The 144,179-nt window shown below is 45.3% G+C and overlaps 3 protein-coding genes and 2 long non-coding RNA genes across 16 annotated transcripts; 3 read left to right on the plus strand and 2 right to left on the minus strand.

The window, feature by feature from the left end:
- Positions 1-9,057: 9,057 nt before the first annotated feature.
- Positions 9,058-15,455, minus strand: LOC125523311 (uncharacterized). Of its 12 annotated transcripts, none has more exons than XR_015607981.1 (10): positions 12,558-15,445; positions 12,030-12,286; positions 11,774-11,838; positions 10,693-10,729; positions 10,414-10,524; positions 10,267-10,329; positions 10,077-10,162; positions 9,837-9,856; positions 9,695-9,754; positions 9,058-9,605 (listed from the first exon to the last, which is right to left on the minus strand). It is a non-coding gene; the product is annotated as an uncharacterized LOC125523311 (long non-coding RNA). The 12 variants fall into 12 exon arrangements; XR_015607977.1 differs by having other exon boundaries at positions 10,693-10,814; XR_015607978.1 differs by having other exon boundaries at positions 10,414-10,509; positions 12,558-15,444.
- Positions 15,456-19,715: 4,260 nt separating this feature from the next.
- Positions 19,716-20,891, minus strand: LOC147992067 (uncharacterized). Its single transcript, XM_087538912.1, has 2 exons — positions 20,683-20,891; positions 19,716-20,619 (listed from the first exon to the last, which is right to left on the minus strand). Exons 1-2 carry the CDS (start codon positions 20,889-20,891, stop codon positions 19,716-19,718), a joined length of 1,113 nt encoding a protein of 370 aa, XP_087395038.1.
- Positions 20,892-27,899: 7,008 nt separating this feature from the next.
- Positions 27,900-42,425, plus strand: LOC125523335 (MUS308 and mammalian DNA polymerase-like protein). The gene is made up of 28 exons (XM_048688386.2): positions 27,900-28,058; positions 28,138-28,451; positions 28,596-28,755; positions 28,823-28,885; positions 28,983-29,882; positions 30,856-30,920; positions 31,137-31,242; positions 31,334-31,534; positions 32,107-32,307; positions 32,922-33,083; positions 33,173-33,409; positions 33,966-34,178; positions 34,307-34,657; positions 34,729-34,881; positions 35,144-35,335; positions 35,678-35,896; positions 35,994-36,108; positions 36,516-37,489; positions 37,655-37,852; positions 37,953-38,212; positions 39,194-39,383; positions 39,467-39,580; positions 39,674-40,026; positions 40,717-40,825; positions 40,890-41,030; positions 41,126-41,222; positions 41,308-41,461; positions 41,646-42,425. Exons 1-27 carry the CDS (start codon positions 28,023-28,025, stop codon positions 41,376-41,378), a joined length of 6,195 nt encoding a protein of 2,064 aa, XP_048544343.1. The 5' UTR covers positions 27,900-28,022; the 3' UTR covers positions 41,379-41,461; positions 41,646-42,425.
- Positions 42,426-51,673: 9,248 nt separating this feature from the next.
- Positions 51,674-53,405, plus strand: LOC125536888 (uncharacterized). The gene is made up of 2 exons (XR_007295296.2): positions 51,674-52,191; positions 52,401-53,405. It is a non-coding gene; the product is annotated as an uncharacterized LOC125536888 (long non-coding RNA).
- A 23,781-nt stretch (positions 53,406-77,186) lies between these two features.
- Positions 77,187-77,771, plus strand: LOC147992068 (uncharacterized). Its single transcript, XM_087538913.1, has one exon. It carries the CDS (start codon positions 77,187-77,189, stop codon positions 77,769-77,771), a length of 585 nt encoding a protein of 194 aa, XP_087395039.1.
- Positions 77,772-144,179: the final 66,408 nt, after the last annotated feature.

Raw genomic sequence — 144,179 nt, forward strand, 5'->3', positions numbered from 1 at the left:
AGATCGTGTAACTCCTGGATACCGTAGGAGTGCTTTGGGTATGACAAACGTCACAACGTAACTGGGTGACTATAAAGGTAGACTACGGGTATCTCCGAAAGTGTCTGTTGGGTTGACATGGATCAAGACTGGGATTTGTCACTCCGTATGACGGAGAGGTATCGCTGGGCCCACTCGGTAATGCATCATTATAATGAGCTCAAAGTGACCAAGTGTCTGGTCACGGGATCATGCATTACGGTACGAGTAAAGTGACTTGCCGGTAACGAGATTGAACGAGGTATTGGGATACCGACGATCGAATCTCGGGCAAGTAACATATCGATTGACAAAGGGAATTGCATACGGGGTTGATTGAATCCTCGACATCGTGGTTCATCCGATGAAATCATCGTGGAGCATGTGGGAGCCAACATGGGTATCCAGATCCCGCTGTTGGTTATTGACCGGAGAGTCGTCTCGGTCATGTCTGCTTGTCTCCCGAACCCGTAGGGTCTACACACTTAAGGTTCGGTGACGCTAGGGTTGTGAAGATATGTATATGCAGAAACCCGAATGTTGTTCGGAGTCCCGGAGGATGAGACCCCGGACATCACGAGGAGTTCCGGAATGGTCCGGAGGTAAAGAATTATATATAGGAAGTGCTGTTTCGGGCATCGGACAAGTTTCGGGGTTATCGGTATTGTACCGGGACCACCGGAAGGGTCCCGGAGGTCCACCGGGTGGGGCCACCTATCTCGGAGGGCCCCATGGGCTGAAATAGGATGGAACCCAGCCCATAGTGGGCTGGGGCGCTAGCCCCTATAGGCCCATGCGCCTAGGGTTCCACCATGGAAGAGTCCATGTGGTGGAAGGCACCCCTAGGTGCCTTGGGGGGGAGGGAATCCTTCCCTTGGCCGCCCCCCCCCCTAGTAGATCTCATCTACTAGGGCCGGCGCCCCCCCCCATGGCACCCCTATATATAGTGGGGGGAAGAGGAGGGATTTCACACCAGCCCCTGGCGCCTCCCTCTCTCACCGTTACGTCTCCTTTTCGTAGTATAGGCGAAGCCCTGCTTCTGTGACGCCCTGCATCCACCACCACGCCGTCGTGCTGCTGGATCTTCATCAACCTCTTCTTCCCCCTTGCTGGATCAAGAAGGAGGAGACGTCTCCCGTCCCGTACGTGTGTTGAACGCGGAGGTGCCGTCCGTTCGGCACTGGTCATCGGTGATTTGGATCACGTCGAGTACGACTACATCATCACCGTTCTTTTGAACGCTTCCGTGCGCCATCTACAAAGGTATGTAGATGCATCCGATGACTCGTTGCTAGATGAACTCCTAGATGATCTTGGTGAAACGAGTAGGAAAATTTTTGTTTTCTGCAACGTTCCCCAACAGTGGCATCATGAGCTAGGTCTATGCGTAGTTCTTCTTGCGCGAGTAGAACACAATTAGTTGTGGGCGTAGATTTGTCAACTTTCTTGCCGTTACTAGTATTTTCTTGCTTCAGCGGTATTGTGGGATGAAGCGGCCCGGACCAACCTTACACGTACGCTTACGTGAGACCGGTTCCACCGACTAACATGCACTAGTTGCATAAGGTGGCTGGCGGGTGTCTGTCTCTCCCACTTTACTTGGAGCGGATTCGATGAACAGGGTCCTTATGAAGGGTAAATAGAAGTTGACAAATCACGTTGTGGCTTTAACGTAGGTAAGAAGACGTTCTTGCTAGAACCCTAAATCAGCCACGTAAAACTTGCAACAACAATTAGAGGACGTCTAACTTGTTTTTGCAGCAAGTGGTTTGTGATATGATATGGCCAAAGTTGTGATGAATGATGAATGATCTATATGTGATGTATGAGATGTTCATGCTATTGTAATAGGAATCACGACTTGCATGTCGATGAGTATGACAACCGGCAGGAGCCATAGGAGTTGTCTTTATTCTTTTATATGACCTGCGTGTCATCGAGAGACGCCATGTAAATTACTTTACTTTATTGCTAAACGCGTTAGCCATAGTAGTAGAAGTAATAGTTGGCGAGCAACTTCATGGAGACACGATGATGGAGATCATGATGATGGAGATCATGGTGTCAAGCCGGTGACAAGATGATCATGGAGCCCCAAGATGGAGATCAAAGGAGCTATGTGATATTGGCCATATCATGTCACGTTTATTATTTGATTGCATGTGATGTTTATCATGTTTTTGCATCTTGTTTACTTAGAACGACGGTAGTAAATAAGATAATCCCTCATAACAATATCAAGAAGTGTTCTCCCCTAACTGTGCACCGTTGCTAAAGTTCGTCGTTTCTAAGCACGCCGTGATGATCGGGTGTGATGGATCCTTACGTTCACAAACAACGGGTGTAAGACAGTTTTACACATGCAAAACACTTAGGGTTAACTTGACGAGCCTAGCATGTGTATAGACATGGCCTCGGAACACAGTAGACCGAAAGGTCGAGCATGAGTCGTATAGAAGATACGATCAACATGAAGATGTTCACCGACGTTGGCTAGTCCGTCTCACGTGATGATCGGACACGGCCTAGTTGACTCGGATCATGTAATACTTAGATGACTAGAGGGATGTCTAATCTAAGTGGGAGTTCATTAATAATTTGATTAGATGAACTTAATTATCATGAACTTAGTCTAAAATCTTTGCAATATGTCTTGTAGATCAAATGGCCAACGTAGTCCTCAACTTCAACGCGTTCCTAGAGAAAACCAAGCTGAAAGACGATGGCAGCAACTATACGGACTGGGTCCGGAACCTGAGGATCATCCTCATAGCTGCCAAGAAAGATTATGTCCTACAAGCACCGCTAGGTGAAGCTCCCGTCCCACAGAACCAAGACGTTATGAACGCTTGGCAGACACGTGCTGATGACTACTCCCTCGTTCAGTGCGGCATGCTTTACAGCTTAGAGCCGGGGCTCCAAAAACGTTTTGAGAGACATGAAGCATACGAGATGTTCGAAGAGCTGAAAATGGTTTTTCAAGCTCATGCCCGGATCGAGAGATATGAAGTCTCCGATAAGTTCTTCAGCTGTAAGATGGAGGAAAATAGTTCTGTCAGTGAGCACATACTCACTATGTCTGGGTTACATAACCGCTTGTCTCAGCTGGGAGTTAATCTCCCGGATGATGCGGTCATTGACAGAATCCTCCAGTCACTTCCACCAAGCTACAAGAGCTTTGTGATGAACTTCAACATGCAGGGGATGCAAAAGACCATTCCTGAGTTGTTCTCTATGCTGAAATCAGCGGAGGTAGAAGTCAAGAAGGAACATCAAGTGTTGATGGTCAATAAAACCACTAAGTTCAAGAAAGGCAAGGGTAAAAAGAACTTCAAGAAGGACGGCAAGGAGGTTTCCGCGCCCGGCAAGAAAGCTGCCGGGAAGAAGCCAAAGAATGGACCCAAGCCCAAGACTGAGTGCTTTTATTGCAAAGGGAAGGGTCACTGGAAGCGGAACTGCCCTAAATACTTAGCGGACAAGAAGGCCGGCAACACCAAAGGTATATTTGATATACATGTAATTGATGTGTACCTTACCAGTACTCGTAGTGACTCCTGGGTATTTGATACCGGTGCCGTTGCTCATATTTGTAACTCATAGCAGGAGCTGCGGAATAAACGGAGACTGGCGAAGGACGAGGTGACGATGCGCGTCGGGAATGGTTCCAAGGTTGATGTGATCGCCGTCGGCACGCTGCCTCTACATTTACCTACGGGATTAGTTTTAAACCTCAATAGCTGTTATTTAGTGCCAGCTTTGAGCATGAACATTGTATCGGGATCTCGTTTAATTCGAGATGGCTACTCATTTAAATCTGAGAATAATGGTTGTTCCATTTATATGAGAGATATGTTTTATGGTCATGCTCCTATGGTGAATGGTTTATTCTTAATGAATCTCGAGCGTATTGCTACACATATTCATAGTGTGAGTACCAAAAGATGTAAAGTTGATAATGATAGTACCACATACTTGTGGCACTGCCGCCTTGGTCACATAGGTGTCAAACACATGAAGAAGCTCCATGCAGATGGACTTTTAGAGTCTCTTGATTATGAATCATTTGACACATGCGAACCATGCCTCATGGGTAAGATGACCAAGACTCCGTTCTCAGGAACAATGGAGCGAGCAACCGACTTATTGGAAATCATACATACTGATGTGTGCGGTCCAATGAGTGTTGAGGCTCGCGGTGGCTATCGTTATGTTCTCACGCTCACTGATGATTTAAGTAGATATGGGTATATCTACTTAATGAAACACAAGTCTGAAACCTTTGAAAAGTTCAAGGAATTTCAGAGTGAGGTTGAAAATCAACGTGACAGAAAAATCAAGTTTCTACGATCAGATCATGGAGGAGAATACTTGAGTCACGAATTTGGCACACACTTAAGAAAATATGGAATAGTTTCACAACTCACGCCGCCTGGAACACCTCAGCGTAACGGTGTGTCCGAACGTCGTAATCGCACTCTATTGGATATGGTGCGGTCTATGATGTCTCTTACTGATTTACCGCTATCTTTTTGGGGCTATGCTTTAGAGACTGCCGCATTCACTTTAAATAGGGCTCCGTCGAAATCCGTTGAGACGACACCGTTTGAATTATGGTTTGGTAAGAAACCTAAGTTGTCGTTTCTGAAAGTTTGGGGATGCGATGCTTATGTCAAGAAACTTCAACCTGAAAAGCTCGAACCCAAATCGGAAAAATGCGTCTTCATAGGATACCCAAAAGAAACTGTTGGGTACACCTTCTACCTCAGATCCGAAGGAAAGATCTTTGTTGCCAAGAATGGGTCCTTTCTAGAGAAAGAGTTTCTCTCGAAAGAAGTAAGTGGGAGGAAAGTAGAGCTTGATGAAGTATTACCTCTTGAACCGGAAAGTGGCGCAACTCAAGAAAATGTTCCTGAGGTGCCTGCACCGACTAGAGAGGAAGTTAATGATAATGATCAAGATACTTCTGATCAAGCTCCTACTGAAATTCGAAGGTCCACTAGGACACGTTCCGCACCAGAGTGGTACGGCAACCCTGTCTTGGAAATCATGTTGTTAGACAACGGTGAACCTTCGAACTATGAAGAAGCAATGGCGGGCCTGGATTCCGACAAATGGCTAGAAGCCATGAAATCCGAGATAGGATCCATGTATGAAAACGAAGTATGGACTTTGACTGACTTGCCCGTTGAGCGGCGAGCCATAGAGAATAAATGGATCTTTAAGAAGAAGACAGACGCGGATGGTAATGTGACCATCTATAAAGCTCGGCTTGTCGCTAAAGGTTATCGACAAGTTCAAGGGGTTGACTACGATGAGACTTTCTCACCGGTAGCGAAGCTGAAGTCCGTCCGAATCATGTTAGCGATTGCCGCATTCTATGATTATGAAATATGGCAAATGGACGTCAAAACGGCATTCCTTAATGGTTTCCTTAAGGAAGAATTGTATATGATGCAGCCGGAAGGTTTTGTCGATCCTAAGAATGCTGACAAGGTATGCAAGCTCCAACGCTCGATTTATGGGCTGGTGCAAGCATCTCGGAGTTGGAACATTCGCTTTGATGAGATGATCAAAGCGTTTGGGTTTACACAGACTTATGGAGAAGCCTGCGTTTACAAGAAAGTGAGTGGGAGCTCTGTAGCATTTCTCATATTATATGTAGATGACATACTTTTGATGGGAAATGATATAGAACTCTTGGACAGCATCAAGGCCTACTTGAATAAGAGTTTTTCAATGAAAGACCTTGGAGAAGCTGCTTATATATTAGGCATCAAAATCTATAGGGATAGATCGAGACGCCTCATAGGTCTTTCGCAAAGCACATACCTTGATAAAATATTGAAGAAGTTCAATATGGATCATTCTAAGAAGGGGTTCTTACCTGTATTACAAGGTGTGAAATTGAGTTCAGCTCAATGTCCGACCACGGCAGAAGATATAGAAGAGATGAGTGGCATCCCCTATGCATCAGCCATAGGTTCTATTATGTATGCCATGCTGTGTACCAGACCTGATGTAAACCTTGCCGTAAGTTTGGTAGGAAGGTACCAAAGTAATCCCGCTGAAAAGGACTAAGGAAATGTTTCTCGTTTATGGAGGTGACGAAGAGCTCGTCGTAAAGGGTTACGTCGACGCTAGCTTCGACACAGATCTGGATGACTCTAAGTCACAAACCGGATACGTGTATATTTTGAATGGTGGGGCAGTAAGCTGGTGCAGTTGCAAGCAGAGCGTCGTGGCGGGATCTACATGTGAAGCGGAGTACATGGCAGCCTCGGAGGCAGCACATGAAGCAATATGGGTGAAGGAGTTCATCACCGACCTAGGAGTCATACCCAATGCGTCGGGGCCGATCAAGCTCTTCTGTGACAACACTGGAGCTATTGCTCTTGCCAAGGAGCCCAGGTTTCACAAGAAGACAAGGCACATCAAGCGTCGCTTCAACTCCATTCGTGAAAATATTCAAGATGGAGACATAGAGATTTGTAAAGTGCATACGGACCTGAATGTAGCAGATCCGTTGACTAAACCTCTCCCTAGGGCAAAACATGATCAACACCAGAATTCCATGGGTGTTCGATTCATCACAATGTAACTAGATTATTGACTCTAGTGCAAGTGGGAGACTGTTGGAAATATGCCCTAGAGGCAATAATAAAAGCATTATTATTATATTTCCTTGTTCATGATAATTGTCTTTATTCATGCTATAATTGTGTTATCCGGAAATCGTAATACATGTGTGAATAACAGACACCAACATGTCCCTAGTAAGCCTCTAGTTGACTAGCTCGTTGATCAACAGATAGTCATGGTTTCCTGACTATGGACATTGGATGTCATTGATAACGAGATCACATCATTAGGAGAATGATGTGATGGACAAGACCCAATCCTAAACATAGCACAAGATCGTATAGTTCGTTTGCTAGAGTTTTTTCAATGTCAAAGTATCTTTTCCTTAGACCATGAGATCGTGTAACTCCCGGATACCGTAGGAGTGCTTTGGGTATGACAAACGTCACAACGTAACTGGGTGACTATAAAGGTAGACTACGGGTATCTCCGAAAGTGTCTGTTGGGTTGACATGGATCAAGACTGGGATTTGTCACTCCGTATGACGGAGAGGTATCGCTGGGCCCACTCGGTAATGCATCATCATAATGAGCTCAAAGTGACCAAGTGTCTGGTCACGGGATCATGCATTACGGTACGAGTAAAGTGACTTGCCGGTAACGAGATTGAACGAGGTATTGGGATACCGACGATCGAATCTCGGGCAAGTAACATATCGATTGACAAAGGGAATTGCTACGGGGTTGATTGAATCCTCGACATCGTGGTTCATCCGATGAAATCATCGTGGAGCATGTGGGAGCCAACATGGGTATCCAGATCCCGCTGTTGGTTATTGACCGGAGAGTCGTCTCGGTCATGTCTGCTTGTCTCCCGAACCCGTAGGGTCTACACACTTAAGGTTCGGTGACGCTAGGGTTGTGAAGATATGTATATGCAGAAACCCGAATGTTGTTCGGAGTCCCGGATGATATCCCGGACGTCACGAGGAGTTCCGAAATGGTCCGGAGGTAAAGAATTATATATAGGAAGTGCTGTTTCGGGCATCGGGACAAGTTTCAGGGTTATCGGTATTGTACCGGGACCACCGAAAGGGTCCCGGGGGTCCACCGGGTGGGGCCACCTATCCCGGAGGGCCCCATGGGCTGAAATAGGATAGAACCCAGCCCATAGTGGGCTGGGGCGCCAGCCCCTATAGGCCCATGCGCCTAGGGTTCCACCATGGAAGAGTCCATGTGGTGGAAGGCACCCCTAGGTGCCTTGGGGGGGAGGGAATCCTCCCCTTGGCCGCCGCCCCCCCTAGTAGATCTCATCTACTAGGGCCGGCGCCCCCCCCCATGGCACCCCTATATATAGTGGGGGGGAGAGGAGGGATTTCACACCAGCCCCTGGCGCCTCCCTCTCTCCCCGTTACGTCTCCTTTTCGTAGTATAGGCGAAGCCCTGCTTCTGTGACGCCCTGCATCCACCACCACGCTGTCGTGCTACTGGATCTTCATCAACCTCTCCTTCCCCCTTGCTGGATCAAGAAGGAGGAGACGTCTCCCGTCCCGTACGTGTGTTGAACGCGGAGGCGCCGTCCGTTCGGCACTGGTCATCGGTGATTTGGATCACGTCGAGTACGACTACATCATCACCGTTCTTTTGAACGCTTCCGTGCGCCATCTACAAAGGTATGTAGATGCATCCGATGACTCGTTGCTAGATGAACTCCTAGATGATCTTGGTGAAACGAGTAGGAAAATTTTTGTTTTCTGCAACGTTCCCCAACATTCGCTTCCCTTTGGTATTATCGCAAGTAAACACTGACATCATATTATTCGCGACCTCATACAGCTTGAGAAAGGAATCACAAAGTTCCTAGCATGCCTAGATTTTTCATAGCAAGGAAGGATGCATTTCAAAGCTTCATCACCTGCTATCACATTATGTGAAGATCCACTATTTCGATCAGGGCAAACTGTGTGTAATGCAAACCTTCGGTTGTCGACAAAAATTATCGTCGCCGCCATGTCAACCACTCAACATCCATCGAACCCCATAGTGGAATGAACCCTATAGAAAACAGAGCGGTGGTGGCGGAACAATGTACGCCTTAGCCCAATGCTGGAGCCGATGAAGAACTTGACTCCGAGCGGTCAAAGATGCTCGAATCGCCAGCGGAGACAAATAAACCATACTGAACCATAAAGAAGGTAGTGCAAATTGTGTGTAATGCAAACAATACAAAGAAGGTAATGCAAACAATACAAAGAAGGTAACTACTGCAGCTCCCTCCACATTTTCACGTTCGGGCTTGGGACCGGCAAAGGCAGTGTTAAACCACAACAATACACAACACAAATTATACAACACCAATCATTCAAGCAAAGCATACAGGACACACCATCAAGCAAATGCAATATCAATGCAGCTCCCTCCACATTTTCACATCCGGGCTTGGGACCGGCAAAGGCAGTGTTAAACCACACCAATCACTCAAGCAAAGCATACATGACACATCATCAAGCAAATCATACAAGACACATCATCAAGCAAAGCATACAGGACACACCATCAAGCACACACAGTCGGTGACACACAGAGTCAGTCACACACAATCAGTCTCACACACACAGTAACAATCACACAGAGTCAGTCACACACATAGACAGAGTCACACACACACACACAATCAGTCACACACACAAGAGATAGAAAGGGCACAAACAGAAAGCTAATACTACAAGCAAGACCCATGATGTAAGTTGTTTGGCATGCAGTACCTTCCAGGAATAACTTTTGCTATTTCTGCTCATTTATTCCCATATACCTGATGGCATTAATCAGTGCATGTTCCTCCTCAGTAGTCCAAGCATCGTTCCATATGGTTGGATTCAGATGATTATGCCACCTAAGATATTTTGAATGAATTCAGAAATCAGCTTCATATTAACAACTGCATCACCCAAACCAAATGTGTTTCCCCCGATAGCAGCCATAACTTGATTGAAGAATAGAGTAACCATCTGCAGAAAGAAGAACAAAATAGTTAGCACGGACTGTGAATAGAGAAAGAGACACCAAGAAATAACAAGTTACTCAAGGCGGCAATTACCTGTTCATTAACGATCGGAGGAAGTCCACTGAGCTAAACACGCCGAGCATGTCAACTAACCTAAGAAAAGAGTGGTCAGACATATGCATCACAGAACAAGAAAAATCTCAAGTGCAAAAAATAAATAAAAAATCAAGCATACCTGCTGTTTCATGGCAGTGGCTGCATAGCAAGTGGATCGATGCAAAGGGGAGAAAGAATTAGAAAGTAATAACAAAACATTGAATAATAAAGAAGCGTGATAGATCACGGGTGGGTTCATTCTGCCATCACGAAATAAACTGCAAATCAGAGTGAATCTGGTCACGTTGTGATGACAGAATGGACTATCCATGACTTGAGTACTAGCTACACTGAACCATAAAAGGAGCACAATAGTCACCTGTACTAGGGCGGATAAATTGAACATGTTCGGGAGCATGCTCGGAAACATCCCAGGATCAGCAGTAGGAAGTTCTGGTAGCTGACCTGCAATGCATCAACAGAGAATTCTTACCAGTGTGTTTACCTTGCACATAGGGGGAAAATGCATTTCAGCAAACCATACAAAAATAAAACAATCAAAAGAATACCTTGCAATGAGACTATTTTGTTAGACCATACTTGTTTACAAGGTCAATAATTTTGTCATCTTCCTATAGAAAAAATATCATAAATATAACTATAAAATGTACAAGATGTTTTTCTTCTCGAGCAAAGTCAGGAGTGCAATGACAAACCTCTTGAGTCCAAGGACCTTTGATGAGTTCAGTGTTAAAGAACCTTCTGCCATGGATGTAAACATTGCACCTCTGTCCTATCCGGAAATAATTCAACTGTGTAGGTAGATACTGACACAATATGTGAGCTCACCACACTTGAATATACAGAACGTCCAAAGGAGTTTGGCATTACTATATAACTAGCTAAAATGTGTGATATGCATTCATAAGGTATTACCAGCTGCGAGATAAATATTATGTACAAAATTGGAAGGAGTTAAATTCGAGAGGGATTACCATACAAACACAGACCAGGTTGATGGGTGATCCACGGCTTCAGTTCAAACACCAGAAGCACACCATCAGAACCATAACAAATCAAATTAGCCATCATGAAAACCTCCATCCACCCCTGGATTCTACATATACATCATTCTGAGCAGAAACATCATACTTGTGGCAGGAAAATATACATCAATGCATTGAAGAGTGTCCAAAGGGCAATGATACTACCAACTACAGAGGTATGTAGATCATAAAAATTACATGCCCATGACCTTATATAGAAATATCCATGCATTATCAGGTGCCAACTGGTAGTTATGGAGCAATTGCACAATGACACACAGTCAGTCAACACACACACACAGACATACACAATCACAATCAATACACAATCACAGTCAAAAAATGACATAGAGTCACAGTCAAAACACACACACACACACACAATGGAGCGCTTACACACAAAAAACAGACAAAGAAACACACACACACACAGTCAGTCACACACACACACAAACAGTCAATCAACACACACACACAGACATACACAGTCACAATCAATACACAGTCACAGTCAAAAAATGACACAGAGTCACAGTCAAAACACACACACACACACACACACAATGGAGCGCTTGCACACAAGAAACAGACAAAGAAACACACACAGTCAGTCACACACACAAACAATCAGTCACACACACAGTCACGGCCACACACACAATCACACAGACACAATGGAGTGTTTGCACCCAAGAAATAGACATAGATAGGATGAAACTAATCGAAGACATGAGAAAAAGTAAACTATTTGTTCAAGCTTCCCGTTCAGAAGCTTAACCTCTGCATTATTTTAGTTCTTCGATTCCAAACCTCTCTCTGCATTACCCAACTACTCCCTCCGTCCGGAAATACTTGTCATCAAAATGGATAAAAATAGATGTATCTAAAACTAAAATATGTCTAGATACATCCCCTTTTATCCATTTTGATGACAAGTATATTCGGACGGAGGGAGTACAGGCCAGGAGGCTACTACTGTTATATAAACAAAGACAAGTGTAAGAGAGCTAGAGAGCAAATTAGGAGGTACCTTCTTTATCACCAAATTTCAGAGTTTGCACGTACCAAAATTGTATTTTGTGTCACAAGATGAACCTAAAGAACTCACCAGGAAAATATCAAAATTAACAAATCAAGTGAATCATGGAGAACATCATGTACAATAGTAATCTGACAAATCCAAATCAATTCAAGTATATATGTAGAAAATCAGAGCTCGCGTACATGCAAACCTTTCCCTCCCATAAGGTGATAAATTTGCAAGCTGAAGATCAAAATTTGATTACCTTGGTTGGTAAAACAGAAAGCGATAGGAACCCCGAGCAGTCATTGGCATGCCAGTTTGTATGACTGTAGAGGTGAGCTAAGATTAGAATGATGAGCTGTTCAGATCAAGATGGCACTCAGAAGCAACCGTCTTCTGTTTATCCATAAGTCATCAAGGCCAATTAGTCTTGGAATTGCCAAAATATTTCTGGTGCTATAGACACCTAACGTCTTTCTCAAAGAAATATTCCAATGATTCTTTATAGAATTATCTGTCCTGGAAAGAGTAACATACTATCAAGATGAATACTTGTGAAGTGAACAAGGAAAACATGACTAAATAAGTATTTTGGGACTGCAGACATCAACATCGCAAAATGTAAAAAAACATATTCCAATGATTTTTTATAGAATTATCGGTCCTAGAAAGAGTAACATACTATCAGCATGAATACATAATCCTGTGAAGTGAACAAGGAAAACATGGCTAAATAAGCATTTTGGGACCACAACATCAACATCAGAAAATGTAAAAAACATAAATATACCTGCGTTGTAAGCAAACCCAACCCATCAGTGTACTTAGCAACACAAGGAAGAGCAAATATGACATTTGTCTATATCCTACCTGAAATACTTAGAAAAAGCATTATTCCAGTGATTGGACAACAGTAATACGAAAAAAAAGAATATGATATCCACATAAGACATAAAGAAACACATATATCACAAAAAATGTATTGTCAAAGACCACGGTAAACATGATTATTATGATAAGAAAAATTAAGGAACAAAAACAGGGAAAAGGGTGTTGTGATGAGTGAGTGAGATAAACAAGGAAAAGGGCATGGGATGCATTGGATGCCAAATCGGCCACGCAAAGGAGTGGAAGCCAAGCAAGTGAGTGTTAAAGAGTCAAACTTTTCTGCTCAGCCTATCATCACCTATCACTAGGAGAGAAGCCTGAACAGTGCACGCCTCTGGATCCCTGCCTGCTCGAAACGCCCTAAATGGTTTGCATCCCTGAACACATCCCCATATATGGGAAGACGACATTGGAACACAAGCAAAGCATGAATATGAAACCAATTGGATAGACCATATAAGCAGTAACACAATCAGAATCACCCCATCTAAGCAGTCAAACACAGTCACACATAGACAATGGAGCACTTGCACACATGAAGCAGACAAGGAAACATACATAGATAGGGGCACATCACACAAACAGTCACACACACACACAATGGAGCACTTGCACACAAGAAACACACAAAGAAACAGACATAGATAAGGGTACAAACAAAAAGCTAACACATGAAAGCCCGAAGTAAACTCAGAAAGCTATAAAGAAGTTCTAGAAACTGAATTAGTAAACTGTAAACTGATTTCTGTAGAGGGGTGAGGGTAATTCAGATGTTCATTCCTGAAAATAGGAAGCTGGTTAGATCTTCATCACTACCCACAAGTTTGTAGGCACAGAGACGCATGCTTATTCTTGTCACAAAGTCTAGGCAAAGCAAGAAAAGCATATTATTTCAGTGACTGGACATCAGTAAGTGCCATCAAATCTCATGGTAAATTGAGTCAGTGAACCTCAAAAGGGAACAAAGAACAGTAGTAATGTATTGTCAAACACCACGGTAAATGATTATGATAAGAAAAATTGACAGCGTGAATGTTCATGCACACGCAAAAGAAATACCACTTACGAACAAAACCTACTTGCATTGAACATAAATTAAATTAAAAAATTAGCAGATTTACACTATATTATGTCACAACTAGGTTATAAACAAACATAGCATAAAATCTATATGCAATCCAAATCCTAAGCATGCCCAGGCTTCCCAAGTGCATGGCTTACATAGCGACAAACACAGAAGTCAGCATTCTTGATATTTTAACCAAAAATTTTAACAGGGCAAACAAAAGGGACATGACAAAAGTGAGCAGCATTAATAAAAACATGTGATGAGCGTGCTTTCACAGATAAATAAACTCTAGAATTATTATGCTCACATCAGAATCATATGCCCAGGTGTGCAATGAAAAAATTCTAGAGTCATGCTATGCAATCTAGTACGAAATCTAAGGGACTAGCAGCACCTCATCTAGTACTCCTGTATGAAAATGGAAACAGCAAGACGAGGAAGAAAACAAGGATTTGCACTCTTTGAAAACTTTCTGCTCTGTTGCCTGCTGGAAATGGCACCCACGGCCTACATGGTTTGCACCCCTGAACACACATCACCATATATGGAACATAAGCAAAGCATGATAGGAAGTAACCAATTGAAAAGAACAGAAGCAGTAACACTAACACCCATCAGAACAAATGACCCCTGCATCTAGGATGAGAGCACACATGCCTGACGAAAGTGAAAAGCTAGCTGGTACAATCTGAACTAGAGGAACCAGAGCATCAAAGGGCACGTCTCCACGGACGAACACGAACAAAGCTAGCCGTTTGAGATCTGAAAAACGACTGACGAACAACGCAGGAGCCTAGGAACCGATCTGAACTAGCACGCCAAACTGACAATTACTCTCCGTCTCTCCATCTCCGACCGTAACCCAATTTCAAAACCACCCGACCGTTCCTGCAACGCTCGCGCTGACACGAACACAAACCGCAGGATCTAAAGTGTCTATTAGACAACAGAAGCGCACGCAGAAATTTCTCAATCGCGAACAAACCGAGGACGGAGACTCTCGACGAGGCGGGCCAAGAACATGCGGGCGCGTCGGGGCAACGGCGAGGACGAGCAAAACGAAAACGGATGACGGCGAGGACGGGCAGAACCAAATCAGAAGCGACTCTAGACTGACGACGGCGGGGACGAGCAAAATCAACTCGGAGGCGACTCTAAACGGACGAACTGAGCACGAGCAAACTCAAATCGGACGCAGTCCTAAACGAACGACGGCGAGGACGTACGAGCAACATCAAATCAGGCGGGATTTCCATCTAAACCGGCTACGGCTAGGACGAGCAAGCAAAATCAAATCCGGACGCGACTCTGAACGGGCAAATCGATCGAGGACGAGCAAAATCAAATCCAGACGCGATTCTAAACGGGCAAATCGACCGAGGAGGGCGAGCAAGATAAAACCCGGCTCGAGGAGGTCATACGCACGGCCCGGACCAAGGGTGGAGGAGCAACGGACCGGCCGTACCGCGGCGAGGAGGAGGAAGGCACGGCCCGGGCGAAGAGAGGAGGAGGGGGAGCGGACCGGGCAGAGCGCGACGAGGAGGGGGAAGGCGCGGTCCGGACGAAGTGAGGAGGAGGACGAGGAGCAGGCCGACCAAAGGGCGCGCCTTTATAGCCGGGGTAGAGGCGGTGGCGGCAGCCGGAGCATTGTCCTTGCCGGACGCGGCTTCGCCGAGATGGCGTGGCGGCGGAAATAAAAGGAAAGTGGAGCTCTGCTTGGTTCGTGACGGAAATAAAAGGAAAGTGGAGCGGGCAGGGGTGGAGTGCTTCCGTCTCGAATTGGGGAAATTTCTACCGTAGCGATGCCCATCCACGCCGTGTCTTGAAAATGTTTTTTGGTATTTAATTTTTTTTTGCTTTTTTAGCACAGGTCATGGCTTACCATACCATATTAGGCCATCTCAAACGCTGACCATGAAATGGACTGGAGAGTGACACGTGTTTTGCCGCGCCGTTCCTCGGTCGTGAGTTAAGCCTTTTTCAAGTAATTTACGGTTAGAAATGAACACTTTCATAACAAAAATCGAAGGACCAAACTGAAGTGGGTTGACCGATATTCCTGGTATATGCGGTTTATGGTGTTCGGCTGGGTGTTTCCATTGGTAGTTCGTGTTCGGGTGTTTCGCCGGTTTTCATGCTGCATAAACCGAATTAACCGAATTGACGTTGGATCATATACACGGGAACTGACCTCCCTTTTCTCAAACTATCCAACTTTATTGACACGTAGTGCATGACCCTAGGCCAATGTGCAATGCCCCCCCCCCCAAAAAAAAATTCCCCACAATAAAACCAAATTCACTTGTGCCTCTGTCTCTCAAAATCACTCTTCATGCACTGGTTTTCATCTCTAAAAGGATTCCAATCTATCAACCTAGTCGCCCCCAACCTTGAGGTTAGATCTACCACGACATAGCCTAACTACAGCGGATCACCAAGAGCTGCTCATCTCGGCTTGGATCTCCAACGCCTGGTATTCTAGCTCTGCCCCAGCGCTAGCCTGATGTCAGTCTTTCACCGCAAATCCATCGTCCGAGGAGCCTGACGGGAAGACAAAGAAAGGGGCAACCAGACGCTCGACACAGAACCAAGCGCATGAAGCAAAAACCAATTCACGCCCTCCCCCGACAGCGAAATAACCCACACGCATGGGAGGCCCTATTCAACGTGCAAAATGATGAAGGATGACCAAATGGACACGACCTAGGACACGCACTTCGATTGGCTGGTCAGTCGCGCCTATTGGGCCTCAACCCATCTAGGGAAGCGAAGAAAAAACAAAGAGAAATGAAAACTGGAAAAGTAGTGAGAATTTAAAAATCATTGTAAAATTGTTTTATTTAAAAAATGTTTGTTAATAAAAAAATGTCCAAAAATTTTAAACGCTTGTGAATTTAGAAAATGTTCTTGAATTTCAAAATATATCCCCTGAAATTCAAATTCAAAAAATGTTCGCTAATTTAAGAAAATGTTCATAGATTTAGAAAATGTCTGAGATTTCAAAAGAAGTTCCTCAAACATAAAAAATCAACATATTTCGAATCATTAAGGAATTAAAAAATGTTTACAAATTTAAATATTTGTCTATCAATCAACCTAAGAGTGTCACATTCATGTGTGCATAGGCCGGACCGCAACGAACAAGTGATTCCCTCCCTGACATGTGGGGCCGTAAATGAGAAAATACCTGGATGAAGAAGGAGGCTCCATTCCTAGGGAGCTTTTAAAAGATGAAGAAGTGGACAATTTCAGAAGTATATATATCATGGCGGCCAACATTAGAATCGTAAAGAAAAGTGCAACTTACGTAATAAGTAGGAAAATGAACCTCGCATATAGCATGTACCTTCAGATTAATTTTTACCATGATTTGTTGCCTTGTGGAATTGCAATTCTTTAATTCCTGAGCAAACCAACATTGTCGCATCATGTGAGTAACAAACTTTTCATCAGTTTTAGTTATAGTGTACGGCATGGCAGTGTTCTCAACCCATAGCAATGTCCAAGTTACTCGTGATAAAGATCGACATATGAATATTTGGGTTTGCGGTAAATGACAGTAAAGATTATGAAAAAGGGAATATATGAACAACAATGACATGCTAGATTAGACACTGATATTCAGCCAAACTTTCCACATCCACAAAAGATAGACTAAAAGACAAACAAAGTGATCATAACATGTAATGCCCTTGCTTGCATCACCTTCTAATATGCAGAAAAATCAGCTCCACGTTGGTACTTCTACAAATTTGCAATTGTTTCTTAACTTTCATTTGCTTAGAAATCACAGATCAATCGAGCTTGTGTACAGTACACCTACGCATGCTTCTCCCTATAATGTGGATGTAATTAGCACATACTTGCTGGCACATATGATTGAAAGAAAAATGATATTAAGCAGAAATAGAATAATACATGTAACATCAAAGTTCAGAACTGAGGCAGCACAACATCCCTATCATGCATGCAACACAATAGATTCAGTCTATCAAGCGAGCACCGCCCTCGCCGAAGGGATAGACCATGTGCTGGTGCACGCAGTGGCTACGGCCAGCTCCCTTGAAAGAGAGATGCAGGAAGTTGATGTAAGGCAAATAATCTAAATAGACAGTTGACACACAACAATCGTATTATCCATATGCATTTTATCGAACATATGGCGTGCACAGGACAAAGTGAAAACCCAGAAAACTAATCCTTGATTTACAGTCGTGAACCCAAGTGAGCTACAAATCAAAACGGAAAAAAGGAATGCTCTTGTTTGATCCATATGAACCGGAACAAAAACCACGTATCACTATTGTTGGAGCTAATCATCATTGTACATGTTGCAGTGCAGAGCAATAAGTCTTCCAGAGAATGTGCTATTTTTCATCTGGAAGGGTCCCTACAGATGCACAACAAGCCTTCAATGAGTTATTCAACCATGCATCAAATGGTATTAGCACATTAGTAAAGCTACAGTTTTTCTATTGTATGGATATAATTTACCCATTTAATATTTGATCCATATGAATCCTATTATTATATTTAAATAGTTGATCCACACTAACTCAATTCTTTTAGCATGCAACTATGCCAACTCATCATACATCATGCATGCCCCCACTAACTTCATTTCTATCAACATGCAACTATGCTAACTCACCATCCCACCATGCATGAGCAAAGACCCACCTTAACATGCACGGTGCATGGTACTCATATTCAATAAAATATTCTATACTTATATGATAATTAAATACAATGCAATATAAATACTATATTTTCAATTTCCATATTGCTAATGCAAATACTAAAGTTTCATGTTGTCAAATCTCATAGAAATAACCGCACCAATTCCCGCATCAATGTGCGGAGATCATCTCTAGTTAAACTAAGCGAGGTGATCCATATGTGGTCTATATCTATTAAGAATGATTGCCATTGCCATATGTCGGGTTGTATGGTTCTGCTATTGTGTACAATTATATTCGGCAAGTTGTACTCCTTTTTTGGTCACGATGGGCTCCTATGATTGCACGCAAAACAGGTCATGTGGATTTGGGTTTCAACTGTTCAATTTAGGGGTTGTGGGGCTTCCCATGGGAGTTGGTGCGTACTACTCCCTTTGTAAACAAATATAAAAGCGTTTAGATCATTATTTTATATGATCTAGATAGAGGCTCTTATATTTCTTTACGGTGCGAATAGTAATTAACCTTTTTTTGAAGGATGGCATACTACTAATAAGTTAACTAATAATGACATAGTTTCCTGGTATACGCAGGAAAAAACACCTTCTGGTTCGGGATGATTGTAGACGTCAAGGCTGAAGTCACAGCGATCGAGTGATATATTTCATCAGCCTCGTCAATATCAGTTTTGCTCCTCTAATGCTCCTCATGTTCAAATGTTGTAGTATAAACCTGTAGCACTCTAGGATATACTAGGACGATTGAAGCCTAGTGTCAAGCGAGTTCTGGAGCTTAGATGTGAGACCCTCACCTCGCCCGTCTTCTAGCAAATAGGTTTGTGACGAATTAACATGGGTGTGTGAATATTTACATTGCTCCATTTAAACCAGGCCAGGGATGCAAATAGGTTTGTGTATGTATGTATGTATGTATGTATGTATGTATGTATGTATGTGTGTATGTATGTATGTATGTATGTATGTATGTATGTATGTATGTTGCATACTCTGAACATGATATGGTGGATTACTGAACTTAGGGTTTATTCATCCACAGAGCTAGCTACTTGTTTTTACTTGTGTGTAGAACTTAAAACTGCAGTGCTCCATGCCTCATCAATTCATCATCATCACATCCCAAAAGGTAAAAAGTTGATTCATAAATGCATAGTCCAACATACATTTCTCCATTGATTAAACTCAAGAATTTCATTCCAGAACCAGCAGAAGTCCGTCATGTATCTGAATAATGCTGCCCTTCAATCAAACAGCAATGCTCCAGACTTCAGGAGTTCAGGTTGTGCAGGAGGTCCCTAGACTTGCTCGTCCGGAGCCGACAGCTTGCGCCTGCAGAGAGGGCACATCTCGCTCTCTCTGAGGGTTTCCGCCAGGCATGCGCCATGGAAGACGTGGGGCATGGAGCACCCGGGCCACACGGCGACATCGCTTTCCAGCGGGTCGAAGCAGACGGAGCACTCCTGCCCGGCGACCTCCTCCGCGACGAACTTCCTCCGCTTCGCCGGCCGCTCGCAGTCGCCGTCGGCGGCCTCGGCTTCGTCCGCGCACTGCACGCGCACCGGCTCTGGCAGGCGCAGCTCCATGCCGACGTGGTACCCGGGCCATGGCTCCGCTATCATGCCCTGCAGCGCGTCCATTACGTCATCCATGAGCCTCTCCGTGTAGTCGTCGCGCAGGAGGATGCCGACGTCGGCGATCAACTTGAGACGCGTGGTCCCCGGCGGGATGCCCACGGCCACGTTCGAGACCAGATCGTACCAGAGTTCCTGGAGCTCGAGGCTGTGGCGGGCGGGGTATATCAGCGGCGCCAGCGACGACCCAGCCCACTGGAGCGAGCCCGCCACGTCGCCGGCCGGCGGGACGGCGAAACGGAGATAGTGCAGCACCGTTTTCTTGGACACCTCCACGCCTTCGGGCGCCGCCTCAAACTCGGTGTAGCGGTAGAGCACCAAGATCTCCTTGCCTGCTCCCTGTTCTTGGCTGGCGGCCGGGCGATCAGCCTCAGCAGGCGGCGGCACCACGACGGCGACGCCCAAGAAGCCGGCCGTGTTCCCCGAGCAGACGAACCGCGGCGCCGGCCCGAGGAACCGGCCTTCGGGCACGTACTGGCCCCGCAGTAGCGGCGGCCCGCCCCAGACGCCGCTCGCCGCGGCCGCTACGCGTGGGTCGATCTTGATCGGCACCTCGACCTCGCCGTCGCTCTCCTCCTCCTCATAGCCGTCATCGCTGTCGTAAGACTTGCCGTCGTCGCTGTCGTAGGACTCCTCGTCCTCCTCGCCGCCGTCGTCGGCCTGATCTCCGGCCCCACGAACCGGCTCCTCTTCTTCCTTGTCGCCCGCCAAAGCCGAAGGCGTCGGGAGCGCGAGCACGCAGCCTTGAGGCCGAACAGCCGTGCCGGTGGAGTCGCCGGGCTGCTCCATCGTCAACGAACCCATCTCGTCCATCGATCGATCAGCGCCGTCGTCGGCCATGGCCGGGTTTATCGATCGGCCGATCGACAGCGGCGCGATGGAGCTTCTAGATGGAGGTGGAGGTGGAGTTTGTTCTCGCCGGAGCAAGATGAGAATAGAACGTGTTGGCTTCAAACTCGGCCATGTTGCCCCGCCTTTTATCCGCTCCGTCCAATCCGAAACCAGTAGAATCGAAATATTTTGTGTTCGCGTTCGTTTCAAAATAGGAAAGAAACGCATTCTCAAAAAAATATAGGAAAGAAACGATTGTTGGAAAGCAATTGGAAAGAAACGCCTATTTTTGCTTTCAAAGAAAGAAAGAAATAATCAGGGGAAATCTAAAATTGCACGAAATTGGAGAGAATTAAAAAGCGCCTATTTTGCTTTCAATCAGAAAAAGAAAGAAACAAAGGGGTTCTAAAATTGCACGAAATGGGAAAAAAAAAGCGCCGTTGCCGGGGATCGAACCAGGGTCACCCGCGTGACAGGCGGGAATACTTACCACTATACTACAACGACTTGCTTGTGATTAAATTCTCCTCTAACATATCAAGCACTGATTTCTCCCTTCCTGGTCCAGTGGGGTCACCTCTGTGGTAATTCTAATCGACAGTGTTGGGTGCAACTTGCCATGAGGATCACGATGGGTAAAAATATTTTCTAAGTTTCTAACCGGTGTTAGCGCTAGGGCATGTCCAACGGGGACGCTAAGAGAGGGGCGCCGGGATTTGTTTCCTTGTCTAAGGGCAGTTAGGTCCTCCAATCCTGGCGTCATCTATGGCATCGATGCCAGAAAAGGCATCAGACGCTTGAGATTTTTTCTACCGCACGAGACGAAGCGCTGAGTGCAGCCGCCGATGCTTTAGCGCTTGTGATTACCGTCTAGCGTTGAAAAGGAGGGGGCGCTTGCATGCTTTTAATTTTCATCGTATTTAATTTATTTTCCTAAGGGCATCTTCAACGCAAGACGCCTATGGAGGCGCTTAGGAAAATAAATTAAATACGATGAAAATTAAGGAGTCGTGTGGAGCCTTCAAACTCGAAATATACCGCCGCCACAATGCCCACCACTTGTTTGACACTGGGCTCACATGCTTAGACTTCCCAGATTTCGATGAAGCTTGGGCTGGCCCTACCTGACCAACCTCTAGTTATCATGGAGACCATGAGGGGCTTCTACTTACATTTCTACAGAGATTTCCAAGCCTACTCATGGGGATCTGACAGTGCTCCATGCTCGTGATAGTGGAGGGCTCTGAGACCCAACCTCGCAAGGAACCAAAGCAAGACGGCGAATGGAGATATTCTCATTAGTCACCTAGAGCCATTTGTACCGTTCAGGATCCGCATAGCGCCTTAGCGGCTGGAAGAGGATATTAATTAGGTAGTGTGAGATTTCTACAAGCAGTTACGGACGATCCCCTCGTCGTGCCGCTACATGCCCTGACTACCACTCTGAAGGGCTTAACATGATAGATTTTGCAAAATCAAGAAAATGCAGATCAGGTCCGGTTCCCGGCTAAGAACCTCAGTAATAAGCTTAACTGAATTGGAGTACCTTGGGGCTTTTCTGAGTTGTATGAGTAGTTGTTTGGTATGTATATGGCTCATGAATCCTACACATGCCTTGTGTGACCCTTTTAATAGGATGGTATTCCTAAATGACTCAAAGTAAGTATCGAAAACAAAGCTCAAAGTCAAATAGATATCGTTTGTTTTATCCTTTTGTGTATGTGGGCCTCCACGCACCTTTGCTTCACCTCAATGGGGCTAAAACTGTTCATGTACTCAATACATCTGTTAGCATAGAGTTCCCCAAAACCCCATCTAGGGTCTAGATGTTCTTTCGTGACAACACTCTACTATTCTACAGGTGGTCTCCCATACATAGCTACCTTCCAATATGCCATTGACATGCTAACTCAATGCCCCCTTCCAATCGCTAATGTCTCATGCATCCGTGGAAGCGATTAAGGTCAAGAATAGTGGAACAAGGCATTGCACTATATGGATGATCGTTGCCCCTTAGATAAATAAACGATCCCCTATGGCTAACCCACATACTCTCACTCCTAGCTTGCACTATATTGAAGGATCAAAGATGCACTAAATGTTGACTAGAGGGAGATGAATAGTTCACTACCAAATTTAATCTTGTATTTGTTGCTCTTAGAATCTAGTGCAGAAACGTTAGTTCTCTAGATATGCAACCATGTGATGCATCCTATATAATGAATTACAACAAGCTAACAAGCTACAGAAGGAACATAATTAAGAAAGTAATGACAACAAGTAAAGCTAGGGTTAGAGAAAACTAAAAGTGATGGAGTCGAAGATGTAATCCAAAGCTCACGCTCTTGTGAGAGTGATAATCTTTGTTGGAGAGGTGGGAATAATGAATGTCGTCTCACTTAAGTCTCTGAGAACCTTGGTCAACGAATGCCCAAATCCCCTCTCGTTATTGGTAGCTCTTGGGGCGAGCTCCAAACCCTCACAAATGAGCATGAGGCAAAACCACACAACTTGGAAGCTCCCAAGAGACACCAACCATCTAGGGTTCCCCACAAACCCCAAAAGGTAACAAGATTCGCGAAGGATCTCGTGGGCAATCAACAAATTTAATCTTTGCTTTGGTGAAGTAGTAGATGGGATATCCTCTTGATAATCGCTCTAAAAGGATGGAAGGAATGGATGGCTAGGGAGGGGGGTCTCTTTTTTTAGGTGTACACCAATGGTGAAAAAAGTGTCGAACACTATTACACCAAATAGCACCAACCGACCAAAATAATATCATCACTGGCGGGCTTTTGGCCCGTCAGTGCCTCAGGGTCAGTGATGACATGGTCATCACAGATGGGTTGACTTGTCGGTCATCTATGTCTAACCAGTACTGACCACAAGCCAGTCAGTGTAATAGTACTATTCACTTTTGCGCGATTTGCGCTTTATTTATGTTTGGTTACCATCAGTGCAAATCAAATTGACATAAACATAGGAACACAATACACAAGCATAAATCATTCATTTGCGCACCAAGTACTTGCTTTTTCATAACACAATTCACATTTACATTTACACAATTCACAACCAACATATAGAGCATACTAGACAAAAAACACACTTCACGATACACATGTCATTGAATATATAGATTAGTCTACTAGTTGAGCCTCTTAACAAACTAGAGAGAGGACATATATTTTCTTACCGCTCTTTATCATACTTCATAATTAAACCCCTTGGTCATCTTCTTGTTTGCAGTACCACCAAAATATAAGTTTGCACACAACAAATTTGTCAAGACAATTAACATAAGATATTCATTGATTTATTTAATACACACATATAGTTAAAAATATCGTACCTAAGTTCAATGTAATTACCATACACTTGAGGACTCTCTCGGCTTCTCCAAGAAGCAAGAGGTAACGACATACATGAATATTTGTTGTGTGTTTCGAGATGGCAGTCTGCAAGACTTGATTCTGATCCTAATAAATTATTTTCCTCGCATGATCCTAACACTTGAGATCTTTGCTGTGCACACAACCCATATCTGAAATGATGAGTCTAGAGCTCAGACCTACCTGTCAGATTTCCTCTTCTCTTTTTTTGTGTAGTGTAACTAAAATATAAGGCAACTGCAATAAACATTTTATTTATATCTAGTTGAGTTTCATTAGACATCAAAAAGTAAAGTAACATGCATATGCATAGACCAAGTAGGTCGTTAACTTGAACCATATATTCTATGGTATCTCCTCTCTGACCTTGTAATCGCAAAGAATGCCTAATGAGGTAGTTGGTTGCGTTTTATACTATTTTCTAACATATTCATCACTACATTGTCACATATAGCAAACATAATATATAATAGTTTCAAATATATTCATGGGTACATGTGAACACATAGCATTGTAAGATTCATAACAAGATAATTACATGCATCCCAGAATTGTAACACATCCACAACATGCATAGCTTAAATGAAATTGCAACATAACTAGGAGGGAATGGAGCTCACCCCCTTTGGCCGGTGCCGCAACTGAAGAACATGATAGTAGCTGTTGGGTTTACCACCATGGCAAGCTTTTAAATCTAGGACGGTACGACCAATATAGGTCGATATATCACTTTTGGGGCTCTATCGATATAAACATAACATATCATTTTGTAAATATCGTTTTCAAACATATCATCCGATATGGACCGAAATATCGACCGATATCTAGCCCGATATGTCCACCAATATAGAATGACATGTAGATTACAACAATTATTTATTAGAATGCAGTGAAATAAGATTATGCATTTACAAATTCATTATATATTATCAAAGTCATGCACAATGTTTCATACGAATGCATATATATCGTATTGTTTTTAATCACAGAGTAAGGCTTTTGTCAATCTTTCCTTAGTTTCTTAATCAACAAGTTAATAAAATAGGAATCTAAAAGTGTCATGTTAAGACATTGACATCATATAATTTGTTTTACTAAAAATAAATATTTTGAACAAGAATAATGAAAAAAAACTAGACATGTTTTCTCTGGTATATCTACATATCGTCCGATATATCACCAGATATCCGACATCCCATATGTCGAAGCCAAACCAATATGAACTCGATATCCAATATTTTGAAGCGACCATACACAAAGGCATAGTAGACATGACCGGCGATAGAGATGACCGATAAATTCATCACCAAAAAGATTTTTAGAGCGTTGAATAGTGAGTATGACACCGTGTGCACATTGATCCAAATGATGTCAAACTAGAAAGATCTCAAACCAACGAAAGTCATTGGAAGGATTTTAGCTCATGACTCATGAGATGTGACCCAAAGACAAAGAAGAGCTCCGTAGCCAATATTTTTCTTTGCGGGGAAACTCCATAGCCAATCTAATAGTGGTGCTTACAAAGCTTCAAGCGATGTTCTCAATGCCTCAACGGAAAAACTTAAGGAAATATCCAATGACGAGATAAGCCTTATGGTCCATAACTTCAACAAGTTCTACAAGAACAAATACAAAGAGACAAGTTACTCCAAGTCAACACATGATGAGTCAAGATCTTCAAGCCGTGATCGCAATTACTATAATTGTGGAAGACCCGAATATTTCTCAACTAAGTGCACGTATCCTCCCAAGAGAAAAGATGACTGCCTCAAAGGGAGAGAAGGAGTAAGGATGATAGATATGAATGAAGACCATCCCGGAGAAGTAAGGAAATAGAGAAGAAGGACAAATACACCAAGAGATACTCAATCTAGACGAAGAACCCAAGATTATATTGAATATCCTGATCTGATTCCGACAACAACTCTGAGAGAAGTCACTCCAACTCCAACCATAGTCAAGATGAAGGTGTTGTCGGACTTGCTCTAGTTTCTTCCAAGTCCCGTGACATATTTGAGTCACCAAATGAAGGAATTGGTAGATTCTTGAGATGCTTCATGGCTAATGGCCCTAAGGAAACACATCCCGAATTCATTGATTTTAATAGTGATGAAGATGACTTTGCTTGATGAGGAAGAAAGTGATGTTAGCTATAATGAACTTGCTACTACACATGATAGTCAAGAAGAGTTGCTTGTTAATGATGAGGGATAATGAGCTTTTAACTAAATACCTAAACACTCTTAAGTTTGTCTCATGAAACTCACCACGAAGATCATAAGAAGTTACACTTCAGATGCTTAATTTGAAGCAAGAGCATGAGTTATTTAAAGCTATCAATGACGATCTTCGAAAGAAGAGTTCCTCTCATATTGACGATCTATGAAAGAAGAGGTTTTAACATGCGAATAGTACAAACTACAAAGTAATGTCATATCATTTTGTCTGGTGAAAGTGCTACAAATATTTTGATTACATGCATCAGTTAGGCAACTACAAGCAACAAAGAGCACTCGACCAGGCAGGGTGCAACACCTACAATACCTACAACACAACAACAACCAGCGAACAGACCAAACACCCGTTGATGACAATGACTACCTATCCACCTTCTCTGGCTACACCCCTTCGGCACCATGCAACGCTCGCCGTCGTCGCTGGTGTCGTCATCAACATCGAATGGCCGACAAATAACTTGCCTGCCTGCTCCGAGGTTGAGTGAGCCCAATGCCATTTGTCTGAGTAATGGGAGGACCTAGGGTGATGCGACTAAGGGGCCAAACGAAGCGCCAGAGACCGAGGAAGCATGACAAGGTGGCGACGTCGTTCCTCTCTCCACGCAAGCTCGGCGGCGAAGACATGGTTTGATCGAGCCAGCTTAAAGACAAAACGAGTGAGGGGTATTTTCATCCAAATAAAACCGACAAGTGTGCCCATACACCAAAAGAGGGAAGAAAACACAAATTGTGTCATTTTGTCCAATTATGACTCAAACATGCACTCCATCCATTTTATCCACTTTGCTTATTAGCTTTGTCTTTAACTCAAACATCTACAATACCATTTTATAAAAGTCAAAGAGATGTAACTGGGAAGATCATCTTTCTTTTTCCTCTCGCAAGCTGATCAGGGCAAAGCTTCGCAACCCCTCGATCTCTGCCGGTGAGCTGGTGAATTTGCCTCCCTCTGCCTGCCGCTCCGGCGACCGGTGGTCGGGAGGGGAATCCTGGTGCCTCGGCTTCGGCTAGTAGACATCTTACGTGTTTAGTCCTCGCAGGGGCGTCGCTTCATCTTCGAGTTTGTCTTTAGGACTCTGATCTTCCTTGAGATCGTTCGTTGGGACGGATTTTGACAAAACTTTGATGTAGATTCCTGCCTGCTCCTGGGAGCAACCATGTTAATGTCTCTCTTCGTTTGTATGCGAGGACGGGATTTGATGCGAGGTTCTTCAAATCAATTCAAGAGTTTAAGGAGGACGACCGCGGCTCCGGGACATTGCTCCTTAGGGGCACATCGCACGAAGCGTAATGTAACACTTCTACGTCCGGATGTCCTTCAAAAAAAGTCAAACAGATGTATGCTAGTGGATCCCATTGGCAGGGGAATGCGCTCCTCACCCCTGGGAGCAATACAGAAGAACAGAGCACCCTCCCACCTGAATCGCTCGCCCCTGCCGCAGCCCCAGTTTCAAACCAAAACCGCACCGCCGCCCCTGCCCTGCCCTGCCCTGCCGCCCCCCTCCCCCGCAATGGCGTCGGGCTCCTCCCGAGGTCACGTCGACCAGGTAAACCCCTAAACCTAGCTCTTCCCTACCGTCTCCTGCCTCCAACCCCTAAGCCCCTGCCGGATCCGCCCCTCCCCAGTTCTTCGCGGCCAAGAAGCGGAGGCCCTCGTCGCAGCATGGGAGCCCCGGGGCCGCCAAGGGCTCCCTGGCGGGGTACCTGGTCCGGTCCCCTCCCGCCGCCGCGGCGTCGGCGGCGGCGGCGTCGTCAGCGGCCCTCGCCGGCTCCCCCTCGGGCGCCCGGAGGAGCCTCGCGGCGTCCATGAACGCCGACATCGCCAATTCCGCCGCGGCGATGAATGTCGATGCGGGCGATTCCGCGGCGGCGGCACCGGACTACGGGGACGACCTGGAGATGAAGCGGTTCACCATGGAGTTCCTGTCCCATTACTGCAGGTGAGGGATTCGTGTCGTTTTGGTGCCAAGAACCACTCTTGTCCCCATTGCCGCAGCCCGCAGGATACCCATTCTTTGTTGTTTTGGTGCCAAGAACCATTACTGTCTTGCGCGAAATTCAGGCTGTTATCGTCCTTGTTGCAGTGATATCCCGTCTGTTATGATGTCTGATGCTGGCAAGGGCGAACCAGACAAGAATCAGAAGAGGAGTGCGGTCAACTCCTTCTTGGCTCCCTGCGACGACAGATCTGCCAAGAAGCAGTGCGTTTCTCGTTGTGATGCCGTCGAAGTTCCAAGGGTTAAGGTAAGACAGAATGATTATTCTCTGAAGGTGATGCAGGAGCTGTGACTGACGGTTCTATGCACTGCAGGAATTAGGGGATAACATGCCCTTGAAATGGGTTGGTAATCACGGTGCTTCAGAACCTCTTGAGGTATGGTGGATCCAAAGAACGATCAAATTTCGAAGCTGTTTGTGAAATTCTATGTTTTAGTAGCTTTTGGTGATATGCGAAGCTGTTCTTTTTGCAGGGGTTACACGAGGGGGCGAAGCTAAACGGTGAGGGATTTGCGGCCTTGCAAAGGTCCAGCTTTACCCCATATGCTGCGCAGAAAATGGCTGGGTTTTCTGCAGCACCCGGGGAGACCCCAAAATCTGCATCATCCCTGATTTCACCAGGGGAGGACTTCTGGAATGCCGCAATGGAATTTGCTGATGACGTCTCTGCTATGGCTGATAAGGGTCCTCGAAGGCGACACTGTGATGCTGCAGAGGACAAGTCGTCCTGTGCAGTTGCACTGGGTTCTAAGACTCTTCCTAGATCAGGAATTGAGGAATTTAACTGTGAAAATACAGTAGGTAGCAATCCCATGAAGCAGATAGACACGTTCTCAAATACAGCAGAATTAGCAGCGGCAAATAGACAGCATAAAAACAACTCTCCTTTGCCTGTGAAGCATTTGGATTTCTTTCATGAGGATGCAATTCAAGTTTCAGGCCTGGAAGGTAAAGAAAAATGTGACACTGTTCCCAGAAGTGCACAAGTGAACCAGGGTCGACCGATGGACAGTAACTTTCATAGAACAGAAAACCTCATGCATTCTGTAGATGACATTAAGACAATTACTTTGTCAGAGTCAAAAACTGCAGGGATGGGTCATTCAATTGATGTGGGCAGCAGAGGTTCTTGTATGATTAAGAGTGACCTCAATCAACTGACCCATGGTGAGACTAAACCGCTAGCTGCACATTTGAATCCTGGCAAGCCTAACAGAGATTCCAAGAGTAAGTTTGCTTCTCAAAGAGTGGAAACTTGCACTCCTACCAGCTCTGTTCCTCTAAAGGATCACTCCAAGCTCTCAAGCTGGCTCCCTCATGAGCTTTGTGCTATATACATGAAAAAAGGCATTCCACAGCTATATCCATGGCAGGTTAGCTTTGACTGTTTTTTTCTTCAATCAAATGTCACATACTCTTATGTACATAAAATTGCTGCCCCTATCAAGCATAAAATTGTGTGACTGTACTGTTAGTTCAACATAAAATTGCTGCCCCTATCAAGCATTATTATGTACATTGGCTAATCGTGTCCAGTACTCTGCTCTTAGTAAAATTGTGGGACTGTACTGTTAGTTCAATCATGTTAATAAAAACTGTCTTACAAACTTCTGTTGTAACTCTCAACTTATGCTCCTCTTATCATATGCAAAGTTGCAAACTACCTATTTCCTCCACATTCTGTGTACTAAGTGGTTCGTATGCCACAGGCTACTTCTCTACTATATGATCTATGCAAAGGATTCAGATGGAGAAGCTTTTACTACTTCTCCACAATTTATTTTACATCCGACGAACCTGACCCATTGCAGTGCACTACTTTCCTAAATACACACTTTTCCTTGTTTATTCTGAGCACAGTACGTATATGTCAGAATTTTGCATGTGTTTTTGTATTGGTGTGTTTGTGCACTCTAACGGCTATATATTTCATTGAGTTTTTTTTTTGAGTATTTGACCATTATGTTACGCCAAAACCAAGTGTTGCCCACTGATGGGGAACAAATTATTTTAAAAAACTATCTGTCTTGTGCTTGTCCAAAGATTCGATTTTTTCTTATGAAGTATCCTGTACCATCATAAGCAGTTAATGGGTTCCTTATATATTGGCTCTAGAACCTAAACGATAATACTATTTAATAGGAAATCTAAAGGGTAGCTCCAAAAAGAAATATCCAAAGTTGCAAACTATTACAATCCCTAAATTATGGTTAGGTTCAGTGTCACATGTGTTGATTTGCTCTTTCTGTGCCTGGTTGGGTAAATATACCCACAGTACTTTAACAACAATACTTTTTTGATTGCATTACTTATCTTTTATTCATTTATGTTCCATGTCTATTGCAGGTGGAGTGTTTACTTGTGGATGGTGTCTTGGAGAATCGCAATCTTGTATATTGCGCATCTACGAGGTACTAGGAGGTTTTTACATGTTTTTTTCTTCTGTTGATTAGTCTCAGTACCCAATGATTCAGCCTGATCTTGTTGCTTTTCTGTAGCTTTTTGATTCTATTATTCTAAAATATGTACTTCTCTATGATTCACTAATAGTATGAAGTGAGAACAGTGCATATTCCATGTAACTTCTTAAATCTACTGATGTTCCTTATGTTGTTCTTATGTTGCAGTGCTGGTAAAAGTTTTGTTGCTGAAGTGCTGATGTTGAGACGGATATTGTCCAGTCAAAAGATAGCAATTCTAGTCCTTCCATATGTTTCATTATGTGCTGAAAAGGTACATATTTGCATTGAGCTCAGCAATATTTGTACTCTTCAACTCGTGGTTTTTTGGGGCTCTGATTAATTGACTATTCAACTTCTTACAGGCTGAACATCTCGAGCAACTTCTTGCGCCACTGGGTAAGCATGTCCGTAGCTACTATGGGAATCAGGGGGGAGGGTCGCTTCCTAAAGATACATCAGTTGCTGTATGTACCATAGAGAAGGCGAATTCTTTGGTAAACAAGTTGTTGGAGGATGGCCGCCTTTCTGAACTTGGTATAATTGTAATAGATGAGCTTCATATGGTAAGTTCATCTAACCATTGTGCTTCTCAAGATCTTTTATCTTTTATCTTTTGACACCAGATCTCTTATCTTTTGGTTCACCTTTGTTCTTTGTGTTTACTCACATGACATAATCATGTCCAGTATTCCTGGGATTTTTGACTTGTACATTTGAACTCATGTATGATTGTATACTAAAAAGTTAGTATAATACACTAGCACCATTAAGAATAGGCATGCAATTGTATCTAAGTAATTCTGTGATTCAATGGCGAGGCAACGTATGGAAAACCCTTGAATTCACAATTACAAGCACATATGCGTAGCCCTATTTTTATGTCTCTGAAGAAGGGAATACACTCCGTTAAAGTATCCTACACTCCAACAATACAAATAGAACTGCCTTTAAAGCAGCCATTATAATATGAAGGATATCTTTATCTATGCATGAATGCATCCAGTCCCCTCTTGTCATCTGAACTTCTGAAGTAGTTATACCCTCCTTACTCCTGCTTCCTCATTGTTGAAGGACATGTAAAGTTTTTCCTGTTTACACATCCGAAAAGTTTCTCTAATATACAACTGTTTTATAGGTTGGTGATCAGCACAGAGGGTACCTTTTGGAGCTGATGCTCACAAAACTTCGGTATGCCGCTGGTGAAGGAAATTCAGAATCATCTAGTGGAGAAACTTCAGGTTCTAGCAGTGGGAAGGCGGGTGCCACCCATGGATTACAGATTATTGGTATGAGTGCTACTATGCCCAACGTTGCAGCTGTAGCTGACTGGCTTCAAGTAAGAACTCTATTGTCGCTTTCATCCATATCTACTTTTTTGTCAATGTTGTTGTCTACCTTAAACAGGCATGCTGTGCAACTATCCAGAGATGATTAACTATACGACTGGAGTTATATCACCATATTAATAGATGGAAATTTCTTGTATGATTTGTTTCTCTAAAAAGTGCTCGGTGCTAGGTAAACAGCAGCTAGTGCCTAAGCGGCGGCCTAACAGTCAGTGGATATGCAGTGCACGCTACAGCACAAATATAGTAAATCAGTGGAAATTCTGCAGAGTTGATGCATACATTATTTTTTATCAGCAGTCAACTAAAATCTCTTCAGCGCCTACTATGTGTTCAAGAAAAATGTTCAATCACCAAACTATGTGACTGTTGTTATGGAGCCTACAAGCTAGCCCATGTGATCAACTTTATTGTACTATTCGTTATGCAACCTAATTTGTTTCTAGCACCCGGAACCCAATTTATGAGGTTTGTACAGGACTACAAGGCCTGTTTTTTATTGGGCCATAGGAATGTTTGAATGTCTTTCATTGTCCTGTACGAAGCGATATTATACTTCACTGCAAACTTTTCGATAATTGATGGCTCTCTGACGCAACACCAGGCCGCACTTTATCAAACTGCCTTTCGACCCGTCCCGTTGGAGGAGTTTATCAAAGTTGGTAATCAAATATTTGATAAAGACATGAATATTGTACGCGTACTTCCAAAAATAGCTGATATTGGTGGTAAGGATCCAGATCATATTGTTGAGTTGTGCAATGAGGTAAATTCAATATAAACTCTCCAGCCATTCTCAGTTCCCTTCTCTAGTTCCTAAGATAAATGCATAATCCACTTATTTTGCCCCTTCAGGTTGTTCTGGAGGGTCATTCTGTTCTTTTGTTTTGCTCCAGCCGAAAAGGCTGTGAATCAACTGCAAAGCATATTGCAAAGTACTTGAAAGTAGCTAATGTTGGTTCAAAAGAAGGCTCAGAGTTCCGAGATGCTGCTTCTGCAGTTGAAGCCTTGAAGAGGTGTCCTGCTGGGTTAGATCCTGTATTGGAAGAAACCCTCCCATTTGGTGTTGCATACCACCATGCTGGTCTCACGGTAATATATTTTTACTCTACATTCTACCTTCATCATTTACAACAATATAATCTACGTCTGACTGTTTAATTTGACACCATTCATTTGCTGTTATCGCTGCTGTGGGCATTTGCAAGTTGCATTAAATATCTGAATGCCCATTTTTACTGCGGTTGAGTAGGTTGCTGTTTGAGTATGTTTATGGCTGTGAAAACATTGCTTTTATTCTTGTGGGGAAAAATGTTGCTCTTTTGGTTTCATGACAACTTCTCTCTTTCAGTTTTCACGTGCAAGTACATATTTTTTTTATGATCATGATGCGAATGCACCACCAGATGGAGTTTATGATCTGTGTCTCATTCTGTCTTTAGTTCCTGTTACAGCCTGCTATTTTTCAGGTTAATGAGACATTGTGGAAATGTTGCTCCTTTGAATTTCATGACACCTTTTCTCTTTCAGTTTTAGTGCAAGTACATGTTTTTGATGATCATGATGAGAATGCACCACCAGCTCACAAGTTCATAATACATGTCTCTGTTCTGCTTTTAATGACTTCTACAACCTACTCTTTTGTCAGGTTGAGGAGAGAGACATTGTGGAAACATGCTACCGTAAAGGCCTTGTCCGAGTTTTGACTGCCACATCAACTTTAGCTGCTGGAGTAAACTTGCCTGCCAGACGAGTTATATTCAGACAACCTAGGATAGGTCGTGATTTCATTGATGGGACTCGCTATAGACAGATGGCTGGCCGTGCTGGTCGAACTGGAATAGACACAAAAGGAGAGAGTGTAAGCTATACAACCTACATTGGCATTTTAAGTTTGTAGCTATTCATTTATGCACTGCGAAATAATTCTTATTTTTTGACCTGCGGCCAAATTACAAGGTTTCTTCTGATACATATGTTTGAATACAGATACTTGTATGTAGGCCTGAAGAGGTAAAGAGGATAACAGGTATTGTTAGAAGTGATTGTCCCCCCTTGCAGTCATGCCTCTCAGAAGACAAAAATGGAATGACTCATGCAATTATGGAAGTTGTTGCTGGTGGGATCGTGCAAACTGCAAGTGATATTCATCGATATGTGAGATGTACGCTGCTTAACTCCACCAAATCTTTTGACGATGTCGTAAAGTCTGCTCAAGACTCCCTTCGTTGGTTATGCCATAAAAGGTTTGTTGAGTGGAACAATGACACCAAGATATACTCCACCACTCCACTTGGGCGAGCATCTTTTGGCAGTTCTCTCAATCCTGAGGAATCACTGGTAGGTTACTTTCTCTTGTATGTTTTCTTTATTTTTCATTAGGCGTTACCAACCATTGTTTATCACTACAGGTTGTGCTTGATGATCTTTCAAGGGCAAGAGAAGGTTTTGTTCTGGCATCTGATTTGCATTTAGTCTACTTGGTAACCCCAATAAATGTAGAAGTTGAACCTGACTGGGAATTATACTACGAGAGGTTCATGCAACTGTCTTCTCTTGAGCAGGTACACATCTTCTGTTGCATCTGCAAAACTTGTTTCTGACATTTAACTTGATCGTGTGTACTATTTTCAAATTATACTTGTTTTCATTGGACACCAAGATAGTGTTTGCAAGTCTATTTTCAAATAGCAACCTCGTCGTGATAACGACAATTGGTGCAAACTATGTCAAAATCAAACATTTGTACACTAGCAATTCATTTTCACATAGTGCACATCTATTTTATTTTTTGAATTGTTGATTTTTTGGTAATCTTGAATGCAGTCAGTTGGCAACCGGGTTGGAGTAACAGAACCTTTCTTGATGCACATGGCTCATGGGGCAGCAATGCCTATTCGTGGAAGGCCCAAGAAAAACACTAGTGGAGGTTCTGGTGCAAACACTCTTATTAATGACCAGTCGCTTAGAGTATCTAAGCGCTTTTATGTGGCGCTGATGATATCAAGGCTGGCTCAGGTATAATTCAACTTCTAGTTGATTATTTACCAGATAACTTACTATTCCTGACATTGATCTATTGTATTCCCTCTCTTTCTCGTCTATAAGGCACACACGTATTTCTAGATCATCAATCTGACCGACGAATTATGAGTTATATAATATACTTTGCGTACTATATAGTACATACTTTGTTGGTTAAGCTGATGATCTTGGAATACGAGCGTGCCTTATAAACTGAAAGGGAGGGAGTGCTGGCCAAGTGATATAGCTTTAATGTTTTGGTGTCTTTTTGCATTTACATATATAGTGTGATCAATATATGAAGTTTTAATGCATTTAATTTTTTCAATCTTCCAGGAGATTCCTGTCACAGATGTTTGTGAATCATTTAAAGTTGCTAGAGGTACGATTCAAGCCTTGCAGGAAAATGCTGGCAGGTTTGCTTCAATGGTTTCTGCCTTTTGTCAGAGACTTGGTTGGCAGGATTTAGAAGGTCTTGTTGCCAAGTTCCAAAACCGTGTCTCGTTTGGAGTTAGGGCAGAGATCGCAGAACTTACAACAATTCCATTCGTCAAGGTTTGTCATGTCACTATTAGATGACTTATCCAAGTACTGCCACTTGCGACTTGCATATTCTTACCTTATTGAGTCATTGTATGTATCATGGATGCAGGGCTCACGTGCAAGGGCTCTTTATAACTCTGGTTTGCGTACCCCTGTTACCATTGCTGAAGCATCTATTCCTGAAATTGCAAAAGCTCTTTTCGAAAATTCTTGGTCTGGTCAAGGTCGGTGCTCCATCTATACTTGAGCTTTTGCCTTCTAATATGTTTGATGTACCTTTTCATGTAACTTACTGGGTCTTATGTAAGCAGCAGTAGTGTATTACTGGTAAGTGGTGGTGTTGGTGGTAATAGCAGCAATAGCAGTAGTATTAAATCAGCAGCGGCAGTAGTAGTGGAACTCACAAATTACTATGGAACAAAGGACCTTTTGTCTTCTGGAGAAGGCCCGCACAAGTGCACATAGTTCAAATGTGCTGTTAAGTATTCCATATTAGCATTTACTTGCTCCATCTGCTTTTGTTTTCCATCAGTAGTTACGTAGTTGCTTTTTGGTCAGTCTTTTATATCCATCATTTGGTTATTTTTTTGTGCATTTGCCTTCTCTTATGTCATTTTATTCAATTGATTAGATGATTCTGGGTTACGGCGAATGCAATTTGGTATAGCCAAGAAAATAAAAAATGGAGCTCGCAGAATTGTTCTTGAGGAGGCAGAAGCAGCCAGAGTAGCAGCATTCTCAGCTTTCAAATCACTTGGGGTAGAAGTTCCTCAGTTTACCACACCTCTGCTCCCAGCTAGTGAGGACTCTCCACCTCGAGATGTTATGGTATTTCCTGGTGCAGGTCATGCTAAGTGCCATGAGTCAGTTTTAGGGGCACATGTTGGCGATGAAAGAAACATCTGCTCTGATTATGTTCCTCAAAGGGCTTCTACAGAGATTGTAGGGGAGGATATGCACCCTGTTTCTACCATTCATATTAAAGAGAGCCAAGGAATAGCGAATAGTGTCGACATTGCTAGTATGCAAGAAGCATCACCTTTATCAACGCTGCCCAGCAGAAATGTGCCTGACAAAGGTCCTGTCAATGCACATAACTTCCCTGGAGGGTTCGATGGTTTCCTTGATCAGTGGTCTTCTGTTGATGAATTTTCTTTTGATCTTCATTTTGTTAAGAGATCAAGTAAACTATCTTTGACCATTTTTGAAATTCTTGGGTTAGCTGTTTGCTGGGAAAATTCACCCGTCTACTACTGCAATTTCCCGAAAGACCTAACCCCAACTGGTAGCAATGATTCTGTTGAACTGTGGGAAGGATTTAGGAGAAGATGGAGTAGAATAGTTGGCATTATGCAGCAAAAGATTGTAAAGAAAACGACATGGAATTTGAAGATTCAGATTCAGGCACTTAAATCTCCCTGTGTTTCTTGTCAACGGCTTGCTAGGCTTCACCTCGACCCTAAAACATTGAACAATATTGAAGTCCTAGACAGCACATATGTGTTACTACCACCAATCTCTGTCTATAATGGGCTGGACATATGCTTGGTGGCATGGATTCTCTGGCCAGACGAGGAAAGCAAAACAGTGCCAAACCTCGAGAAGGTACAATATTTTATTTTGTGACCCACAGTTCCTTTTATAATACATTTTTCCAAAAAAAACTGATTTCTTTCAACTTCTCCAACAGCCAACCATTTCTAATTTTAATTTCGAGCTATTTCAAATGTTTTTCTGTCATCTAAATTCTGATTTATTTCTGATAAATAGTTAGTGAAGAGACGGCTACCAAGTGAGGCTGCAGCAGCAGCAAATCGGGATGGCAGATGGAGGAATCAGATGCACAAAGCAGCTCACAATGGTTGCTGTAGGCGTGCTGCGCAGACAAGGGCGCTGGGTTCTGTTTTGCTGAAGTTGCTTGTTTCTCAAAATCTCAGTGATTTGATTGAAACAGTTGAGGGTCCATTGGTATATTCTGCACCTTTGCCTAATGCAAATTGTTACGGAATGCTTTAATACCTCATTAAAAAAATAAATGCTTTAGTACTAATGATATACTTATGGATAGGTAAATGTGCTTGCTGATATGGAATTATGGGGAATTGGTGCTGACATGGATGCATGTCTCCGTGCGAGGCATATTATAATAACAAGGCTGAAGGAGCTAGACAAAGAAGCATACAAATTAGCGGGCAAGAGTTTCTCACTAAATGCAAATGCTGACATCGCTGACATTCTTTTTACTCACTTAAAACTGCCAGTCCCAAAAGGGTGCGAGAAAGGGAAGTTGCATCCTAGCACTGACAAGCAGTGTCTAGACCATCTAAGGTAATGTTTATTATTTCCTCATTGTTTGGGAGGTGAACATTTTTCATGCTTAGCACTCCCTCTGTAAAGAACTATAAGAGCGTTTAGATCACTACTTTAGAGGGAGTAACTGTTATTCTGTTGATTCTTTTGTCAGTCTGAAGCAAATTTCTAAATCTGTTCAGTCTAAGACATTAGTCCCAACCTCAGAGGATTTTACATGATTTACACTATTAATTCAAATTACATACGAGTTGCCAATTGCTAGGGAGCATGCCAGTCTCTCTCTCACACAGGTCATGATAAACCATCGCTGTCATCTCACCAAGCTTCACTTCCCCTATTGCCGCTGCGTTCATTTGAGTTCCATCTAGGCCTGCGTCAGGCACCTTCTAAGTGAACCTCTTAGAAATCGGCACCAGTTGGTCAACAGCGATATCTTTATGCTCAGCACTACATCTTCCAAAAAACAGTTCAACCGATTGAGCTGTCACTGTCAGACTGGTGCGCTCATGAGGTGCAAGAAACACATGCCACACAATAAAAATGGAGAAAACTAGAATAATTGAGCTTCTTTCCACAAAGACACTCTATGAGATGCCATGTAATATCAGGGCATCAGCAGAGCTCAAGAACTTGAAGATGCTTATGCTCAGACAAGCCACTCTGAGCACAAACGCCTGTAAGCTTGTCAGGGAGAATCTTCTTTATTTTCTATCACATCTATTTGATTTTTTAGCACTTTGTCCTTTGTGTCTTTCTTCAACATTCAGCTACTCAACTGTTGACAACAAAGTCGTGGCGAATGTGGACTAGAATAGCTCTAGCTGAACTTGTCAATTACTACCTCTGTATCAAAATATATGGCGATTTGAACTGCAAAAATGCCATATATTTTCATACGGAGGAGTAGATCAGTATTTTTGTTAAGTAGTTGATCAGTAATTTGTGAGGGCCTTATTTAGTTTTTTTAAATAGTGTATTTTCTTCTTTTTTCTTCAGGGATCTACACCCAATCGTCTCAGTAATTAAGGAACATAGAACATTGGCCAAACTGTTGAATGGCACATTGGGGTCCATTTGTTCACGGGCTAAGTTGTGCATCCAATCCCAAAGGTACATCATACATGGAAATTGGCTTCAGACATCAACTGCTACTGGCCGTCTATCAATGGAAGAGCCAAATCTCCAGGTTATTCACCTTTTATCCTTATGTTTCATTTGGTTTGATATTCATATATAGTTACCAATAACTGTCTGAATTATTATTTGCAGAGTGTTGAGCACATGGTGGATTTCACAACAAGAAAGAATGATAAAGATTTCACAAGCATGTCAATGGTTGATCATCATGAAATCAATGCCCGTGAATTTTTTGTTCCCACTCAAGTATTGCTCGTTTCAACCATTGTTTGCCTTTTGAATATTCCTAAAACTGCTATAATGATAATTTCATGGCCTCCTCCCTCTTTCTTTTAATAGGAAAACTGGTTGTTGGTAACTGCTGATTACTCCCAGATAGAGCTGCGTTTTATGGCGCATTTTTCTAAAGATCCTGTATTGATCGAGCTTCTAAGTAAACCAGATGTTGATGTGTTTACTATGATTGCCTCAAGATGGAGTGGCAAAGAAGAGTCTTTGGTCTCTTCTAAGGACCGAGATAACACAAAGAGATTTATTTATGGCATCCTTTATGGAATGGGCGCCAACTCCCTTGCAGAACAACTTCAATGCAGCCCAGCAGAAGCTGCACAGAAAATTCAGAGTTTCAAGAGATTCTTTCCAGGCGTTTCTTCGTGGCTACAACAAGCCGTGGCATCATGTCGCCAAAAAGGGTGAGTTTTCTTTTCAGTAGCCATTTCTCCTCGTAATTTCTAATATGTGTTGTCTTCCTTGATGCTGGTTCGGAATTGTTCATTAGGTCTATAAAAACAATATTAGTCTAAACATTTCTATTAATCATTCACCTGTATCTCTTGATTGTTTCTCCAACATTAGCATACTTTCCATTATAACTTTGGTTGATATTTTAAATGTAAACTTCAAAGGTTCCTTGAAGTCATCTGATATTGCATGTTGTTATGCTAACCCCTTTCCATACATATATTAAATCACATTATTGTCTATCTTATATTGGGAATACCATTTCTTATCTCAAAGATAGGGTAGTCTGACACTACAATAATTTAGTTCTATCCGGGATTCAAGAAAGTGCTTCTTTGCCTGGTTTGCTCTTTCAAAACTACTTCGTGATTTAAAGCTTGAAATAGACACTAGAGGCATTTTTGAACATTTTGAAGGACCCATTTGTTTAGGAGAAAACCAGCAGCAATCCAGCGGTACTGGCTGCTGGTTTTCTGACCCCTGGTTCTATCCAACATCAATGACAAATGAGCCTTTTCAACATATATCCGCATTCACATGCGTCACCCTATTATGGAATATGTATTCTCCACTCCACTTTTTTTTAGTACCACCACATCAAAGCTTACTCAAGGTAACTTCAAAATTATAATATCTTACAGATATATTGAGACCTTGATGGGACGGAGACGTTTTCTTTCAAAAATTACCGCTGGAAACAGCAGAGAGAAAGCTCAAGCACAGAGACAAGCAGTTAATTCTATTTGCCAGGTTAGCAAACGTTTGTCCTGCTTTTGTTGCTAGTTTCATTGTATTAATGTATTATTATATGCAGGGTTCTGCTGCTGATATTATCAAGGTGGCTATGCTTAAGGTTCATTCTGTAATTACCAATGGGAGTAACACAGTTGATTCCATGGATGGGCTTATGCAAAACTTTTCACAAATCAGAGGGCGGTGTCACCTTCTTTTGCAGGTATTTTACAACTTGGTCATCACCCATTTTTCTCGCTTTCTGTTTATTTATTTTTTAAATATAGATAGCTTAGAGTTATGTTTTGCGTTTTGTAGGTGCATGATGAACTTGTGCTTGAAGTTGACCCGTCTATGGTAGCAGAGGCTGTAAATCTGCTACAGATAAGCATGGAAACTGCAGCTCCACTTTTGGGTATCATTTTTATGCTGAACTGAATGGTATCGGTTGATTTTCATTTCAAAGCTGAAAACTGAATTGCTGTTTGTTTCTTGCCCAGTACCTTTACGTGCTAAAGTAAAGGTTGGAAAAACTTGGGGTTCTCTTCAGCCTTTCCAGCCAGAGCCTTGATGGTGAATGCCACCTCGCAATACCCAGGAAATCACATTTTTCATCTTTTGTCAAGACAATAGCCATGGCCATCATAAAGCTGGGTTAGTTCTGACTTCTCTGAAGCAACATTTAATCTACCGTTAATGCCACAACATGCTTCTCTGATACCACGTTTAATCTACCACATAAATCACATGCCTTACTGCGTACGTTTTCTATTTGGTTTGATGAAATTAATTTGCCTTTGGTCTCTTTTGGGTGTCTCTGGAACTTGGATTGAATCAGGTCATGATGCTTTCTGGTCTCTATCAGATGGGCCCGCGGTTGCTTTGTGTCTTTTGATATGGTATCAAATAATGACCTGTGATGCGCTGTAGCATATGAAGGCGATTATTCCATCATCAATCAACTCAGAGATTCCAACTGGCAAGAGGTCATTTTTTCGAGAGCATTACCTGGCAAGAGGACACGATGAGTGTGCATGCAGTTCCTCCAATTTCTGTGAGGATATCACCGAGCAAGCTTGTACATATGTTATGAAATGCATTGCCTGAAGCTTAGGGCATCTTGTTTGCTGGGAAATCTGGAGAGCGGAATCTACACATTTTCGACACGGATCCCCATCTCGGGCCATCTCCATCATCACAGACGAGGCCACCCACAGGAACCAACCTGGTGGCTCCATTCTCTTTGATCCTGGTTGAGTGCGTTTGCACCAGTGTTTGTACAGCAAAGGTTGTTCCTCATGGTGTAGGCATCCAGTGTCTACCTTTTGTCTTCCCCTTCCTTTTCTCTTTTGTTCGGTTTGCTGTTGTGCTTGGCCATCCTGGCCAAGATCAATGGAATCTTAGCAGCTCTCCTGCTGACATAAAAAAGAATGTAGTGATGGAAAAAGGGATATACACACGTACATGCGACTGAACTGATGGAAGGGCAGAGCAATGTTTTTGATGCTTGCATATTGCCCCCCCTGTAGAAAATCCATGTGTGCATAATTGTAATTGCAATGATGTTACTTGTGTTCTTCAGGGGTGTATAAGGTTTGAGCCCAGCTCATATGGTGGACCTGGGTTTTGGTCATTTTAACTTGTCGAAATATCTGGTTCATCTTGTGGGTTGTTCAACATAAGGTATGTGCAATATTGCTGGTTTGCTTGCAATATTTTTTTACCGTGTTGTCTACTTACGATAGCGAGCAGCATTTTTGGTCTGAGTTGGTTTATGTTAGGGTGTGTTTGGTTGAAGGGAGATGCTAGGGTGGATAAGGGTATCCCCCATCCATCTGGCTAAGGATAGCCATTTTTTTTTGTTTGGTTGGTGGGTGGTGTTAGCCCATGTTTTATTGGTTCGCTGGAGAATCATGTTTGGGATTTTTCCCTGTTGCCTAATCCCTTTCAGCTGCTGCAGGAAAAATAAAAGGACACACACAGCACACCGCACACAGCATGTACACCGCGCACACCTCCGCGTACACAGCGTACAACATCGGCCGCTCGTGTACAGTGTACGGCCGCCTGCGTACAGCTTACACCACGACATAGGCTGCCTATGCACGCAGCTCACTCACGTTCACACAGTGGCGGATCTAGAAATAAAATGAAGAGTGTGCATACTTTAAAAAAACTGAAGTCTATTTTAATTAGCTTGCGCGAGCCTTAAAAATCAGTTAATTTTTACATGGCGAAAAAATGTTTTCCAATAATCTGGCTGTGCCATGGCACACCCCTGGATACGCCACTACGCTCACACCACACACAATTGTACATGGACGCATGTGTAGCTCACCTACACCACATACACGGAGTTACGGACGCCCATGCACTACTTTTGGAGAGGTCAGCGTGACAAACGTTTCGTTCGCGCGCCGGTGGATGAGCATGTCCGCGACATTTTTGCTTGTGTGCGGAGCCGGATTTTGGAGATATATTCCAAGCATATGGCTATCCCTATCGTATCTCATCCCAACTCGTCATAAACTAAACGGTCGCTATCCAATAGAAAATGGCTATCCAGTGAACCAAACGCACTCAGTGACAAGGACAATATGACTCCTAAGACCGGTTAATTTAGCGTAATTTTATCAATGTGTTCACTTGCCATTGCCCAACATCATTCTTTTCTAGTTGGAGCATCAGCCACGGGACAAAGCAGTACTGCCTGCGATCCAAATTAATTGACGCAACCTCTATATAAGTAGTATAATTGTCCCCTTGACAAAGCAGTTCATTTCCTTTGATTAATCGCAACAGGAGCCACAGAATCAGCTAAAAACAAAACAAAATCGTAACCAGCCAGCCATCAGCAGAGCATCCCATCCCATGGTTTCATAATGCGAGAACCAGCTCATCACACAACGAACACATGGCATGCAATCAGCACAGACGGGGACCAAAAGGCAACAATACAACTGCTAGCAGCTGGCCAGCCGCTCCATCTGTCTCTCCCAACGGCTGATAATTTAACCCTAACCAAACAATAGCCAGCGAAGCGGCCAACCAGACCAGGCAAGCATTGGCCGGCCGTCCAGAAGGATTACAGCTACATACCTTTGTTTCCAAGCCAAAGTCTCAAGTCTCTACATCTAACAAAGAAAATGTCTGAAGTCTCTAACTCCAAGTACTAGTACTATATATAGCCCCCCAAATGATCTCTCCTCCTTCATCCAAGATCACAAGCCTGACAACTTCTCTAGCTCTGTCCTAGCACCAGAGTCATCTTTGCTAGTTCATTGCTGCAGCATCCGTCGAGGAAGCAAATGGCGGTTACTCTGAAGCTCAGGATCCTCGCCGTGGCGGCGGCCGCCGCCGTCATGGTTGGCACGGTCTCCGCGGCCGATGGACCAGCTCCAGCACCGGCCTCTGGCGCGTCGGCTGCTGCCCCGGCTGTCGCCATGGCGTCTCTGACCGCGCTCGTCTTCGGCTACTTCTTCTGAGGCCATGTCCTTGTTCTCGCAGTTATTTGGGATTTTTATTTGGTTCGTCTCGTGTTCATACATGATGAGTACATATTGTAAATTTACATGTTCTTTTCTATTTCTATAATAGAAAAATTGTTGGGTACACACATTTGTTTATTTGATAAAGGATGCTTTTTATAATGTAAGATGAAAGGGATACAAACACAATATGTTTACCCTTAAAAAACAAACACAATACGTACACAAACCATCCTTTTCCTGTTCTCTCTTCTCTCTCTCACACCCCCACTACTGCTCACACCCGCCTCTGCATTATTAGTATACACAATCAATACCTATACACAAACAAATGGTCACATCAGCAAATATATAGCAAAGTTATATACGATAGAAGCTATGTGTAAACAAAAGAGAATAAGAAAATAAAAGAAAAGGAGCAACGATGAACCACGCCGAGTAGCTGCTAATCCAACGAAGATGATGGAAATGCACACAATCGAGATATGGACAGAATAACCACACCAACTGAAAGCCATCCACAACCCAAGCAAGCAGCCCAGCCGTCAAGAGCTATCTACGTCATCTACGTAGCCAAGAACATTCGTCGACACAACTGTGGCGTAGTTCATAGATCAATTGGGAGAGAGGACGGTACCGCCATGATTCCGCACTAGAAGCTGTTGGAGTATAATGTCTGGTCCTCTCTCATACTTGAGACTTTTAGATGAGTTGGTTGAAGCATGAATTCAATATAATATCCGAGCCAAGAGGTCTTGAGTTCAAGACTCTGCCAACGCATTATATTAAAAGAAAAGATTCCGCAGCCTACATCGATCCCACGTCTAAGAACTAAATAAGGCTAGACGTGAGGGGGAGTGTTGAAATATATTGCCTCCGCTTACAACCAAGAGTTTCAGGGTTCAAAACCCAGTGAACGCAATAAATAATTACCCCGCTTCCGATGCCCACGTCATAAACTCCAAAGGAGCATAGACGTGAGGGGGAGTGTTGGAGTATAATGTCCGGCCCTCTCCCACTGTTTGGGCTTTTATATGAGTTGGCCGGAGCATGCATTCAATAGAGACTCTCTGGCATAAATAAATCTAGACATCTAGTTCTAACCGATCGGTTCTTTGTTTTACTTTGTTGTATATGTTGGATTTATTCTTCCAATTCGCTCAATGTTAGTTCTTTGCTCCAGAGAGAGTAAATTGCAGAAAACCACCAGTGCGATTTAGCAAAGAACCTATGGGCCAGGCTGGGTCTATTTGAGCATATTGATTTCGCTGTTCAAATAGACAGATCGGGCTCGGCGATCCTGGAATTTCTATTGCTGGAGTCTGACCAACTCTGCTAATGATGCCAAGCTTGAAGAAAAAGAAGGTGATCGCGACCGGATGCTGGTACCTCTGGTGGCTGCGTCGACGACACTCATCATGATTCTGTTCCTCCTATTTTCAGGTGGCACATGTCTATTCTTGCCATAGTGAAAAACTATACAAATTCTGTGATGCAGAAAGGGACATTGATGGAGCAATAGGTGGAAGAGGGCGGAGCCAAGGTTCACAAAACTTAATGTTGATGCTTCATTCCATGCGGATGAGGGGGCAGGCTCTGTTGCAGGTGTGTTACGAGATGATAGAGGGAATTTCATTGCGGGGTTCTGTAAATTTATATCATTGGCAGCAGATATTGTGACTATTGAAGCAATGGCATTGCGAGATGGATTATTTCTGGCGAACTCCTTGAGTTTCAACAGAGTAGAAGCGGAGTCGGACTCTTTGAACGTCATTAATAGCTGTCGAGGACAAGATCAATGGTGGGAGCAGCTGCAGCGATCTTCGCCGAGTGCATAGACTTGTCAACATCAATAGGAAAGGTCATCTTCTCTCATTATTTTCGTGAAGCAAATTCAGTTGCTCATGAGCTAGCAAAGTTTAGTTTTTGTAATAAATGTGATGACAGTCGGACTAACGAACCTCCCGAGTTCTTAGTTAGCCAATTGGTGAACGATGTAACTATTGTTTGAGTTTAATAAAGCTAGCCATGATAGCCTCCCCCCGTTCAAAACCCAGTGAACGCAATAAATAATTGCCCCGCTTCCGATGCCCACGTCATATACTCCAAAGGAGCATAGACGTGAGAGGGAGTGTTGGAGTATAATGTCCGGCCCTCTCCCATTGTTTGGGTTTTTATATGAGTTGGCCGGAGCATGAATTCAATAGAGACTCTCAGGCATAAATAAATCTAGACATCTAGTTCTAACCGATCGATTCTTTGTTTTACTTTGTTGGATATGTTGGATTTATTCTTCCAATTCGCTCAATGTGAGTTCTTTGCTCCAGAGAGAGTAAATTACAGAAAACCACCACTTTGCAGGCTAGGTTAACAGAAAACATTATGCTACATTTTTTATACAGAAAACACCACATCTTGTGTAATTTTCGTGCAAAAATCACTAATCGGCGGATCTGGCTCTGTTGAGTGAGTTTATAACAGGTGAGTCTCTTTTATTTGCCTACGTGGCGTAACCAGCCGTCCCGACCGCTGTTAGAGCGGTAGACGGCGCTGTTCGAGTCAAATCCATTTTCCGTGGTCGCCGGCCTAAGCCGGGTGGGATGGATGTCGCGTGGTCGTCGACTTGAGCCCGCCGCCTCGCCCGTGCTCTTGAATGGGCTCTGGGAGACGACCGCCAGTGCCCGCGTGCAGTCGCGAAGAACGAGGCCAGCGACAGCCGGCTCTGCACCATCTCCAGCATGTCGTCTGGGAGCACCCTCGGGGATGACATCGATCCCTCCGCCACTACATCATCCTTAGGGCATCTCCAGCCGCGCCCCCAACAGGCCCCCCAGGCCATTTTTTCGGCACCGGCGCCGAAAAAACGGCCCAGTCGCGCCCACAGGACGCCGAAAATCGCCGGTTCGGACCTTTTTTCCGCCCGGCGGTCACAGGCCGAACCCGGCGCGTTGGGGAGCAGTTGGGGGCTCCGGCGCTAGGGAAAAGCACGCCTGGCCCACACCGACAGGGGAAAAGTCAAGGTTTTCTTCCCCCGACTCGCCTCACACCCCCCGCGCCCTCGGCCACCACTAGCTATATCCCGGCAACGGCCGCCGGCCTACTCCGCTAGATAGCCATTCCCCGCCGGAAAATAGCAGCGCTTCGCCGCGGCAGCCCCTCCCACAGCAGCTGGGCGTTTCCGGCCGCCGTTTCCGGCCGCGGAGGCGCGGAGCGGCGGGTACACGCCCACCGAGCCCAAGGTGTTCAGCGTTTTGCCTGACTCGGCGATGGATTCGGATGACGAGGAAGAGCTCGCCGTGCTGCTGGAGGAGGAAGCCGCAGCCGACGTCCAGGAAGAATAGCATCTCATGGTGCTCGTCGCCCTCGCCCAACTGCTGGCGAGCAATGAAAAGCCGCGGCGAGGTGGCTCGGCGCTGGGGCAGGTGAAAGCAAAGAACCGGCATCGTCTCGAAGGCTACTGCATGCTCTACTCCGACTACTTCGCCGATGCTCCACTTCATAGCGAGAAAACATTTCGGCGTCGTTATCGGATGAGCCGAAGCTCTTTCTCAGGATTGTGAATTCCATCCGGGAGTTCGACAACTACTTCAAGTGCAAGATGGATTGCACTGGTGTTCTTGGATTCACCTCCATCCAGAAGTGCACGACAGCGATGAGGATGCTTGCATATGGAGCTCCTAGTGATTCACTCGACGACTATGGGCGCATGGCCGAGTCCACCAGCATAGAGTGTTTCTACGAGTTCTGTCGGGCAGTGGTGGCAGTGTTTGGGCCACAATACTTGAGAACACCAAATGCGAAAGACACTGCTCGGATCCTAGCCCAGAATGCAACAAGAGGATTTCCTGGGATGCTTGGAAGCATCGACTGCATGCATTGGAAATGGAAGAATTGCCCATTTGGTTGGCAGGGGATGTACAAAGGCGCCAAAGGCGGTTGCAGTGTGGTGCTTGAGGCGGTAGCCACACAGGACCTCTGGATTTGGCACTCCTTCTTTGGTATGCCAAGAACTCGCAATGACATCAACGTGCTGCAGTGCTCTCCTGTTTTTGCCAAGCTCGTTGAGGGCCATTCTCCTCCGGTGAACTTCGAGATCAATGGGCACCAATACAACAAGGGGTACTACCTAGCAGATGGCATCTATCCGAGATGGTCGACATTTGTGAAGACGATCTCAAACCCTGCGGCAGGAGGCAAGAACGCCTGGTTTGCGAAAGTTCAGGAGGCTTGCAGGAAGGATGTCGAGCGGGCATTTGCTGTGCTCCAATCTCGATTGCTGTTGTTCGGTACCCCGCTCAGACCTGGTCCAAAGATCAAATGTGGGAGATTATGACTTGCTGTGTCATCTTGCACAACATGATCATCGAGAGCGAGCAAGATGACCCAGTGTTTGACACTGAACCATACTACAGGCAGGGTCCTCTAACCGAAGTTGATCACCATCTACCGACAACTTGGACTGCCTATCTCAGTATGCGTCAGGAGATCCGAGACCCACAGGTGCATCATCAACTGCAGAAAGATCTGATTGAGCACCTATGAAGGCTCAAGGGGGACGCCGTGTGATGAAATACGAGTTTTTATTTGTTGAACTATATAATTAGTATTGAACTATTTGTTGTTGTACTATTTTGTTGAAGTATTTGATTTTTCTGTGATGAAATATGTGATAAGAAATAATTGTGTTGATAATTGAACGTCGAGACACGGCGAAACCACGCCGAATGTGGGCCTACTCTCGCCCATATGGGCCCTTTATTCGCCGAAATTGAGCTGCAAAGTGGGCCAATTTCGGCGCCTGGGGGCGACGACTGGGCGCAAAACCGCCCCCAGCGCCGATTGTATCGCCGGCTCGCCTCCAGGGACAATTTTTATGCGTCCTGGAGGGGCCAACTGCTGAAGATGTCCTTAACCTCCAGCGCCTGACTGAGGTGCATGACGGCGGCCGTGGTGTGCTTCTTCCGCCGGCCCGCACCAAAGGGATGAGGATGGGTCCCCCAGGTCTGGCGCCGGGCAGTGCGGGGAGACCGAGGCCACTCGGATCTGACGCCATCCTCCACTTCACCGCACTCAGTGAGGCCGCGTCCCCGTCTACAAGCGCGCTCTCGAAGCAGTGGTGCGGGCTATCGTGCACCTCGAGTGCCATGAACCTGCATGCGTTCCCGAGCCTAGGTTTGAGTTCATGGTGAGGAACAGAGCACGAACCACATATCGTTTTTCCTTTTTTTTCCTTCCAATCTTCCAATGATAGGTGGACCCCACACGGCCACACATGATTATAATGTTCCTAGACGTTGCCGTTATAAGTGAGATGTTAAGCGGTGCCACATCAGCCTGACTGGCAGGCCCCAACTTTCATAAACATGCTCAATCGAGCCTAATCCGCCAATCAATGTTATTTGCAAAAAGATTACGCTAGATATGGTGTTTTCTGCAAAAGAATTGTAGTTTAGTATTTTTTGGTAACCTAGCCTTTAGAGCGGTGGTTTTCTACAATTTACTCCTTCAAAGGAAGACCAGGATGGAATTCAAACTAAATTTGGGACGATCGCCATATATATAGGAATATAAATTGTATGCAGCAACCAAGTAAATGCAAATATAACACAGATATAGTACTCTGAGTTCCTCAAATCAAATAAGTAATGTGTTCGCTGCGGCTGGTTGACACTCGATCCTGAATATTTTTTGTCATTTTGTTAGCCCCGAAATTTTCACTAGCTCAGCTCTCAATAGCTAAAATTTCATACTAATATTTTGCGTAAGTATTTTCTTGGCTGCCAGTTCCACTTGCTATACTTACGTGAAAAATTAGTCCTGCTCATACTAAAACTGTTTCTCACAATCTTACTAAGTGGTAAGTACACAGCTGAAAAAAAGAGCCCCCAACCCAGAAGATTTTGTACTAATGGTCATTTTGCAAGAACGGTGAGAGGATTTTGCAGTATGAAAATCCAAAACAAAAACGACCTAATTAACAAAGCGGAAACCTATACACGAGAATCTGGATCAAATACAAAGAAAGTATAAAAAATTATCAACACCGAGCGGCGTGCTGTTTTTGCAATAATGCAGAGAAGATTTTGCAACAATGGTCATTTTCACAATCTAGGGAAATTTTCGAGCAGGTAAAGAGTACGGTTATTTACTATACAGGAGCTCAAGTCTCTCTCGAGGATTTTCTAGCGGAGCCGGTTTCTACAGTCGCCCTACTAGCTAATTAAAGTGTGCCATGTGTTCATGTACACATACCAGATACGAAGTATTTCATTCATTTCTTTATCATAGAGAAACACTTGCAATATACAGTCTGATCAGAAGCAATGCGTTATTGATTAGAAACACTTGCTTGCATATTGTCCCATGTAGAAAATCATTATGTGCTGTAATTGCAATGATGTTACTTGTGTTCACTGAATGATATACAGGGGTGTATTAGGTTTGAGGCCAGCTCATCTGGTGGACCTGGGTTTTGGTCATTTTAACTTGTCGGATATCTGGTTCATCCTGTGTATTGTTCAACATAAGGTGTGTGCAATATTGCTGGTTTACTTGCAAGATTCTTACCGTGTTGAGTAACATTTTTGTGACAAGGACAGTATGGCTCCTAAGATTGGTAATTTGCGTCTGAACTTGGGCTCATTTGCATCCAATGAACAGTAAATTTTAAAAAAAGTAAAGAAATTTGAAAAATCCTAATTTTTTTGGCATCAAAGATCCTCAGGTGCGCAAGGAGTCTGCAAATTTTTGTGATGTTTGAACGTTCGAGGAGCTTTAGGAAAAAAAAGGGGTCCAAACAGTGTTCTTTTTTCAAAGTGTCTTTCACAGCCAAAATTTGTATTTTTTGCCACAACCTTGATGAATGTCTAAACACTGCATCTTGGATGCCAAAAAATTTCAGATTTGTTTTAAGTGTTTTGCTATTTTATTTGAATTTACTGTTTACATGATGCACCTGCACCGAATCGGCCGCACTCCTTAAGCTCCTAAGACTGGTTAATCTAGCGAAATTTTGTCAATGTCTTCACTTGCCATTGCCCACCACCATCCTTTTCTAATTGGAACATCAGCCACATGATAAAAGTAGTTAGTAGTATTATTGCCCCCTTGACAGAGTAGTTCATTTTCTTTGGTCAATCCAAACAGGAGCCACAAAGTCAGCTAAAAACAAAACAAAATAAATATTTTGTGAGTTGTAACCAGCCAGCCATCAGCAGAGCATCCCATCCCATGGTTTCATAATGCGTAAATGAGATCACCACACAACCGAACACATGGCATGCAATCAGCACAAACGGGGACCTAAAGGCCTCTTCCAACATCTGCTAATTTAGCCAGCGAAGCAGCCAAGCAGACCAGGCAAGCATTGGCCGGCCGTCCAGAAGGATTACAGCTAGAAACCTTTGTTTCCAAGCCAAAGTCTCAAGTCTCTACATCTAACAAAGAAAATGTCTGAAGTCTCTAACTCCAAGAACTACTCTCTCTATAAACTAATATAAGAGAGTTTGAATAGGGAGTACTATATATAACCACCCAAATGATCTCTCCTTCTTCATTCAAGATCACAAGCCTGACAACATCTCCACCTCTCTCCCAGCACCAGAGTCATCTTTGCTAGTTCATTGCAGCAACATCCGTCGACGAAGCAAATGGCAGTTACTCTGAAGCTAAGGATCCTTGCTGTGGCGACAGCCGCCGCCGTCATGGTCGGCACGGTCTCTGCTGCCGATGGACCAGCTCCCGCGCCTGCCTCTGGCGCGTCGGCTGCCGCCCCGGCTGTCGCCATGGCATCCCTGACCGCGCTTGTTTTCGGCTACTTCTTCTGAGGCCATGTACTCGTGCGCGCAATTATTTGGGATTTTTCTTTGGTTCCTCTCGTGTTCATACATGATATAGGTACATATCTATCCCTCCTTAATTTTTTTTAATAATAAAGTACGGATTGACTCGTTGGGTTCACCGTCACAATACGCTTTCTTTTCATGAATTTACGCTTTCAGTTTTTTTCTGTAACACATCTATATTTATTTACCATATCCAAAGTGGAACTAATCTATCTGTATATATCCCGGCTGCGTTGTTGTTTTCCCCCGCCGATCCGGGAGCCCCTTGCCACCCCGCCGCCTTCGCGCTCGGCCTCGCCACCGGCTGCCGCGCCGCCGGACCTCCACGCCTCGCACCCCTCTCCCTGCTCTCCCTCTTCTCCGTTTCCTTCCCCTCTGTTTCTCTCTCTCACACAAGGACTGCCTCTCACTTCTTCTACAGGAGCAGCCATGGCCAACGACTAACGCCGCCTCGCCCGGATCAGGCCGGAATCGACCTCCTGCAGCCGGATCCGCGCCATCCCGACCTCGCCGGCCTTCCTTCCCGTCTTCATCGCGATCCATCACCGGGCTCGAAGACAATCCCATTATGTAGCAGCAACCGCTGCCGCCGCCAGCAGCAGCAGCAGCAACAAGCGCGGCCGAGATCGGCGGAGACGGGGGAGCATGCACGCTTTCCCCGACTCACCCCATCTGCGCGCACGTTCGCCATCGCAGGCGCCGGCGGCTACCGCGCCTCGGAGGTGCCGGACACATGGCAGCCCATGCTGAAGGCGGACGTCTACTCCCTGGGAGTGCTCCTACTGGAGCTCCTTACCTGCAAGTCCCCGACACACGCATTCATGCAGGACGATGTCGGCGGCGCGCTCGACCTGCCGTACGTCGTTGGTATAGTCGGTGGTGCGCGAGGAGTGGATGGCTGAGGTGTTTGACGTGGAGCTCGTGCGGCTGGGCGCCATCACCGATGAGGAGATGGCTGTGCTGCTGCAGGCACCCGTAGAGCTATGGGCATAGAGGCAGCAACTCGAAACTCCATGGTTTGCACACAGCAGCACAACGCCACGGTCTGCATGCGGCATGACCAACTCCACTCAGATTAAAATTATGTAGCTGTATACGATCCTCCCTTTTGTTCAGGTTTCCATGATTTTTTCAGTTGAATTCAGTTGCAGATTCATTCAACTCATCTCCATTGCCACACACAGAAAGGCTCTGATTTTTATTTTTCTCTGCAAATTGTAACCATTTTTCATATCACACTAAGCAGGCACCACTTGTCAATTTTAATAGAGTCTGTACATTGGGTCGTTGAGTATGACAGCTGAGCGGCCTCTGCTGATATGAAAATTCTTTCAGAATCTGGTAAGAAATTTTCATAGGACGTATATTCAGCTCCTGAGAAGTACTTAAACATCAAAGGTTTGCATACTTTATATGTAAATATCTTACTCAGAAAAGTAGATCATGGAAGAGTCATCTGTACAGTCATTTTGAAGATTATGTTACCCAAATTATAACTCACATTAGAAAAAAAACTGAACATTTGCAGCTTTCTTCCTGAGATTGCAAAAGAAAATTAAGACAACATGCATGCTGGTGTCCTGCAATTAGTAAGTCATATCTAGAAAACCCAAAGTAAAACTGATATATGTCAAATGACCCATATTTAGGGTGGTTTTACCAGAGAGAGTATCGTGTATGGTTCACACAGACTCCAGATGTGGCACCTCTTGGAAAATTCCATTGTATGAATGAGGATCCTACATTTCCTTTGATCCGAACCTTTGGTACACAATTTTAAAGGTTTCATCATAATAAAAACTGACAGTCTTTATACAGTAATCTGAACATTTTGTGGGTTGCCGGACAACTTTGTTCTCCAGTATAGGTGGCGTATGTTTGTGCAAAATGATCATGTAAGGAAATCTGGTAACTTTATTCTTTTGTGAAGGTTGATTTACTTGATGGAGAAAACTTACATTTCCTCTAAACAAGTGAACATGACATGTGTGATGTTCAGAAAAAGGAACTTTCGTGTGTTGGCTGGCAGCCCTAATGAACTTTAGACATGTATCCGAGGTTTTGTTGGCTGTAAACCAGTTCGGTCAACAATTTGAGTTTTAGCTTTCTACCAAAAAATAGAAATTAACTACCGGTACCTTCAGATTTAGAATATTCCTCTGCTTTGGGACGGATGGTGGTTATTTGTAGTGATTGGGATAAACTCTGCACATCGACTACACGTGAATTTACCAATCTGATTAAATGAGTGGAGGTTGACAAAGTGCACATGTATAAACCTTTCGTCCATCACCTTAGTGACATGTAATAATTTTGTAAAGGTTACAATGATGCACCATTTAGAAGTAGCAGTTATTAAACTCTCAAAGAATATGCTGCAAAGTGGAAGGCACTGATCGAATTCCTCAGGACATTCATCCCTCTCCACCCACAACGCTCTCATCGTCTGCTAAATGGACCAAAATGATGTTTGGAATTGCTTGCTGCTGCAATTGTTATTCTAGGTTGGTTTGTTTGCTGCTACTATTACTTAAGATTATTGATATTGCTAATTTTTCTGGTTCAGAAACATAAATTTACTCGGAGTAATACCGGCCCCATGTCATGAGCTCATGCGCAATTCTCAAATGATCCATCTTTTTTCTCATGAGCGTCCATTGTCCCACGACACAGTTTCTCATGATCAATGTTTTCTCCCGTTGCAACGCACGGGCATTTGTGCTAGTTGTTGTTAAATTATGAGCCAAACTATACCGTATTGGACTAGACATAGTACATACGGAGTGGGCCTTTGCGTTGGTACCGACGCGTACGAGTACAACTCGTTTACTTGTCCTCCAAAGACTCTTATGTATTGCCCTCTTATATACCCCATGTAGTTGCACCTCAGACGGTCTGTCGTCTTGTGCTTGTAATACTCCTCCTCATAGTGATTGCGCCTTCATGCGTCCGTGGTTTTCTCCCGCAAGGGTTTTCACGTAAAAATCCGTGTGCTCTCGTGTCTCGTTTATCTCGTTATTATCTAACAAAGTGGTAGACAGAGCTAAGTTTTGAGACGAGTTAGGGTTGGCGTTCTGTGCCCGCCGCCACATCCTGCGATCCGCCGAGTCCGAGGCGAGTTGATTTCCGCTGCAGTTTTAGGGGTTGTTTGGTTCTAGGCCTAGGAGTGCCACATTTTGCCATACATTTTTTGTCACACTTGTATAAGGTTAGTTCTTCCAAATGAGAGCCACAAATTGGCAAGCCTAAAAGAATCTTGCCACACTTTTTAAGTATATGTCATGTGGGGCCTTAGTGTGACAAAAAGTATATTACCTAAGGTAAAGCTTGAACCAAACACCCACCTAAGTTGGTCAAAATTGCCTAACCTTAGTTGTGGCAACATGTAGCAACCATAGTCACAAACCAATCCGCCGAGACCGACAGACGGTGGGCGCGTCCATCTGCTGCGTTTGTCTACAGCTGCCGTACGCGATCTGTGGCATCCACGAGATCCAACACGCGCATCAACCCGAGGCTTCAGGAGCAAGCGATCTGACCAGCCGCCACGTTCTCACGTGAAGACCAAGGGCTGACAGTACTAGTGTTCTAGCACATCAACTAGTACTCCATCAAATCAAGCTACAGTGCACTTTGGCCCTGGTTGCTACATCCATCCGAAGCTACCAGGTGTTATTTATCCTACTATCCGTTTGATCTGCATATTAAATTCTATCAAGAATTTTTCTTCCGGCTTGTATTACTTTGTGTACACAGATTTATCTGCTTATGGCTTCCATGAAGTACAATTTTTCGCTGCTGGATCGTGACACAAGGTTTACCCTATGGCAAGTCAAGATGCGGGCGTTGTTGGCACATGCCGACTATGATGTAGCACTGGATAGTTTTGGGAAGAACCGAATTGAGGACTGGATAGCTGAGGAGAAAAGAATTGATTGTAAGGCTTTGTCACAAATTCAACTCCATTTGCATAATAATATTTTGCAGGAAGTTTTGAGCGAGAAAACTGCCGCCGCTCTATGGTTAAAGCTGGAAGGGATTTGCATGACTAAAGATCTCACCAGCAAGATGCATCTGAAGCAAAAATTATTCCTGCACAGGTTACCCGAGGGCGGTAATGTTTTGAATCATATTTCGGAATTTAAAGAGATCATATCTGATCTAGCTGCAATGGAGGTTAAGTATGAAGAGGAAGATACTGCTTTAATGTTACTTTGTTCAATGCCAAGTTCTTATACCAATTTTAGAGACACCATATTATATAGTCGTGATACTCTCACACTTAATGAAGTTTATGAAGCTTTGAACTCTAAGGAGAAGATGAAATTAATGGTGCCTCATGATGGTTCAAGTTCATCCCAAGCAGAGGGATTATCTGTTCGTGGCAGGACAAAGGAGAAGAACTCACATAATGGAAACAGAGGCAAAAGTAAGAACGGCTACAGGGGCCGGTCGCAATCCAGAGACAAGAAGTATTGCAGGTATTGCAAGAGAGACGGGCATGACATCTCTGAGTGTTTCAAGTTGCAGAACAAGGAAAAGAGGAAAGGTAACAAACAAGGTGAAAATTCTGCTAACGTTGCTCGTGATGATAGTTCCATGATGCTCTTGTCGTTATTGCTGGATGTGCTGAGACCACTGATGAGTGGGTACTTGACACTGCATGCACTTTTCATATGTGTCCACATAGAGATTGGTTTAATACTTTTGATTCCACAACTGCTGCTAGTTCCGTTTTGGGTTTTGATAATTCACCATGCAAGATTGAAGGCATAGGTTCTATTCGAATCAAGATGTTTGATGGCATAATCAGAACTTTGGCAGATGTTCTGTATATTCCGAAGATGAAGAGAAATCTTATTTCTATGAGTGCCCTTGATGCAAAGGGGTACAAGTATTCAGGTGAAGATAGTGTTTTGAAAGTCATCAAAGGTTCCCTTATTGTGATGAAAGGTGATTTAAGTTCGACCAATGGTCTTTATTACCTACGAGGTTCTACCGCTTCAGGTAACGCTACTCCAGTTATTTCAAAGAATTCTGATTGTGATGCTGCTAACCTTTGGCATATGCGACTTGGACATATGAGTGAACTTGGTTTAGCAGAGTTAAATAAGAGAGGTCTTCTTGATGGATATGAACCTGGTAAATTGAAATTTTGTGAGCATTGTATCTTCGGCAAACACAAGAGGGTGAAGTTCAACACTTCGACTCATACAACCGAAGGTATTCTTGATTATGTGCATTCTGATTTATGGGGACCATCTCGCAGAAAGTCACTATGTGGTGCTAGTTACATGCTGACTATAATTGATGATTATTCGAGAAAAGTTTGGCCTTATTTCTTGAAGCATAAATATGAAGCATTCTCAGCATTTAAGGAGTGGAAGATTATGATTGAAAGACAAACTGAAAAGAAGGAAAGGATACTTCGCACTGATAATGGTATGGAATTCTGTTCTAAGCAATTTAAGAATTATTGCAAGTCTGAAGGCATTGTCAGACACTACACCGTTCCTTATACTCCTCAACAAAACGGTGTTGCTGAGCGTATGAACAGGACCATTATTTCCAGAGCCCGTTGCATGTTGTCCAATGCAGGTTTGTGCTGTCTACTACACACCCTTCTTCTTGTAGACGTTGTTGGGCCTCCAAGTGCAGAGGTTTGTAGGACAGTAGCAAATTTCCCTCAAGTGGATGACCTAAAGTTTATCAATCCGTAGGAGGCGTAGGATGAAGATGGTCTCTCTCAAGCAACCCTGCAACCAAATAACAAAGAGTCTCTTGTGTCCCCAACACACCCAATACAATGGTAAATTGTATAGGTGCACTAGTTCGGCGAAGAGATGGTGATACAAGTGGTATATGGATAGTACATAAAGGTATTTGTAATCTGAAATTATAAAAACAGCAAGGTAGCAAGTGATAAAAGTGAGCGTAAACGGTATTGCAATGTGTGGAAATAAGGCCTAGGGTTCATACTTTCACTAGTGTAAGTTCCCTCAACAATAATAACATAATTGGATCACATAACTATCCCTCAACATGCAACAAAGAGTCACTCCAAAGTCACTAATAGCGGAGAACGAACGAAGAGATTATGGTAGGGTACGAAACCACCTCAAAGTTATTCTTTCCAATTAATCCGTTGGGCTATTCCTATAAGTGTCACAAACAACCCTAGAGTTCGTACTAGAATAACACCTTAAGACACAAATCAACCAAAACCCTAATGTCACCTAGATACTCCAATGTCACCTCAAGTATCCGTGGGCATGATTATACGATATGCATCACACAATCTCAGATTCATCTATTCAACCAACACATAGGACCTCAAAGAGTGCCCCAAAGTTTCTACCAGAGAATCACGACGAAAACGTGTGCCAACCCCTATGCATAGGTTCATGGGCGGAACCCGCAAGTTGATCACCAAAACATACATCAAGTGAATCACGTGGTATCCCATTGTCACCACAGATACGCACGGCAAGACATACATCAAGTGTTCTCAAATCTTTAAAGACTCAATTCAATAAGATTACTTCAAAGGGGAAACTCAATTCATTACAAGAGAGTAGAGGGGGGGGGGGAGAAAACATCATAAGATCCAACTATAATAGCAAAGCTCACGATACATCAAGATCGTATCACCTCAAGAACACAAGAGAGAGAGAGAGATCAAACACATAGCTACTGGTACATACCCTCAGCCCCGAGGGATAACTACTCCCTCCTCGTCATGGAGAGCACCGGGATGATGAAGATGGCCACCGGAGAAGGATTGCCCCCTCCGGCAGGGTGCCGGAACGGGTCTAGATTGGTTTTTGGTGGCTACGGAGGCTTCTGGCGGCGGAACTCCCGATCTATTGTGCTCTCGGATGTTTTTAGGGTATATGGAGATATATAGGCGGAAGAAGTACGTCAGGGGGGCCACGAGGGGCTCACGAGGGTGGAGGGCGCGCCCAGGGGGTGTGTGTTGGGGAACGTAGCAGAATTTTAAAATTTTCTACGCATCACCAAGATCAATCTATGGAGTCATCTAGTAACGAGGGAGAGGGGAGTGCATCTACATACCCTTGTAGATCGCGAGCGGAAGCGTTCAAGAGAACGGGGTTGATGGAGTCGTACTCGTCGTGATCCAAATCACCGATGACCTAGCGCCGAATGGACGGCACCTCCACGTTCAACACATGTACGGTTGGGAAGACGTCTCCTCCTTCTTGATCCATCAAGGGGAAGTAGAGGTTGATGGAGATCTAGCAGCACGACGGCGTGGTGGTGGAAGTAGGGGTGATCTCGGCAGGGCTTCGCCAAGCTCCAACGAGAGAGAGAGGTGTTACGTGGGGAGAGGGAGGCGCCAGAGACTTGGTGCAGCTGCCCTCCCTCCCCCCACTATATATAGGGCGCCTAGGGAGGGGGGCGCCGGCCCTAGGAGATGGGATCTCCAAGGGGGGGCCAAGGGGGGGAACTTGCCCCCCAAGCCAAGTGGGGCGCCCCCACCCCTAGGGTTTCCAACCCTAGGCGCAGGGGGAGGCCCATGGGGGGCGCACCAGTCCCACCAGGGGCTGGTTCCCCTCCCACTTCAGCCCATGGGGCCCTCCGGGATAGGTGGCCCCACCCGGTGGACCCCCGGGACCCTTCCCGTGGTCTTGGTACAATACCGATTACCCCCGAAACTTTCTCGATGGCCGAAACTGGACTTCCTATATATAAATCTTCACCTCCGGACCATTCCGGAACTCCTCGTGACATTGGGGATCTCATCCGGGACTCTGAACAACTTTCGGGTTACCGCATACTAATATCTCTACAACCCTAGCGCCACCGAACCTTAAGTGTGTAGACCCTACGGGTTCGGGAGACACGTAGACATGACCGAGACGACTCTCCGGTCAATAACCAACAGTGGGATCTGGATACCCATGTTGGCTCCCACATGTTCCATGATGATCTCATCGGATGAACCACGATGTCGAGGATTCAATCAATCCCGTATACAATTCCCTTTGTCAATCGGTACGTTACTTGCCCGAGATTCGATCGTCGGTATCCCAATACCTCGTTCAATCTTGTTACCGGCAAGTCACTTTACTCGTACTGTAATGCATGATCCCATGACCAAACACTTGGTCACATTGAGCTCATTATGATGATGCATTACCGAGTGGGCCCAAAGATACCTCTCCGTCATACGGAGTGACAAATTCCAGTCTCGATCCGTGTCAACCCAACAGATACTTTCAGGGATACCTGTAGTATACCTTTATAGTCACCCAGTTACGTTGTGACGTTTGGTACACCCAAAGCACTCCTACGGCATCCGGGAGTTACACGATCTCATGGTCTAAGGAAATGATACTTGACATTGGAAAAGCTCTAGCAAACGAACTACACGATCTTGTGCTATGCTTAGTATTGGGTCTTGTCCCTCACATCATTCTCCTAATGATGTGATCCCGTTATCAATGACATCCAATGTCCATAGTCAGGAAACCGTGACTATCTATTGATCAACGAGCTAGTTAACTAGAGGCTTACTAGGGACATGTTATGGTCTATGTATTCACACATGTATTATGATTTCCGGATAACACAATTATAGCATGAACAATAGACAATTATCATGAACAAGGAAATATAATAATAATCATTTTATTATTGCCTCTAGGGCATATTTCCAACAGTCTCCCACTTGAACTAGAGTCAATAATCTAGTTACATTGTGATGAATCAAACACCCATAGAGTTTTGGTGTTGATCATGTTTTGCTCGAGGAAGAGGTTTAGTCAACGGATCTGCGACATTCAGGTCCGTATGCACTTTGCAAATATCTATGTCTCCATTTTGAACATTTTCGCGAATGGAGTTGAAGCGACGCTTGATATGCCTGGTCTTCCTGTGAAACCTGGGCTCCTTGGCAAGGGCAATAGCTCCAGTGTTGTCACAGAAGAGAGTCATCGGACCCGACGCATTGGGAATAACTTCTAGGTCGGTAATGAACTCCTTCACCCAGATTGCTTCTTGTGCTACCTCCGAGGCTGCCATGTACTCCGCTTCACATGTAGATCCCGCCACGACGCTTTGCTTGCAACTGCACCAGCTGATTGCCCCACCATTCAAAATATACATGTATCCGGTTTGTGACTTAGAGTCATCCAGATCTGTGTCGAAGCTAGCATCGACGTAACCCTTTACGACGAGCTCTTCGTCACCTCCATACACAAGAAACATATCCTTAGTCCTTTTCAAGTACTTCAGGATATTCTTGACCGCTGTCCAGTGTTCCATGCCGGGATTACTTTGGTACCTTCCTACCAAACTTACGGCAAGGTTTACATCAGGTCTGGTATACATCATGACATACATGATAGACCCTATGGCCGAGGCATAGGGGACGACACTCATCTTTTCTCTATCTTCTGCCGTGGTCGGGCATTGAGCTGTGCTCAATCTCACACCTTGCAATACAGGCAAGAACCCCTTCTTGGACTGATCCATATTGAACTTCTTCAATATCTTGTCAAGGTATGTACTTTGTGAAAGACCAATGAGGCGTCTCGATCTATCTCTATAGATCTTGATGCCTAATATATAAGCAACTTCTCCAAGGTCCTTCATTGAAAAACACTTGTTCAAGTAGGACTTTATGCTTTCCAAGAATTCTATATCATTTCCCATCAATAGTATGTCATCCACATACAATATGAGAAATGCTACGGAGATCCCACTCACTTTCTTGTAAATGCAGGCTTCTCCGTAAGTCTGCGTAAACCCAAACGCTTTGATCATCTCATCAAAGCGAATGTTCCAACTCCGAGATGCTTGCACCAGCCCATAGATTGAGCGTTGGAGCTTGCGCACCTTGTCAGCGTTCTTAGGATCGACAAAACCTTCTGGCTGCATCATATACAATTCTTCCTTAAGGAAACCATTAAGGAATGCCGTTTTGACATTCATTTGCCATATCTCATAATCATAGAATGCGGCAATTGCTAACATGATTCGGACGGACTTCAGCTTCGCTACGGGTGAGAAAGTCTCATCGTAGTCAACCCCTTGAACTTGTCGATAACCCTTAGCGACAAGTCGAGCTTTATAGATGGTCACATTACCATCCGCGTCTGTCTTCTTCTTAAAGATCCATTTATTTTCTATGGCTCGCCGATCAACGGGCAAGTCAGTCAAAGTCCATACTTCGTTTTCATACATGGATCCTATCTCGGATTTCATGGCTTCCGGCCATTTGTCGGAATCTGGGCCCGCCATCGCTTCTTCATAGTTCGAAGGTTCACCATTGTCCAACAACATGATTTCCAAGACAGGGTTGCCGTACCACTCTGGTGCGGAACACGTCCTTGTGGACCTTCGAAGTTCAGTAGCAACTTGATCTGAAGTTTCATGATCATCATCATTAACTTCCTTCCTAGTCGGTGCAGACACCTCAGGAACAATTTCTTGAGCTGCGCCACTCTCCGGTTCAAGAGGCAATAGTTCATCAAGTTCTACTTTCCTCCCACTTACTTCTTTCGAGAGAAACTCTTTCTCTAGAAAGGATCCATTCTTGGCAACAAAGGTCTTGCCTTCGGATCTAAGATAGAAGGTATAACCAATAGTTTCTTTAGGGTATCCTATGAAGACGCATTTTTTCTGATTTGGATTCGAGCTTTTCAGGTTGAAGTTTCTTGACATAAGCATCGCATCCCCAAACTTTCAGAAACGACAGCTTATGTTGCTTGCCAAACCACAATTCATACGGTGTCGTTCAACGGATTTCGACGGAGCCCTATTTAAAGTGAATGCGGCAGTCTCTATAGCATAACCCCAAAATGGTAGCGGTAGATCGGTAAGAGACATCATAGATCGTATCATATCCAATAGGGTGCGATTACGACGTTCGGACACACCATTATGCTGTGGTGTTCCAGGCGGCGTGAGTTGTGAAACTATTCCACATTTCCTTAAGTGCGTGCCAAATTCGTGACTCAAATATTCTCCCCCACGATCTGATTGTAAGAACTTGATTTTTCTTTCACGTTGATTCTCAACCTCACTCTGAAATTCCTTGAGCTTTTCAAAGGTCTCAGACTTGTGTTTCATTAAGTATACATACCCATATCTACTTAAGTCATCAGTGAGGGTGAGGACATAACGATAGCCACCGCGAGCCTCAATGCTCATTGGACCGCACATATCAGTATGTATGATTTCCAATAAGTTGGTTGCTCGCTCCATTGTTCCGGAGAACGGAGTCTTGGTCATTTTACCCATGAGGCATGGTTCGCACGTGTCAAATGATTCATAATCAAGAGACTCCAAAAGTCCATCTGCATGGAGTTTCTTCATGCGTTTGACACCAATGTGACCAAGGCGGCAGTGCCACAAGTATGTGGGACTATCATTATCAACCTTACATCTTTTGGCATTCACACTATGAATGTGTGTAACATCATGTTCGTGATTAAATAAGAATAAACCATTGACCAGCGGGGCATGACCATAAAACATGTCTCTCATATAAATAAATAACAACCATTATTCTCAGATTTAAATGAGTAGCCATCTCGCATTAAACGAGATCCAGATACAATGTTCATGCTCAAAGCTGGTACTAAATAACAATTATTGAGGTTTAAAACTAATCCCGTAGGTAAATGCAGAGGTAGCGTTCTGACGGCGATCACATCGACCTTGGAACCATTCCCGACGCGCATCGTCACCTCGTCCTTCGCCAGTCTCGTTTATTCCGCAGTTCCTGTTTTGAGTTACAAATATGAGAAACTGCACCGGTATCAAATACCCAGGAGCTACTACGAGCGCTGGTAAGGTATACATCAATAACATGTATATCACATATACCTTTGGTATTGCCGGCCTTCTTTTCCGCTAAGTACTTGGGGCAATTCCGCTTCCAGTGACCATTTCCCTTGCAATAAAAGCACTCAGTCTCAGGCTTGGGTCCATTCTTTGACTTCTTCCCGGCAGCTTGCTTACCGGACGCGGCAACTCCCTTGTCGTCCTTCTTGAAGTTCTTTTTACCCTTGCCTTTCTTGAACTTAGTGGTTTTATTCACCATCAACACTTGATGTTCCTTTTTGATTTCCACCTCCGCTGATTTCAGCATTGAATATACCTCGGGAATGGTCTTTTCCATCCCCTGCATATTGAAGTTCATCACAAAGCTCTTGTAGCTAGGTGGGAGCGACTGAAGGATTCTGTCAACGACCGCATCATCCGGGAGATTAACTCCTAGTTGAGACAAGCGATTATGCAGCCCAGACATTTTGAGTATGTGCTCGCTGACAGAACTATTCTCCTCCATCTTACAACTATAGAACTTGTCGGAGACTTCATATCTCTCGACTCGGGCGTGAGCTTGGAAAACCATTTTCAACTCTTGGAACATCTCATATGCCCCGTGTTGCTCAAAATGCTTTTGGAGCCCCGGTTCTAAGCTGTAAAGCATGCCGCACTGAACCAGGGAGTAATCATCACTACGTGTCTGCCAAGCGTTCATAACGTCTTGTTCTGCAGGGAAAACAGGTGCTTCACCTAGTGGTGCATCAAGGACATATGCTTTCCTGGCAGCTATGAGGATAATCCTCAGGTTACGGACCCAGTCCGTGTAGTTGCTGCCATCGTCTTTCAGCTTGGTTTTCTCTAGGAACGCGTTGAAGTTGAGAGCAACATTAGCGTGGACCATTTGATCTACAAGACACATTGCAAAGATTTTAGACTAAGTTCATGATAATTAAGTTCATCTAATCAAATTATTTAATGAACTCCCACTCAGACAGACATCCCTCCAGTCATCTAAGTGATACATGATCTGATTCAACTAGGCCGTGTCCGATCATCACGTGAGACGGACTAGTCATCATCGGTGAACATCTTCATGTTGATCGTATCTTCTATATGACTCATGTTCGACCTTTCGGTCTTCCGTGTTCCGAGGCCATGTCTGTACATGCTAGGCTCGTCAAGTCAACCTAAGTGTATTGCGTGTGTAAATCTGGCTTACACCCGTTGTATGCGAACGTTAGAACCTATCACACCCGATCATCACGTGGTGCTTCGGAACAACGGACCTTAGCAACAGTGCACAGTTAGGGGGAGCACTTTCTTAAATTATTGTGAGGGATCATCTTATTTACTACCATCGTTCTAAGCAAATAAGAAGCAAAAACATGATAAACATCACATGCAATCAAATAGTGACATGATATGGCCAATATCATTTGCTCCTTTTGATCTCCATCTTCGGGGCGCCATGATCATCATCGTCACCGGCATGACACCATGATCTCCATCATCGTGTCTTCATGAAGTTGTCTCGTCATCTATTACTTCTACTACTATGGCTAATGGTTTAGCAATAAAGTAAAGTAATTACATGACGTTTATGTTGACACGCAGGTCATAAATAAATTAAGACAACTCCTATGGCTCCTGCCGGTTGTCATACTCATCGACATGCAAGTAGTGATTCCTATTACAAGAACATGATCAATCTCATACATCACATATATCATTCATCACATCCTTTTGGCCATATCACATCACATGCACATGCTGCAAAAACAAGTTAGACGTCCTCTAATTGTTGTTGCAAGTTTTTACGTGGCTGCTATAGGTTTCTAGCAAGAATGTTTCTTACCTACGCCAAAACCACAATGTGATATGCCAATTTCTATTTACCCTTCATAAGGACCCTTTTCATCGAATCCGATCCGACTAAAGTGGGAGAGACAGACACCCGCCAGCCACCTTATGCAACTAGTGCATGTCAGTCGGTGGAACCAGTCTCATGTAAGCGTACGTGTAAGGTCGGTCCGGGCCGCTTCATCCCACGATGCTGACGAATCAAGATAAGACTAGTAACGGCAAGTAAATTGACAAAATCAACGCCCACAACAACTAGTGTTCTACTCGTGCATAGAAACTATGCATAGACCTAGCTCATGATGCCACTGTTGGGGAACGTAGCAGAATTTTAAAATTTTCTACGCATCACCAAGATAAATCTATGGAGTCATCTAGCAACGAGGGAGAGGGGAGTGCATCTACATACCCTTGTAGATCGCGAGCGGAAGCGTTCAAGAGAACGGGGTTGCTGGAGTTGTACTCGTCGTGATCCAAATCGCCGATGACCTAGCGCCGAACGGACGGCACCTCCGCGTTCAACACACGTACGGTTGGGAAGAAGTCTCCTCCTTCTTGATCCAGCAAGGGGAAGGAGAGTTTGATGGAGATCCAGCAGCACGACAGTGTGGTGGTGGAAGCAGCGGTGATCTCGGCAGGGCTTCGCCAAGCTCGAACGAGAGAGAGAGAGAGGTGTTACGTGGGGAGAGGGAGGCGCCAGAGACTTGGTGCGGCTGCCCTCCTTCCCCCACTATATATAGGGCCCCTAGGGGGGCGCCGGCCCTAGGAGATGGGATCTCCAAGGGGGGGCGGCGGCCAAGGGGGGGAACTTGCCCTCCAAGCCAAGTGGGGTGCCCCCACCCCTAGGGTTTCCAACCCTAGGCGCAGGGGGAGGCCCATGGGGGGCGCACCAGCCCACCAGGGGCTGGTTCCCCTCCCACTTCAGCCCATGGGGCCCTCCGGGATAGGTGGCCCCACCGGGTGGACCCCCGGGACCCTTCCCGTGGTCCTGGTACAATACCGATTACCCCCGAAACTTACCCGATGGCCGAAACTGGACTTCCTATATATAAATCTTCACCTCCGGACCATTCCGGAACTCCTCGTGATGTCCGGGATCTCATCCGGGACTCCGAACAACTTTCAGGTTACCGCATACTAATATATCTACAACCTAGCGCCACCGAACCTTAAGTGTGTAGACCCTACGAGTTCGGGAGACACGTAGACATGACCGAGACGACTCTCCGGTCAATAACCAACAGCGGGATCAGGATACCCATGTTGGCTCCCACATGTTCCACGATGATCTCATCAGATGAACCACGATGTCGAGGATTCAATCAATCCCGTATACAATTCCCTTTGTCAATCGGTACGTTACTTGCCCGAGATTCGATCGTCGGTATCCCAATACCTCGTTCAATCTTGTTACCGGCAAGTCACTTTACTCGTACCGTAATGCATGATTCCGTGACCAAACACTTGGTCATATTGAGCTCATTATGATGATGCATTACCAAGTGGGCCCAGAGATACCTCTCCGTCATACGGAGTGACAAATTCCAGTCTCGATCCGTGTCAACCCAACAGATACTTTCGGGGATACCTATAGTATACCTTTATTAGTCACCCAGTTACGTTGTGACGTTTGGTACACCCAAAGCACTCCTACGGCATCCGGGAGTTACATGATCTCATGGTCTAAGGAAATGATACTTGACACTAGAAAAGCTCTAGCAAACGAACTACACGATCTTGTGTTATGCTTAGTATTGGGTCTTGTCCATCACATCATTCTCCTAATGATGTGATCCCGTTATCAATGACATCCAATGTCCATAGTCAGGAAACCATGACTATCTATTGATCAACGAGCTAGTTAACTAGAGGCTTACTAGGGACATGTTATGGTCTATGTATTCACGCATGTATTATGATTTCCGAATAACACAATTATAGCATGAACAATAGACAATTATCATGAACAAGGAAATATAATAATAATCATTTTATTATTGCCTCTAGGGCATATTTCCAACAGGGTGGGCGTGCCCCCTGCCTCGTGACCTCCTCGTAGATCCCCCGATGTGCACTCCAAGTCTTCTGGGCTTCTTTCCTTCCAAAAATGAGTTCCGTGAAGTTTCAGGTCAATTGGACTCCGTTTGATTTTCCTTTTCTTCGAAACCCTAAAACAGGGTAAAAAACAGAAACTGGCACTGGGCTCTGGTTTAATAGGTTAGTCCCAAAAATGATATAAAAGGGTATAATAAAGCCCATAAACATTCAAAACAGTAGATAATATAGCATGGATCAATCAAAAATTATAGATACGTTGGAGACGTATCAGCATCCCCAAGCTTAATTCCTGCTCGTCCTCGAGTAGGTAAATGATAAAACAGAATTTTTGATGCGGAGTGCTACTTGGCATAATTTTAATGTGATTCTTCTTAATTGTGGTATGAATATTCAGATCCTAAAGATTCAAGACAAAAGTTCATATTGACATAAAAATGATAATACTTCAAGCATACTAACTAAGCAATTATGTCTTCTCAAAATAACATGGCCAAAGAAAGTTCATCCCTACAAAATCATATAGTTTAGTCATGTTTTATTTTCGTCACACAAGAATGCTCTCATCATGCACAACCCCGATGACAAGCCAAGCAATTGTTTCATACTTTAGTAATCTCAAACCTATAAACTTTCACTCAATACATGAGCGCGAGCCATGGATATAGCACTATGGGTGGACTAGAATATAATGATGGGGGTTATGTGGAGAAGACAAAAAAGGGGAAAGTCTCACATCAACGAGGCTAATCAATGGGCTATGGAGATGCCCACCGATTGATGTTAATGTAAGGAGTAGGAATTGCCATGCAACGGATGCACTAGAGCTATAAATGTATGAAAGCTCAACAAAAGAAACTAGTGGGTGTGCATCCAACTTGCTTGCTCACGAAGACCTAGGGCACTTGAGGAGGCCCATTGTTGAAATATACAAGCCAAGTTCTATAATGAAAATTCCCACTAGTATATGAAAGTGATAACTCAAGAGACTCTTTATATGAAGAACATGGTGCTACTTTGAAGCACAAGTGTGGCAAAAAAGGATAGTAGCATTGCCCCTTTTTATTTATTTTCTTTTTTTGGGGCCTTCTTTTTTTTCTTTGGCCTTTCTCTTTTTTTTGGGACAATGCTCTATTGAATGATGATCATCACACTTCTATTTATTTACAACTCAATGATTACAACTCGATACTAGAACAAAGTATGACTCTATATGGATGCCTCCGGTGGTGTACCGGGATATGCAATGAATCAAGAGTGACAAGTATGAAAAAATTATGAACGGTGGCTTTGCCACAAATACTATGTCAACTACATGATCATGCTAAGCAATATGACAATGATGAATGTGTCATGATAAACTGGATGGTGGAAAGTTGCATGGCAATATATCTCGGAATGGCTATGGAAATGCCATAATAGATAGGTATGGTGGCTGTTTTGAGGAAGATATAAGGAGGTTTATGTGTCAAAGAGCGTATCATATCACGGGGTTTGGATGCACCGGCGAAGTTTGCACCAACTCTCAATGTGGGAAAGGGCAATGCACGGTACCGGAGAGGCTGGCCAAAATGGAAGGGTGAGAGTGCGTATAATCCATGGACTCAACATTAGTCATAAAGAACTCACATACTTATTGCAAAAGTCTACAAGTCATCAAAAACCTTGACACTATGCACATGCTCCTAGGGGGATAGATTGGTAGAAAAAAACCATCGCTCGTCCCCGACCGCCACTCATAAGGAGGACAATCAAATAACACCTCATGTTTCAAATTTGTTACACAACATTTACCATACGTGCATGCTACGGGACTTGCAAACTTCAACACAAGCATTTCTCAATTTCACAACTACTCAACTAGCACGACTTTGATATTATTACCTCCATATCTCAAAACAATCATCAAGCATCCAAACTTCTCTTAGTATTCAACACACTCATAAGAAAGTTTTTACTATTCTTGAATACCTAGCATATTAGGATTTTAAGCAAATTACCATGCTATTTAAGACTCTCAAAATAATCTAAGTGAAGCATGAGAGTTCATCTATTTCTTCAAAATAAAACTACCGCCATGCTCTAAAAGATATAAGTGAAGCACTGGAGCAAATGACAAACTACTCCGAAAGATATAAGTGAAGATCAATGAGTAGTCGAATAATTATGCAACCATGTGAAGACTCTGTAACATTTAATAATTTCAGATCTTGGTATTCTATTCAAACATCAAGCAAAGCAAAATAAAATGACATTCTAAGAATAGCAAACATCATGTGAAGAAGCAAAAACTTAGGATCAACCGAAACTAACCGATAATTGTTGAAGAAGAAAGGTGGGATGCCAACCGGGGCATCCCCAAGCTTAGATGCATGAGACTTCTTGAAATATTATCTTGGGGTGTCTTGGGCATCCCCAAGCTTGAGCTTTTGTGTCTCCTTAATTCCTCTCATATCACGGTCTCCCTAAATCTCAAAAGCTTCATCCACACAAAACTCAACAAGGACTCGTGAGATAAGTTAGTATAAACCATTGCAAAAACCTTATCATACTCTACTGTATAAAATCACTAAAATTATTATTAAACATTTCATACTAAATGCCTATGCATATTTAATAGTCCTATCCTCAAATAGAATCATTAAAGAAGCAAACATATGCAAACAATGCAAACATAACAGCAATCTGCCTAAACAGGATAGTCTGTAAAGAATGCTGCAACATCCATACTTCCCTAGCTCCAAAAATTATGAAAGAAAATTACCACTGTAGTAAATTTATCAGAGCTTAATATTCAAAAGGTTTCAAAATTTTATCACATTCTGACTTTTCTAGGGAATTATTGCAACAACGGTAAACTTTGTGTTTTCAAACAGCAACATGTGGACTTCTAAAATAGGCATAGTAAAGGCTATCAATGCCACTTTTATTGAAATAAAAGATGCAAAAAATTGTTCTAAATAACATCAAGCAAATACAAACAAAATAAATTGACGCTCCAAGCAAAATACATATCATGTGGTGAATAAAAATATAGCTCCAAGTAAAGTTACCGATGAATGAAGACGAAAGAGGGGATGCCTTCCGGGGCATCCCCAATCTTAAGCTCTTGGCTATCCTTGAATGTTACCTTGGGGTGCCTTGTACATCCCCAAGCTTAGGCTCTTGCCACTCCTTATTCCATAGTCCATCGAATCCTTACCCAAAACTTGAAAACTTCACAACACAAAACTTAACAGAAAACTCGTAAGCTCCGTTAGCGAAAGAAAGTAAATCACCACTTCAAGGTACTGTAATGAACTCATTATTTATTTATATTGGTTTTAAACCTACTGTATTCCAACTTCTCTATGGTTTATAAACTATTTTACTAGCCATAGATTCATCAAAATAAGTAAACAACACATGAAAAACAGAATCTGTCAAAAACAGAACAGTCTGTAGTAATCTGGATCAAACGTATACTTCTGGAACTCATAAAATTCTCAAATAAATTTCTGGACCTGAGGAATTTATCTATTAATTATCTGCAAAAAGAATTAACTAAATATCACTCTCCAAATAAAAATGGCAGCAATTCTCGTGAGCGCTAAAGTTTCTGTTTTTTAACAGCATGATCATAAAGACTTCACCCAAGTCTTCCCAAAGGTTCTACTTGACACAAACACTAATTAAAAGCATAAAACCACATCTAAAAAGAGGCTAGATGAATTATTTATTACTAAACAGGAACAACAAGCAAGGAACTAAAATTAAATTGGGTTGCCTCCCAAAAAGCGCTATCGTTTAACGCCCCTAGCTAGGCATGGTGATTTCAATGATGCTCACATAAAAGATAAGAATTGAAACATAAAGAGAGAATCATGAAGAGTATTACTAGCACATTTAAGTCTAACCCACTTCCTATGCATAGGGATTTTGTGAGCAAACAACTTATGGGAACAATAATCAACTTGCATAGGAAGGTAAAACAAGCATAACTTCAAAACTTTAAGCACATAGAGAGGAAACTTAATATTATTGCAATTCCTACAAGCATATATTACTCCCTCAAAATAATTTTTAGTAGCATCATGAATGAATTCAACAATATAACCAGCACTTAAAGCATTCTTTTCATGATCTACACGCATATAAAATTTACTACTCTCCACATAAGCAAAATTCTTCTCATGAATAATAGTGGGAGCAAGCTCAATAAAATAACTATCATGTGATTGAAAATTAAGATCAAGATGACAAGTTTCATGGTTATCATTATTCTTTAAAGCATATGTGTCATCACAATAATCATCATAGATAGGAGGCATGCTTTCATCATAATAAATTTGCTCATCAAAACTTGGGGGACAAAAAATATCATCTTCATCAAACATAGCTTCCCCAAGCTTGTGGCTTTGCATATCATTAGCATCATGGATATTCAAGGAATTTATACTAACAACATTGCAATCATGCTCATCATTCAAATATTTAGTGCCAAACATTTTATAGATTTCTTCTTCTAGCACTTGAGCACAATTATCCTTTCCATCATACTCACGAAAGATATTAAAAAGGTGAAGCGTATGAGACAAACTTAATTCCATTTTTTTGTAATTTTCTTTTATAGAATAAACTAGTGATAAAACAAGAAACTAAAAGAATCGATTGCAAGATCTAAAGATATACCTTCAAGCACTCACCTCCCCGGCAACGGCGCCAGAAAAGAGCTTGCTGTCTACTACACAACCTTCTTCTTGTAGACGTTGTTGGGACTCCAAGTGCAGAGGTTTGTAGGACAGTAGAAAATTTCCCTCAAGTGGATGACCTAAGGTTTATCAATCCGTAGGAGGCATAGGACGAAGATGGTCTCTCTCAAGCAACCCTGCAACCAAATAACAAAGAGTCTCTTGTGTTCCCAACACACCCAATACAATGGTAAATTGTATAGGTGCACTAGTTCGGCGAAGAGATGGTGATACAAGTGGTATATGGATAGTAGATAAAGGTATTTGTAATCTGAAATTATAAAAACAGCAAGGTAACAAGTGATAAAAGTGAGCGTAAACGGTATTGCAATGTGTGGAAATAAGGCCTAGGGTTCATACTTTCACTAGTGTAAGTTCCCTCAACAATAATAACATAATTGGATCACATAACTATCCCTCAACATGCAACAAAGAGTCACTCCAAAGTCACTAATAGCGGAGAACGAACGAAGAGATTATGGTAGGGTACGAAACCACCTCAAAGTTATTCTTTCCAATCAATCCGTTGGGCTATTCCTATAGGTGTCACAAACAGCCCTAGAGTTCATACTAGAATAACACCTTAATACACAAATAAACCAAAACCCTAATGTCACCTAGATACTCCAATGTCACCTCAAGTATCCGTGGGCATGATTATACGATATGCATCACACAATCTCAGATTCATCTATTCAACCAACACATAGGACCTCAAAGAGTGCCCCAAAGTTTCTACCGGAGAATCACGACGAAAACGTGTGCCAACCCCTATGCATAGGTTCATGGGCGGAATCCGCAAGTTGATCACCAAAACATACATCAAGTGAATCACGTGGTATCCCATTGTCACCACAGATACACACGGCAAGACATACATCAAGTGTTCTCAAATCTTTAAAGATTCAATCCGATAAGATTACTTCAAAGGGGAAACTCAATTCATTACAAGAGAGTAGAGGGGGGAGAAAACATCATAGGATCCAACTATAATAGCAAAGCTCGCGATACATCAAGATCGTATCACCTCAAGAACACGAGAGAGAGAGAGAGATCAAACACATAGCTACTGGTACATACCCTCAGCCCCGAGGGAGAACTACTCCCTCCTCGTCATGGAGAGCACCGGGATGATGAAGATGGCCACCGGAGAAGGATTTCCCCCTCCGGCAGGGTGCCGGAACAGGTCTAGATTGGCTTTTGGTGGCCACGGAGGCTTCTGGCGGCGGAACTCCCGATCTATTGTGCTCTCGGATGTTTTTAGGGTATATGGAGATATATAGGCGGAAGAAGTACGTCAGGGGGGCCACGAGGGGCTCACGAGGGTGGAGGGCGCGCCCAGGGGGGTGGGCGCGCCCCCCTGCCTCGTGATCTCCTCGTAGATCCCCCGACATGCACTCCAAGTCTTCTGGGCTTCTTTCCTTCCAAAAATGAGTTCCGTGAAGTTTCAGGTCAATTGGACTCTGTTTGATTTTCCTTTTCTTCGAAACCGTAAAACAGGGTAAAAAACAGAAACTGGCACTGGGCTCTGGGTTAATAGGTTAGTCCCAAAAATTATATAAAAGTGTATAATAAAGCCCATAAACATTCAAAATAGTCGATAATATAGCATGGAGCAATAAAAAATTATAGATACGCTGGAGACGTATCAGTTTGCATAGGCGTTTTTGGGCTGAGGCCACTTCCACTGCTTGTTATCTCATTAACCATTCACCATCTATTGCTCTTAATAAGAAAACTCCAATTGAGGTATGGTCTGGTTCACCTGCTGATTATTCACAGTTGAGAGTTTTTGGTTGCACTGCTTATGCTCATGTTGATAATGGAAAATTGGAGCCTAGGGCTGTTAAGTGCATATTTCTTAGTTATAAGTCTGGTGTTTCCGAGGCTATTATTTCTGGTGATAGTAATAAGTGGATGACTGCTATGCATGATGAGATGGAATCACTTGAAAAGAATGGCACTTAGGATTTAGTAAGATTACCTAGAGAGAAGAAACCTATTCGTTGCAAGTGGGTTTTCAAGAGGAAAGAAGGTGTTTCTCCTAATGATGAGACAAGATATAAAGCAAGGTTGGTTGCTAAAGGTTATAGCCAGATTTCAGGTATTGACTATAACGAAGTCTTTTCTCCTGTTGTGAAGCATAGCTCTATTCACACTTTACTCAGTATTGTTGCCATACATGATCTTGAGCTTGAACAATTGGATGTTAAAACTGCATTTTCACATGGAGAATTAGAAGAGGATATTTATATGGAACAACCTGAAGGTTTTGTTATTCCGGGAAAAGAAAAGCTTGTCTGTAAGTTAAATAAATCTTTTTATGGATTGAAGCAATCCCCTAGACAATGGTACAAGAGATTTGACACCTTTATGCTCTCTCAAGGTTTCAAAAGGTCTAATTATGATAGTTGTGTTTATTTGAAAACTGTCAAAGGTTCAACTATTTATTTGCTCCTTAATGTTGATGATATGCTAATTGCTGCAAAGAGTATGTCATAGATTAATGAACTAAAGAAGCAATTGAGTAATGAATTTGAGATGAAGGATTTGAGTGCAGCAAAGAAAATACTTGGCATGGAAATATCCAGAGATAGACCATCTGAAAAAGTATATCTAAGTCAGAAGGGATATATTGATAAAGTTCTTCGTCGTTTTAATATGCATAATGCCAAGCCAGTAAGCACTCTGTTAGCTGCACACTTCAAATTATCATCAGCTTTATGTCCTAAATCAGATGCAGATATTGAGTACATGTCTAGAGTTCCCTATTCGAGTGCAGTTGGTTCACTTATGTATGCCATGGTTTGTTCTCGTCCGGATTTATCATATGGATTGAGTGTTGTCAGTAGATACATGGCTAATCTTGGAAAAGAGCATTGGAAAGCAGTTTAGTGGATTTTCAGATACCTGCGAGGTACTTCTAATGCTTATTTATAGTTTGGGAAAACTAGAGATGGACTTGTTAGTTTTGTTGATTCTGATTTTGCTGGTGATTTGGATAAGAGAAGATCACTCACAGGTTATGTTTTCACCATTGGTGGTTGTGCTGTGAGTTGGAGAGCAACTTTGCAGTCTATTGTGGCTTGTTCCACTACTGATGCCGAGTATATGGCTATTTCTGAGGCATGCAAAGAAGCTATCTGGTTGAAAGGTTTATACACTGAGCTTTGTGGAGATTCATCTTGCCCTACCGTATTTTCTGACAGTCAAAGTGCCATATATCTTACAAAAAATCAAATGTATCATGAAAGGACAAAGCACATTGATGTTAGATTTCATTATATTCGAGATGTTGTTGCTGAAGGCTATTTGAAGATATGCAAGATAAGTACTCATGATAATCCTGCTGATATGATGACAAAGCCAGTTCCGACCAATAAGTTTGAGCTTTGCTCGGGCTTAGTTGGTATTTCTCACTAGTCCTATGGATTTTGATGCACAAGGTGTTTATATTGATTTGGATGGAGTTATCTACTTTCTTCGACTACTGGAGGGAATTTGGCTCAAGGTGGAGATTGTTAAATTGTGAGCCAAACTATACCGTATTAGACTAGACGTAATACATACGGAGTGGGCCTTTGCGTTGGTACCGACGCGTACGAGTACAACTCGTTTACTTGTCCTCCAAGGACTCTCATGTATTGCCCTCTTATATACCCCATGTAGTCGCATCTCAGACGGTCTGTCGTCTTGTGCTTGTAATACTCCTCCTCATAGTGATTGCGCCTTCGTGCGTCCGTGGTTTTCTCCCGCAAGGATTTCCACGTAAAAATCCGTGTGCTCTCGTGTCTCGTTTATCTCGTTATTATCTAACAATTGTAAATTACAATTTTTTCTATTTTTAATAAAAAATTGTTTGGTACATACATTCGCTTATTTGATGAAGGATGTTCTTTATAATGTAAGATCAAAGGGATACAACCATAATATGCACATACCCCGCCTCTGCATGAATGCATGATTAGTATACACACACCCGACATCCAGGCACAAACAAAGGATCGAACCAACAAATAGCAAAGTCTACTGAATCTATGCCTAAACGGAAGGTTAAAAAGGAAAAGAAAGGAGCAACGATGATTCACGTCGAGCAGGCACTGATCCAACGAATATGATACAAAAGCACACAATCCAGACATGGACGCGAGACAAACTGAAAATCATGTATACCCCAAGCAAGCAGCCCAACCTCTAGGAGTCATCAACGTAGGTAAGAACATTAGTTGACACACATGTGATGCAGTGCATAGATCAACTGTGTGAGAGAGGACGGTACCGCGAAAATCCCACACCAGAGACCCTCAGGCGATTCCATGCCTCCGTTGCACGTCACAAGTATACGTCGGTGGTAAGAGCATCTTCAACAACCGCGCCAAAAGACGCGCGCGAGGTAAATTGGCTTTATAGCGCGTGCGAGATGTTTACACGCGCTCCAGCGGTGGCGCGAAACTAGCGCGCGCGGGAAAAGGCGGCCGCTCGCGCGCTACATTTAGCGCGCCGCGTCCGGCGCACCTATAAATTGCAGCGCCTCCGCTGCTCTCTCCGTCTCTCCATCGCCCCCTGCCGCGCTCTGCCGCCGACACGCCACCACCGCGCCACGATGCCGCCTCGGCGCCGGGGAGGTACGGGCTACCGCGGCGTCCGCGTGCGTCCGTCCGACACCTACTCCACCGAAATTCGGTCGGGCGGCAGCATGCGGCTCTGTCTCGGAATTTTCGACACCGCCCAGGAGGGCGCCCGCGCGTACGACGCTGCGGCGTGGCGCCTCCTGCGGTCCCGTCAGGACATGAACTTCGCCGACGTGGCGACGCGGGAGCGCGCACAGGAGTTGACGCCTTTCCCGCGGCTTCTCACTGACGAGGATCATCGCAAGCATCGGAGGCGGGAGCATCGTCTCAGGCTGGCCGAGATGGACGAGCAAGCCATGGCGCTGTGGAGTCATCGCTTCCCGGAAGACACCAACGAGGAACAGTTCTTCGTCCAGAGGAGGGCGAGGAGGGCGAAGAGGAGAGAGGAGCGAGCCGACTATCGCGAGGACAAGCGAACGCGGAAGGCGGTCGCTAAATACAACCAAGCGCTAGGAGATGCGTCCTCCTGGAACTCCGACGACGAGCGATTTCTTGACGCCTACGCTCCGACGTCGGAGGAGGACATCACTGAGACAGAGTCCGAGTCGGACGAGTAGTAGGAGAACTATCTACGAAGCCAAATATGTAGTAGGAGAACTATCTACGAAACCCAATATGTAGTAGGAGAACTATCTACGAAACCAAATATATAGTAGAAAAAACTGAAATATAGCGCGCCTGCTAGAACGGCGTGGGCGCGATTTAATTTGCGGCGGCCGCTGGAGCCAGCGCACTACTGCGTGCAAAAACTGGCTAACTCAGCGTTGTATCGCAACTTTTAGCGCACGGCGCGTTGCGCGACTGTTGGAGATGCTTTAAATTTGGGCACGACCACCGCCCCCAAACAATACGCCAGTGGCCGTCATTGTATCGTCATAACCGTGACCTGCCGCCACTAGCTCTATCGAGCATCCGGATCAATGGCCCAGCCATCCACTCGGCAAGCATCACTGGCACTACCACTGCACATCGATACATACACTTGTTGTTCTAGCTGATCGGTTCTTTGTTTTACTTTGCTGGATATGCTGGATTTGGTCTTCCAAATTTCAACTTGTCGACGATGGTGCCTGTGTAAATTTCTCGAGCAACAGCACAATGTGCGACCTCTGCTCCATAGGAAGACCAAGAAGGAATTTAACTTGAATCCTTTTCCCCTTTCCAATCGTGTTTTTTTGGACGGCTGAATCCTCTTTTAACCGGAAGATTTTTTTAATCATACTTTCTGTTAGCCACAATATGAAAGTACTTAGTATTATTGTCCCCTTAATGGAGATAAGTGCAATGATTTTTATTTCATTATTGAGCCACAAAGTCAGTTAAAATTCGGAAATTGCCTTTGGTGACCGAGCTCACTGGAGGCCTCCAGATTCAAAATTCATCAAAATTCATATTTTAACATTTCAAAAAATTCTGAAAAAAGTACAGATATACATAAAGGCATAACACACATGTGTGTAAATTTTCAAGGTAAAATACATTGAAATGAGGGCTGTGCAAAAAAGAAAAATCTGGGGCTGTTTAACACATGATACTATTCATCCTCCCATGCCATGAATTTGTCTTTTTTGTACAGGTCACATTTCATCGTACTTCATCATGAAATTTTACAAACATGTGGGTTACATCCTTACATACTCACATATTTGTTTTCAGTCTTTTTTGAAACATAAAAGTTTGAATTAGAAATTTTCAAAAATAAAGGCCTCCATGGAACTCGGCCTCCAAAACGCCATTCTCGTTAAAATTGACCTTTCTTTGCGTTTTTTTTGTTGTGTGTGTGTGTTTGGGGGGGGGGGGGGGGTAGTACAAATGGCAATGTGGCCCTGTTCCCTTGAAATCCATGGGGAATTCAACTATTTTTGGATGTGTATGGGGGAGATTTGATCCCCACAATCTAAATATGAGGATGGGAAGGTTTATCACGTCTTGTTCCCTACTACGGGATTTTGTTTGTTTCTACCACTCTAGCTTTTTCCCATTTTACTTATGCTACTCTATCTCTTAAATTTCATCTTTGCCACTCTAAGCTTTTGACTATATATCACAATTGCCATTCTGTGGCAAAAGAGATTTTCTCAGAGTGACAATTGTGATACATTGTCAAAAGCTAAGTTGGCAAAAGTTAGTTGTCAAATTTTCGAGTGACATAAGGAAAATGAGAAAAGCTAGAGTGGCAAAAACAAAATTTCAAAATGGCATAAGGAAAATAGGCAAAAGTTAGATTGGCAAAAACAAGATTCCTCCTACTATTCCCTATTATTTAAATATTATGTATATGAATCGACATGCTCCTTTATGTAAAATATTGTAATATTGTCTCTGTTGTAATATGTTTTAGTAATATCTAACATGTTACAAAAACTAAGTATTTTAATATGTCAAAAAATACAATAATATGAAAATATCACAACATTATTTACGATCAAACTGTTCGGGCCCTAGATCCAATGGGGTTGGGGAAGGAAAGAGTAGTCTCCTAATTGCTAAACGAGGATATTTATTTTTGAAAAGGAGGTTGAAACCCCCGGCCTCTGCATCAATCGATGCATGCAACCATCTTTATTAATTATTCAACAACGGTTCGACAAGAACGTACATCAAACCCCCGAAGCAACCACTTACATCTACAAAGCCGATAATGTGGAGTGCAACCACTTACATCTACAAAGCCGATAATGTGGAGTGCTCTCATTCCCACCATCTAGGACCAGGGTCACCGCCGATCCGCCCGCATGACGTATCAGGAGCCTACACGGTGCAACAAACATAAAGCGTATACCGCATGCATATGTTTTAGAAGTCGCCACCATCATCGAACCGTTAACCCATCTCCGAGAAGGAGATCCGCATCATCCCTGCTAGACCGGCCAGCCATCGACGCCGCCATGGCTCCTAAGACAAGGACAATATGACTCACAAGACTGGTTAATTTAGCGAAATTTGGTCAATGTGTTGACTTGCCATTGCTCAACATCATCCTTTTATAGTTGGCGCATCAGCCACTGGACAAAAATAGTACTCCCTCCAATTCAAATTAATTGATGCAACCTTTATACAATGTTGTACAATTGATGCAACCTCTATACAATGTTGTATAGAGGCTGCATCAATTAATTCTGATCAATATTGTATTATTGTCCCCTTGACAGAGTAGTTCACTTCCTTTGATTAATCGCGACCGGAGCCACAAAGTCAGCTAAAAACAAAAGGAAATTAAATTTTGTAAGTTTTAAGTTGTAACCAGCAAGCCATCAGCAGAGCACCCCATGGTTCCAGAAAATAAAAACAAAATGAGACTAATCCAAGGGCTAACTTTTGTTGGCTTTTTTATAGAAGAAAACTCAGTGAGCGCCGTGCGCCAGAGCCAAGACTCAAACACGGGCGGGCTGGCAGCTACCCCAGCTGTCCAGCCAACGGGTCGACGCCCCGTCCTCAGCATCCCATGGTTCAATAACATTGCTGCTATACACACGATAAAAATGCACCATACTCCTCCCGATCGTACATGGCAGCGGTAGCGCGAGCGTGCATGCGCGGGATTTGAACGCGAATGCAGTGTCGTTCACAGATCGGGCGTCAAGTATCGTCTGTCAAGCAATTTCGGTTCCATAATGCGAAAACCAGCTCACCACACCACCGAACACATGCTAAGCAATCAGCACAAACGGGGACCCAAAAGGCAACAACACAACTGCCTCCATCTCTCTCTCCCAATAGCTGATAATTTAACCCTAACCAAACAATAGCCAGCGCAGCGGCCAACCAGAACAGCCAAGCATTGGCCGGCCGGCCAGTAGGATTACAGCTACAAACCTTTGTTTCCAAGCCAAAGTCTCAAGTCTCCAACTCCAAGTACAACTACTATATATAAACCCCCAAATGCTCTCTCCTCCTTCATCCAAGATCACACGCCTGACAACATCTCCAGTTCCCTCCCAGCACCAGAGTCATCTTTGCTACTATTTCATTGCAGTAACGTCCGTCGAGGAAGCAAATGGCGGTTACTCTGAAGCTCAGGATCCTCGCCGTGGCGGCAGCCGCCGCCATCATGGTCGGCACGGTCTCCGCAGCCGATGGACCAGCTCCCGCACCGGCCTCCGGCGCATCGGCTGCTGCCCCGGCTGTCGCCATGGCGTCCCTGACTGCGCTCATCTTCGGTTACTTCTTCTGAGGCAATGTACTCATGCGCACAATTATTTGGGATTCTTTTGGCTCTTCTCGTGTTGGTACATGATATGAGTACATATTGTAAATTTACATGTTCTTTTTTCATTTTGTAATAGAAAAATTGTGGGCATATACATTTATTTATTTGATAAAGGATGCTTTTTATAATGTAAGATCAAAGAGATACAAGCATACAAGCATGAATAGTATACACACAATCAACGTGTAGGCACAAACAAATGATCGCACCAGCCAATAACAAAGTCATATAAGATCGAAACCAGCATCTCCGACAGCCGCCCAACGCGCCACGTGCTAAAAAGTACTTTGCATCGTGCCCACGTCTGATTTGGCGCGACGGGCAGCGCAAGCTCCAGCAGCTGCACTAAAATTTAGCGCGCGCGCGTAGCTCCAGCAGGCGCGCTAAAATGCAGCTTGCGCGCTCTCGCACGAACACTTTGGACTGGATTGCATACATATTTTTTTTAGATAAAAAACGATACATAGCTCATAGATAAAACGACTGATTCGCCATTTTGAAAAGGACTGATGAGAGTTAAACCACTCTTTTTCAATAGGACAAAATTCATACTTGGAAACGGTACTACTACGAGGTTTTGGGAGAATACATGGCTAGGGGAGACGCCCCTCGCGCTCCAATATCCTTCACTGTATAACATTGTTCAACGTAGAGATGCTTACGTTGCAACAGTTATGCAATCCAGTCCGCTTAATATTCAATTTAGGAGGACGCTAGTGGGAGCCCGTTGGGAAGCTTGGCTCAATCTTGTTCGAAGATTAATGGATGTTCAGCTGTCCCAACAGCCCGATCAGTTATGTTGGAAACTAACTAAGAATGGTGAATTCTCGGTGAAATCCATGTATCTGGATGTTATCAACTCCAGTGTGCTTTCTAGATCGAAACATGTTTGGAAAGTTAAAGTTCCTTTGAAAATCAAAGTGTTTATGTGGTTCGTGCATAAACAAGTTATTTTAATCAAGGATAATTTGGCAAAACGTAATTGGACAGGATATACCAGATGTAGTTTCTGCGACCAACATGAATCAATCAAATATCTTTTTCTGGATTGTCCTATGGCAAAAATTATGTGGCGGTCGGTCCATATAGCTTTTAACATTACTCCACCGAATTCTATCAATACGTTATTTGGGACACGTGGATTGATGGGATAAATTATGATATAGCGAGACACATTCGTGTAGGAGTGTGTGCTTTATTATGGGCAATCTGGAATTGCAGAAATGATTTGGTTTTTAACAGAACAACAAATATCAACTTTTTGCAAGTTATCTTCAGAGCCACTGCATTGATCCATATATGGTCATTACTCACTCCGACGGAGGCCAGAGAGTGTTTGGTTACTGGGTCTACCCGATGGGAGACGGTAGCACGAGATATTTTTAACCGGTTTGGATGGCGGTCATGTAATAGGATAGGCATGTAGTGCTCTTGTCTTCTTATGCCAGCCGGTCGTGGCTTTGCCTATTTTATTTCAGCTCTTTTGGAGCCTTTTTCTTTCTTTCTTTGTTCGATACTTGACGACTTATGTTGGATATTTTGCTTATTAATAATATTGGCCGTATGCATCATTCAGATGCAGAGGCTGGGGCATACCCCCCTTTTTGAAAAAGTAAGATATTTTACATAGTTCATAGCATAGATAGATAAAACTACGGTGCAACTACATAAAAAACTACAACGCAACTACATACTATGGTGCAACTAGATAAACTATGGTGCAACTACAACCTACTCCGAGTCGTCCTCATCATCATCATCATCATCCTTGCTGGTGTTGTCCGAGGTATCGAGCCACAGCCCACATGTCGTCCCAACGAAGATCATTATCCTCAAAGATCGACTCCCCACCTGCTTCAACGATATCGCACTACGATATCGCCAGTGCCTTCCGCCGACGCCTGTCCGCCCGCCCGCTCCGCGCGGCGCTTTGCACTACAAGAAATATGTCAACTAGTGACCTTCTGCCAGTGACCCTAGAAGAATTGGTCATAGATCTATGACCATTTCAGACCAATTGGTCAAAAGCTGTTCGGGGGCTCCAAACCCTAAACTATAACGACCATTTTGGTCAGAAAGGTCGTAATTTCCTTACACGAAATGGTCATAAAGCAGATAACACTGTCTGTTGCCTTATTTCTAGCTGATCATGACCAATATAGATGGTCATAACCTTATAATTGTGGTGGGTTGCTATGACTAGGTGCCACCTCATCAGTTTTGCCTATGTGTCATGTCCATGTGGCAGTTTTTGCCCTAGGTTGTGAAGCAACCTATATTTCTGTCATTCCCAAAATTCCCAAAAAAATCTCATAAATTCTTTGGGTCATATCTTCATCAAATATGTAAAAATCCTTCCTTGCCTAGTTCAAAACTAATTCAACAATATTCATTTTCCTATTCTGTTCACAACATCACTTTATGAAGGAAGTGCTATTTATATATTCTTGATTGCCCTCGGAATTTTTGGGCACTCTTTCCTATCCAAATCATTACCGCATGACAAAATTCAGCTCCATTTGCCTAGCAAATCTTCCTCGGCAAATGTCCAAATTTTTGTCCAGCTAGAAGCATTGTGAAGGAAGTACCTTTTTTATATCTCGAAATGACATGAAATTTATAAAGTTCCTTCATATGCCCAAATTATCACCCTCCTCCAAATTGCAGCTCAGTCAAATCATCTATGTGAGCCCAGGTTCAATTTATATTTTATGGCCAAATTGGCATGTTGCAAAGCAAGTGTTATATAGACCCCTCCTATTACCCTCAAACTTTTCGGGCACTCTTCCATACCCAAATCATTGCCACATGACAATATTCATCTCAATTTTCCTAGTAAATCTTTCTCAGGAAATTTCCAAAGTTTCTACCTCGAGAGAAGCTTTGTGAAGTAAGTACTAGCTAGGCTTACCCAAATGATCTGAAAATTTACCAGTGCATGACCATACCTATGTAACTTACCTACACCAATTTTTAGCTCATTTCATTCATCCAATATCTCTCACTAGTTTTCCCAAGTTTTTGTCCATAGAAGAGCATTGTGAAGGAAGTACTACTTTGGCATGTACAAATGGTATCAATTTTCTACAATGCTTTCCGAAGCCCAAATAACCATCCTCCACCAAATTTTAGCTCAATCCATTCATTATTTTGAGCCCAGCTTCAACATTCATATTTTTGTCCAGCGTGGTACTTTGCAAAGCAAGTACCACTTAGGATCCTCCTTTTGAGCTACAAATTTGTGAAGACATTCTCCTTAGTAGATGATCATCCTCAGCAAAAACTCACGCCCATTGGCCATGTGCATTTCCCGTACCACTAATCAAACACTTGGCTGCTAATTCATGTTTGAGTATCGATCGGTCTCCTTGTGAGAATCTTATGTTGTGATTTTCTTCCTAGAACCTACCTGGGGAGTTCCCAACCCACTAGACATGCCTAGGCTGCCCAGAACACATGGCAACGCCACGGTCACGCGGTGACCACGCGGCGGGCATGCGAGTTTACATGCTCTAGAGTTGGGGGCCTCGGCCGCCACCCAAACCTCGACGTATCGCCACCAAACCATGTATTTATGATTAAATAGGTACTTATGTAACTATAAATGATTTTTGGAAAAATAAATAGTAAACTATGAGGCAGCTGCAGTTCAAATTTGACCCGCTTCCAACTAAATCGGCGGAATTTGTCTTTTTCACCAGAGGTGGATCAAAAATTTTGACACCCAACCATTTTGTCAATTGTGCATTAAATATGGCCCAGTATTTTATAAAATCGATTTGGTCCAATTTTGCAACAAATATATGGTAGGTCCTTCACAAAAAAAACTCATTTCGGGCACTCAGAAAATGGAAAATGTATTTTCCGTGCAAAGAAAATGAAAACTCCCTTAGGCAACATTGTTTGGAATTCTAAGATGCACCCTTGTGCATAATATGAGATCATTTGAACAAACTATGCCAAGAATGTGGCCATAAGATTGATCATTTGGCTTGAAAGTCATGAATCTTCACGCATGATAGCTCATTTCTGAGAACACTTTTTTAAAATAATTGCCGTATTACAAATTTATTATTTTTCCTGGAAACATGGTCGCATATAATGACACAATGTGAAGGTTTTCCAATTTTTTATTTTTTTTGATTTTTTATGCCCGTTTCAAAATGCGGTCAAAACGGCGGGCTTGACCGTTCCTAGCTAGTGGTTGAATCTTGGATTTTTTTGGTGTTTCTCTGATTAAATAGATACTTATGTACCTGGGAAATGATTTTTGGAAAAATTAAAGAGCAAACTATGAGGCAGCTGTAGTTCAAATTTGACCCGCTTCCAGCTGAATCGGCGGGAATTTGTCTTTTTCACGAGAGGTGGATCAAAACTTTTTACACCCAACCATTTGGTCAATTGTGCATTAAATATGTACTAGTATTTTATAAAATTGATTTGGTACAATTTTGCAACAAATCTATGGTAGGTCCTTCACAAAAAAACCTCAATTCGAGCACTCGAAAAATAGAAATAACAGAAAGTAAAAAGAGGATACAGAGAGTTGTGTTTTCTAAATTCATCCATCTCATGCTCATCAAAAGGAATCCACTAACAAGGTTGATCAGGTCTTGTTAACAAACTCATTTTGAATAACATGAAACTAGAGAATTTTCAAATAACACTAGGTTACGTCAACGGGGATACGCACATCCCGAACAATAAGAATATCATATTTCTTCTTGACACTAGGAAGAGGAAATTCAAACCTCCAATAGTGATTGTTGAAAATTTTCCAATAGAATTGATACTGTGGACTTGAGGTTGTTTCCTCGGAAAGTGTACCGTATGCTCATTAACATTAACATGAAAAGTGACATTGCCTTTGGTGCAATCAATAACAGCCTCTACAGTATTCAAGAAGGGTCTTCCAAGAATAATGGACATACTATCATCCTCGGGAATATCAAGAATAACAAAGTCCATTAAAATAGCAACGTTTGCAACCACAACAGGCACATCCTCACAAATACCGACAGGTATAGCAGTTGATTTATCAGCCATTTGCAAAGATATTTCAGTAGGTGTCAACTTATTCAAATCAAGTCTACGGTATAAAGAGAGAGGCATAACACTAACACCGGCTCCAAGATCACATAAAGCAGTTTTAACATAGTTTCTTTTAATGGAGCATGGTATAGTTGGTACTCCTGGATCTCCAAGTTTCTTTGGTATTCCACCCTTAAAAGTATATTTGGCAAGCATGGTGGAAATTTCATCTTCCGGTATCTTTCTTTTATTAGTAACAATTTCCTTCATATATTTAGCATAAGGATTCATTTTAAGCATATCAGCCAAACGCATACGCAAAAAGATAGGTCTAATCATTTCAGCAAAGCGCTCAAAATCCTCATCATCCTTTTTCTTGGATGGTTTAGGAGGAAAAGGCATGAGTTTTTGAACCCATGGTTCTCTTTCTTTACCGTGCTTCCTAGCAACAAAGTCTCTCTTATCATAACGTTGATTCTTTGATTGTGGGTTATCAAGATCAACAACATGTTTAATCTCTACATCATTATCATTACTAGGTTGAGCATCAACATGAACATCATCATTAACATTATCACTAGGTTCATGTTCATTACCAGATTGTGTCTCAGCATCAGAAATAGAAATATCATTGGGATTCTCAGGTGTGTCGACAACAGGTTCACTAGAAGCATGCAAAGTCTTATCATTTTTCTTTTTCTTCCTTTTAGAAGGACTAGGTGCATCAATATTAATTCTCTGAGAATCCTGCTCAATTCTCTTAGGATGGCCCTCAGGATACAAAGGTTCCTGAGTCATTTTACCACATCTAGTCATGACTCTAACAACATCATCATTCTTCTTCTTATTCAATTCATTGAGCAAATCATTCTGAGCTTTAAGTACTTGTTCTACTTGAGTGGTAACCATAGAAGCATGTTTACTAATAAGTTTAAGTTCACCTTTAACATTCGCCATATAATCACTCAAGTGTTCAAGCATAACAGCATTATGTTTCAATTGTCAACCAACATAAGCATTGAAGTTTTCTTGTTTAACCATAAAGTCATCAAAATCATCCAAGCATGGGCTAGCAAACTTAGTAAATGGGATTTCACACTTATCAAATCTATAGAGAGAATTTACCTTTACTACCTGTGTCGGGTTATCAAGACCATGTATTTCTTTAATATGTGGTAAATTCTTAACATCTTCAGCTTTAATACCTTTTTCTTTCATAGATTTCATTGCCTCTTGCATATCTTCAGGACTGAGAAATAGAATACCCCTTTCCTTCGGAGTTGGCTTAGGAGTTGGTTTAGGAAGTGTCCAATTATTTTCATTAGTCAACATATTATTCAATATCAATTCATCTTGATCAACAGTTCTTTCCCTGAAAACACAACCAGCACAACTATCCAAGTAATCTCTGGAAGAATTGGTTAGTCCATTATAAAAGATATCAAGTATTTCATTTTTCTTAAGAGGATGACCAGGCAAAGCATTAAGTAATCGGAGAAGCCTCACCCAAGCTTGTGGGAGACTCTCTTCTTCAATTTGCACAAAATTATATATTTCCCTTAAAGCAGCTTGTTTCTTATGAGCGGGGAAATATTTAGCAGAGAAGTAATAAATCATATCCTTGGGACTACGCACACAACCAGGATGAAGAGAATTAAACCATGTTTTAGCATCACCCTTTAATGAGAATGGAATAACTTAAGGATAAAGTAATAGCGAGTTTTCTCATCATGAGGAAACAGGGTGGCTATATCATTTAATTTAGTAAGATGTGCCACAACAGTTTCAGATTCATAGCCATAAAAAGGATCAGATTCAACCAAAGTAATTATCTCAGGATCGACAGAGAAATCATAATCCTTATCAGTAATAGAGATAGGTGAAGTAGCAAAAGCAGGGTCATATTTCATTCTAGCATTCAAAGACTTTTCTTTAAGCTTAGCTAATAATTTCTTAATATCAGATCTATCATTGCAAGCTAAGAAGTCTCTAGCAGTTTCTTCATCCATAACATAACCCTCAGGAACAACAGGCGATTCATATCTTGGGGGAGAATCTTCATCATCACTTTCATCAATATTATTAGTTTCAATAATTTCATTCTCTCTAGCCCTAGCAAGTTGTTCATCAAGAAATTCACCTAGTGGCTCAGTAGTATCAAGCATAGAAGTAGTTTCATCATAAGTATCATGCAAAGCAGAAGTGGCATCATCAGTAACATGCGACCTATCAGAATCAATAGCGTGTGTAGGTGTTGCAAGTTTACTCAAAATAGAAGGTGAATCAAGTGCAGAGCTAGATGGCAGTTCCTTACCCCCCCTCGTAGTTGAGGGAAAAATCTTGGTTCTTTGATCTTTCAAGTTCTTCATAATGATAAGCAGATATAAATCCCAAGTGACTCAAAGAATAGAGCTATGCTCCCCGACAACGGCGCCCGAAAATAGTCTTGATAACCCACAAGTATAGGGGATCGCAACAATTTTCGAGGGTAGAGTATTCAACCCAAATTTATTGATTTGACACAAGGGGAGCCAAAGAATATTCTCAAGTCATAGCAGCTGAGTTATCAATTCAACCACACCTGGAAACTTAATATCTCCAGCAAAGTGTTTAGTAGCAAAGTAATATGATAGTAGTGGTAACGGTAGCAAAAGTAATATTTCTGGTTTTATAGTGATTGTAACAGTAGCAACGGAAAAGTAAATAAGCGAAGAACAATATATAAAAAGCTCGTAGGCATTGGATCGGTGATGGAGAATTATGTCAGATGCGATTGATCATGCAACAATTTTAACATAGGGTGACACGGAACTAGCTCCAGTTCATCAATGTAATGTAGGCATGTATTCCGAATATAGTCATATGTGCTTATGGAAAAGAACTTGCATGACATCTTTTGTCCTACCCTCCCGTGGCAGTGGGGTCCTATTAGAAACTAAGGGATATTAAGGCCTGCTTTTAATAGAGTACCGTACCAAAGCATTAACACATAGTGAATACATGAACTCCTCAAACTACGGTCATCACCGGTAATGGTCCCGATTATTGTCACTTCGGGGTTAACGGATCATAACACATAATAGGTGACTATAGACTTGCAAGATAGGATCAAGAACTCACATATATTCATGAAAACATAATAGGTTCAGATATCAAATCATGGCACTCGGGCCCTAGTGACAAGCATTAAGCATAGCAAAGTCATAGCAACATCAATCTCAGAACATAGTGGATACTAGGGATCAAACCCTAACAAAACTAACTCGATTACATGATAAATCTCATCCAACCCATCACCGTACAACAAGCCTACGATGGAATTACTCACGCACGACTGTGAGCATCATGAAATTGGTGATGGAGGAAGGTTGATGATGATGATGGCGACGGGTTCCCCTCTCCGGAGCCCCGAACGGACTCCAGATCAGCCCTCCCGAGAGAGTTTAGGGCTTGGCGGCGGCTTCGTATCGTAAAACGCGATGAATCCTTCTCTCTGATTTTTTCTCCCCGAACACGAATATATGGAGTTGGAGTTGAGGTTGGTGGAGCATCAGGGGCCCACGAGGCAGGGGGCGCGCCCAGTGGGGTAGGCGCGCCCCCACCCTCGTGGACAGGGTGTGGGCCCCCTGACGTGGATTCTTCTTCCAGTATTTTTTATATATTCCAAAAATAATCTCTGTTGATTTTCAGGTCATTCCGAGAACTTTTATTTCTGCACAAAAATAACACCTTGTCAATTCTGCTGAAAACATCGTCAGTCCGGGTTAGTTCCATTCAAATCATGCAAGTTAGAGTCCAAAACAAGGGCAAACGTGTTTGGAAAAGTAGATACGACGGAGACGTATCACCCGCCCCTCTCGCTGCCCTAGCAGCAGCCGCAGGGTGGTGGGCAGCGCGGCAACCACCGCGGGGCTGGCCGCAAGCAGCAGCAACAGGCGCATGGGGGCCCCTCGTCAATAGTAGCAGGCCACCCTACCATGGACTTACGTCACCAATCCGTGGACGGGTGTTGTTCACGCGTACTCGATGTCGGTCCCCCGGGCTCCTACCCCGGATATCCTTGGGCCCCGTCCGGCGGGCTACCTGGCGTTCTTCACCGCGCCCAGCATCGCCCCTACCCAGCATCGCCGGCCACGGGCGGCTACGGCGCCGCGCCCGCGCCTGCCTACAGCGGGTTCTACCCGCCCCAGGTGCTGTCGCCATGGGATCCTGCGCTCCTCGCCGCCCTGCATTCGGCCCCATCATCGAGTAACTACGGTGGCGGCGGTGACTGGTACATGGACTCGGGCGCCATTGCTCACATGACTGCTCATCCCGGTAACCTCACATCGTCCACTCCCGTTCATACTCCTACTCGCATCACCGTTGGTAACTGTTCCTCTCTACCCATTACACATGTCGGCCATATGTCATTTCCTTCCACCTCTACTCCTATTAACATGTCTAATGTTTTCATCTCTCCTGACTTAGTTACCAACCTTGTCTCGTCGCCTTGCTCGTGAGAACCCTATTACTGTTGAATTTGATGATGTTGGCTTTTCTGTGAAGGACGCCTGAGGGAGTCCTGGATTAGGGGGTATCCGGACAGCCGGATTATATCCTTTGGCCGGACTGTTGGACTATGAAGATACAAGATTGAAGACTTCGTCTCGTGTCCGGATGGGACTCTACTTGGCATGGAAGGCAAGCTAGGCAATACGGATATGTATATCTCCTCCTTTGTAACCGACCTTGTGTAACCCTAGCCCCTCCGATGTCTATATAAACCGGAGGGTTTTAGTCCGTAGGATGACATACAATCATACCATAGGCTAGCTTCTAGGGTTTAGCCTCTCCGATCTCGTGGTAGACCTACTCTTGTACTACCCATATCATCAATATTAATCAAGCAGGACGTAGGGTTTTACCTCCATCAAGAGGGCCCGAACCTGGGTAAAATATTGTGTCCCCTGCCTCCTGTTACCATCCGCCTTAGACGCACAGTTCGGGACCCCCTACCCGAGATCCGCCGGTTTTGACACCGACATTGGTGCTTTCATTGAGAGTTCCTCTGTGCCATCGCCAGAAGGAAGGATGTCTCGTCTCGTCTTTAAAGACGGTACTACTATTGGGGGAGCTTTGGCTGTCGGCCAAACTCTCCGGCTAGGCGGGTTCATCATGACCGCCTGTACGGCCGCCGCGCCGACGATGAATTCTCGGGTCATCGAAAACAGCCTCCACGTCAAATCGGCACTCGCCGAACAGATGGATCCAATGGAGCTCTCCTCCTTAAACGAGCTCTTGGATCGCATCACCGCCTTGGGAGTCGCGACTGACTATGATCGGATTGGGCTTAAACCCGATCAAAGGGAGATTAATTCTCCTCCGGTCACCCATCATATTGAAGTGGTGGAGGAACAATGTGGCGACCTTTCCTCTATCCCGAGGACCAAATATGTCCGGATTCCCAAGCTCTCTGAGCCGGACGCCCGTTCGCGGGAGGACAACATCCATTCCCTGAACTTAGAGTCAGGCAGCGGACCAGGATTAGCGGGTAACATCCCGGAACTAGAACTTCCAAAATTGGAAACTCCTCAGCCCCTGGATCCCAGATCGGGTAGGGGTTTGGATTCAATTCCACCCACCCACCCAAACACAAGCGACCTTTCCTATATCAGACAAGAGCCCCAGGAAACAGTACATCATTACTGGGCCAGATTCCTCCTTGCGATGAACAAGGTTAAGGACTGTCGCGAGGAAGACGCAATCTTATTTTTCCACAATAATTGCATAGACAAGGGAATCCTTAACGCCATAAATCTCCATGAGATAACACGCTTCGCTGACTTGGCATCCATAGTACGAAAGTACTGTGCGATGGAAAGTGCATGGAAAACCGAAACAAACTTTTGGGATAATCCGGCCCTGAACACAAACCCAGTCCGAAATAAAAGGGTGCATTATCACAATACACCCGGGTTAACTACCAAAAAGCAAAAACCCTCTATGGGGCAAGGAACCGTACTGGAGGGATGGCTCAACGGACCCTGCAAAATTCATAGCACGACGGATATGATACCAACGCATAGCCTTAGAGCATGTTGGATACTCCGGAAGGTGGCCAAAAGTGGTGAGGATCTTCTTATCCCACTTACCACAGAGCACCATCCAGTGGATAACAATACGGTGTTAACAGTGTTCGAGACCTTTGCGTCAAATAACAGGCACAAGCGAAGACTCCGCAGCATGGCCAAAATCTACCACGTAGCAGCAACAAATCCTTGGAGTGACACGGCTATTACCTTCAATGCCAGTGATGAACCCAAATTCCGAATAGTCTGAGCACCAGCCGCACTGGTCCTCAGTCCAATCGTGGACGGCTTTCGACTCACCAAAGTACTCATGGACGGCGGCAGCGGACTAAACCTCATCTATGAGGAAACCCTTCAAAAGATGGAAATAGACTAGAACCGCATCGAGCAAAGTAGCACAACCTTTAGAGGAATTATCCCCTGTCGGTAAGCCCGATGTGCTGGGAAAATCACACTAGATGTGGTATTCGGCACGCCGGATAATTACAGGTCCGAAGAAATTACATTCCAAGTGACCCCGTTCAGAAGTGGCTATCACGCTCTTTTAGGACGGGAGGCGTTCACAATCTTCCAAGCCGTACCCCATTATGGGTACATGAAGCTTAAAATGCCCGGACCCAACGGAATCATCACTCTCTCCAGTGATCCGGACACAGCACTCCGCGCCGAAAACAAAACAACGACATTGGCCCTCGAGGCATTATCCGAAGCCCTCTCGGCCGAGGAGTTAACCACGCTACGCTCCATAGTGGACAGGGACGATGTGATACTCGACAAGAGATCCAAGTCCACCTCTTTTAAACCAGCGGATGAAATAGTCAAATTCCAAGTCCACCCAACGGACCCTACCAAAACAGCCTCCATCGGGGCACAGTTAAACCCCGCTGTGGACGCCGCACTACGAGAGTTCCTGCGCGAGAATTGGGACATATTCGCCTGGCATCCTTCAGACATGCCAGGAATCCCACGCAGGCTGGCCGAGCATAGCCTCAATATCCTAAAGGGATTCAAGCTGGTCAAGCAAGCTCTTCAGCGTTTCTCCGAACCTAAGAGACATGCCATGGGAGAAGAACTAGCCAAGTTATTGGAGGCCGGATTCATTAGAGAAATAAAACATCCGGACTGGCTAGCAAACCCGGTGATGGTACCAAAGAAGGACAAATCCTGGCGCCTTTGCGTCGATTTCAAAGACCTCAATAAAGCTTGCCCAAAGGATCCCTTCCCCCTCCCATGCATCGATCAAATCATTGACGCTATCGCAGGACATGAGTCATTGTGTTTCCTCGACGCATACTCCGGTTACCACCAAATCAAGATGGCGGAGTCCGACCAAGCCGCAACGGCATTCATCACACCATACGGTCCCTTCTGTTTCAACACAATGCCTTTTGGGCTCAAAAATGCTAGCGCAACATATCAGCGCATGATTCAGACATGCCTGGAGAAACAAATTGGCAAAACAGTAGAGGCATACATAGACGATGTGGTCGTCAAAACCAAACACGTCGACTCTTTGATAGACGACTTGAGGCTCACATTCGACAACCTCCGAACATATGACATCAAGCTCAATCCGGAAAAATGCGTTTTCAGCGTACCAGCCGGAAAGCTCCTGCGATTTATTGTCTCCAATAGAGGTAGCGAAGCTAATCCGGCCAAAATCCGAGCGTTGTCACAGTTGGCTACCCCAACAGACCTCAAACAAATCCAGAAGCTAACTGGATGCGTGGCGGCTCTAAGCCGCTTTATCTCCCGCTTGGGAGAAAAGGCTTTACCCCTTTATCGCCTCCTTCGGCGCACCGAACACTTCGAGTGGACGGACGCGGCCACAGCCGGATTGGAAGAAATAAAGGCCATTATGGCAACCAACCCGATCCGGGCCGCACCAAACATCGACGAACCAATGATGTTGTACATTGCGGCAACTCATCAAGTTGTAAGCGCGGTGCTCGTTGTCGAACGGGAAGCGGACAGACACAAATTCCCTCTTCAAAAGCTGGTATACTATGTATCCACTGTCCTCACTCCATGCAAATCACAGTACCCGCATTACCAAAAAATAGCATATGCGGTATTCATGGCATCGCGGAAACTGCGACACTACTTTCAAGATTGTTCGATTACAGTAGCCTCGAAAGTGCCACTTAATGATATTATAAACAACTGCGACACTACGGGCCGGATTGCCAAATGGGCCATTGAGCTCCTCCCATTCGACATAACATACAAACCTTGCCGGGCCATTAAATCGCAAGTACTAGCTGACTTCGTCACCGAATGGACGGAGGCCGAACTCCCAAAAGAGTACGGCGCATACTCCAATTGGATCATGCACTTCGACAGTTCTAAAATGCTGGCCGGTCTAGGGACTAGCATCGTCCTGATGTCCCCAACCGGAGATACTGTTTGATACATACTGCAAATATTGTATACAGATTCCAACAATGCAGCCGAATACGAAGCTCTGTTGCATGGTCTTCGGATGGCAGTCTCCATGGGCATTCAATGCCTAGAGGTGCATGGGGATTCAAACCTCGCAATATCCCAAATAAACAGAGATTTCGACGCCAAGGATCCGAAAATGGCGGCCTATCGAATTGCCGTCCTAAAAATGTCAGCTCGGTTTGAGGGACTCGAATTTCACCATGTGGCTCGGGAAAACAATCAGGCAGCGGATATCCTCGCCCGCATCGGCGCAAAACGCGACGCAGTCCCCCCCAACATATTTCTGGAAAGGCTCTTCAAGCCATCCGTAGCATGGGAAGGGGACACCGGTAACAACAGTCCGGACCCGGCCAAAATACCCGATACCGAACTCTCGGACACAATCGGAGGCTCCGCCACCGAAATAACACCTTCAGCCCACGAAATAATGGCCATTATTGCCCCATGGACAGAACCATTCCTGGCCTACCTAACTAGACAGGAACTTCCGGAGGACCAAAATGAGGCACGCTGCATAGTGCAGCGATCCAAGGCCTACAGGGTCCATGAGGGAGAATTGTACAAGAAAAGCACTACCGGAGTCCTTCAAAGGTGCATCTCCGAAGAGGAAGGGCGGAATCTTTTGGCAGAAATTCACGCCAGACTCGGCGGTCATCACACCGCAGCCCGGGCTCTTGTAAGCAAGACATTCTGTACATGATTCTATTGGCCAACGGCCCAGGCAGATGCACAGGACTTGGTCCAACGTTGCGCCGGTTGCCAGCTCTTTGCAAATCAAAGCCACATGCCACCCACCGCCCTCCAAACAATCCCCATTACATGGCCCTTTGCGGTCTGGGGGCTTGACATGGTTGGAGCCCTTAAAGGGGGAACCCACAAGAAAAAATACTTATTGGTCATGGTGGATAAATTCACCAAATGGATAGAGGACAAACCAGTTAAAACAGCCGAATCCGGACCTGTGATAGATTTCATATCCAGGGTTGTACACCGTTACGGCGTCCCCCACAGCATCATCACTGATAACGGCACAAACTTCACGGCTGACGAGGTAAAACTCTGGTGCAGCAAAATGGGCATCAAGCTCGATTACACTTCAGTCTATCACCCACAAACCAACGGTCAAGTCGAGCGAGCAAACGGTCTTATAATGAGCGGCATTAAACCCAGATTAGTGCGTTCCTTAACGGAGTCTGACACGCACTGGGTAGAGGAGCTCGACTCCGTACTCTGGGGCTGCGGACCACGCCGAATCGTAGTACCGGATATACACCATTTTTTATGGTGTACGGCAGAGGCAGTCTTGCCCTGTGACATAATTCATGGCTCACCTCGAGTGCGCATGTACGAAGAAAGAGAAGTCGAGCTCGATCGGCAGGACAGTCTGGACACCTTGGAGGAGGAGCGCGACGTAGCCAAAGCCTGTTCCGCATTTTATCAGCAACAGGCTCGCAGATACCAAAGCAGAGAAGTACGGGCCAAAACTTATAACGTTGGCGAACTAGTTCTACGCCTGCCGGATAAGAAAAAGAACAAGCTCGAGCCCAAATGGGAAGGTCCCTTCATTATTGACCAAGTTCTGACCGGTGGAGCGTACCGACTGCGGGATGCATCGACTAGTCGACTCGAGCCGAACCCATGGAACGCGGCCAGGCTTTGAAGATTCTATGCCTAGCACCGGACTCTATGTTAGTCCCCTCCCTTTGTCCATTTTTTGCATATACATCATCTGTCTTGTTTCCCTTTCTTTCTTTCTCTTATTATTTCTCTAGGCCTTCAAGGGTCACCTTGTGCCTCACTTGTACATTACAGATGTGCTAGCCCACTCTCCATACCTGGGGGCTTCTTCCACAGAAGCTTAAATTATTTACGTGGGCCTCACACTCAACACATGTGTTATACTTCCGCATGTACCTTTTTTCACCATTATATGCATCGATATGACTTAAGTTTTGGCCAAGCTGGGTTGCCTGGCTCTTGTATTTATGCCCTACGTTCCCGTTAATTCGGCTAGGGCATAAGGGGAGCACCTCTGCGATTGGTACTACCGGGTCAGCCGGATGTGTACCTCAGACTGGGTGAAGCCGAAAGCTAGCGTTCTTAAGGGAATATTCGGTCGGTGAACAAAAGCTGATTTTTATTTATTGTCCATATCTGCCCCCAGATGTTTTTTTCTGCGTTTCTTATCGCAGTCCGGACATGCACTTTAGGGCATGCTTACCCGGGGAAAGGAACCCTTAACGGAACTATTCTCCCTGGAAGATGTTTCTTACTACCCATGTAATATAACATAACTAGTTGGGCACTTGTTTGATAAAGCACTAATGACCCCTACGCCTGGTCTCCACGCATACCCCGGTTCTTATATAACTGAGCGGGTATTCGGATTCACTCCGGACTATCGGGCCCGGAGGTTGAAGTGAAAAGGTCCGCAACGACAAATGATCTACAATCCGGCTAGAAGGCATTATACATGTCACTTTAATTACATAGTCATGCAGACTCACTAAACTCCTCCTCTATACCATCCAACAGGCGGTCTAGCTTACAATCCTGTTGGGAATATTTTGCGGCTAATTCTACTTGCCCATAAACTAAGTTAACAGGTATCTCTTTTCTGTCGGGCCCCACAGGTCCGACCTCGGCCATGTGATTTGGGTCTGCCTTGGTATACTGAGTCTTCACCATGGCCCAGGCCTCTCTGGCACCCTGTCGGCAGGCCGATATCTTCCATAATCGGAGGTGCCCCCGTGCTCCCTTGAGCTTCTCCATAAGCTCTGCAACGCCCTCTGGCAGGGAGACAGATGGCCACAAAGCCTGGGCAACACCTTGCATCACCTGCCGAACTTGTTCGTGCAGATGTGACAGCTCAGATAGAAGATCACCCGCAGACCCGGGCATTTCCTCCGTGGGATGACCCGTCAGCATACCTACAGACATAACGCTGTTAGTCGGCTTCTTCACCGAATTCCTTTAAAAGGATTCGTTCAAGCACTTACTGAAAATGCCGCGCCGAAGCCACTTATTCTCCTTCTCGGAGTCGGCAAGCTGGCCCCGAACATCTTTTAGTTCCACGCTCAGCTTAATATTGGCATCTTGGAGATTGTTTTTCTCCCGCCTAACCTCAGTCAGCACGCGTTTGCCAGCCTCTAGCTGTCGCATAACATGCTGGTCCTCCGGATTTTCTCCGGATTCATCTGCAACATCTGTCGTTAGATCTGCAGCCATGCCGCACATTATATGGTAACCATCACTCTTTAAAATAAATTTTACCAGCAGGTGACTTTTTCGGTTCCTGCAATGCGGCCACAGCAGCCCGCAGTTGGGTCTTGCATTCCTCTAGCTCCTGTGTTAGCCTAGTATTCTTCTCTGTAAGAACCTGCACAAATAAGATGATCCTTAAATCAGTTCTGCTAACTGTTTCAAGTCTCAGGGGCTACTGATAAATATGAATCGTCAGATTCACTTACCCGTACATCCTTTACATATTGATCCGTGGCTCTGGCTAGGCCATCTTGAGCAGCACGGAGGTACGCCTCTCCGGAATTGAAGGCATCAAATGCCTCTGGTGAGAAACAAGCGTCCCGGAGTACGGCCCGGCGGCGCCTATGGTTCATGGCGCTTTCCACTTCTGAGTTAGTAGCGGATAACCTATCCGCATCCTCCGTAGAGGGATTATCCGGCGCCTGCCCCATATCAGCTTCCGCCTCTATGTCCGGTCCTGGCGCCCGGCTGGTGGAAGCATGATTAGTAACATCGCCGGACATATTCCGGCGAGCGTTTTTTCTGTTAAAGGAACGCGGGCGTCATTATATTTCAAGAGAGACGACAACCACAGAGCGGAGTTTGTTATACCTTTGCGCTGGCGTCTCCGTCCTAACCGCCTTCCTTTTTGGCCTACCCGGCCTCGGTGCCTCCTGTTGGCGTGTTGCCATGGGCTCGGCAAGGCGTCCCGAATGCCTTCCCTGTAAAATGCCATGTGTATATGGTGGGTGAAGTGTCTAAAAGGGGATCCTAGTTTTGGAGTTGGGATTTTTCGGTTTTTTACGTGCGATGCAGGGAGCAGTCCGGGATAGTCGGCCGTAATGGCCACCATGGCATCATCGCAGCTTAACTGATAGAACTGCCGGTCTATCAGCTCCATGGATATAACCGAATCTTCTTCGGGTCCGGAGTCGAGGGCCCAGTCAGGGTCCTCTGGTTGTGGAGAAGGGCTGCTGACCTCCTTTATGGCCTTTCACAGTTCCTGCTGCAAAGTGGCAAGGTAAATACTTACGACAAAGAATGCGGGAAAATGGGAGCAGGGAGATATAACTTACCCAGCTTGGAGGATTGTACATGGAGAATCCATCCCGTGGTTTGATGCGGGTGAACTCCTCCTCCTCACCCTTGAACAGTTCGGACAGAATCTTCGCTAGAGCGGCAACATTGTCCGGACCCTTACGCCCGCAGGGGGTGGCGTCATCCGCCCCGTTATAACACCACAAGGGGTGCCCACGATATTGAAGTGGCTGCACTCCCTGCATTATGAAAATCGACATGACTTCAATTATTGTCAATCCTGATTGAGCCAGTGCTTTGATCCGGTTCATCAGATAGAGGACTTCTCCGTTGTCTTCCGCCTGGGGGCTCCGTGGGCACCAACTTCAGCGCTTCTTCAAAGGAGCATTGTTGAACTCAGGTAGACCCCGCTGAACAGGGTCCGGAAGGGGGACGTCCTCCATTTAAAACCATTCCGAAGGCCAGTCTTCAGACGACTTCTTCGGGGTACCGGACAGGTATTCGGTATCGGCGATGCGCCATATTTCGGCTCCGCCCACTTGATAGTGTGCGAGGGACAAGGCAGAATAGCCTTTCCCACAGCTCGAAGTGAGCCTCGCAGCCCAGGAACAACTCGCAGAGAGCAACATAGCCGGTGATATGTAGGATGGAGGCAGGGGTGAGATTGTGTAATTGGAGGCCGTAGAACTCCAGGAGCCCACGGAGGAATGGGTGAATTGGAAATCTGAGTGCCCTTAGTAAATAAGGAACAAGGCAGACCCGTTCTCCCATAGAGGGACAAGGAAGGCTCTCCGCTTGCGCCCCGCCATTGTAGGTGGCGAGCCCGGCTCGAACGGGCACCATATATGCCGGAGGGAGAAATCCCTTAGTCTGCAGCTCGACTAATCGGCTGTGCGGGACTGAACACCTCTCCCAATCACCGGGCTTAGGGCTACGGGGGCGGGAGGAGGAGCTGCGGAGGTCGGCCATGCTAGAATGGATCTTTCCGAAGCACGCTCTGATGAATTCTCGCTGGGGGAGAATGATATGGATTAGATCTAAGAATCCCCATCCCTTTAATAGACAATTTATTTATCTGGCTAGGGGGGCGAATGTAAAAACACCCTGGCACCTCGTATTCATTCGACGCATGGGAGATGGCCCTTATTGGGCACAGAAGCCAAGAGGTTCAACATTTATGGAGCCGGACACTGCTTACGAACACTTGAAAGTTGGAGAAGAACCCGCCTTGCAATGCCGATGACAACACTGTGCCCCGGACTCATCGTCATTGAAGCCTGGTTCGGGGGCTACTAAGGGAGTCCTGGATTAGGGGGTATCCGGACAGCCAGATTATATCCTTTGGCCGGACTGTTGGACTATGAAGATACAAGATTGAAGACTTCGTCTCGTGTCCGTATGGGACTCTACTTGGTGTGGAAGGCAAGCTAGGCAATACGGATATATATATCTCCTCCTTTGTAATCGGTCTTGTGTAACCCTAGCCCCTCCGGTGTCTATATAAACCGGAGGGTTTTAGTCCGTAGGACGACATACAATCATACCGTAGGCTAGCTTCTAGGGTTTAGCCTCTCTGATCTCGTGGTAGATCTACTCTTGTACTACCCATATCATCAATATTAATCAAGCAGGACGTAGGGTTTTACCTCCATCAAGAGGGCCCGAACCTGGGTAAAACATTGTGTCCCCTGCCTCCTGTTACCATCCGCCTTAGACGCACAGTTTGGGACCCCCTACCCGAGATCCGCCGGTTTTGACACCGACAACGCCCGTACACGGATGGTGCTCCACCGATGTGATAGCCCGGACGAGCTCTACCCAGCGCATCCTTCCGTCGGCACCTCCACCCGTCCCGCCACCCTTGCCGCTAGTGTCAATCTCTGGCATGCCCTCCTCGGTCATCCCAACTCCATAGTTTTATGTCAGATTCTTCAGAGTTTTTCATTCTCATGTAATAAGGTCGACGACTACTCTTGTGAGGCCTGTCGTCTCGGCAAGCACGTTCGTCTTCCCTTTAGCGAATTTACAAACATTTCCACTTTTCCGTTTCAGTTATTGCATAGTGATCTTTGGACATCCCCGGTTGCAAGAAACACGGGTTATCTATACTATTTGGTGATATTGGATGATTTTTCCCATTATGTGTGGACATTTCCTCTCCATCGCAAGTCCGATGTTTTTGCCACACTCAACTCTTTTTATTCATATGTCACCACATAGTTTGGTCGTCCTATTCTTGCCTTGCAAACTGCCAACGGCAAAGAGTTCGACAACATTGCCATCCGCAATCTCCTTGTGTTGTATGGCACTATTTTCCGGCTCACTTGCCCCTACACGTCACAACAGAATGGCCGCGCCGAGCGCGTCATTTGCACTCTTAATGACTATGTGCTCATGTTGCTCTTCCACTCCAACGTGCCTCCTTGGTTTTGGCCGGACGCTCTCGCGAGTCGCGACCGCCAGCCTGCTCATTAACATCTGCCCGTGTCGTCCTCGCTGGAACTATTCTCCTCACCAGCTCCTTTTCGGTGCGGCTCCATGATATGTCTCCATCGTATCTATAATTTTTTATTGTTCCATGCCAATATTATACAACTTTCATATACTTTTGGCAACTTTTTATACTATTTTTGGGGACTAACATATTGATCTAGTGCCTAGTGCCAGTTCCTGTTTGTTGCATGTTTTTTGTTTCGCAGAAAATTCATATCAAATGGAGTCCAAACGGGATAAAAACTGACGGAGATTTTTTTGGAATATATGTGATTTTTGGGAAGAAGAATCAACGCGAGACGATGCCCGAGGGGGCCACGAGGCAGGGGCCACGCCCTAGGGGGTCCGGCGTGCCCTGGGCCCTTGTGGCCACCCCGTAAGGCGGTTGGTGCCCTTTTTTCGCCGCAAGAAAGCCAATATCCTTATAGAAATCGTGCTAAAATATCAGCCCAATCGGAGTTACGGATCTCCGGGAATATAAGAAACAGTGAAAGGCCAGAATCTGGAACGCAGAAACAGAGAGAGACAGATCCAATCTCGGAGGGGATCTCGCCCCTCCACCTCCATGGAGGCCATGGACCAGAGGGGAAACCCTTCTCCCATGTTGGGAGAAGGTCAAGGAATAAGAAGAAAGGGGGCCCTCTCTTCCGGTGGCGCCGGAACGCCGCCGGGCCATCATCGTCACCATAATCAACACCAACACCTCTGTCATCTTCACCAACATCTTTATCACCTTCCCCCATCTATCTACAGCGGTCCACTCTCCCACAACCCGTTGAACCCTCTACTTGAACATGGTGCTTTATGCTTCATATTATTATTCAATGATGTGTTGCCATCCTATGATTTCTGAGTAGATTTTTGTTGTCCTATCGGTAATTGGTGAATTGCTATGATTGGTTTAATTTGCTTGTGGTTATGTTGCTGTCCTTTGGTGCCCATCATATGAGCGCACGCGTGGATCACACCATAGGGTTAGTTGTATGTTGATAGGACTATGTATTGGAGGGCAAGAGTGACAAAAGCTTTAACCTAGCATAGAAATTGATGCATACGGGATTGAATGGGGGCCAATATATCTTAATACTATGGTTGGGTTTTACCTTAATGAACATTAGTAGTTGCGGATTCTTGCTAATAGTTCCAATCATAAGTGCATAGAATTCCAAGTCAGGGATGACATGCTAGAAGTGGCCTCTCCCACATAAAACTTGCTATCGGTCTAGTAACGTAGTCAATTGATTAGGGACAATTTTGCAACTCCTACCTCTAGGGGATCGTAGCAGAAATTTAAAATTTTCTACGCATCACCAAGATCAATCTATGGAGTAATCTAGCAACAAGGGGAAGGGGAGTGCATCTACATACCCTTGTAGATCGCTAAGAGGAAGCGTTACAAGATGCCTCCACGTTCAACACACGTACAGCCCAGTGACGTCTCCCGCGCCTTGATCCAGCAAGGAGAGAGGGAGAGGTTGGGGAAGACTCCGTCCAGTAGCAGCACGACGGCGTGGTGGTGGTGGAGGAGCGCGGGACTCTAGCACGGCTTCGCCAAGCACTACGAGAGACGAGGAGGGAGAGAGGTAGGGCTGCGCCAAGAGGGAGATCAAATCATGTGTTGGGCAGCCCCCAATACCTCAAGTATATATAGGTGGAGGGGAGGGGCTGCAACCCCTTCTAGGGTTCCCTCCCTAGGGGGCGCGGCAGCCCTAGATGACATCTAGGGTGGTGGCCAAAGGGGAGAGGAGAGGGGGCGCCCTAGGGTGGGCCTTAAGGCCCATCTGGACCTAGGGTTTGCCCCTTCCCACTCTCCATGCGCCTTGGGCCTTGGTGGGGGGCGCACCAGCCCACCTGGGGCTGGTCCCCTCCCACACTTGGCCCACGCAGCCTTCTAGGGCTGGTGGACCCACCTGGTGGACCCCGGGACCCTCCAGGTGGTCCTGGTACGTTATCGATAGCACCCGAAACTTTTCCGGTGACCAAAACGGGACTTCCCATATATAAATATTTACCTCCGGACCATTCTGAAACTCCTCGTGACGTCCGGGATCTCATCCAGGACTCCGAACAACATTCGGTAACCGCGTACATACTTTCGCTATAACCCTAGCGTCATCGAACCTTAAGTGTGTAGACCCTACGGGCTCGGGAATAATGCACACATGACAGAGACATCTCTCTGGTCAATAACCAACAGCGGGATCTGGATACCCATGTTGGCTCCCACATGTTCCACGATGATCTCATCGGATGAACCACGATGTCAAGGATTCAGTCAATCCCGTATACAATTCCCTTTGTCTATCGGTATAGTACTTGCCCGAGATTCGATCGTCGGTATCCCGATACCTTATTCAATCTCGTTACCGGCAAGTCTCTTTACTCGTTCCGTAACACATCATCCCGTGATCAACTCCTTGGTCACATTGTGCACATTATGATGATGTCCTACCGAGTGGGCCCAGAGATACCTCTCCGTTTACACGGAGTGACAAATCCCACTCTCGATTCGTGCCAACCCAACAGACACTTTCGGAGATACCCGCAGTGCACCTTTATAGCCACCCAGTTACGTTGTGACGTTTGGTACACGCAAAGCATTCCTACGGTATCCGGGAGTTGCATAATCTCATGGTCTAAGGAAATGATACTTGACATTAGAAAAGCTTTAGTAGACGAACTATACGATCTTGTGCTAGGCTTAGGATTGGGTCTTGTCCATCACATCATTCTCCTAATGATGTGATCCTGTTATCAATGACATCCAATGTCCATGGTCAGGAAACCATGACCATCTATTGATCAACGAGCTAGTCAACTAGAGGCTTACTAGGGACATGTTGTGGTCTATGTATCCACACATGTATTACGGTTTCCGGTTAATACAATTATAGCATGAACAATAGACAATTGTCATGAACAAGGAAATACAATAATAACCATTTTATTATTGCCTCTAGGGCATATTTCCAACAGTCTCCCACTTGCACTAGAGTCAATAATCTAGTTCACATCACTATGTGATCGCAATGAACCCAACACCCATGGGGTTTGTTCATATCTTGCTTGTGAGAGAGGTTTATTAGTCAATGAGTCTAAACCTTTCAGATCCATGTGTGCTTTACAAATCTCTATGTCATCTTGTAGATGCAGCTACCACGCGCTACTTGGAGCTATTCCAAACAACTGTTCTACTATACGAATCTGGTTTACTACTCAGAGTCATCCGGATTAGTGTCAAAGTTTGCATCGACGTAACCCTTTACAACGAACTCTTTTACCACCTCCATAATCGAGGAAATTCCTTAGTCCACTAGTTACTAAGGATAAGTTCGACCGCTGTCGTGTGATCCATTCCTGGATCACTCTTGTACCCCTTGACTGACTCGTGGCAAGGCACACTTCAGGTGCGGTACACAGCATAGCATACTGTAGAGCCTACATCTAAAGCATAGGGGGACGACCTTCATCCTTTCTCTCTCTTCTGCCGTGGTCACACCTTGTAACACAGCTAAGAACTCCTTCTTTGCTGATCTATTTTGAACTCCTTCAAAATCTTGTCATGGTATGTATTCATTCGAAAGTACTATTAAGCGTTTTGATCTATGCTTATAGATCTTGATGCTCAATGTTCAAGTAGCTTAATCCAGGTTTTCCATTGAAAAACACTTTTCAAATAACCCTATATGCTTTCCAGAAACTCTACATCATTTCTGATCAACAATATTCAACAACATATACTCATCAGAAATTCTATAGTGCTCCCACTCACTTCTTTGGAAATACAAGTTTCTCATAAACTTTGTATAAACCCAAAATCTTTGATCATCTCATCAAAGCATACATTCCAACTCCGAGATGCTTACTCCAGTCCTTAGAAGGATTGCTGGAGCTTTGCATACTTGTTAGCATCTTTCAGGATTGACAAAACCTTCTGGTTGTATCACATACAACCTTTCCTCAAGAAAAACATCGAGGAAACAATGTTTTGACATCCTATCTGCAAGATTTCATAAATAATGCAGTAACTGCTAACATAATTCCAACAGACTCTTAGCATCTCTATGAGTGAGAAAGTCTCATCGTAGTCAACTCCTTGAACTTGTTGGGAAACATGTTAACGACAAGTCGAGCTTTCTTAATGGTGACACTTACCATCATTGTCTATCTTCCTTTTAAAAAATCCATCTACACCAACAGCCTTACGACCATCAAGTAGTTCTTTCAAAGTCTATACTTTGTTTTATACGTGGATCCTCTCTCGAATTTTATGGCCTCGAGCCATTCGTCGGAATCCGGGCCCACCATCGCTTCTCCATAGCTCGTAGGTTCATTGTTGTCTAGCAACATGACTTCCAAGACAGGATTACGTACCACTCTGAAGTAGTACGCATCCTTGTCGACCTATGAGGTTTGGTAGTGACTTGATCCGAAGTTTCATGATCACTATCATAAGCTTCCACTTCAATTGGTGTAGGTGCCACAGGAACAACTTCCTGTGCCCTGCTACATACTAGTTGAAGTGATGGTTCAATAACCTCATCATGTCTCCATCATCCTCCCACTCAGTTCTTTCGATATAAACTTTTCCTCGAGAAAGGACCCATTTCTAGAAACAATCACTTTTGCTTCCGGATCTGAAATAGGAGGTATACCCAACTATTTTTGGGTATTCTATAAAGATGCATTTATCCGCTTTGGGTTCGAGCTTATCAGCCTGGAACTTTTTCATATAAGCGTCGCAGCCCCAAACTTTTAAGAAACGACATCTTAGGTTTCTCTAAACCATAGTTCATACAGTGTCGTCTCAACGGAATTGCGTGGCGCCCTATTTAAAGTGAATGCGGTTGTCTCTAATGCCTAACCCATAAACGATAGTGGTAATTCGATGAGAGACATCATGGTATGCACCATATCCAATAGGGTGCAGTTATGATGTTCGGACACACCATCACACTATGGTGTTCCAGGCGATATTAGTTGTGAAACAATTTCCACAATGTCTTAATTGTGTGCCAAACTCGTAACTCGGATATTCATCTCTATGATCATATCATAGACATTTTATCCTCTTGTCACGACGATCTTCAAGTTCACTCTGAAATTACTTAAACCCTTCAATAATTCAGACTTGTGTTTCATCAAGTAAATATACTCAAAATCTACTCCAATCATCTGTGAAGTAAGAACATAACGATATCCACTACGTGCCTCAGCACTCATTGGACTGCACACATCAAAATGTATTACTTCCAACAAGTTGCTTTCTTGTTCCATCTTACTGAAAATGAGGTCTTTCAGTCATCTTGCCCATGTGGTATGATTTGCATGTCTCAAGTGATTCAAAACAAGTGAGTCCAAAGATCCATCTGTATGGAGTTTCTTCATGCATATCTACCAATAGACATGGTTCGCATGTCTCAATCTTTTCAGAAACGAGTGAGTCCAAAGATCCATCAACAGGGAGCTTCTTCATGCGTTTTATACCAACATGACTCAAATGGCAGTGCCACAAGTACATGGTACTATCATTACTAACTTATATCTTTTGGCATGAACATGTGTATCACTATGATCGAGATTCAATAAACCATTCATTTTAGGTGCAAGACCATTGAAGGTATTATTCAAATAAACAGAGTAACCATTATTCTCCTTAAATGAATAACCGTGTGGCGATAAACATAATCCAATCATGTCTATGCTCAACGCAAAAACCAAATAACAATTATTTCGGTTTAACACCAATCTCGATGGTAGAGGGAGCATGCGGTGCTTGATCACATCAACCTTGGAAACACTTCCAACACATATCATCATCTCACCTTCAGCTAGTCTCCGTTTATTCCGTAGCCTTTTATTTCGAGTTACTAACACTTAGCAACTGAACCGGTATTTTAATACCCTGGTGCTACTAGGAGTACTAGTAAAGTACACATTAATATAATGTATTTCCAAAATACTTCTGTCGACCTTGCCAGCCTTCTCATCTACCAAGGATCTAGGGCAGTTCTACTTCAGTGACCGTTCCCCTCATTATAGAAGCACTTAGTCTCGGGTTTGGTTCAACCTTGGGTTTCTTCACTAGAGCAGCAACTAATTTGCCGTCTCATGAAGTATCCCTTCTTGAAACTAGTGGTTTTACTAACCATCAATAATTGATGCTCCTACTTGATTTCTACTTTCACGGTGTCAAACATCACAAATTGCTCAAGGATCATCATGTCTATCCTTGATATGTTATAGTTCATCACTAAGCTCTAATAGCTTGGTGGCAGTGACTATGGAGAACTATCACTATCTCATCTGGAAGATTAACTCCCACTCAAGTCAAGCGATTGTAGTGCTCAGACAATCTGAGAACATGCTCAACGATTGAGATTGTCTCCCTTAGTTTGCAGGCTTAAGAAACTTGTCAGAGGTCTCATACCTCTTGACGTGGGCACTAGTCTGAAATCCCAATTTCAGTCTTTGGAATATCTCATATGTTCTGTGACGTTTCAAAAAACGTCTTTGGTGCCACAATTCTAAACCGTTTGTATTACGCACTGAACTATCACGTAGTCATCAAAACGTGTATGTCAAATGTTTCCCAACATCTACAGACGACGCTCGAGGTTCAACGCACTGAGCGGTGCATTAAGGACATAGCCCTTCTGTGCAGCAATGAGGACAATCCTCAGTCCACGGACCCAGTCCGCATGATTGCTACTGTCAACTCTCAACTAAATTTTCTCTTGGAACATATCTAAAACAGTAGAACCAAAGCATGAGCTACGACATAATTTGCAAAGACCTTTTGACTATGTTCATGATAATTAAGTTCATCTAATCAAATTATTCAATGAACTCCCACTTAGATAGACATCCCTCTAGTCATCTAAGTGATACATGATCCGAGTCAACTAGGCCATGTCCGATCATCATGTGAGACAGACTAGTCATCATCGGTGAACATCTTCATGTTGATCATATCCACTATACGACTCATGTTCGACCTTTCGGTCTTCCGTGTTCCGAGGCCATGTCTGTACATGCTAGGCTCGTCAAGTTAACCTAAGTGTATTGCATGTGTAAATCTGGCTTACACCCGTTGTATGCGAACGTTAGAACCTATCACACCCGATCATGACGTGGTGCTTCGGAACAACGGACCTTAGCAACGGTGCACAGTTAGGGGGAACACTTTCTTGAAATTTTAGTGAGGGATCATCTTATTTATGCTACCGTCGTTCTAAGCAAATAAGATGTAAACATGACAAACATCACATGCAAATCATAAAGTGACATGATATGGCCAATATCATCTTGCGCCTTTGATCTCCATCTTCAAGGCGCGGCATGAACACCATCGTCACCGGCATGACACCATGATCTCCATCATCGTGTCTTCATGAAGTTGCCTCGCCAACTATTACTTCTACTACTATGGCTAACGGTTAGCAATAAAGTAAAGTAATTACATAGCGTTTTCATTGACATGCAAGTCATAAATAAATTAAGACAACTCCTATGGCTTCTGCCGGTTGTCATACTCATCGACATCCAAGTCATGATTCCTATTACAAGAACATGATCAATCTCATGCATCACATATATCATTCATCACATCCTTTTGGCCATATCACATCACATAGCATACCCTGCAAAAACAAGTTAGACGTCCTCTAATTGTTGTTGCATGTTTTACGTGGCTGCTATGGGTTTCTAGCAAGAACGTTTCTTACCTACGCAAAACCACAACGGTGATATGCCAATTGCTATTTACCCTTCATAAGGACCCTTTTCAGCGAATCCGATCCGACTAAAGTGGGAGAGACAGACACCCGCCAGCCACCTTATGCATCAAGTGCATGTCAGTCGGTGGAACCTATCTCACGTAAGTGTATGTGTAAGGTCGGTCCAGGCCGCTTCATCCCACAATGCCGCCGAATCAAGATAAGACTAGTAACGGCAAGCAAATTGAACAAATCATCGCTGTCGGTGTCAAAACCGGCGGATCTCGGGTAGTGGGTCCCGAACTGTGCGTCTAGGCCGGATGGTAACAGGAGGCCGGGAACACGATGTTTTACCCAGGTTCGGGCCCTCTTGATGGAGGTAAAACCCTACGTCCTGCTTGATTAATATTGATGATATGGGTAGTACAAGAGTAGATCTACCACAAGATCAAGGAGGCTAAACCCTAGAAGCTAGCCTATGGTATGATTGTTGTATATGGAGTTGATTGCCTACGGATTACAACCCTCCGGTTTATATAGACACCGGATAGGGTTAGGGTTACACAGAGTCGGTTACAATGGTAGGAGATCTTGAATATCCGCATCGCCAAGCTTGCCTTCCACGCCAAGGAAAGTCCCATCCGGACACGGGACGAAGTCTTCAATCTTGTATCTTCATAATCCAGGAGTCCGGCTGAAGGTATAGTCCGGCCATCCGGACACCCCCTAATCCAGGACTCCCTCAGTAGCCCCTGAACCAGGCTTCAATGACGACGAGTCCGGCGCGCAAATTGTCTTCGGCATTGCAAGGCGGGTTCCTCCTCCAAGTCCTTCATAGAAGATTGTAAACACCAAGAGTAGTGTCCGGCTCTGCAAAATAAGCTTCCACATATTGCCATAGAGAGAATGATATAAACACAAATCAAATCTGCTGACGTATTCCGCAGTGCGTCATCACACTACGGCCAAGTCCTTCACTCGAATCGTTTTTACTTTTCCACCTCAGCATGTTTTGCGAGGCGGTTTCCTTGGCACGTCTTGTCAAAGCAGAGATCGTGTACCCCCTTTACGGGATTCTCATCAATACGGACGTGGGTAACCCAACCGCGCCATTTATCACGGCGCTTGGGAGGCAAGCGAGTTTTATTAGGCTGGTGGGGACGCACAACCGCATCCGCCCATATAAGGGGATAAGGATCTACCTTTTTACCTACGCCTTCTTCCTCCTTTGCCTATCCATCTCTTGCGCACTCGAGCTCCAGCGCCCAAGCCCGCACTTCCCACCTCAACCTTCTCCAGCAATGTCCGGAGCGGGAGGCAAGTGGATGGTCTCCTCCGCTACGGAGGGCCAAGTCAAGAAGCTAAGGAAGGCCGGATACCTGTCCAAGGACATCGCACACCGGCTTCCCGAAAAGGGGCAGCTTCTCCCCACCCCAAGGCCCCATGAGAGGGTAGTATTTCTTCCCCACTTCCTCCGCGGACTGGGTTTTCCACTCCACCCATTTGTCTGGGGGCTCATATTCTACTACGGCCTGGATTTCCATGATCTGGCCCCGAACTTCATCCTCAACATCTTGGCGTTTATCGTCGTGTGCGAGGCTTTCCTCCGCGTCCGCCCTCATTTCGGCCTCTGACTCAAGACCTTCAACATCAAGCCCAAGGTGGTGCGCGGCAGCCAAGCGGAGTGAGGAGGCGCCATGGCAGGCAAGATGGCCAACGTCCTATGGTTCGAGGGCTCTTTTGTGGAGACCCTGAAGGGGTGGCAATCCGGGTGGTTTTACATCACCGAGCCACGCGATCCGAACTGGATCGCAGCCCCCAAGTTCCGATCCGGACCCCCCACGCGGCTTATGTCCTGGAAAGAGATGGGCCTGTCATGGGGTGACGAAAAAGAGGTGACCGGATTGCAAACATGCATCCAGTCCCTGGTGAACAAGCCAATCCGGCTTGTTAATGTAATCCAGGTTATGCTCGTCTGCCGGATCCTCCCATGCCAACAACGGGATTTTAATCTGTGGGAGTTCGACCCGGCGCAGCACCAAACCCTTAGCAGGCTCTTCGACACGACGTACGAAGATGCCTGGAAGGTGCTATTCAAGGGCGCCGAGGCTCCCGCATCCGCTTCCGAGGACCGCGGATACAGCTCGCAGCGTCACGCTAGCGAGGTAAGCTATCTTCACCTTTTACAGGATGTTAAGCTTTTTTCATAGTTTGACTCTATGCGGGATCTAAACTCCCTTACCTTTGACAGGCTTGGCGAGCGATATCCGGACCAATTAACTGTCCGACTCCGCTGCCCGAAGACCCAGCCCCAGCTCTACTAGTGAAGCTGCTGGTTCCGGCGCCTTATGTTGTGCCAGAGAAGAAGGCCAAGAAGAAGAAGACCACGGGGACTCGAAAGAGTGCCCGCAACGTGGTGGTGTCGGACTCGTCATCTGACGAGTCCGAGACGCCCTCCTCCCGTGAAAACGAGGAGGAGGAAGAAGAAAACTCTCCCCCCCAGCGGAGGGAGGAGAGAAGAGGAAGGCCGCCCCAACGGGGGAGGCCGAGGGGTCTGGGAAAAGGAAGACCCCTCCGCCGGACTACGCCCCCAACGCCGAAGAGGGCAAAGAGGAGTGGCCAAACAGGGCCAAGCGTCCGGTGAAATCGTAAGTTCGGATATCAGAATAACTCATGATGTTCCTTTCTTGCACAGCTTTCCCTAATGTCGAATGTGATTATGCAGTCCGCCCCGGGCCGAATTCGACGAATCGTTGGGCGTCTCTCTGGACTCATCGGACGTGAACTCAGTTTCGCCCGCTGTCTCCCCCCGCACTGCAGACGACGCCGAAGTGGCGTCGCAACAAGCTTCGGGGCAGGAGGAGGTGGTCCCGGAGGAGCCGCAAGGCAACCTCCCGGACTCCAGGAGTGAAGGGGATAAGGCCCCCCAGGGCTCCAAGTCCGTCTTTGTGCCGGACACCGCGCCGGAATCTTCCACAGTTCCGGACCGCGGTAGGCGAACTCCTTCCAAGAGGAGCAAGCCTTCTGAGTCGGCGGCCTCCGTCCAACCGGAGGTGCCGGACAATCTGCTGGAGGTGCTTGACGGTGCCTCCATCGACGAGGGGTACCGTACTATTATGAGTACGGTGATCCAGAAGGTTCAGTCCGCCAAGAGCGGACTGAGTGAAGCTTGCGCTAGCCTTCTAACAGGCTTCGAGGTAAGTAAAAATATGTAAAAATATTACCGCATAGACAGGAGCCCCTGATGCTCTGTTTGGCGTTCGGAAAGAAAAGCCGAATAGAGGATCTATTAAATTTCGCAGGAGTCTAACAAAAATAGTCAATATGCGTATGCAGGCTTCGCTGCTATCCACCGCCGCACTGACTGCGGAGGTGGGTGTCCTGAAGCAGGACCTCGAGCGGACCGAGCAAGAGCTCGGCCTTGCCAAGTGGCAGCTCGAGGAGAAAGAAGGTAAGAAATACCTTACAGGAAAAGTGCCTATAAAAAGGCGTGATTGCAAAAAAATAACAGGATTGTACTGCTTATTGTAGGGGCCACGACTAAGGTGGTGACCCTTAAGCAGGTGCTGTCTGAGGCCGAAAAGAAAACGGCCGCGGATCGCACCGAGCGAGACAGACTTGGGGCTCAGGTCGGCGAGGTGCAGCAAGAGTTTCAGGCCCTCATGAAAAAACATGAGATTTTGGAGCTTGAGTCAAAGGCGCAAGCACCCGAGCTCGCGATGGCCCTTGAGACTGCCAAGTCTGCCAAGGCCGAAGCCCAAAAGGCCCTCCAAGAGTTGGAGGAGATGAGGAAGATAGCAGCGGGTATGGCATTCTTCATGCAAAGCAGAAATATAAAAGTAAACTACTTGTTACTTACCCGAATCCGGAGCTCTCCAGGGGCATTCGCAGATCTTCCCCGCAGCGTATCTGATGCCGCCGCATTCTACCGAGCTGAAGAGGGCAGCTCGACGGAGAAGGTGTTCTGGTCTCAGTATTCTGAGGCCGGACACCCTGTGCCTTTGAGCGACCAGCTGAAACAGCTGGTCGAGCTCCAGAAGGCGTCCGAACAGGCCATGAAGGGCTTCATAGTTTGGCTATGGCCCGGAGAGGCCCTGCCTGGGAGCTATTTTGGGTTGGTGCAGCGGCTGGTGGAGGCCTGTCCAAGGCTCGAGGTCATCAAGCGCTCTGTCTGCATCGAAGGTGCCCGTCGGGCCCTTGCCCGTGCAAAGGTGCACTGGGGTAAGCTGGACAGTGAGAAGTTTGTGAAGGATGGGCCGCCGCCGGGGAAGGAGCATCGCAAGCCCGAGAACTACTACAAGGATGTTCTTGCAGGTGTCCGCCTTGTGGCGGATGAATGTACCAAGGATGTGATTTTTGAATGAACTCGCTCGTGTTTATCCTGTGCGCTGAAAACTTGTTCATATGCGCTAAGCAATGCTTATTGAATTTAAAATATTACTTTCTGTGCGGCTGTTTATCAAAAAATTGAGAGATGGCCAGTCGTCGGCTTCTGCCCCCATGCCACTAGTGCTGGGGTGTTCGGGATAAACCTGAGCGCTCTTTTTCCCATAGTTGGGTCCTTCGAGGGAGGTGCTCAGCACAACGAACCAGGCAACCGGACTATAATGCTTGAACACTCTCACTTAGCCATAGAACTCTATAATTTCAAATTTCGGCGAAGCCCCTAGTTCGGAAGACCAAGTTCAGGGCGCTATCCACGCCTTGGCCGGACAAAGCCAGCTCCTCGCTCGAAGCGGCATAAGTCTTTAGGGACTCGAAAAACCTCTCGAACAGCGACCGGTCTCTCGCCTCATCATGACAGTCAATTTTAGCTTTCTCTACTGAGGTGCTTAACCCAGCTGAACCAGGGCACAATCGCAGTGGCTCTCCTAGTGCTACCTTAGCCTATAGAGCGGAACATAAGGCACCAAAACATAGGAGCCGGGCAAACCCAACTATTGACCCAAATCATGATTCGGAGCCGATGCATGTAGTGCTATAAGTTCGGGGTGCCGCACTTGTGAAAGTGTACGGACTTCTCACACCATTATGAGGGGTACTGAAGCCCCTGGCGTGTTTGCCGTACCATGGTGTACGGGTGCAATCATGTCATTTAATAAACATAAATGTGAAAAGAATATAATGCAAAAAATAGACAAAAAGCTAAGCATTGTTTATAGAGAGGCTATTTATCAAAGCCGAACGATACAAATAGTGCGGTAGGCAAAAGATATTGGACTATTCAGTATGTCCTGACCAGGGGCAGGCCACGGAATTGTATTTAAAACAGGTATACCGCTCGTAATAGAGACCACCTGGGAGTTCCATAATGCGGCATGGCTTGTCTACCTCCCTGGATCTTGCATCGTTTGTGCGGCAGTCGAATTGCCGAACAGGTCGTCCGAAGTATGGAGTCTTGAAAGTAAGAGAAATTTAAAAAAAGAATCCGGCAGCCCCTAGTACGTTTTAAGCCGTGTTTTGGGCGTGCCGTTATTGTGCCCCTTCCCCTGTGCCCATGGTATTTCAAGGGCGTAGTTATGTACGCGAGGTACTGGTTTCGCTATGTCACGAAAGCTGGGGTTGGGGCCGCATTGCTACGCTTGCTCAGAGTGTGCCAGGCGGCCCTGCTGTGGGTTACTCCGGGCGCGCTTGGCAGTGTCTGGCTTTTTAATGGCCGGACTAGAGAATTGCCTGAGAAGTCTACTTTGTACCTCCGCTGCGAGAGCCGCCGTATGCTCCTCCGTACGGAGGGAGCGTTCGGTGTTTCCGTTGACCGTAATTACTCCTAGAGGGCCTAGCATCTTGAGCTTGAGATATGCGTAGTGCGGCACCGCATTGAACTTTGCGAATGCGGTTCGTCCGAGCAGGGCGTGATAGCCACTGCGAAACGGGACTATATCGAAGATTAACTCTTCGCTTCGGAAATTGTCCGGGGATCCGAAGACCACGTCAATTGTTACTGAGCCTGTACAGTTGGCTTCTACACCTGGTATAACGCCTTTAAAGGTCGTTCTTGTGGGCTTGATCCTTGAGGGATCTATGCCCATTTTCCGCACTGTATCCTGATAAAGCAGGTTCAGGCTACTGCCGCCGTCCACGAGGACTCTTGTGAGATGAAATCCGTCGATGATTGGGTCGAGAACCAATGCGGCGAAGCCGCCATGACAGATGCTAGTCGGGTGGTCCCTTCGATCAAAAGTGATCGGGCAGGAGGACCATGGGTTGAACTTTGGGGCGACTGGCTCCATCGCGTATACGTCCCGTAGCGCACGCTTCCGCTCCCGATTGGGAATGTGGGTTGCATATATCATGTTCACCGTTCGCACTTGTGGGGGAAAGCCCTTCTGTCCATTGTTGTTCGGCGGCTTGGGCTCCTCGTCGTCGCTGTGCAGCCCCTTTTCTCTGTTTTCGGCCCTTAACTTTCCTGCTTGCTTGAACACCCAACAATCCCTGTTAGTGTGATTGGCTGGCCTTTCGGGGGTGCCATGTATCTGGCACAAGTGATCGAGTATTCGGTCCAAACTGGACGGGCCCTGAGTATTCTTTTTGAATGGCTTTTTCCGCTGACTGGATTTATAGCCTTTGAATCCGGCATTGACTGCCGTGTCTTCATTGCTGTCGCTGTTAACGCGGCGTTTTTGCTTATTCCGACGTGTCCTGCCACTTTTGTCCTTGGTATCCGAATTACCAGGGTTCTTTGATAAGTTGTTACTGCAAGCTAGCCAGCTGTCTTCTCCCGCGCAAAAGCGGGTCATGAGTGTTGTGAGGGCTGCCATGGATTTCGGCTTTTCCTATCCCAGGTGCCGGGCAAGCCACTCATCGCAGATGTTATGCTTGAAGGCTGCTAGGGCCTCTGCGTCCGGACAGTCGACTATCTGGTTTTTCTTTGTTAGGAACCGTGTCCAGAATTGTCTGGCCGATTCCCCTGACTGCTGAATTATGTGGCTTAAGTCGTCGGCATCCGGCGGTCGCACGTAAGTGCCCTGGAAGTTGTCGAGGAATGCGGCTTCCAGGTCCTCCCAAGAACCGATTAAGTCTGCTGGCAAGCTGTTAAGCCAATGCCGGGCCGGTCCTTTAAGTTTGAGCGGGAGGTATTTGATGGCGTGTAGATCATCGCCGCGTGCCATGTGGATGTGAAGGAGATAATCCTCGATCCATACCGCCGGATCTGTTGTGCCATCGTATGATTCGATGTTTATGGGTTTGAAACCCTCTGGGATTTTATGATCCATTACTTCATTCGTGAAGCATAGCGGGTGTGCGGTGCCTCTGTACTGGGATATATCACGACGCAGCTCGGAAGAGCTATGTCTGTTGTGTTCGGCCCGGCCGGATTTGTTGTATCCGGAGTGAAGATCATTGCCACATGCCGTAGGGCGCCTGCGCGATCCGTAGATCGATCTTGTTTGTCTTGCCTTATCCTCCAATATGTCTCGCAGGTCGGGCGCATTTTCCCGTGCCTTAGTTGAGCGACGTCGGGGCATGGCTTGGGTGGAGGGCCGAGAGGCCTCTTTGTCACGGCCGCGAGGTGGCCGGTCTGCCATGTCATGCACTGGTGATGTAGGTGCTTCCTCCTCTGGTCGGGGTAGCGGCCTGCGCTTCGGGTAATTCTTGGAGGGGCGTTCGAGTTCATACTCTTCGGCAGCAAGGACTTCAGTCCATCTGTCAGCTAGCAAATCTTGGGCAGCTCTAAGCTGTTGCTGCTTTTTCTTGAGGCTTCTTGCCGTGGCTAAAAGCCTGCATTTAAGACGCTCTTGTTCTGCGGGGTCTGATGGTATGACGAATTCGTCATCATCGAGGCTTGCCTCGTCTTCGGAGGGAGGCATATAGTTATCATCCTTGACCTCTCGGTCTGCCGCTCTCTCATGAGGGCTGGCTTCTCCATCTTCCTGTGCCGAATCTTGATGAGGTGGGTGTTCTTCGGCGCTATCCGGGGTAGTATTATCTCCCGTGCCGGAATCACCGTTTTTGCTTTGGGGGGATTTAGAGCGGCGCTGCTGACATCGGCGCTTTGGCTGTTTATTGGGGGCGTCATCCCCCACTGTTCCATCGCCATCTCCATCTTTTGGAGTATCCACCATATATATGCCATATCACGAGGTGGCCTTCCAGCGCCCTACAGGTGCTGGTTCCTGTTGGTCTCCTACATCATCGTCCATGTCGTCGATGTCTTCGGAGCTGAAGTCAAGCATGTCGGTTAGATCATCGACAGTGGCTACAAAGTGGGTGGTGGGTGGGCTTTGAATTTCCTCATCTCCGTATCCCACCCTCGCTGACCGTAGTCCGGCCAGGGCTCTCCTGATAAAGAGAGAGACTTAAGAGAATTCAGGATGTCGCCAAAAGGCGAACGCTGAAAGATGTCTGCGGCGGTGAACTCCATTATCGGCGCCCAATCGGATTCCATTGGCGGGGGCGCGGGGGGTTTGGAGTCCGGGGAAGAGTCCGGATCCTCGGAGTCACGGGTTGTGGAGAGTGCGGGGCTAGCGTTCAGCTCGATCGCTTTTGGGATCGCAGCCCCCGAGGTGACGTCCAACCACTCATCCTTGATTGGCGCAATAGGCTCCGAGTTAGGGGTCGGAACCGATGCATGTGCGGCCTCCAGGACACTGTCCGGGGGCAGAGCTAGATCATGCCTCTCGAGATAGTGCGGCACGCTTGGCCGCAGCTTGAGTCCGTCGAAGATCAAGTCTCCGCGGATGTCAGTTGTGTAGTTTAAGCTTCCAAACCTGACTTGATGGCCAGGGGCGTAGCTTTCGATCTGCTCCAGGTGGCCGAGCGAATCGGCCCGCAGAGCGAAGCCGCCGAAGACGAAGATCTGTCCGGGGAGCAAAGTCTCACCCTGGACCGCATCGTTGTTGATGATCAAAGGAGCCATCGGGCCTAAAGGCGACGACACAGAGGAACTCTCAATGAAAGCACCAATGTTGGTGTCAAAACCGGCGGATCTCGGGTAGTGGGTCCCGAACTGTGCGTCTAGGCCGGATGGTAACAGGAGGCAGGGAACACGATGTTTTACCCAGGTTCCGGACCTCTTGATGGAGGTAAAACCCTACGTCCTGCTTGATTAATATTGATGATATGGGTAGTACAAGAGTAGATCTACCATGAGATCAAGGAGGCTAAACCCTAGAAGCTAGCCTATGGTATGATTGTTGTATATGGAGTTGATTTCCTACGGACTACAACCCTCCGGTTTATATAGACACCGGATAGGGTTAGGGTTACACAGAGTCGGTTACAATGGTAGGAGATCTTGAATATCCGCATTGCCAAGCTTGCCTTCCACGCCAAGGAAAGTCCCATCCGGACACGGGACGAAGTCTTCAATCTTGTATCATCATAATCCAGGAGTCCGGCAGAAGGTATAGTCCAGCCATCCGGACACCCCCTAATCCAGGACTCCCTCAATCGCCCACAACTACTTTATGTTCTACTCGTGCATAGAATCTACGCATAGACCTAGCTCATGATGCCACTATAGGGGATCATAGCAGAAATTTTAAATTTTCTACGCATCACCAAGATCAATCTATGGAGTAATCTAGCAATGAGGGGAAGGGGAGTGCATCTACATACCCTTGTAGATCGCTAAGAGGAAGCGTTACAAGAACGCGGTTGGTGGAGTCGTACACGTAGCGATTCAGATCACGGTCGATTCCGATCTAAGCGCCGAACAACGGCGCCTCCGTGTTCAACACACGTACAGCCCGGTGACGTCTCCCGCGCCTTGATCCAGCAAGGAGAGAGGGAGAGGTTGGGGAAGACTCCGTCCAGCAGCAGCACGACGGCATGGTGGTGGTGGAGGAGCGCGGGACTCCAGCAGGGCTTCACCAAGCACTACGAGAGACGAGGAGGGAGAGAGGTAGGGCTGCGCCAAGAGGGAGATCAAATCATGTATTGGGCAGCCCCCAATACCTCAAGTATATATAGGGGGAGGGGAGGGGCTGCGCCCCCTTCTAGGGTTCCCTCCCTAGGGGGGAGGCAGCCCTAGATGCCATCTAGGGTGGCGGCCAAAGGGGAGAGGAGAGGGGGGCGCCCTAGGGTGGGCCTTAAGGCCCATCTGGACCTAGGGTTTGCCCCCTTCCCACTCTCCATGCGCCTTGGGCCTTGGTGGGGGGCGCACCAGCCCACCTGGGGATGGTCCCCTCCCACACTTGGCCCACGCAACCTTCTGGGGCTGGTGGACCCACCTGGTGGACCCCCGGGACCCTCCTGATGGTCCCGGTACGTTACCGATAGCACCCAAAACTTTTCCGGTGACCAAAACAGGACTTCCCATATATAAATATTTACCTCAGGACCATTCCGGAACTCCTCGTGACGTCCGAGATCTCATCTGGGACTCCGAACAACATTCGGTAACCGTGTACATACTTTCCCTATAACCCTAGCGTCATCGAACCTTAAGTGTGTAGACTCTACGGGCTCGGGAATAATGCAGACATTACCGAGACATCTCTCTGGTCAGTAACCAACAGCGGGATCTGGATACCCATGTTGGCTCCCACATGTTCCACGATGATCTCATCGGATGAACCACGATGTCAAGGATTCAGTCAATCCCGTATACAATTCCCTTTGTCTACCGGTATAGTACTTGCCCGAGATTCGATCGTCGGTATCCCGATACCTTGTTCAATCTCATTACCGGCAAGTCTCTTTACTCGTTCCGTAACACATCATCCCGTGATCAACTCCTTGGTCACATTGTGCACATTATCATGATGTCCTACCGAGTGGGCCCAGAGATACCTCTCCGTTTACACGGAGTGACAAATCCCAGTCTCGATTCGTGCCAACCCAACAGACACTTTCGGAGATACCCGCGGTGCACCTTTATAGCCACCCAGTTACGTTGTGACGTTTGGTACACCTAAAGCATTCCTACGGTATCCGGGAGTTGCATAATCCCATGGTCCAAGGAAATGATACTTGACATTAGAAAAGCTTTAGCAGACGAACTATACGATCTTGTGCTAGGCTTAGGATTGGGTCTTGTCCATCACATCATTCTCCTAATGATGTGATCCCGTTATCAATGACATCCAATGTCCATGGTCAGGAAACCATGACCATCTATTGATCAACGAGCTAGTCAACTAGAGGCTTACTAGGGACATGTTGTGGTCTATGTATTCACACATGTATTACGGTTTCCGGTTAATACAATTATAGCATGAACAATAGACAATTGTCATGAACAAGGAAATACAATAATAACCATTTTATTATTGCCTCTAGGGCATATTTCCAACACTACCACCACTTTTCCACACTCGCTATACTAACTTTATTGCTTCTTTACCTAAAACAACCCCTACTTTTTATTTACGTGCTCTTTATATACTTTCAAACCTATCCAACAACACCTAGAAAGTACTTCTAGTTTCATACTTGTTCTAGGTAAACCGAACATTAAGCGTGCGTAGAGTTGTATCGGTGGTCGATAGAACTTGAGGGAATATTTGTTTTACCTTTAGCTCCTTGTTGGGTTCGACACTCTTACTTATCTAAAGAGGCTACAATTGATCCCCTATACTTGTGGGTTATCAAGACCTTTTTCTGGCGCCGCTGCCGGGGAGTTATAGCATGGGGTGAATATTCTCGTGTGTGCTTGTTTGATTTATCACTAAGTAATTTTTATTTTATGTTCTAAGTTGTTCTCTATCTTTAGATATGGATATGGAGCACGAAATACCAAAAAAATTAGGTTTACTTGCTACTCATGGAGATGGGGAACCTCCTAAAGCCCTCGATGCTCATTATGTGAAATATATTATGCACTACTTTAGTAATCCTAAGAAAACCCCATTCAATTATGTAATGGGAGACACGTTGGATCAACGTGAATACTTTAGGGATTATCGCTTGACTCAAAAAGGGAAAGTATTATGGGATCAAATTTATATGTTGCATTGGTATGCTCGGCAACTATGCTTGATATATGATTATATTTGTTGCTCTAGGATGAAGGCTCCACACCTTCCCTTTTCATGTAAATTTAATGATAATGAAACCTTAGCTTCTTATGCTAATGGTATATATGATTACTATGATGTGGAACGAATAGAAGAATTTGTTACTTTTAAGGGTGCTTGTGAAATTGAATCTTTGTGTAAAGAGTTTGAAGATTTTAATGATTTAGCTATCCTTAAATATTGCTATAAGAATTATAAATACAATTATGATATTGATGAATTTATTGATGAAGTCTCCACTGTCCGAGAAGAGACTAATAGTTTGCAGGAGTCTATGGAAGAAGAAATTAATGATATTGTGAGCTCATTGGATGAAAAAGATGAGGAGGAGAGTGAAGAACAAAAGGAGGAAGAGCGGATTGATCACCCATTCCCACCATCTAATGAGAGTAACTCTTTATCCCATACATTGTTTAATTTCCCTTCTAATTTACCGAAGGATGAATGCTATGATGATTGTTATGATCCCGTTGATTCTTTTGAAATATCCCTTTTTGATGATGCTTGCTATGCTTGTGGCCAAGATTCCAATATGAATTATGCTTATGGAGATGAACTTGCTATAGTTCCTTATGTTAAACATGAAATTGTTGCTATTGCACCCACACATGATAGTCCTATTATCTTTTTGAATTCTCCCGACTACACTATATCGGATAAGTTTGCCCTTATTAAGGATTATATTGATGGGTTGCGTTTTACTACTACACATGATGATTTTGATAGATATAATATGCATGTGCTTGCTGCTCCTATTTGCAATTATTATGAGACAGGAACTACATCTCCGCCTCTCCATGTTTCCAATATGATAAAATTGCAAGAAATTGTTTATACTATGCATTGGCCTTTACTATGTGTGCATGAATTGTTCTTTTATGACATGCCGATGCATAGGAAGAGAGTTAGACTTCGTCATTACATGATATATGTTACTTTGTGCTCACTACTAAATCACAAATCATTGTTAATTAAAATTGGCTTTGATATACCTTGGGATCCGGGTGGATCCATTACTTGCGCACTATATGCCTAGCTTAATGGCTTTAAAGAAAGCGCTGCCAGGGAGACAACCCAGAAGTTTTAGAGACTCATTTATTTCTGTTGTGTTCTTTTATAAATTTTAATTTTAAAAACAAGAATAATGTGCCAAGATTTGCCTTTAGGATGTTTACATTGCTTGTTGGTTTGTGCGGTGCAAGATAGAAACATTGACTGTAGTGCGCGATTTTACATTTTTTTACTGGAACGTCAAACGGTTCTGAAACTTTTTGCACTGTCTTTCTATACAAATTTTTTATTTTCTCTATTGTTTTCAGAATTTTTGGAGTACCAGAAGTATGGTGAATGTTCAGATTACTACAAATTGTCATGTTTAAGATAGATTCTGTTTTTGATGCATCGTTTGCTTGTTTTGATGAAACTATCGATTTCTATCAGTGGATTAAGCCATGGAAAAGTTATATTATAATAGCTATAGTGAAAAAACAAAATATTAATTGGTTCACAACAATACTTAGAGTAGTGATTTGCTTTATTATACTAACGGATCTTACCGAGCTTTCTGTTGAGTTTTGTGTGGATGAAGTGTTCGAAGATCAAGGAGGTCTCGATGTGAGGAGAAGGAGGAGAGGCAAGAGCTAAATCTTGGGGATGCCCAAGGCACTCCAAGTAAATATTCAAGGAGACTCAAGCATCTAAGCTTGGGGATGCCCCGGAAGGCATCCTATCTTTCTTCAATAAGTATCGGTATGTTTTCGGATTCGTTTCGTTCATGTGATATGTGCAAATCTTGGAGCGTCTTTTGCATTTAGTTTTCACTTTTATTTTATGCACCATGCTGGTATGAGATAGTCCATGGTTGATTTATAGAATGCTCATTGCACTTCACTTATATCTTTTGAGTATGGCTTTATAGAACGCTTCATGTGCTTCACTTATATCATTTGAAGTTTGGATTGCCTGTTTCTCTTCACATAGAAAACCGCCATTTGTAGAATGCTCTTTTTCTTCACTTATATTTGTTAGAGCGTGTGCATATGTTTTCTAGAAATAATTAAAACTCTCTTGCCTCACTTATATCTATTTGGAGAGATGACAGGAATTGGTCATTCACATGGTTAGTCATAAAATCCTACATAAAACTTGTAGATCACTGAATATGATATGTTTGATTCCTTGCAATAGTTTTGCGATATAAAGATGGTGATATTAGAGTTATGCTAGTGGGTAGTTGTGGATTGTAGAAATACTTGTGTTGAAGTTTGTGATTCCCGTAGCACGCACGTATGGTGAACCGTTATGTAATGAAGTTGGAGCATGAGGTATTTATTGATTGTCTTCCTTATGAGTTGCGGTCAGGGACGAGCGATGGTCTTTTCCTACCAATCTACCCCCTAGGAGCATGCACGTAGTACTTTGTTTTGATGACTAATAGATTTTTGCAATAAGTATGTAAGTTTTTTATGAATAATGTTGAGTCCATGGATTATACGCACTCTCACCCTTCCATTGATCATTGCTAGCCTCTTCGGTACCGTGCATTGCCCTTTCTCACCTTGAGAGTCGGTGCAAACTTCGCCGGTGCATCCAAACCCCGTGATATGATACGCTCTATCACACATAAGCCTCCTTATATCTACCTCAAAACAGCCACCATACCTAGCTATCATGGCATTTTCATAGCCATTCCGAGATATATTGCCATGCAACTTCCATCATCTTCATATACATGACTTGAGCATCATTGTCATATTGCTTTGCATGATCGTAAGATAGTTAGCATGATGTTTTCATGGCTTGTCCTTTTTTTATGTCATTGCTACGCTAGATCATTGCACATCCCGGTATACCACCGGAGGCATTCATATAAAGTCATACTTTGTTCTAGATATCAAGTTATAAGTAAATAAAAGTGTGATGATCATCATTATTAGAACATTGTCCCATGTGAGGTTATCAAAATAAAAGTGGCCAAAGAAGCCCCCCCCCCACAAAAAAGAGAGAGAGGCAAAAGAAGCCTACAAAAAAAGAAAAAATAATAAAATAAAAATAAAAAATGAGATAAAAGAGAGAAGGGACAATGTTACTATCCTTTTACCACACTTGTGATTCAGAGTAGCATCGTGTTCTTCATATAGAGAGTCTCTTGAGTTATCACTTTCATATACTAGTGGGAATTTTCATTATAGAACTTGGCTTGTATATTCCAACTATGGGCTTCCTCAAATGCCTTAGGTCTTCATGAGCAAGCAAGTTGGATGCGCACCCACCTAGTTTCAGTTTGAGCTTTTATACACTTATAGCTCTAGTGCATCCGTTGCATGGCAATCCCTGCTCCTCGCATTGGAATCAATTGATGGGCATCTCCATAGCCCATTGATTATACGCGTCAATGTGAGACTTTCTCCATTTTTTTCTTCTCCACACAACCCCCACCATCATATTCTATTCCACCTATAGTGCTATATCCATGGCTCACGCTCATGTATTGTGTGAAAATTGAAAAGGTTAGAGAACATCAAAAGTATGAAACAATTGCTTGGCTTGTCATCGGGGTTGTGCATGATTTGAATGCTTTGTGTGGTGAAGATGGAGCATAGCCAGACCATATGATTTTGTAGGGATAACTTTCATGGGCCATGTTATTTTGAAAAGACATGATTTCTTTATTAATATTCTTGAAGTATTATTGTCTTAATGTCAAATGATAGACTATTGCTTTGAATCACTCATGTCTTAATATTCATGCCATGATTGGATTACATGATCAAGACTATGCTAGGTAGCATTCCACATCAAAAATTATCTTTTTATCATTTACCTACTCGAGGACGAGCAGGAATTAAGCTTGGGGATGCTGATACGTCTTTGTCGTATCTATAATTTTTTATTGTTCCATGCCAATATTATACAGCTTTCATATACTTTTGGCAACTTTTTATACTATTTTTGGGGACTAACATATTGATCCAGTGCCCAGTGCCAGTTCCTGTTTTTTGCATGTTTTTTGTTTCACAGAAAATCCATATCAAACGGAGTCCAAACGGGGTAAAAACCGATGGAGATTTTTTTGGAATATATGTGATTTTTGGGGAGAACAATCAACGCGAGACGATGCCCGAGGGGCCCATGAGGCAGGGGAGCACCCTGGACCCTTGTGGCCACTCCTTAAGGCGGTTGGTGCCCTCCTTTCCCTGCAGGAAAGAAAATATCCGGATAGAAATTGTGTTAAAATTTCAGCCCAATCGGAGTTACGGATCTTCAGGAATATAAGAAACAGTGAAAGGCCGGAATCTGGAATGTAGACACAGAGAGACATATCCAATATCGGAGGGGCTCTCGCCCCTCCGCCACCATGGAGGCCATGGACCAGAGGGGAAACCCTTCTCCCATCTAGGGAGAAGGTCAAGGAAGAAGAAGAAGAAGAAGAAGGGGGCCCTCTCCTCTCTTCCGGTGGCGCCGGAACGCCGCCGGGGCATCATCGTCACCGCAATCTACATCAACAGCTCCGTCATCTTCACCAACATCTTCATCACCTCCCCCATCTATCTACATCGGTCCACTCTCCCTCAACTTGTTGTACCCTCTACTTGAACACGGTGCTTTATGCTTCATATTATTATCCAATGATGTGTTGCCATCCTATGATGTTTGAGTAGATTTTCGTTGTCCTATCGGTAATTGGTGAATTTCTATGATTGGTTTAATTTGCTTGTGGTTATGTTGCTTTCCTTTGGTACCCATCATATGAGCGTGCGTGGATCACACCATAGGGTTAGTTGTATGTTGATAGGACTATGTATTGGAGGGCAAGAGTGATAGAAGCTTCAACCTAGCATAGAAATTGATGCATACAGGATTGAAGGGGGGCCAATATATCTTAATGCTACCGTTGGGTTTTACCTTAATGAACATTAGTAGTTGCGGATGCTTGCTAATAGTTCCAATCGTAAGTGCATAGAATTCCAAGTCAGGGGTGACATGCTAGCAGTGGCCTGATACATCTCCAACGTATCTATAATTTTTGATTGCTCCATGCTATTATATTATCTATTTTGGATGTTATTGGGCTTATTTTACACTTTTGTTATATTTTTGGTACTAACCTATTAACCGGAGGCCCAGCCCAAATTGCTGTTTTTTGCCTATTTCAGTGTTTCGCCGAAAAGGGATATCAAACGGAGTACAAACGGAATGAAACCTTCGGGAACGTGATTTTCTCAACGAACGTGATCCAGGAGACTTGGAGTGGGCGTCAAGAAATCAACGAGGCGGCCACGAGGCAGGGGGCGCGCCCTCCACCCTCGTGGGCCCCTCGTTGCTCCACCGACGTACTTCTTCCTCCTATATATATATATATATATATATATATATATATATATATATATATATATATATCCACGTACCACCCAAACATCCAGGAGCACCACGAAAACCTAATTCCACCACCGCAACCTTCTGTACCCAAGAGATCCCATCTTGGGGCCTTTTCCGGAGCTCCGCCGGAGGGGGCATTGATCACGGAGGGCCTCTACATCAACTCTATGGCCTCTCCGGTGATTTGTGAGTAGTTTACTTCAGACCTTCGGGTCCATAGCTAGTAGCTAGATGGCTTCTTCTCTCTCTTTGGATCTGAATACAAAGTTCTCGTCGATTCTCTTGGAGATCTATTCGATGTAATCTTCTTTTGTGGTGTGTTTGTCGAGATCTGATGAATTGTGGGTTTATGATCAAGTCTATCTATGAACAATATTTGAATCTTCTCTGAATTCTTTTATGTATGATTGGTTTATCTTTGCAAGTATCTTCGAATTATCAGTTTGGTTTGGCCTACTAGATTGATCTTTCTTGCAATGGGAGAAGTGCTTAGCTTTGGGTTCAATCTTGCGGTGCTCGATCCCAGTGACAGAAAGGGAAACGACACATATTGTATTGTTGCCATCGAGGATAAAAAGATGGGGTTTATATCATATTGCATGAGTTTATCCCTCTACATCATGTCATCTTGCTTAAGGCCTTACCCTGTTCTTATGAACTTAATACTCTAGATGCATGCTGGATAGCGGTCAATGTGTGGAGTAATAGTAGTAGATGCAGGCTGGAGTCGGTCTACTTGTCACGGAAGTGATGCCTATATACATGATCATGCCTAGATATTCTCATAATTATTCGCTTTTCTATCAATTGCTCGACAGTAATTCGTTCACCCACCGTAATACTTATGCCATCTTGAGAGAAGCCACTAGTGAAACCTATGGCCCCCGGGTCTATTTTCCATCATATTAATCTTCCATCAACAAGCTATATTTCTATTACCGTTTATTTTGCTTTATTTACTTTCAATCTATATCATAAAAATACCAAAAATATTTATCTTATCATTATGATCTCTATCAGATCTCACTCTTGCAAGTGGCCGTGAAGGGATTGACAACCCCTTTATCGCGTTGGTTGCGAGGTTCTTCTTTGTTTGTGTAGGTACGAGGTGACTCACGCGTGGTCTCCTACTGGATTGATACCTTGGTTCTAAAAAACTGAGGGAAATACTTACGCTACTTTACTGATCCACCCTTTCCACTTCAAGGGAAAACCAAAGCAGTGCTCAAGAGTTAGCATGGCCTCTCCCACATAAAACGTGTTGTCGGTCTAGTAACGTAGTCAATTGCTTAGGGACAATTTCGCAACTCCTACCACCACTTTTCCACACTTGCTATACTAACTTTATTGCTTCTTTACCTAAAACAGCCCCTAATTTTTATTTACGTGCTCTTTATATTGTTTCAAACCTATCCAACAACACCTACAAAGTACTTCTAGTTTCATACTTGTTCTAGGTAAAGCGAACGTTAAGCGTGCGTAGAGTTGTATCGGTGGTCGATAGAACTTGAGGGAATATTTGTTCTACCTTTAGCTCCTCGTTGGGTTCGACACACTTACTTATCGAAAGAGGCTACAATTGATCCCCTATACTTGTGGGTTATCACTCCATCCTATGATGGTCTTCGCATTTTCGGGTGTCTCTGTTATCCTAGTACCGCGTCCACCACCCCTCACAAACTCGCTCCCCAGTCAGTTCCTTGCATCTTCCTCGATTATCCTCCCAACACCAAAGGTTACTGGTGTTATGATCCAGTGTCCCACTGCGTTTTCACTTCGCGACATGTGTACTTTGATGAGCTGGTGTTCCCGTTTCAGCAGGTACCATCGGCGTCTCCCGCGGCACGGCTTGCCCCTGCCACCACCTATGGCGAGTCGCCCCCTACGCCGTGCCAAGCACTGGGCCCGGCCCGGCCCACGCTTCTGGCGCCGGCCGCCCCCTCCCATAGTGCATCGGGTGTGGCTGCCCCCTCGGGCGCCCCTAATAGCCCACAAGTATAGGGGATCACAACAGTTTTCGAGGGTAGAGTATTCAACCCAAATTTATTGATTCAACACAAGGGTGGCCAAAGGATATTCTCAAGTATTAGCAGCTGAGTTGTCAATTCAACCACACCTGGAAACTTAATATCTGCAGCAAAGTGTTTAGTAGCAAAGTAATGTGATATTAGTGGTAACAGTAGCAAAAGAAATATTTTGGGGTTTTGTAGTGATTGTAACAGTAGCAACAGAAAAGTAAATAAGCGAAGAAAAGTATATGAAAAGCTCGTAGGCATTGGATTGGTGATGGAGAATTATATCGGATGTGATCGATCATGCAATAGTTATAACATAGGGTGACACAGAACTAGCTCCAGTTCATCAATGTAATGTAGGCATGTATTCCGAATATAGTCATACGTGCTTATGGAAAAGAACTTGCATGACATCTTTTGTCCTACCCTCCCGTGGCAGCGGGGTCGTATAGGAAACTAAGTGATATTAAGGCCTCCTTTTAATAGAGTACCAGACCAAAGCATTAAGACATAGTGAATACATGAACTCCTCAAACTACGGTCATCACCAGTAATGGTCCCGATTATTGTCATTTCGGGGTTAACGGATCATAACACATAATAGGAGACTATAGACTTGCAAGATAGGATTAAGAACTCACATATATTCATGAAAACATAATAGCTTCAGATCTGAAATCATGGCACTCGGGCCCTAGTGACAAGCATTAAGCATAGCAAAGTCATAGCAACATCAATCTCAGAACATAGTGGATACTAGGGATCAAACCGTAACAAAACTAACTCGATTACATGATAAATCTCATCCAACCCATCACCGTCCAGCAAGCCTACGATGGAATTAATCACGCACGGCGGTGAGCATCATGAAATTGGTGATGGACGAAGATTGATGGTGACGGATTCCCCTCTTCGGAGCCCCGAACGGACTCCAGATCGGCCCTCCCGAGAGATTTTAGGGCTTGGCGACGGCTCCGTATCGTAGAACGCGATGAATCCTTCTCTCTGATTTTTTCTCCCCGAACACAAATATATGGAGTTGGAGTTGAGGTCGGTGGAGCGTCAGGGGGCCCATGAGGCAGGGGGCGCGCCCAGGGGGGTAGGCGCGCCCCCACCCTCATGGACAGGGTGTGGGCCCCCTGACGTGGATTCTTCTTCCAGTATTTTTTATATATTCCAAATATAATCTCTGTTGATTTTCAGGTCATTCCGAGAACTTTTATTTCTGCACAAAAATAACACCATGGCAATTCTGCTGAGAACAACGTCAGTCTGGGTTAGTTCCATTCAAATCATGCAAGTTAGAGTCCAAAACAAGGGCAAAATTGTTTGGAAAAGTAGATACGACGGAGACGTATCAACTCCCCCAAGCTTAAACCTTTGCTTGCCCTCAAGCAATTCGGTTGATAAACTGAAAGTGATAAAGAAAAACTTTTACAAACTCTGTTTGCTCTTGTTGTTGTAAATATGTAAAGCCAGCATTCAAGTTTTCAGCAAAGATTATGAACTAACCATAATCACAATAACATTTAGGTCTCATGTTTACTCATATCAATGGCATAATTAGCTAGCGAGCAATAATAAGAAATCTCGGATGACAACACTTTCTCAAAAAAATCATGATACGATATAAGATGGTATCTCGCTAGCCCTTTCTGAGACCTCAAAACATAAATGCAGAGCACCTTTAAAGATCAAGGACTGACTAGACATTGTAATTCATGGTAAAAGAGATCCAGTCATAGTCATACTCAATGTAAACTAACAGTAATGGATGCAAATGACAGCAGTGCTCTCCAACTGGTGCTTTTTAATAAGAGGATGATGACTCAACATAAAAGTAAATAGATAAGCCCTTCACAGAGGGAAGCAGGGATTTGTAGAGGTACCAGAGCTTGGTGTTGAAATAGATATGAATAATATTTTGAGCGGTATACTTTCATTGTCAACATAACAACCGAGAGATCTCTATATCTTCCATGCTACACAGACTATAGGCGGTTCCCAAGCAGAATGGTAAAGTTTATACTCCCCCACCACCAACAAGCATCAATCCATGGCTTGCCCAAAACAACGGGTGCCTCCAACTAACAACAATCCTGGGGGAGTTTTGTTTGCAATTATTTTGATTTGATTTGAGCATGGGACTGGGCATCCCAGTGACCAACCATTTTCTCGTGAATGAGGAGCGGAGTCCACTCCTCTTGAGAATAACCTGCCTAGCATGGAGGATACAGACAGCCCTAGTTGATACATGAGCTATTCGAGCATACTAAACAGAATGATTATTTGAAGGTTTAGAGTTTGGCACATACAAATTTACTTGGAACGGCATATAGATACCGTATATAGGTAGGTATGGTGGACTCATATGGAAAAACTTTGGGGTTTATGGAATTGGATGCACAAGCAGTATTCCCGCTTAGTACAAGTGAAGGCTAGAAAAAGACTGGGAAGCGACCAGCTAGAGAGCGACAATAGTCATGAACATGCATTAAAATTAATCAACGCCGAATGCAAGCATGAGTAGGATATAATGCACCATGAACATAAATATCATGGAGGCTATGTTGATTTTGTTTCAACTACATGTGTGAACATGTGCCAAGTCAAGCCACTCGAATCGTTCAAAGGAGGATACCACCCTATCATACCACATCACGACCATTTTAATAGCATGTTGGCAAGCAAGGTAAACCATTATAAACTCCAAGCTAATTAAGCATGGCATAAGCAACTACAATCTCTAATTTTCATTGCAAACATGTTTCTTTCATAATAGGCTGAATCAGGAACGATGAACTAATCATATTTACAAAAACAAGAGAGGTCGAGTTCATACCAGCTTTCCTCATCTCAATAAGTTCATCATATAATCATCATTATTGCCTTTCACTTGCACGACCAAATAGTGTGGATAATAATAATAGTGCACGTGGATTGGACTAAGCTGGAATCTGCAAGCATTCAATTCAAGAGAGAAGACAAGGTAATGTGGGCTCTTTGTTAGATCAACAATAATGCATATAAGAGCCACTCAACATTTTCATTATGGTCTTCTCCTCTCGACCCCCAAAGGAAAGAAAAGAAACAAAACTATTTACACGGGAAAGCTCCCAACAAGCAAAAGAAGAACGAGAAATCTTTTTGGGTTTTCTTTTTAATTACTACTACTACAAGCATGGAAAGTAAACTAGCTAAAAGCTACACCTAATTTTTTTTGTTTTTCTTAAGGTTTTTCAAACACACAAGAAGAAGGCGAGAAAATGAAAATAAACTAGCATGGATGATACAATGAAAAAGTATGAGCACCGACAACTGGCATGAGTGTGTGAACATGAATGTAATGTTGGTGGGAGATATGTACTCCCCTAAGCTTAGGCTTTTGGCCTAAGTTGGTCTATGCCCATGGATCAAAGTTGTAGCTGGGGTCGTACTGAGAAGGGTCCTCAGATGCCACTGGCTGGCGATCTCCTCCGGGTTCCACTGATAAACAGACTGACAATGAGGGTCAGATGGTGGCTCCGGCTCTGCGGCTGACATCTGGCTCCGGTAGGCATGAATGTCCTCCGACGGAACAAGGTACTTGCCTGAAAATATGTCAAACAAAGAGGGCGCAGGCAAGGTAATAAACTCACAATATTTTTTGTTAAATATCAATATATATTTGAGTGTCTTATTCTTATCCTTAATAATAAACTCATGTGCTACCATACTCTTATAACCTAGAGCAATAGGAGGCAACAACTTTTCCTCTTTCTCATAATGCCTGATAGGTATGTTAAAATATGCAGCAAGGCGCGAGGCAAAGATGCCTCGGAGGACGGGGCCCTTTGTACAGTTCAGATTTAACTGTCTAGCAACAATAGCGCCTAAGCTAAAAGTAGTATCATTAAACAAGGCATGATGCAAAATAGCAATATCAGGAGCACTAAGGTTCCCACAGTTCCCGCGACCAATTAAGCATCTACCAGCAAATATTGTGAAGTAACGAAGAACAGGAAAATGTATGCTAGTGATTCTCGCATCGGAAACTTTCCTCGTTTCCCCTACACCAATCATATCAATAAATCCCTCCATATCATTACGATGTGGTTCCTCTATGCTGCCCTCAAAGGGTATCAAGCAGACCCGGCAAAAATCATAAAGTGACATCTCCTTATGCACATCATATAAATAAAATTCCACCGAGGGTGGTGATCTCCTAGCATGGAAATGAAAATGTTGCACAAAGATATTGGTGAGTAAGAGATACTGTTCACGCTGGTCATGGAGGAAGGCGGTGAGGCCTACATTCTCAGCCAAATGAGGAAAATCTTCATGAATCCCGGCCTCTTTCAAGAACTCATCACAAGGCCATTCACATGGCCGAACCTCCGCAGTACGAGGGAGATTATACTTGGGCTTCTTGTTCTCTTAACTTTGCTTATCCTTCGTGTCAGCATTCTGGAAACGGGGGTCCCTAGACTTGCCTGCCTGTGGCCTGCGGCGTGGCTCAAAGGGGGCCCAACACGGCCCGTCTTCATCAACATAGACCCAAGACCCTCGCGAGGGGCCAAGCCTCGCGGGGCGGACAACACGGAGCTTCCTCAGGCGCGGCCTCATCAGGCTGGCTCGCGAGGAGGCGGAGAGATCAAGGCGGGGTACCTCACGAGGTGCCCGTGATGCAAGCCATGACGACCAAGGGCGCCAGGCGGGCACCAGCCCGCGCAGTGTCCTCCTTTCCTCTTTGGTGCAAAGGGAGCAAGCGCAGGCAAGAGCATCAAGCAAAGGCACCTGTTTCGGTGCAACGAGACCAAGACCAGTCCAACAGCAGGGAAGAAGTCATTGTGGAGCCCAAGCCAGCGCCACCACCAGAGCCTTTGGCAGGCGAGGACCAACTTTAGTCAGGATAAGTGCACCAGATGTTCCCCTTCAAAATGGCCAATTGTTGGCGCCCTTCCCGCTCAATATTTGGGAAGAGGCCCAGGGCCTTTGCCTATAAATAGGACTAGCCACCCTCAGAAGAGAGGGATCCAGAATCGGCCGACCCAGAAACTAGCTAGGATCGCAATCGAGAAGAGAGAGAGAGAAGGGTGACTGAACTCCTCCTAGTAGTTCATCCCCCCAGCCAAGAACAGACCCTCGCGAGGCTGTTCTTCCTTGTATTGCTCATCATCATCAGCCCAAGAGGCAATCCACCACACCACACACTGGAGTAGGGTATTACACCACAACGGTGGCCCGAACCAGTATAAAACCTGTGTCTCTTGTGCTGTTCTTTCCACAGCTTAGATCTTAGCGAGGCAGAGGGGTGCAGGTAGGTAGAAGGCAAAATCTCCGCGCGCACCCCAGTGTTCGAACCTCAAGGGTCTGCCGGAACCCGAAATCTGACATTTGGCGCGCCAGGTAGGGGTGCGCCGGAATTCGTCTTCCACCACCCTGTTCTCCTCCGACCACCGCGTCCATGTCTGACGCTCGTCGGGCCCGCGCCGAGCGCCGAGCCGCTCTCGCTTCCCGCGTCGCCCAGACGGCTCCTGTCGGCGGGCGTCCTCGCCGTTCCCCATCACCTTCCTTCAACGCCGCCACTGGCCCGGCGGGGGACGAGCGGCAAGCGTCGTCTCAGCATCCGTCCGTGCGGCAAGACGGCCGCACCGCTACTCCCTCGCTCACCCCAGCTGGTTCTTCGTCCCGCGCGCTCCGCGTGCCCATGGAGGCTCGAGCTGCGCTCATTGCGGAAAACGAGCTCCTGCACTACCATCCCGTCGACGACGTCTACAAAGAATGGCTCGACCGCGTCACCGAGCTCGTCTGCGCCGCAGGGGGCTCTCCTGCACCGTCCGTTCCGCTGCACCACACCCCGCCCCGCGCGGGCGACGAAGCTCCGGCGGCGCCCCGGCTGCCTCCTCCTCAAGAAGGCGCAATGGCTCCAAGGCGCGTGGCCCCTGGGCAGAACCCGCTCCGTTAGGTGCCAGCGCGGCAAGAGCAGAGCTGCCAAGAAGTCCCTCGCCCGCAAGAAGCTTCCCGGGCGCTCCCTGCTCTAGCACGTCGCGACCATGCTCCTGCTTCCGCGCGTCAAGACCCCGCGCTGCTCCCAGCTACAGCGCGTGGGGACATGCAAGACCAAGCTCTCCGTCACCCAAGGCCTCCCGTGGCCACAGCAGGGTGCCGCACCTTCACCATCGAGCTACGCAGCGTCGTGTGGCCCGGCAAGTTCAAGCCAGACCTGCCTCCTCGTTACGATGGCACGGCCGACCCTGCGGAGTTCCTCCAGCTCTATGAGCTGGGCATCGAAGCTGCCAACAGAGACGAGAAGGTCATGGCGAACTGGTTTCCCATGGTGCTCAAGGACGGGGCCCGCACCTAGCTCCTGAACGTGGCTCCAGGCACGATCTCCTCCTGGGACGAGATGCGCACCCACTTCATCGCCAACTTCCAAGGTACTCGCGACCGGCCACCCGCCGTGAGCGACATGCGCCGCATCAAGCAACAACCCGGAGAGACCCTGCAGAAGTACATCCAGCACTTCAACAATGTACGCCTCAAGATTCCCAAGGTGACCGAGGAGGCCATCATCTCAGCCTTCTCCGACGGCGTGCGCGATGTCAAGATGAAGGAGGAGCTGGCAATGCATGAAGACCTGTGCACTTCCTTGGAGTTGTTCAACTTGGCAACCAAGTGCGCCAGGGCTGAGGAAGGGCGTCTCTCCCTCCTTGAGCTGCCTGCTGCAGACCTAGAAGAGAAGAAGCCCAAGGCCAAGGATGTGAAGCGCAAGGGGGCTGCCGTGCTCGCGGCAGGACCAGACACCAAGCGGGGCAGAGATCAGCCCGAACCTCCCAAGGGCAGTCGATACTGTGTGTACCACGACCTGCACACCCACAACACCAACGAGTGTCAAGAGCTCCGAGCCGTGCGAGAAGGAAGGATCGGCCGTCGCCCCGACCGCGGTGACTGGGGCTACGATCGAGGAGGAGTAAGGAACACAGGACGCTGGGAAGACCGCTGCCCGCGCCAGGGGTGGCGTGATCGACCTCGCGAGGATCGCTGGCAAGACCCGCCTCGCGAGGGAGACTGGAGGGATCAGCCTCGCGAGGATCGCCCGCAAGGCAACGTAGGCCTCCCTCTGCTGCCACCGCAGCCAAGGAGAAACGAGGACCGCCATCAGGACGAGGGGGCTGGGGGCTTCCAGGAGCCGCGCGCGGACGCCTGCATCCTGGGCGGGGCTCAAGCCCCAGCCTCTCAACGCATCTTCAAGCAGTTCGCCCGCAAAGTGAATGCATTCCTTCCCAAGCTGGAAGCCACGCGCCCTCTCAGGTGGTCGGCGTGCGCCATCACGTTCAGCTCGGCAGATCAGCTCAAGTGTGCAGCCACAACCGGAGTCCTCCCGATGCTTTGTTCCCCAATCATCAGCAACGTGGTGGTCACCAAGACCCTCATCGATGGCGGGGCAGGGCTCAACGTCCTGTCCGTGGAAACATTCAACAATCTCCAAGTGCCCTACAACCAGCTTCAGCCAACCAAGCCTTTCTCCGGAGTCACCGACGGCTCCACGGTCCCGATTGGGCAGGCCCGCCTCCCTGTCACCTTCGGGGCACGCGACAGCTACCGCACCGAGCTCATCGACTTCGACGTCGCTCACATTCGCCTGCCATACAACGCCATCCTTGGGTACCCAGCGCTGGCCAAGTTCATGGCCGTGACTCACCACGGCTACAACGTCCTCAAGATGCCAGGAAGTGGCGGAGTCATCACGGTGCCCTGTGAAGAGAAGGACGCAGTGTGTTCCCTGGAACGAGCCTTTCAGGCCGCATCACTGGAAGACCCGGATCGCGGAAGCAGGAGGCTTCCCGAGACCGCCCCCAAGAAGAAGAAGACATCGTTCGGCCCGGCCCCTCAGGAGGCAGGCCCCTCAGGGCCTGCGCCTGCCCAGGGGGAACCTCCTTCCATCGCATAGGAAAGCGCGCCCGGCGCCCTCCTCAGGTAGGGCTCGAGGGCTCTCCCCTAGAGGGCCACCGACCTGGCTAAGGTCACGAGGGTGGCGCTTGGGCACCACATGGAGGCGTGTTTCGAAGCATGTTTCCCTCAAGAAGGAGTAAGGCAAGGAGGGCCAGACCCTCAGGAGTTCGTCAGCAAGGCCATTCAGGAGCTACAAGAGTCAAGAGTCATGAAAGGCGGCCGCCGCCTGCTAGCTGTGGCTCCCCATCCAAGAGAGGATGGTGGGCTGCGCGTCTGCATCGACATACCAGGGCTCAATCGAGTCACCTCTCTGGAGCGCCTCTGGCCCTCGCGAGTGGGGCGCTGCGAAGGTCCACCCCACAGCTACGTTCGCATGCCTTACGGCTTGCCAAACGCGGCTGCCACGTACCAGCGCCTCATGAGGGGCATCATGGAGGCTCAAGAGGCCAGGCGTTCCGCGGCCCTGGCGGAGATGGAGATGGTCCGCGAGGAGCCACCAGCGCCTCCGGAGCCTCCCGAGGCCCCTGGGCCTGGGGGCTCGTGAGGATCGGCTTCCGCAGCCCACCCAGTCAGCTACACCAACACTGCTTCGTCCTCAACATCATCAGGTGACATCTTTCAAGTTTCATTTCCAGCTGGGAGCGCCCCCCTAGGGCTGCATTATTCCCAGGCCGCGTGGGTCCATCCCTGCGGCATGTATCCCTTTTATTTCATGTTGTTATCTTACTTTGTTGGGGGCGCCCCACGGGCTGCATCATCCCCAAGTCGCTCGGGCCTGACCCAGTGATGTCCGCCTTCCCAGCATCTATTTGAATGAATCCACTCCTTCGCGGCTAATGTGTTTGACCCAGTTGCCCGCTCAACTGACGCCAACTGATGGAGCTGCTCCCAAATGGCACGACGCTTGCGCATGGGTCCGTCCCTGCAACGCCGACAAACCTGAATGGCTGAGCTCTGGCCGCGACAGCCCCGCATGGCGCCACCTCGTCAAGCCTTTAGTGCCTCATCGCCCCTCGGAAGCAACCAACGGCTGACTGTCAATTGTCATGGCAACCCCTCGTTCTTTTTATGATGGGTCTACAGGATCTCCTAAAGGAGCTGCGTCAGGCGAGGCCCTTGCGGTGTCTCCTTCACTCTCAACCGCGCGAACCGCTTGCACGTTAAAGGGGGGTGCCTAAGCATCGCGACTCAGGGCTCCTACTGGCTCTCCAGCCCTCACCCTCTGGCCTTGTCCACGGCATCGCGACCTGGCATACCAGCGACGGCTGAGACTCGCTCGAGGGCCGGGACCCGAGGACGTAGAGCAGAAAGGGGAGCAAAGGCGAGAGGGGAGGGACACGCGAGGACCTCGCCGAGCAACCTCATGCCTGCCGATGCACGGACCCGGCGACACACCAGAGTGCGGGCCCTGATTCTTGAGTTAAGTCACCACCCGGAAGCACCAGCTACTGTGGCACCATCCCCGCACCTAATGCAATTCCGTGTTAGCGACGCCGCTCTCCTTTCTCACCGAACGATGGCTGCTTGAGCGCCAAAGGGGACCTCCTGAGCATCGCGACTCAGGGGCTCTTACCGGACCCCGGGTCGCTCACCTCCTGGCCTTGACCACGGCATCGCGACCTGGCATACCAGCGATGGCTGAAGCCGCCTTGGGACTGGGACCTGTCGGCGCAGAGCACCAAGCCCTCGTGAGGTTCGAAAGGGAGAACTGAGCTAAGGCGGAATGAGCAACTCACACAATTCTACGACAAGGGTTATATTAACAAAACAGGATCACAGGCACCTTACAAGCCCCCACGGGACGCGTATTTGATTCCTCACAGGGAACAGATCCTAAAAGGACGCTAACTACACGCGCCCCTGCAAAAGACGCCATCATCAACAGTGGGCCATCAAGCACCGGCGCCAACCCCATCCAGATCAGAGTCGGCGGCGGCCTGATGAGCCCGCCTTGCTCCAGGAGCGGCGCCGGCTCGGGGGTTCGTAGCTGTCGTCGCTTGTCTCCGGAGTCGCAAAGAGCTCGTCGGAGTCGCTGGAACCTCCAACGCCTCCGCCGCCTGAGGAGCCGCCAAGGGAGCGGTCGGCGCGCCCAGTCCTCGCCGTAGCAGGGTCCCGACCACCTCTCCCGGGGCAGCACTCCAGCCGGTGCCCGTTCGCATCGAAGACCTTGAAGAACATCACCAAAGCACCGTCGTACTCCAAGTGGATCACGAAGGCGCCTCTTGTCCTGCAAACCCGGGCGATTTCGCTCCAGCCTCGAGTCATGAAGACCTCGCCCGGGGCAACGACCGCGACCTCTGCCTCGGTCGCGAGGGTGCTGCAGCCAAAGCTCCAGGAGTTCTCCCTGCCGGATGATGGAGGCGAACAAGGGAGGAAGGCAAATCCAAGACTGAGGAGGCATGGTGGCGTGAATCACGAACTCTCGGGAGGAGCCCCTGGTGTGGACCCAGGGGGGACGACCCACACCTTCGTGACCCGTCGGCACCGACGGCGGCGCCGCCCGTGGCGATCGGCATCGACTCCTTCAGGGCCCTCGATGTGGGCATACAAGGGAAGTGGGAACCCCGGCGGTGGCCACTCGCACCAGGGCCTCGACACCACCTGATGGGCCCCCTCGTCCCGGTCGCGGAGGGCGAGCCGTTTCTTCGGCGAGAGTGGGTCTGGTTCCTCTCGGGGAGCCTTGCCCTTCTCTGCCGTTGAGAACCGGTGGATCGGAGCCATCGCAGCAAGACAGAGAAAGGACCAGGAAGAAGGAGAAGCAAGAAGGGATGGACTGGAAGGGCGCGCGCTGTTCCGTACTTATGGCCGGCGAAGGCCAACCGCCGACCTCCACGATCGCAGGTAATCATGACCCGCTTTGCATGCAGGGACTTGTCCAATCCGTGCAGTTGCCGAGGCGCCATGGGGAAGTGGAGACGCCCACGTCCAATCAACCGCCACGCGGCGCCCAAGGCTGCAGGCTGTTAGGGCCCGCGGCGCTTCGCTCTTGCCCTTTCGCCTCCCTGCATGGCCAAGTCCGGGCGCGCCTTGGGCCCGGGGGCTACTGTCGGCGTTCTGGGAACGGGGGTCCCCAGACTTGCCTGCCTGCGGCCTGCGGCGTGGCTCAAAGGGGGCCCAGCACGACCCGTCTTCATCAACACAGACCCAAGACCCTCGCGAGGGGCCAAGCCTCGCGGGGCGGACGACACGGAGCTTCATCAGGCGCGGCCTCATCGGGCTGGCTCGCGAGGAGGTGGAGAGATCAAGGCGGGGTACCTCACGAGGTGCCCGTGACGCAAGCCATGACGACCAAGGGCGCCAGGCGGGCGCCAGCCCGTGCAGTGTCCTCCTTTCCTCTTTGGTGCAAAGGGAGCAAGCGCAGGCGAGAGCATCAAGCAAAGGCACCCGTTTCGGTGCAACGAGACCAAGACCAGTCCAACAGCAGGGAAGAAGTCATTGTGGAGCCCAAGCCAGCGTCACCACCAGAGCCTTTGGCAGGCGAGGACCAACTTTAGTCAGGATAAGTGTACCAAATGTTCCCCTTCAAAATGGCCAATTGTTGGCGCCCTTCCCGCTCAATATTTGGGAAGAGGCCCAGGGCCTTTGCCTATAAATAGGATTAGCCACCCACAGAAGAGAGGGATCCAGAATCGGCCGACCCAGAAACTAGCTAGGATCGCAATTGAGAAGAGAGAGAGAGAGAAAGAAGGGTGACTGAACTCCTCCTAGCAGTTCATCCCCCCAGCCAAGAACAGACCCTCGAGAGGCTGTTCTTCCTTGTATTGCTCATCATCATCAGCCCAAGAGGTTATCCACCACACCACACAATGGAGTAGGGTATTACACCACAACGGTGGCCCGAACCAATATAAACCCTGTGTGTCTTGTGCTGTTCTTTCCACAGCTTAGATCTTAGCGAGGCAGAGGGGTGCAGGTAGGTAGAAGGCGAAATCTCCGCGCGCACCCCAGTGTTCGAACCTCAAGGGTCTGCCGGAACCCGAAATCCGACACTTCGAGCTTCGGCTCGATGTGCCCCTCAAAAATCTCTTCATATTTTTCTGAAAATTTCTTAAATTTTTAGTAACTTAAAATAAAAGTGAACCAAACTCAACAAGATTGATAGCAACTACTCCTACAAGTGCCTAGAGGATATATCATGCATTAAAACTACTTTTGACCATATAAATTTGACATGCAAGCTCAAGAACAAGGTCACCTAAGCAGCAAAAATTTGCAATGAATAAAGCACTAGAACAAAAACTAATTGGACCATTGGAGGAGTGACATACCAAAGAACAATCCCCCAAAGCAGTTTTGTGAATGGAGCTTTGAGCAAGGAGATCAAAAATGGTAGCAAGATGAGCAAGAACTCGGGTTTGAGCTGGTTGGTGATTTTTGGGGGAGGAAGAAGGAGTGTGTGGTGGCTAGAACAAGTGGAGGGGACCCACATGGGGTCCACGAGGCAGGGGGCGCGCCCTCCACCCTCATGGGCACGTGGCTGCTCCCCCTGCTATGTTTTCAGTGCCAGATATTCTAAAATATTCTAGAAAAAATCATATTTAAATATCAGGGCATTTGGAGAACTTTTATTTTCAGCGTATTTTTTATTTCATGGATAATTTAGAAAAACAGACAGAAAATACTATTTTTGCTTTATTTAATATAAATAACAGAAAGTAAAAAGAGGGTAGAGAGAGTTGTGTTTTCTAAATTCATCCATCTCATGCTCATCAAATGGAATCCACTAACAAGGTTGATCAGGTCTTGTTAACAAACTCATTTCGAATAACATGAAACCGGAGAATTTTCGAATAACACTAGGTTACCTCAACGGGGATATGCACATCCCCAACAATAAGAATACCATATTTCTTCTTGACAGTAGGAAGAGGAAATTCAAAACCTCCAATAGTGATTGTTGAAATTTTTCCAATAGAATTGATACTGTGGACTTGAGGTTGTTTCCTCGGAAAGTGTATCTTATGCTCATTACCATTAACATGAAAAGTGACATTGCCTTTGGTGCAATCAATAACAGCCCCTACAGTATTCAAGAAGGGTCTCCCAAGCATAATGGACATACTATCGTCCTCGGGAATATCAAGAATAACAAGTCCGTTAAAATAGTAACGTTTGTAACCACAACAGGCACATCCTCACAAATACCGACAGGTATAGCAGTTGATTTATCAGCCATTTGCATAGATATTTCAGTAGGTGTCAACTTATTCAAATCAAGTCTACGGTATAAAGAGAGAGGCATAACACTAACACCGGCTCCAAGATCACATAAAGCAGTTTTAACATAGTTTTTTTAATGGAGCATGGTATAGTTGGTACTCCTGGATCTCCAAGTTTCTTTGTTATTCCACCCTTAAAAGTATAATTGGCAAGCATGGTGGAAATTTCAGCTTCGGTATCTTTCTTTCATTACTAACAATTTCCTTCATATATTTAGCATAAGGATTCATTTTAAGCATATCAGTCAAACGCATACGCAAAAAGATAGGTCTAATCATTTCAGCAAAGCGCTCAAAATCCTCATCATCCTTTTTATTGGATGGTTTAGGAGGAAAAGGCATGGGTTTCTGAACCCATGGTTTTCTTTCTTTATCGTGCTTCCTAGCAACAAAGTCTCTCTTATCATAACGTTGATTCTTTGATTGTGGGTTATCAAGATCAACAACAGGTTCAATCTCTACATCATTATCATTACTAGGCTGAGCATCAACATGAACATCATCATTAACATTATCACTAGGTTCATGTTCATTACCAGATTGTGTCTCAGCATCAGAAATAGAAATGTCATTGGGATTCTCAGGTGTGTCGACAACAGGTTCACTAGAAGCATGCAAAGTCCTTGCATTTTTCTTTTTCTTCCTTTTAGAAGGACTAGGTGCATCAATATTAATTCTCTGAGAATCCTACTCAATTCTCTTAGGATGGCCCTCGGGATACAAAGGTTCCTGAGTCATTTTACCACCTCTAGTCATGACTCTAAAAGCATTATCATTCTTCTTATTATTCAATTCATTGAGCAAATCATTCTGATATTTAAGTACTTGTTCTACTTGAGTGGTAACCATAGAAGCATGTTTACAGAATTAACGGAGACTAGCTAAGGGTGAGGTGACAATGTGTGTTGGAAGTGTTTCCAAGGTTGATGTGATCACCATCGCACACTCCCTCTACCTTCAGGATTAGTGTTGAACCTAGATAAATGTTGTTTGCATTGGTGTCTGCGTCGAGCATGAACATGATTAGATCATGTTTATTGCAATACGGTTATTCATTTAAGTCAGACAATAATGGTTATTCTGTTTACATGAATAATACCTTCTATGGTCATGCACCCAATGTGAATGGTTTATTGAATCCCGGTCGTAGTTGTACACATGTTCATAACATTGATGCCAAAAGATGTAGAGTTGATAATGATAGTACCACTTTCATGTGGCACTGCCGCTTAGGTCATATTGATGTAAAGCGCATGAAAGAACCTCCATGCTAATGGACTTTTTAAGTCACTTGATTTTGAATCACTTGACACATGCAAACCATGCCTCTTTGGCAAGATGACTAAAACCCCGTTCTTTGGAGCAATGGAATGGGCAAGTGACTTGTTGGAAATCATAAATGCTGATGTGTGCGGTCCGATGAGTGTTACGCGCTCGGTGGATATCATTATTTTCTCACCTTCACCAGTGAATTGAATAGATATGGGTATATTTACTTAATGAAGCATAAGTCTGAAATGTTTGAAAAGTTCAAGCAATTTCAGAGTGAAGTTGAGAATCATCGTAACAAGAAGATCAAGTTCCTATGATCTGATCAAGGGGAGAGTATCTGAGTTATGAGTTTGGCAATCACTAAAGACAAGGTAGAATGGTTTCACAGTTGACGCCACGTGGAACACCATAGCGTAATGGTGTGTTTGAACATCGTAATCACACCCTATTGGATATGGTACGATCTGTGATGTCTCTTACCGATCTACCACAATCATTTCGGGGTTATGCATTAGAGACAATTACATTCACTTTAAAATAGGGCACCATCTAAGTCCGTGGAGACGACACCATATGAACTATGGTTTGGCAAGAAACCTAATTTGTTGTTTCTTAAGGTTTGGGGCTACGATGCTTATGTCGATAGGCTTCGGCCAGAAAAGCTCGAACCCAATGCGGAAAATTGTGTCTTTATAGAATACCCAAACAAGACAATTGGGTATACCTTCTATCTCAGATCTAAGGGCAAAGTGTTTGTCGCTATGAACAGGTCCTTTCTAAAAAAAGAGTTTCTCTCGAAAGAATTGAGTGGGAGGAAGATAGAACTTGCTGAGGTTGTTGAACCTTTACTTCAACCAGAGAGTAGCGCAGCACAGAAAGATGATTCTGTGGCACCTACCTCAGTTGAAGAGAAAGCTGATGATGACGATCATGGAG

Source organism: Triticum urartu, chromosome 1A (assembly GCF_056163025.1).
Source record: "Triticum urartu cultivar PI428250 chromosome 1A, HENAU_Tu73, whole genome shotgun sequence".
NCBI classification, from domain to species: domain Eukaryota; kingdom Viridiplantae; phylum Streptophyta; class Magnoliopsida; order Poales; family Poaceae; genus Triticum; species Triticum urartu.

Bases quoted from the DNA above. Each gene is read 5' to 3' on its own strand.
- LOC147992067 (XM_087538912.1), bottom strand. From the start codon at position 20,891: ATGGCCGACGACGGCGCTGATCGATCGATGGACGAGATGGGTTCGTTG. The intron at 20,620-20,682 runs GTCCTACGACAG...GGAGGAGGAGAG, and splicing joins GGCGGCGAGGAGGACGAGGA to CGACGGCGAGGTCGAGGTGC.
- LOC125523335 (XM_048688386.2), top strand. From the start codon at position 28,023: ATGGCGTCGGGCTCCTCCCGAGGTCACGTCGACCAG. The intron at 28,452-28,595 runs GTGAGGGATTCG...TCCTTGTTGCAG, and splicing joins TTCCTGTCCCATTACTGCAG to TGATATCCCGTCTGTTATGA. The intron at 28,756-28,822 runs GTAAGACAGAAT...TATGCACTGCAG, and splicing joins TCGAAGTTCCAAGGGTTAAG to GAATTAGGGGATAACATGCC.
- LOC147992068 (XM_087538913.1), top strand. From the start codon at position 77,187: ATGCCGCCTCGGCGCCGGGGAGGTACGGGCTACCGCGGCGTCCGCGTG.